Source organism: Pholcus phalangioides, unplaced genomic scaffold, assembly GCF_987345545.1.
Source record: "Pholcus phalangioides strain wild (caught in Gottingen) unplaced genomic scaffold, Ppha-v1.0 ptg000007l_1, whole genome shotgun sequence".
Lineage (NCBI taxonomy): Eukaryota > Metazoa > Arthropoda > Arachnida > Araneae > Pholcidae > Pholcus > Pholcus phalangioides.
Genome location: NW_028301600.1, coordinates 24,323,754 through 24,445,649, shown reverse-complemented (window position 1 = coordinate 24,445,649; position 121,896 = coordinate 24,323,754). Strand labels below are relative to the sequence as shown.

The following is a 121,896-nucleotide window of genomic DNA, read 5'->3' as shown; positions in this document are numbered from 1 at the left end:
AGATATTCTCACTTCTGTTTGTATTCGATATGTCATTTCGATTTTTAAAATTTCTTGTTTCCGAAACAATTAAAAACAGTTTGAATCAGTGAATGCCTACTGTGTTCTCTTTTATGTGACTGTTTATTGCATTTTTTTCAGGTACAGATGTATACGTTTATATGGTGGATCGTCAAACATTCGTTTTTAATTTTTTTTATTCATATCAATTTCATAATTTAGCAGTTAACACTGGGCGCGTAGTGATTTTTTTATGAAACTAACATGACTCATTGTTCCTTTTTAAATTAATTTAACATTATTTAAAATAATTTTTCAATTTAAAATCAATTTTAACGTGATTGCTCTCATTTTGGATAAGATAAATCTTATATTTCTTCTCGATGGTTTCGACAACAAGCTACAAGTATAACATAGAATCCTACACGTTCACTTGAGTTCGAGGGGGGCAAAAAGAAAAAAAAATTCTGAAGAAAGGAGCGATGTGTGTGTGGGGAACAAAGTTTTTGGGGAACTGAATAATCAGTCCCAATCGCAAGAGCAAAATAATTGCCCTGAGAAATATGGGACGTATGGTCAGCCTTTGCCCAGCGTAACAATGAAAAATTTAAATAAATTTTAAGTCATATTAATCTTCATCAACCAGTTTAAAACAATGAATTTTCAACTCTACAAAATATATTCAGATTCAGTTTTCCTGAATCTGAATGTGTATTGAAGATATATTTTTCCTCTTTCCTTGGAAAACTTGGTCAAGGGCAGTGAAAAAGCTTTGATCGTCTGTATCTGCATTTCAGCAACAACATAAAAAACGAATTAGTTGAAATTTAAGGATGATGGAAAACGCAGAAGCGAAATCGAAACGAAGTTTCACAGTTTTAGCCGTTGTTGTTGCTTGTTTTGCAGTTTTGTGGCCTAAAGTATTTTTTCCAATGATTCAATCTGTCATAGGACCGACATCAGAAGAGTTGGATGGTATAGAAATTTCTTTGAACTCTAATTTTCTTTCGAACGGTTGGAAAATAAATTTTGATAATACAATGGAACACCTCTCAAATTCGGACTCTTCGGAACCTAAATGATTCCGAATCATGTATCAGTTTTGGAGACGGGGGTGGGGAATGGTCTGTCGTGAACGCTGTGGTGATATAGTGAGGGACTCGCATCGCGAAGCCATGGGTTCGAACCCACTGGCAAGGCCGCAACTAGATGCTTGGTCAGCCAGGACAAGCATGCATTTTGGTGCCATCCCCCAAAGCCGAAATGTGCGACGTACGTCGCAGAACAACCAGTGCTGTTGCAGAACTATCTGGAAGAATTTTAAGAATAGTGTAGAAAAACGCTATTATGTATATACGAATTTTTACCGCAGAACATTTTCAGTCAGCTGAGGGCTTGTTGCAGAACATCGCAAAACATTCTGCTTTGGATGTGCCATCTTGGAATGTTCAAAGAGTGAAATTTGTGCCCCCCAGTCCGGTTGTCACTTTTTTAATGCTCACAGTGTATGAAGAAAGCCCGAGCAGTGCCAGGTATTACTGCTAGTCCACAATTCTTTAGAGCTGAAGAAAATTGATTTGAATTAAAAAAAAAAAAATTTCGAAAGGGGACCCCCAAAAAAAACTATAGGGCACCAGACCCATTTGCTTCCCCTAGTTGGCACGCATGCCCACCAATGTCACAGTGGTGGTCTGCTGAAGTTTGGTTTTCTGTGGCTCCTAACTTTGATATCTCTGTAAAAAAGTCTTGTCACTTTAGGGTTTTTAACCAATCAGCAACGACATTTCATAAAAATCTGAGCCCTAGTCATTACGCTTCACTCATAATTTGAAATGTAGATGGCAGCACTGAAAAATCAGGCACAACACTAGATACACACTCAGACTGTTAGGTACACACACTCACACATTTGGCACAACTCACTTGGTATTAAATTTCCCATGGTGATAGACTAAATTAATAAAGCAATATAACTCTGTATAGTAACAGATAATATTATTTTAAACCATAATTTGTAATTTACTTATTCTCACTAGCAGAGCTACAACTAGGGGAGAACAGGTAGGATTAGTTGCCGGGCACGAACACAGGCGGAGATAGACTTGGAAGTCATGGGGGGGGGCAAGATGATGATGATGTCTATTCATCTATACATATATGCATTAGATCAGTCGACTTAACCTTTGATGCTGAGGGGGGGGGGGCAATGCCCCCCGTATCCCCGCTCATGGGCACGAGATCAAGAAGGACACTGAGTTTATCATTTTTCCATTCAAAATTACTGGGAGAGGCACTAAAACGAACACCGGCCCCCAGGGAACAGACTAAATTTTTATTTCTAGTTGCAGTTTTGGTTAATAGTTATCCATAGAAAAAAAATTATCTTTGTTCTAGCTCACAGTTTCCCAAACTTTTTATTTCATCGCCCCCCTCCTTCAGAATTTTTTTTCTCATCTGCCCCCAACTCAAGCTGACCCTATGTTATACTCGCAGCTTCTACTGTTCCCTTGAACCATTTCATTGCCTCCCAGGGGCGATATTGCCCACTTTGGGAAACTAATAGTTTTTTTTACAACTTTCTTGCATGTACCTAAAAGCATTTGTTTGCAGCTTGTACCCGCCACATCACTTGACATTTTCAGCATGTTTGGAAATTCACTTAATCACAGAAAATAATAGAGCATTAGACAAATTTTAAAACAATGAGGTTAACTGTACAGCGCCAAGAAATGAAACAAAGAAAAGTTCTTTTTATCAAAACCAACTAATCTTATTCACTGAGACATGCAGGTGCCATCAATATTTCCACTCTCCCAGAAGTTCAAACTGTAGTGAGCACCCACAATACATCAAAGGAAAAGGAAAGAAAATGACAGATGTGTGTAATAGATAAAGTTGAAACAGAATGTGGATAACAAAAACAAAGTCCTTAGTTGAGAGAAAAACATTTCTCTGCAGAAGTGTCCGGATTATGGGTGACCGGATTAGAGAGGTTCTACTGTGCGCAATTCATACAATTCTTTACTCTGCAAGCAGGGATTCCAAGGTGAGGTCCCTTGTATTCTAAAAATACTCAAGCCTTCAGTATGAAATAATTGAAAATATACACTAATATTAATTAATCTGCACTTCATCTTTGTGGCAGGCTGTTCGATATGTACAAGTATTTCAGATTACAAGCATGTTTGAAGAAAAAATTATGCTTGTAAATTGAAGTTCCACTGACAGTTATATAATTCATATAAAGCGAGTTATTAACAAAATTAAACTGTAGCCTATGTGTGTTTAAATTATACGTGTATTTTGTTTATGCATAGATCTTTCTGGAAGTTTGAGAAGTTTCAACTTTCAAAAGATGATTCACCCTCAGATGCAGGAAACAATGGGAGAAGAAAGGCCTCTTGATAAAATTTCAAAGGACAGCAACAGAGTAAGCTCATAAATGTCTATCTATAATGATGTCTTGTGAGAATTTTTCTCTCTTATACAGTTGTAATATCAATTACATCCTTTGTGATATTTCATTTATCTATTTATTTTATTGTATCACAGTCAGGTTGGCCATCTGGCTATTTAGGTAAATTTATGAACGAGAAGTAAACTCATGTAGTGTAATTAGGCCTTAAGATTATTCATTGGTTGTGCATGAAAAGCTTTTCTGCATTAAACAATTTCTTTTAGTCTTTATTAAAGATAATGGGCAGAGGTAAAGGTTTATGGGAGAAAATTTTTGCCCCTCTCTAACATCAATAATTTGTGTGGGTGAGAGACCTAATATTTCTGTTGTTCTGAAGATCAGTATTTAAAGTCATACAGAGCTCTGCAACCCTGGCCTCCAGCTCTTGTCAACTAAACTAGGATTTTTGATTTATCCCTTTTTCTATTTATTAAATTGATTTGTTAATAAATTCATAATTTCCAGACTTGAGACGTGTCAGCATCTAATTTGTGGGTAGACCATGTCTGCTGTGGATGATCTTCTGTTGTAAACTCAAATATTTGATAAACATATATATTTCTTCCTCTTGAGTTTTTTTTTCCCCATTTGTAAGATAAATGACTTTTCCTGCATTATTTTTTTTTAATCGTTTTATTTTGTTTTTTATTATATCTTTATGAATTTCATTTCAATCGAAAGAGAATTTAATGTTGGAGTATACTGTTTGTGGTTTGTTAGTCATTCCTGTATTCTAATTATACCTATTTATTTATTTTAGTATAGTATCTACCTTGTTTTGTATGGCATCTCCGGGAATGGACGAAAAAAGAATTTTTACTGTAGTGCTTTAATATGGTCTGTTTTGTTTTTTTGTTTTTTGTTTTTTAATCATTATTAGACTTATTCATTATATGTCGGTCATTTGATAAGTAAGATAATTCTCTGAGATAGCAGTATGATCATTTTCAAACTACTACTGCTGTAAGTATGACTCTTCAAAACCTGTCACAAGTTAGAGCATAAAGAGTTTTATGTTTTTTGTTGTTTTTTTTTGGGGGGGGGGGTTTGCATCATTCCAAGTTTGTGTTGTGTCAGTTATTTTGAAAATGTGTAAAAATAAGTTGTGCTGTGAAAAAAACACATTTTTATCTAAAATAGTTGTAAGCAAAACAGATTAATGCTGAATAGAAATTAGTTCATAGAGACTGAACCATCATTAAAGACTGTTTATTTTTTGATCAAGTTTAAACGAGCTGCCCATCCACCGAAGAAGAAGAGTGTCCTGGGTGTCCAATTTAGGCCATCATGCTGGAAATTATTGAAAAAGTTCACAGTATTGTTATGGAAGATTGCAGATTGAAGTTGCTTGAGATAGTTGATGTTATGGGTATTTCAGCAAAATTGATTCAAGTATTATCCATGACAAAAATGGAAAAGCTTTGTCCAAGATGGGTGCCAGGATTGATCACTATTGATCAAAAGCAATTACAAAAAAGAATTTCACTATTGGCTCGTAACACTATATATTTTCAGCATCAATTTTTGGCTGTGGGTAAACCATGGATTCACACCACTAGACAGTAGAATCAACACAACAGTAAAATCAGTGGATGGAGCATGGTGAAACAGCACCAAACAAAGCAAAGGTTTTTAACAGCTGGCTGGTGCGAAGATATATTTTTGGAAAGAGAAAATTCAACTGCCCCTGCTGGGAATCGAACCCACATCCTTTCACTTTCTGGGTGAATGGCCTACACCACTAGACCACAGAGGCAACAAATATCTCAATCTTTCCTTGGAGCTCATGTGCACTGAACTGGACCGTACATGTAGTCTAGTGGTCTAGAGCAGTGGTTCTCAACCTTTGCGAGCCCGTGGCCCGGTTTCATTCATTTTTGTGAGTTGAAAGCTCAGTCAAACACACGCCCAACAGAAAATGAATGAGGAAAAAGGAAACTGCTAATCACTCGTGGCCTGGTATGAATATCAGGGCACGGTACCAGGCCGCGGCCCGGCGGTTAAGAAACACTGGTCTAGAGCGTTTGCCCAGAAAGTGAAAGGACGTGGATTTGATTCCCCACAGGGGCAGTTGAATTTTCTTTTTCCAAAAATATATCTTCGCATCAGCCAGCTATTAAAAACCTTTGTATGGATAGCGGAGAGTGGTGTCATCCTTAGATAAGTCGCCATCTGGTGGCATCGTCAGCAATTGTGAGCTTTGACCTGAGTTGTCAGACCGTCCATGTATGGTCCCTTTCAGTGCACACAAGCTCCAAGAAAAGATTGAGATATTCGTTGCCTCTGTAGTCTAGTGGTCTAGGGCATTCACCCAGAAAGTGAAAGGACGTGGGTTCGATTCCCCACAGGGGCAGTTGAATTTTCTCTTTCCAGAAATATATCTTTGCACCAGCCAGCTATTAAAAACCTTTGTATGGATAGCGGAGAGTGGCGTCATCCTTAGATAAGTCGCCATCTGGTGGCATCGTCAGCAATTGTGAGCTTTGACCTGAGTTGTCAGACCGTCCATGTATGGTCCCTTTCAGTGCACACGAGCTCCAAGAAAAGATTGAGATATTCGTTGCCTCTGTAGTCTAGTGGTCTAGGCCATTCACTTAGAAAGTGAAAGGATGTGGGTTCGATTCCCCACAGGGGCAGTTGAATTTTCTCTTTCCAAAAATATATCTTCGCACCAGCCAGCTGTTATAAACCTTTGTATGGATAGTGAAGAGTGACATCATCCTCAGAAAGGTTTTTTTTTTTGTCTGCTGGAAAAGTGATGGCCTCATTTTTTGGGATTCTCAAGACATAGTCTATATAGACTACTTAAAAGGGTTACTACAAAGAAGGGTCAGACAATAATAAGGGAACATTATGCCATACTTTGGAAATTTGAAAAAACAGCTGCAGGTGAAATTGCCAAGATTGGTTCACAAATGAAGCCCTATTTCATTAACATAATGTTCCATCTCACAGATTCACCATTACAATGGTCAAATTGTGTGAATTACACTTTGCCCTCGTACACTGAATTTTACGTATTTGGCCACGCATGAGTTTTTCCTGTTCCCAAACTTGAAAATTTGTCTTGGTGGGAAAAAGAAATTTCATCATATGAAAAAACCATTGTAGCTTTAAATGACTTGAAAAGTTGGTTACATAATTTTCTGATAGATATAAAGCAAGGCAACAACTTTCCGTTTGGAAATTAGAAGACAGAGGACAGATGGCCGCTGTGGTGGTCGAGTGGTTATAGTGACGGACTCGCGATGCGAGGATCCGGGTTCGAACCCCACAGTGGTGGTCGGCTGAAGTTGGTTTTCTGTGGTTCCCAACTTCAAGGCGCAAATGCGAGCCGATCTCCCCGTTAAAAAGTCTCGCCACAGAGAGCAACAGTCCTACAACGAAAGATCATTCAATCATAACACTTCACTCATAGTTTGAAAAACTGGTGGCAGATGGCAGCACTACACATAACAAGCATTACAGAGAAACAAAAAAAAATTTCACGTCAGGTTTCACTACACGTACACGCACATTCAAGCATGTAGCGATTCGTTGGGGGTTCCGCGGGGGGTTGTGGGCGGGGTGCATGTGTGGTGTAGCAGTAGTAGGTAGGGTAAAAAAGGGGCTCGGGGATCCATGATGTTCTTAAGTCAGCCACCTCGTTGGGCAATTTGCCTGTTGTGGTGTTGTATTTGTATTGTATTGTATAAAAATTTAGATTATTCGTTTTATGACACTGTATTTTCACTCTCGAAACTGGTGCAGTTATTTTTTAAAACATTTTGAGCATTTTTTTAAATTAGAATCATACCTCTATGACATATGACTGATGAGATAAAAACCGAACTAGGACTTACAGGACACCCTGTATAAAACTTTTAATGTCTATGTAATTCAAACACATCCTGAAAATTTTATTCCTTAAATTTTATGCTATGTCCTATTGCAAATACCGTACTATAGATCTATGTTTGATGATTCTTTGTTGTCATCAAATTTCGTTATTTTTCTAAATTGTGGTCATATTAAAATTGTGCAAGCTGATGTTCGAAATGATTTTCTACCTTCAAGGCATGGATTCATCCATCTGTAAGGCAAAGTGTTAGGCCACATTCCAAGAGTGCTGGTGCAGTCAACATTCTTGTTCCTGTGTATACCATTGGAATAATAATTTTCTTTGCCTATACTGCATTGAGGGTATGTATTCTGAAGTATTGTTTTATTGTGATGATTATTAAATTCTCTTGGGCGAGATGCAGAGTTTAAGAAATTTGAATATGCTCCATCATGCAGTTCATATGTATGAATGAAGTGGAAACAAAATATTCTGACAGGCTGAATGTTTGAACTGTTTTTCTTTGACCTCAAATAAAGTAATTTGACTGTGGTTTCCCTAAGTAACAATTCATTGTTTTTCTCATTGAAACTTGAAAAGCCATAGGAGTTTCCAAATGATTCAATGATTTCATCAATTCATTGTTTTTCTCATTGAAACTTGAAAAGCCATAGGAGTTTCCAAATGATTCAATGATTTCATCATAAGCAGGAAACCTTAAATCAAAAATGCTAAGATTCTCAATGTCACAGATTCCCAAAATGATGTGTCATGAGATAGCCCAGAGGTGCTGCTAGATATTCCTTGGATAAAAGGAACTCTTTCTATACCTGATTACAATAGTAGCAGTATATATATCTTATTAAAGAATTTGCATGAAATAATGTGTGGAATTTCTAACAAAATTTATTAACACATCTTTTAGTTCAGCCACATTTTCAGATTCCTTAAAACAAGCAACCATCACTTTGGTCTACAAATCTGGAGAGAGAAATTCCCTTTTCAATTACAGACCTATATCAATTTTCCCATAGGCGGAGATAAACTTGAAAGTCTAGGGTCATTATTGCTGGAGGGGGCACAATGATGATGATTTCAATTGATATATACATTAGATCAGATGGCACTACCTTTGACACTGGGCCCACCCCTGTATCTCCACCCCCATGAATTCTCCTAATTTTTTTCCAGAGTTATAGAAAAATTTTATCATCTAGAATTTATAAATTCCTCAACCTAACAAACTTCTTTGCTGAAAATCAATATGGTTACGTAAAAGGTTGTGTTACCAAAAACGCTCTATTGAACTTCTCTAAATCTGTTTATAACAGTATTGACAGCTACAAATTTATTATGGCCATATTTTTAGACATCTCAAAAGCTTATGACAATGTAAATCACCCAATTCTCATTAAGAAACTCGGTTCTGCTAGAATCGGAGGTAATACATTGAACTGGTTCACTTCATACCTAACCAATCATAAACAAAGAGTTAAAATTAAAAAGACTAAGTGACTATATCACTATACAGAGAGGAGTCCCCCAAGGATCAAATTTAGCCCCCTTGCTTTTTATAATATTCATAAACGACTTATGTAAACTAAATATTCATGGTACTATGACATAGCTGCCAAGTCTCCCGAATTTTAGCTTCATCGCTCGACCTCCCGAAAAGTTCTTAAATCTCCCGAATTTTTAAGAAAATCACAAAAAAATCCCTAATTGTCCCTAAACATTCCCTACTTCATTAAAAAAAATCCCCACTTATGAAAACAATCCCTAAGGAATTTCTTTCGGGGCATGAAGACTCTTTTTTTCCCCTTTTGAAATGACGCCACACGTCGTAAATGGGGAAATTCCCTTTTTAAGGAAGTTTCACAAAACCCTCTGATGGTAACAAGAAAGTTGTTTGTCTTATCGCGCAGGGAAATGGCTTAGCAGCCAATAGTCCTGGATAATAATTGAAGATTATAGTGACGCGCATATGGTCAAAATTTCTTTTGTTGAAGTTACGTATGTGCGCTATAACAAAACATGAATACTGATAAGCAAAAACATATTTAATCAATTTTAAAGACACTTATTCCGATGAATTTCCTCTCATCAAACGTTCCAGAAGAGGGCCGACTTTTCCTTTTTGTACAAGTTGTGTTACGGACATGATCATCGGTCATGGAAAGACTGTAATCATTACTCATGAAATGAAAAAAAGAAAGAAAAAAAAATCAAGCAAGTGTCTTAGTCAGTGTTCTTCAAAAATTGACGCTTTTTTCCTTCATCTTCCGATGATTTTGGGGTCATTCACGCAGAATGTTTGTTCGCAGCGTTTCTGATTGAACACAATATTTATTTTTACATCACTGAAGTTTTGGCCTCCAATTTCACTTGTTTTTCGCGTAGGAATTTTATTCCCAAGGGTTTAACTTCCATGTTTGTAAAATCCCTATTTTAATTTAACTTCAGTTTTTGAGTAGGGATTTTATTCCCTACACTTTAACTTTTATGTTTGGAAAATCCCTATTTTATTTGGAAAAATCCCTATTGTATTTATTAGGGAGTGGTTTAAGCATAAAATACGGGTTTGCGAGAAAATCTCCCGAATTTTCATTTTCAAAAGTTGGCAGCTATGCTATGATCACATACCTATGATTCTGTTCTATTATATTCTTCCAATGATTTTAATACACTAACAAATTGCTAAGGGTGACAGTAGTGCATCTGACTCTGTATTGATGAGACATAGTTTGAGATACATGATGTTTAATTATGAGGTTATAAAGAAGAAATTTACACAGGTACATATTTACATTAGATTAAGAGAGGGAAAGATGATGTGGATGCATCTCGAGTGAAAGCTGATCTGGTGTTCTCACACACATGGCCCTTCAGACCCTCCTGTAGGGGCATCCAGTCACATGATCATCTCGTGTTTCAGTGCAAAATGTACTGAGATTCTTTTCACATGACCAGAGCGTGCTTGGTATGAGAGCCAATGTGCAAAGTATAATAATACATAAAAGAATATTGAGGCTGTACAAACTCAAATAAATCATGACCTGTGCTTAATCAGAAAATGGTTTCTAGCTAATGATTCAACCCTAACAAAGACTAAAATCATTTTTTTCAACTTAAGTTACTTCGAAATTCATTTTAATCTAAAATTCCATAGTCCAATATGTCTGAACCTGGACTGCTCCTGCCAAAAAATTCCACAGGTACATAATATCAAATATCTCAGACTTTATATTAGTAGCAATTTAAAATGGAAACTTCATGCACTGGAAATAGCTAAAAAAAACTGTTATATCATATATATAAATTCTATTATCTCAAAAGGTAACAGCAGAATTTCTGAGCTGATGTTGTTCTTCCTTGTATGAAAATTCATAGCAGAGAATGGCTATAAGTTATAATAACTGAACCTGATTATGATTGTAAAATTATTAAAGTCTGGATGATATAAGTGCCTTTTTTACATTTTTACCAACCAAGTATAGTTTAAATGTATTTCATACAAATAATTCGGACTTTGCAAGCTAACTATTAATTTTTTAACAGAATTTACAGGTTGTTTAAACAAAATATCTTTATTAATTTTTTCTGAAATCTGGATTTATAGTAATGAAGTGAACTTGTATAATAAGTTGGATGACTTCAACTCGTTTTTCTGTTGCAGAGAAAATAGCAGGTCAGGGGAATTGCAGTCTTTGTATGGAAAAATCTGGGTTTTTATCAGACTGATATTCATTTCACAACGGCTGAATGTATCCTATTATTCAGTAGGGAATTTAATATTGCACTCTTATCTGTCTATCATTCTCACCAATTGACAATAGCTGAATATAGATGGCACCCTTCAGGATATCACTGTCACAAAAACGAACAGTTCATTTCTTGATTGATCCGTCCGATCCCCAGGTGAACTTTCAAAAGAAAGCTCCATAGAAACAGCATTACGCATCCAAGGCGACCACGAACCCAACAAATATCCCTTCATAAACGAGAGCTGACATCCCATAGAGACTTCAACACAGGCAGAGTGATTTTTGACTACAAGATGAAGAGCTCAATCAATGGATCAAACTACGCTGAGGCACCCAGCTAAATTTTCAACTCATGACTTCCAGAATGAGGCGGGATGAAAATATCACAGGTGAAATGAAATGTAGAGTCCAAGGATGAACGTGTCTGTTCACTGCACACTACCAGCATAAAAGGGAAAATTCCCCATCTCACATTATTACCGAAACCAATCCGTATCGAGATTCGGCGGCACTAGAATCAGTATAATATTTGGCAAATAAATTTGCATATTCACATGAACTTAGAATAATATTGTAAAACTATGGTAGTCAGCATCTGGCAACAGAAAAAACCATGAACATCGAAGACCTGACCAGAGTCCGCAGCATTAGGCTTATTTTGGATTGTATAAGCTCAAGACATTGTAAACTGGTGATGTGAGATGGTCCTAGGCCCACCGACGGTGTGAAGTTAAAATATTGTTAAAATATGTATAATTATGCTTGCAAAACATTATCAATGCAAAACATTGCCATCATGGGACCCGATTAACGATAATTCACGGGTACTCCCATCACATTACAGAATCTACGGAACAGCATATCAATGCACAGCCAATGAGCTTAAAATGTGTATTAAATTAATTAAAAATGAATATTACAAGCAACAGTTTATGAAATGTGATACAAATAAAAAGAAATGGGAATTTATTAACAGTATTGTGAAAAACCAAAATAAAGCTATTATTTTGCCAGATTCTGCTGATACTCTAGAACTTGCAAATCAATTCAACACCCACTTTGATCATATAAGCCACAATACATCTTTATTTGGTAACAATGATGGTTTTAAACAATACCTTGTGCCTACCATAAATTCCTTTGCCTTTTTTGATGTAGTCGATCTTGAGGTACATAATACTTTAAATTCTTTTTCTAAAACTAATTTTTATGATTATGGTGAAATTAATATATATTTGATTAAAGAGTTTGCTGCAAATAATGTTGCATTTATCACAAAGTTCATAAATATCTCATTTCAACTTGATGTATTTCCTGAGTCACTGAAACGAGCCACTACTACTCCTGTTTTTAAAGATGGCAATAAATATTCTCTGAGCAACCGGTACAATTGAGCCTATCTCAATTGTACCGGTTTTTTCTAAACTTATTGAAAAAATTCCTTCAAATATGATATATAATTTTTTGTATTCTGTAAATTTTTTTGCTAAAAACCAATTTGGTTTTATAAAAGAACAATCATCCGTACAGGCATCGCAGCCTCTGGATCATAAATGTTTTAAAAAACATCTAAATCTGTGTTGAAAATGAATAAATTTGATTTGATTTGAAAAATATATATATACTCTGCATGGTTTTATTCAATTGTCAATTATGGTATCATCTGGGGATTTTTCATCTGGGGAACAGATGTTTAAATACAAATACAACACCACAACAGGCAAAATGCCCAACAAAGTGGCTGAGAAAAAGATGCCCATAACAAATATGGATGTCATATATTTCAAAAATAAAGCAATCCAATTAAAAATGTAATTAGAAACATTACAAACAATATATACACATGATAAAATATTATACAATGCCCATAGAGAATACTTATGGTTGTCTTATTCTAAGTATGAATAACTTCTCGATTTACTCCAACATGTTTATCATACTTCTTTTTGAACGCGTCAATTGTGTTAAAATTTACTACCTCCGGGGGTAAGCTATTCCATTTATTGACAACCCTATTAGAGAAAAATTCCCCCCCCCGACACCATAACCTTGCATTGTCCCTTACCAATCGATACTGTTGTCCCCTTGTAAAACCAGTCGATTGGCGGTGTACTAAAAGTTCATGGTCCATTCTATCCATCTCATTGAAAATTTTAAACACTTCGATCATATCTCCTCGACATCTGCGTTCATCCAATGTAAACATATTCAAAAAATGAAGTCTCTCTTCATAACTCGAGCCCTGTGTTCCAATAAGGACACGTGTAGCTCTTCTCTGCAGCCCCTTCAACCAAGTCCATGTCCCTTTGTACGTATGGTCTCCAAAACCTTACAGCATACTCCAGCCACTACTCCTGTATATCTGTGCGACTGGCCCTAACAATTCATTAGCACATTCCCTGAGGACCCTGGGATATATATCATCTGGTCCTGGTGCTTTGCTCGCACATATATTTTTTAGAAGATTTAGAACCTCCACATCTTCCACTTGAATATCGATGAGGATTTTATTTCCCCATGCAACACCCGTATATAAAATATCATTATCTGTGTTAAAACTCTCTAACCTAGACCCTCCTATCGAGAGGGGGCCAACTGTCCCCTTACATCCATTATTGACGTATCGAAAAAATGATTTTGGATCAGAGCCAATGTTATCTGCCAACCTAGATTCAACTTCCTTTTTACTATCCCTTATCGCTTTCTTCAACACTCTTCTTTTATCAGTAAACAATGATAGATCACCTCATCCACTTTTATACTCTCTGAATGCTCTTTTCTTTTCATGATAGAGGTTACGCACGCTATCCGTGAACCATAGAGGGTGCGATGTACAAACACGCCTTTTTCAAACAAAGGGTATGACGTCGTGCAAAACAGAGGACAGTTTCGTACTAAATTCCTCCCATTGACGTACCACTCTTACTGATTCCAACCGGTCTTTGAAAACTTCCGCTAACCTTCCTCTCAAAACATCAAAGTTAATTCTTCGAAAACAAGGAACCAGTCTTTTGTCATCAACCTTACCCGAGTAAAAGTTAGTGAAATCTGACGATACGATGATCACTGGAAGAAAACTCTTCCCCTACCAAAACATGTTCAACAAGATCCTCAGAACTAGTGAGAACTAAATCCAAAATAGCAGTACCCCTAGTGGCTTCTGATACATGCTGATACAAAAAATTTTCGAGCACCAACTTAAAGTCTCTTTCATACTGATCTCTAGATGAAAGGTTCTCCCATTGAATACCTGGGTAATTGAAATCCCCTAGTATGAGAACCCTCTTACGCTTACACATGTAGGAAATTTCATCATGTAATTTTTCGATGTAGTTTGGATCCCTATTCGGTGGATTGTAACAAACCCCAACAATAAGTTTATAATGTCTTTTGTTCTCAAGCTCAACCCATAGTTTCAATATCATTTCTTTTCACGTTACACTCTCTAGCCTTCAAACATGATTTCACGTATATCAACACTCCACCCCCTTTCCTATCCGATCTATTTCTCAAAAAAGTATCGTATCCTGAGATGTGTAAGAAAGATTCATCCCCATCCTTTGCCCAAGATTCAGTAATGGCTATAAGATCCAGGCCCTCCACAACCATCATAGTTTCTAAAAAATCTTTATTACCCAAGCTTCTGGCATTAATTAGCACACATTTTAATTTACCCAGTGATTTATTGTCAATCGAGAAGCCATTCAAGTCAGTGGTGGGTAATTCCCCGTCAGTACTGTTATGATTATCATTAACTAACCCGCATTCCCGACTACGTGGTCTGGGAGTAAAAAACCTAACCTAAGACTATCGTAAACCTTCCAGACCCCCCCCCCTCTTATTTAGATGGATCCCATCCGAATGAAGCCACCTATTGGTAAATGCGGGAAGCTCCAAGAACGTGACCCCAAGAGAGGAGCAAATGTCCTTCAGGCCTATATTGAATTGGTGGATCCTACTCCTATATCCCCTACTACCCCTTGGCAGCACTGGAATCACTGCCACATCTGAACCCCCCTCCCTAGCGGATAATAGTAAATCCCGGTACTCTGACAGAGTCTCACTAATATTCACTCCTACCTTATTCGTTCCCACCCACAGAATCACGCGCAAGGGCAACTTTCGGCGATGAAAAAGTCTCAAACATTTTCAATCTTCCCCCCAGGAAGACAACAGCGCTCGAAACCCCGAAAATCCCTACACACTCTGTTCCCAAGTTCCCTAACCATAGAATCACAGATGATTAAACCCTTATCACTATCCCCCTCTACCTCATTCACGACCACCCATTCGCCCTCTAAACTGTCGTTGTTCGTGGAGATTGCTTCTTCATCAACAGGTGGCTCGGCAACAAGAGGCTCCGGCTCCGTTATAACCGGGCCCTCTAGAACCCTAACTTTTTCCCGTAAGGCTTCGACCTTGAGTTCCAACCTTTCCCTATCCAAGCACCCTTTACAATTGAAACTATCAGCTACTATACCATTAGACCAGGGAAATCTCCCGTCGCAAGCTCTACACAACACTAGTCGAGGTCGAGGCATACTAACACTATTGCTAAACTAGATAATGATAATTAAAAATAGGAAAATGAGAAACGTTAACAAGAAATTAAAAAAAATTAAAATACATTACAATGCGAAATATACGTAGGAGATTGTACGAAAAAATTAAGTAAAATAGAATGCTCAACACTAAATCACGAAGAAAATATATAATAAAAGAATACAACACACTCAAAAAAAGTATTAAGCTACAAAGTGCAATTTATACTTAATAAAATTAGTCAACTATATATATATATCTGTTTACTAACCTAAAACAATAGGACCCAAAAAGACAAAATGACTGGGAATACCCGGGAAACCGTTCGCTAACACTAATGCCCAAAAACTCACGAAAATATATCAAAAAACGGGGAAAGAACACGAAAAAATGGCGCAAAACAGTTGATTATCGACAAAAACAATGGTCACAAACCTGGCTAAAATAAACTGAAAATGAAATGAGAGAAAGGAAATAAAATTTAAATCAACCGAAAATACCAACGAGAGATTAAAAAAAATTGAGACAAATAAAAACAATAAAAAAAAAAAAAAACTTGGAATCCAAAGATGTGCTAGAAAAAAAAAAAGAAAACACTGCAGAATATGACCCAAAAATTAAAAACACGCTAAGTAGACTCATGAGAACAAGAAAAACACAAAATGGCGAACAGACGTGACGTATAATCCTTCGGTAATCTCCTGACAACGGTTACGGAAAAAACTGCTGCTATTGGTCGGTGAGCGGAGCGTGATAAAAGCACGTCCAGTCACAACGACGGCGAAGACAAGAATTTAAAAACTATTTGCAGTGCTCACTCTCAAATATCAATTTATAGAAATTCAAATCTACTCCCCATAAGACATAACATCATTTACTGAATCATACTCTACATATATTGTAATGAAATCAGTATGCACACAAAGAGAATCCATATCATTGGGAAGACCAAACGAAATTTACTGCATACCCTCATTTAGAAAAGAAATATTTCAAACATTTTTACTACCTTGCTCCTAAACTATTTAATGCTTTACCATTGGTAATACAGAATTTATCTAGGTTTGCATCATTTAAAAAATTCGCTTTTTGAATTTCTAATAACAATAGACGATATTGATGTATATTTTCAATTATAGAAGCGAATTATGTTTTCAATATGCCTGTAGTTGCCTCATATCAATTTTTATTTTATTAAATGCTACTGTTATATATGTGAACATGTATTTCAATATAATTGTCACAAAAATTTATCCAAAATCATTTCATTATTTAACTTCATTTTTTATTATAACTTTTGTGTTATTTATTTGTTTCTTTAGTCTTTACTTTTAATTAGTTGCTCTGTACAGGCTCGGGCCTCTAGACGAAAACATTGAGTTTTATATGTTATTAACTTTGGAAATAATTTGAATTTGAAAAAAAAAATCTGTATCAAATGTAATAATGGGGCTGTAATTCCCAATCGGTTTATCACTGCACTTCAGGGATAGTGCTGAAGTGCCTCGACATTGGGAGGGGTGCTACAAACATAAAAAGTTTGGAAATCCATTTTCTTGTCCCAAATGTTTGGGAAACATTTCAAAATGTTAAAAAACTCAAATTTTTTACATGTAAGTTCATTTCAATTTGCAGATGATAATTTCAGCTCTTCCAAGCAAAAAAAAAGAGTGTGCAAATATACTTATTTCAAATGATGAAGTTGTTAGTTATGTGAATGAAAACAGTAAAGATATAGAAAAAAAAGACATTCTGCAGGAAAGGAAAGCACAGCGTGCTTTACAGCAGTATGGCAAAAAGAAAGGTAAGATGATTATTTTTTATGTATTTATGTAGTTTACTTAATATGAATTTTTTTTAAACTTTAATGTGTCTTTAGTATTACCTGTAAAACATGATTAATATTGCTTAAACTGTTTCGGATGAGTTCTTTCAGTACCAGGTAAGTATTCTCCATGTTTTGGGTTCAGTCAAACTAATCTATATTTACTGGTTATTTTTGTGAAGTTTTATTCTTCACAATGAGCTATCTCACAACTGATTGTTAAGAACAAGTGTGCACAGTTTCCAGCCCATGAAAGGGTGTGCCTAAGGCACACCTTTCAGGGTTCATGATTCAGGGTTTGAATCTCAGCAAAGTCTAGGAGGTCTTCAAGCAGCTATTCGAAATTTTTTTCAAGTTTAGATTTTTGTTAAATTATTTCTCATCTGCGTATGAATCAGCTATAATTGATTTTAAAAAAAATGCATTCAATATTGTACAAAAATTTATAGAAAAATATTCTCTTAATGCACAGAAAAAAAAAAAACCTTTGTGCAAATATTTCGTAGAAGTTTCCATGTAAATTTTCCTAGCAATCCTTGCGATTTTCGGGTTTGAATTTGTGCTGTGATTTTTATGTTTATTTTCTTTTTGTTTCTGTGTAATGCTTGTTATGTGTAGTGCTGCCATCTGTATATGATCAGCAACAGAATTATGAGTTGGCCCTCAATGATTAACCCTTCGAAGGGTAGACACTTTTTTGAAACACATAGAAGACCCACCGTCCTTCAAAGGGCTCTAACAGCAATTAATAAATAAACTTGAGCTTAAAACATTTGTGTTTTCTTCTATTGAAGTTAAAAAATTAAATAAAATCATAACTTTTAATAAAGTATAGCTTGTTTTTGTTTTTTTTACTTTGGAACTGTATTATTAATTTATAACCAAAAAGCAAATATTGAACTCGTACGATGAACTAGTACCAATGTTACAAACTGTTTCTGGATGAACCAGAAAATATTCTACTGATTACAGGGGTGGCCAACCCACGGCACTTGTGCATGCCATGGTACTAGGAATGAAGTGCAAAAGCTTTCTTCAGAAATCAAAGTAATTCTAGATGTTTTTCAACAGAAAAAAACTCTCTGCAAGGTTAAAGCAATTTATTTTTCTTATCAATAATTGTCTCTGGGCCACAACTAGATACTTTTTCAGCCAGGGAAAGAATGCATTTTGGCGCCCACATGTAACATAGAAGAAGCAGTTGAAGGGTGCATTCGGCGCCCCCTTCCATCCAGCACCTGGGGCACAAGACCCACCTGCTCCCCCTCCCCCTAGTTGCAGACCTGAATTGTCTTTTGTTGTCGGGAATCCAACCCTCATCCTCTTACAATCTGGGCAAATGCAGTAACCCATACACCTTAGAGAGACATAATTTTCCTTTCATTACAACATGCACAGTAGCATGATGCATTTGCGACTTCCTTTAACTTCAGTAATAGACCCCCCAGGTGGTGATAGTGCAGTGAAATATTTCCTCTTGCAAAATTACCAGGGTTCGATTCTTAATGGAGACAACAAACTTTTCTTTCCAAAGTTTATCTTAGCATTAATGTATAGATAGTCTCTTTCCTAATGTGATGTGGGCTGAGAAAAACCATCTTTGTTTTTTCAATGTTTTCATGGGGTTTTTCCCCCAAATTTTGAAAACACCCAACAAGAGGTGCAGATGTGAAGAAAATATTGTGAGGGTCACTAAAGTTGCTGGACGTCCCATTTGTACTGGATTCAAAGACATCTATATATGGGGATTGCATTACATATTCATGAATTATTAAACTTTTAAATAAAAAATTAAATTGACCAATAGCTCTATTCTCTGATGATTGAATTGTTTCAAAAGGATATAAGAGTGATAAAAATTTACTTGAATTAACATTCAGTTATTTCTTGATATTTATACCTCTGTTTACAAAAGTGTTCTTGGCATTGTGAAAATCTGCATATTTTATGAGACTAATACAATCACTGTTTCATATTAGGTTCTAATGGCAGTTCATATTTTTTCTGTGTGCATTTTAAACATACAGTATCATTCACTTATTGAAATTGCTGTAAAAAAATGATTAAGAGGGGAGCTTTTTTATATTAAATATAAGACCTATAATATAATCTATACTAGTGAAAGCATTCTCTAAGTAACAGTAGATACTCATATCCATTCAGAGAAGAATTTAGCTGAAAATGTATCATTTCTTTCTTTGGCATGAGTATGCTCATAGATACTTTCTTTGCAAAGAGAAAGTTGAAGCTCTGGAATTTCCATGCCTTAAGCTACTTGTTTGACTATCAACATACTGCTTTTTTGCGGCTACAAGAACCATGCAATAAACAGTTGGGTCTGCACAATGCAGAGTCAGTATGGTAGAAATAGTAGAAATATAAGTAAACAACATTTTGTATTATAATTATCAAACTCTCATCATTTCTAGTTTTATTGTCAATATGAAACTTTAATTTGCCTGAAAAATTCAAGGTTTCATAACAGTCAATTTTGGTTATAAGAGAATGAATTTTTTCTTGTGCACTTGTCAGTGCATGAAAAACATTTTATTAGATATGACAGAACACCAGGGGACTAAAACTAAGTTTTGTAAATTTTAAATATTTTTTTTACTTAAACAACTTTTAGGATTGAATTTGAAACTACCTTTGTTGTGAATGTTTAGGATGCAGGCATTGAACTTTATAAGTTATTAGAGTGGACTCCCTATATGCATTATTAGTAGTCACCTTATACAAATTTCAACTGGAAATAATTTTGATGTCCATGCAGATTATAAACCATCAATTCTTTTTCAATTAACACCATCCACTTCTTGAAATTCACAATTTCAACATTTATAGATTAACCAGGCTATCTTATTCGTCATACATGATACATATACACTGATGGCAAAAGAAATTCCCTCTCCAAGAAAAAGGTAATTTATATAGGTGAATAAAATTTAGGTAATGCATGTGTCTGTGATTTATTGACTTCATATATACAGCATTATAAATAATACTGAGTGCACGCAGAGCCATTTGAAATGTGCATGTTATGAACATCAGTAACCACACCCTTGAATACAAGCAAATAGAAGTGCATGCATTCTGTGGTAGGGGTGTCATTGTGAGGTATAGGGTTCTATACCTGTTGTACTTTGTCAAATTGGTAACAGTCATTGCTGGTTGTGGATGATGCTGGAGCTGAGAGAAGTCAAATAGTGCTCCACACTTGCTGCATGGAAGAGTGATCTGGTAACCTCATTGGCTACTCTGTACAGCATGTTGGGTTATAGCTGCTGTGTGTGGAGGATGAGCATTATCCTGCTGGAATATGCCTCCTTGGATTCTACTTATGAATTGCAGCACAACTGGTTCAATCATCGCAATGTAAACACAGATGTCAAGATGCATAGGATAAAAATGCAAGTGATCCTGCTTATCACCAGAAATCCCTCCCCAGATCATCACTCCTGGAGTAGGACCAGAATGTCTATGATGCACCTGCCCTCCTCTTGATCAATGTACATCCATCACTAGAACCAGGGCAAAAAAAGGCTATTATCTGTAAACATAATGGATATCCATTCCCCTTCCAATGGGCTCTAGCTTGATACCACTGAAGTCAAGTGCAACATTAATTTGGAGTCAGTCGCAAACATGCCACAGAATGCCTGTTAATGCACAGGGGCACAGATTTAATTGTCAGGTAATCTATTCGATACTGTTTGTTGTGGCATACCATTGTTATCAGAAGCTAAAATTTCTGCAACAGATGCAGTCTGATATGTCAAGGTCATCCTGTGAATACAGAGATCTCTTGCACTAGTGCCCCGGTCTGCCCGGAACCTGATCTTATAAAGCAGTACCTTCTTGGGACTACTGTTGCCAACTATCATAGACTTTTAGAGTCATCTTGCCCAAACCTTTCCATAATTTTATGGTATAAAAATTTTCCTTAGAGATGGCACTGTACTTTACCCTGGGTCCCGGGACCCAAGTAAATTATTCAAAAAATCTGGGTCCCCCATCCCTTTTAAGTGAAAGTGGAATCCCTCTTGAAAAAAATTATCTTGAAAAAAAAAAGTGTGTGTGTGTCTCCCTCTTCCCCATAATTCACTAGTATCTCTGGATTTTTTTTCCAGCATGCCCAGGTCTTTCATCACCTGCTTATATCTTTTTGTTGAGACAGCAGTGGGCCATGTTCTGGGTAGGAGAAGGAGGTATCTCTGTGAATCAAATGATTCATTTCTAAAAACATGTTCTATCCAAAGGTTCATTTACTTTCATTGTCTACTAGTAGGAAAAGCTTGCAAAGAAGCCCATTAATGAGAATTTAACATATGGAATGTAGCACATATAGCAAATCTAAACCAAATATGCAGTTAATCCCACTTATAACATTCCCATTTAGAAAATTTTTCCACTTAGTGAGACTTATTTTTGTCGTCCCAACTCTAAATAATTCTCATTAGGATTTCCTGTTTACAGTGTTTTTTATGATAGTTTTTCCAAAAAACGTTATAAGCAGGATCCACACTGTAATTAAGAGGGTCACACATTTACATATTTACTAATAGATTGATTTATTAATTCCCTTCTGATTGATTTTCCATTTCTTTTAAAAAAATCTTGGCTCTTTCAATAATATCTTCTGATTTAAATTAAAGCAAATGAGATTCTCTCTCTCAGATACTTATCTTCTGATTCTCTCTATTCATATGAGCAAGGATTTCATACCAATCCTTGCAAAGCGATTTCCTGGTACAATGATTTTATTTCCCTCCCTGTTGGTCCACCACTCTGATCTGTCGCAATTTAACTACCACATATTTTCCGTAGCCGGTCAATTTGTCGCACTCAACTTGTCGTGCCTCAATTTGTCGTGGTACAAATTTGTCGCAGCTCCAATTCGTAGCGGCACAAGTTTGTCACAGTGTCAATTCATCAAACCGTGATTCTTCGCTGTACATGTTCCACGCGAGCTTGTATGTAGGTTTTTGTCTTATACGTGAAATAAGAAACATGAACAAAAGTGTACACGCAGTTTACTGAAAATAATTATTTTTTGTCATTGCGGAAAGGGCATCGAAATTAAAATTTCAGTTGTTAATAATACTTTATCATTGTAATTACTAGAGCCCAGATTATATGCAATTGCATATTTTAGCATTTTTTGTCGTTAAAGCATATGAATCCATAAAACTATATAATTTTCAAAATAAGTGCATATTTTCATATACTTATTCAATTTCAGCGGATTTCTTTGAGTTTTCCTAAGTTTGTTGTCTTTTTCCCCCAATTTATATATATATATATATTTTTTTTTTAATTAATTTTTTTTTTTTCGGTACTTGCAAAGAACACTGATCTCTAGAGAAGGGTATATGTCGTACCGCAACAAAGAGAGGATAAGAGAAGAAGCAGAAAAGAAAATTATCATTTTAACTATCTATATTTTTTAGCTTTTGGGGGTGTTGGTCTCTCTTGTCTGCAAAGAGCAATCCATCAGTTGTCAAAAGTTCAAAGTGAACGGTGACCATATGTTCCAAAACGGTCGTTTTGACTTCAGGGGGTGATTTAAGTAAATTTCATATGTATATAGATGAATTCTTTTTTTTTTTCACTCATTAAGAAAACACCGACAGGACCAATACCTCATATATACTAATAGCTACACGAGGAGATACGTATCTATAGGAGGTATTGACTGAACCCGAGAAAGAAACGCCCAGGCTTTGTACCTGGAAGCACTTTGCTCCCCCTCCCTGGGGGAACTCGGGCATCTCCAAAGCCTCCTAGAAGTATATAGGAGGCTTTGGCATCTCTGGCAAACCCAGAAAAAAAGGCAACAATTAGCAAATACATGTTAGGTGGCAGAAGACAATAGACGCAGGATAATTGTTCAAATTTTCATGAAGAGGCATATTTCAGCTCACAATAAAGAAGCGGGTTTCTTTCTTATTTTCTTATCTTTTGATGTTTCTCAGAAAAGGAAAAGAAAGAGAATATTTGCTATTCTAAAAATATTTTAACAGTACAAATGAAAAAAAAACTGTCAACATTTTTCTGGTGGCAGACTGTATCACCACTCCCACCATTTCTTAACTATAAGCCCTAGGTTCTTCATTCCCTTATTTTTAGTAGGATTTTAAATGCAAGAGGTGAATATATTCGTCCACTTCTATTTTTCTTTAGTCTACTGGCGTAAGCAAGTCATGTTTTTCTCTTCTTCAGAGATTTTCTTCGTTTTCAGAAGCGATTTGTTAAGAAAATGGATTTCCGAAAATCCTACAGATTTGACAACAGATGAGCAAATAATATATTGCAGGCTATGTGGAAAAAATAAATTCCAAGTTGACCAGCACGGGAAAACAAGTGGAGATACTGCTAGGAAAGGAAAGAGTGAACAACATTCTATACAGGCACTGTTGACCACCATTTCAACTTTGTAGTGTGAAGAGAAAAACGAATTTTCAATGGATTTATGCAATGCTCTGGTAGGAAGCAACATTCCTTTCTACAAACTAAACAATTTAAATTTTAGAAATTTTCTAAAAAAGTACTGTAAAAATCAATGTCCCGAACGAATCAACAGTTCAGAAAAATTATTTGGAGATTGTGTATGATCAAGTGGTCCAGGAAATTCGTAGTGATTTGAAAAACAACCATATTTGGATAAGTGTAGATGAAATCACTGATGCTTGTGGTCGCTGTGTGGCACATTTGATTTGCGGAAAAATGGATTTTAAAGGGCCATCTTGGCCATATTTGCTCGCATGTAAGGCTCTTGAAAAAGGGGATCAATCTGGAATTGCCAGATTTATAAATGATTCTTTGCACATTTTATGGCCGAAAAGCGATTCCTCCTGTGAAACGTCCTTGCTTTTATCAGTGATGCTGCCCCGTACATGGTGAAAGCTGGAAAAGCACTCAAAGTGTTTTATCCTAACCTTGTACACGTGACTTGCTTAGCTCATGGGTTGCATCGCATTGCAGAAAAAGTTAGAGAGCTGAATGTGAGAACAAAGTCATTTCATCTGTGAAAAAAATATTTGTGAAAGCTCCATTGCGATCGAAAGTGTACAAAGAAGCATGCCCAAACATCACTCTGCCACCCGAGCCTATTTTGACTAGATAGGGAACGTGGGTGGAAGCAGCATTATTTTATTCTTAAAATTTTGATAATGTGAAAAGTGTGGTTTATTCTTTCGATAATGATTCGTCTGCCACAGGGTTGGCAGGTCAAAAACCTCAAATATTGCTTTTCGATATAAAAATTCCCATTGGAAATGCACTCGTTAATTGCATGTAATGTTTAAAGTGACTATGTTATACAAAGAATAAATATTTAAAATATCATTCTAAAATAATTTTCTACTCTCGACAGAATTATTTTGGACAATATATATGTTTTTTTTCTTATAAAATTTGAATAAAGTATAACAAGAACATTGAAGGTAAAACTGTGGAAAGATTTGACATTCTTTGATTCAAGATGATTCTTGACCTCCCAAAAGTTCTTCAACTGCTTATATATGTTTGCATTGATATAAACCATCTGCTGTCTTTTTTACAACAGATAAGTGTTTAAAAAAGTTTATTACATCATGTATGTAATGTTGATTTCTGTTGTTATTAAATTATCTAGATAACCACTGATACTTAAAACGATACTCTTATTGCGCATAACATTGAAATATATCTAGCGAATCAAAATACTAAATTGTAAGACTTAAAATGTCATTTAATTTGGCAATGCTAGATTGTATGTCAAACTTAGTTATTCTTACTTTTGCACTATGATATGGTACATTTACTAGCATTTATAATGCAATGGTTTTCCAATTGAAGCTGTATTCAGACGTGCAAAACAAATGCTTTGGGTATCAAGTCTTGTCAGCTCTGCTTTAGTTGAAAATACTCTTTAAAGCTCTGTGAATTTATACACCCTGATCTAAGAAATTTTTAGGTGAAAATAAATGAGTTTAATTATGCATTAACAGATGCTGGGTGAGAATTTTTATATGGAATAAAATTTTGGGAGGATCAGAAAATTTAAAATATTAAAATAGATATTTTTCCTCAGTAATTATCATTCTGAATATAAAACCCTTTAATCTCAATAAAAGTAAGTGTTTTGTTATTTATAACATATCTATCAAGTTAACAAAAACTATTTGATATCATTGACAGTAAGATTTTGATAGTTTTAATACCGAGTTAGTTTCTGGGGTCAAAAACCTAACCCTGATGCCCTATCATACATATTTTGAATAAGCAGCTCTATTCCACTTACCAAATTGAACACAGGTAATGAGTAGCTTAGATAAATAAACCATAAAATTATATTTTATATGTTCTAGGCTCTTATGTTGAAGAATTCAAAATTGTAAATTATAATTAACATTTTGTTTTAATTATTGTAATAAATTAATGTTTAAAAATAAAACATTCTGGTATGCAAAAAAGTAAGTTTTTCATCACGTTGTATACCTATTGTGTTCAAAACATTATCAAAAGGCATTCATTTACGTTGTAGACAGTTTTTGACGGTTTAAACCAGTTTTTGACATCAAAAACCCAACCCTGGTCTGCCATAATTACTGTGAAAGTGGTTTATTCCAGTGAAACGCTGAGAAGAGATTTGAGTCTAATTGGAACACATTTGTTTTGGTTGCCGAGCAACCTAACTAAATTAGAAACCCGGGTCTTTCACTAAATGAAGCCATACAGGTGGTAAGGGAAGCTCAACAATGCATTTTAGACATTCCAGATTCTATGGTAGAGGGTCCATAAAAGAAAAATTGGAGATGGTGTTGGAGAAAAACTGTGGTTTTCGGACATTACAGACAATTAAGTTATTTGAATGGGGAAGATGTCCAATTACCATCTGAAATTCAAGAATCAAAAGCCAAATGTTATAAATATTGCCCCGTAAGCTCTGTTGACGTAGAAAGGACATTTTCTGCGTATAAGATTCTACTGCAGGATAAGAGACAGAGCATCATTATATATTGCAACAGGAATTATGCTACTTGTCGAAGTAAGTTGATATTTTTGTGTAAGAATATTTTTAATTATTTCTTAATGGCATGCAGTAAATCATATGGTGAGTTTTCTGAAAAATAATTTTTTTTTATGGACGGAATTAGCATATTTTTTACTTTTTTTTCTTTTTTAAATATTGATTTTGGATTTTTTATTGCATGGGTATTCTTTTAAATTGTAGGTACAATCAATGTGGCCAATTTTAATGCGTATTTTTCCATTTTCAATATCATATTTCGGTTTTTTTAGTGCATATTTCAACGTTTTTTAAGGCATATTTGCATATTTTTAGTGCATATTTTGCCCTGTTTTTAGTGCATATAATCCGGGCTCTAGTAATTACCATATCAATTACATTTAACAATTTAATTGCACATAAAAATTTAATTATATTTAAAAATTCACTTATAAACATTTTTAAATGTTAAATAATTGATTTTTGCTGCCCCCTCCTCAGAGAGTCACCAACACTTATCACTGCGGTATCTCCATAAGAACCTGAAGTATTCAATTAATTAATAATTCAATTAAATTAATATTTATCTTTCACCGTATAAGCTGCACTTCCCACTTTCTGTTGGGATTTCTATTTCTCGCAGCGAAGGGAGTTGGGTGCAGATCAAGGGTAGAAATGTACAGTGCTTATGAATGACGATTCGATGAAGCTTTCATATATAATTTTCATATTTAGGCTATATAATCACCAATAAGAAAGACGACTATTAGTCAGTCGCATAGATATAATATAACAATATAACCATTAATTTTATGTCTATGGTCAGTCGCATATATTCGGCTGGCTTGTTTGAATATTTTCACATAGTTTTCATTAGCGTCTAAGTTTTTGGTACAAGATTGGTGTGCTTGGTCTACATTTTTCTGTTGGCAAAAACATAGAATATTGCAAAACCAAACGTGGAAATGATCTGTTGCTTTGTGTGTGTTTGAAAGTTTTTATCACATAATTCATGTTCCCAAATTAGAAAAACTTTCAATGCAATTGAATGAAATTAGCCTATAATTAATTTTCTTTATTTGAGTTTTTGTTGTATCATAAAATAGAGATAGATTATATGGATAACAAAAAATAATGTAGTACTTTTTAAATTAAATTGTGTTTGAATTCAATTTAAATTGCGGATAAATTGAAATCTTCTACGTATCGTTAAAAAAAAGAGAAATTTATGGTACTTTAAAATAGCATCACTTGTTATTCTATTAATCATCAGGCTTTTTATTGCGATATTCAAGTTAGATAAGTGTTTAAATAAAATGTTGCTCAAAGGCACTGAAAATAAATAAAGGTTTAGATATCATGGAGTGTTTATATGTAAGATATGAATTTTTTTTAATTAAAATTATCCTGATAATTGTAGGCTATAATCAGAGGCGGATTTATACCTTTCCCACCTGTAGACTATTCAAACCTTGATTCCCTTCTCCTTTTGTAATTACTGTTCTTGATCACCAATTACTCAATTTTTTTTACGCCCTTTCACTTGAACTTGTCATCTAGGGATAAATCCCACATACCCACTCCCCACCCAGGAAATATACCTCTGAACAGGTGGAGCTGAAAATCACCATTCATTTCGTATATAAGGGACTCAATCCCATACTCAGGAGGCGAAATGGTGCATTGCATTGTATATTCAGTTATTGCAGTTGGGGGGGGGGCCCTCAAATGGCATCAGCCCCTAGTTTCTGGCGCCTATGGTTGTTGCAGTGTTTGAATATTATTTCAGTGTGATAATACAAAGTGATTTAAAATGTACATTGCAAAAAAATAATTTGATAAAGAGACTTTTCACAGCTGTTACACATAAAACTTAGATACATTGTCGATAAAAAATTCCTCAAAGATATATTCTCTGCATGGATATATTTAAAGTGAATTACGGAAATTGTGCTGGGAGGGCGCACATTGATCACAATTTATTATCTCAATGTGCGCCACCGTCGCCCCTTGCTGCAAGAAATGGAAATCCCAATAGAAAGCGGGAAGCGCGATGGAAATTAAATTTTCAAAATTTATTTGATCCGAATTTATTATCTTGGTGTACGTTCCATTGTCCCTCGATGACTTTAATGAATACTTTTCTTCATTTGTTAAAAATTAAAATAGATATGGGAAGGAGGAACATTTCCAAACAAATGAGAAAAAAAATCTGTTCCATTTTTTATGCCTAAAGCAACTATCATATTTATAAGATCATAACAAACATTTGAATTTTAAAGCAATTCAAATTTGTCGTGACGGATTGACATCGCGACGAAATGACTTCACGACAACTTTGTACGAAATGAGTCTGCGACAACTTCGTACAGTGATGAAGTGAGTCTGCGACAACTTCGTACAGTGACGAAATGAGTCTGCAACAAATTAGTACAGCGACGAAATGAGTCTGCAACAAATTAGTACAGCGACGAAATGAGTCTGCAACAAATTAGTACAGCAATGAACTGAGTCTACGACAAATTTGTACCGCGACAGAATGAGTCTGCTACAAATTTGTACCGTGATGAGTTTGTAGCACGACGAATTGACACTGCGACAAATTAACCCCATATTTTCATACCTGAATATGGGAGCTGTGTCAGATTTTTGTTGGTGAAACTCAAGTGTGTTTGTGTGTGTGTACCCAGCATTCAGCGTGTTTTGTGTTCAGTAGGTGATGCCATCTATCTAGAGCTGCAACTAGATACTGTCTCAAATGGGGCAAGCACACATTTTGGCACCCCTTGTAATGTAGAAATAGTTATAAAGGGTGAATTCGGCGCCCCCTCTAGTCCAGAGCCCAGGGGAAACTAGAACCGCCTGCTCTCCCCCTCCCATCCTAGTTGCAGCCCTGAATCTATCCTCCAAATTGGTTTTTCATGGATTTAAAATTTAATGTATACATATTTGTGTTGTAGGTCTGTGTGATTTTCGTGGCAACCAGAGCTTTTTTCAAAGGAATAGCTAACTCTAAATTGGAAAATCGTATATTTAGCCGATTACCACTACACGATCGCACATTCCAAACCCGGATTTTCACCAAAGGTAAAATCGGGGGGCTAAATGAAAAATGAAAAATATTTTTGTATAAAATTAAAATATTAGAGAAAATTGTCTTTTATACTATGTTAAAATTTAAAATTCTTTTTGAGCGTTAATGATCCACAATTTCTATGGAAGAAATCCTTCTGCCCCTCCTAAAGCCAATTCTGTGTACACACCAGTAATTATTGCAATACGAAACGGCGGCTACCATATAGCAGCTAGATGAACTGTGAATATTCGAGGTAGAGTTTTTACAGATTCGTTTTTTTTTAACGATATCGGAAAATATTTCACTTTGAACAGGCTTTCCAAATCCTTTGATTTTTCAAAAATGCGCATTCGCAGTCTTGTAAGAACAAGGCGAATTTACGCCGAATAGAACGCTGTCTTTGAATGACGGCAGATAGCCGCGAAAATACCATAATTTCCAATATGTAACCTGAGGGGAGAAAATCCGTAGGGGAGTAAAAACTCTTGAAGTGGAAATTCTCTTTGAAAATTCCGTACACGGCCCCCTCATTAAGGAAAACTAAATATCTTCAGCAACCCGTGTGTATATCAATACAATACAAAGTAGTAAAACCACTTTTTCAAGGTCACGCGTAATCATGATAAGACTGTGTAAAGAAGAAAAAAGGGGGAAAATGGTGGGGAGGTTTTCTCTCCAATTTTTTCATCTTGGAACTAGGCGTGAACCAAATTTTTATGCGTCCTTTCCCGAAATTTCAGGTATTTGATGCGTTATAGTGCATCAATGGCATCTGCTATGGACTCGCCCAAACTAAGCCAAATGTTAATACTGACTTCTTCTCCTTGGAGAGCTTTCCTCACTCTCACCTAACATTTAAAAAAAAAACTTGGTCCAAATGGATAATGCTCATAAAGTTTCATGCAAAAATTAAAACAAAATTTTCATGTTTCAAATGCATGAACGTGTCTCCTAATTTTGGTTTATCAAGCACAATTACTTTTCAATGTTGGGATTTCATTTTCCATCAGTATACATATGTTTATTTTTCTGCCCATAGAAATATTTTTTTATGTATTAGTCTATTTTGAGAGAGATTAGACTGAATAAATAGGTTGATATTTTACCTTCTTAGTTTTTATGTTATCTTTAACTACTGTTTATGAGCTTGACTTTTTTTGTTTTATTTCATTAACATCTGTTGATGTCGGTTTTTGACTAAAATATTATATAAACATATAATTATAAATCTTTGAAGACTTTAAAAAAAATTTTAGTATTTTTTTAAAAATGTATATATCACACCCAAATTTTTCCTACCTTTTCAGAATCTTCTTTTTGTATGCAATGTATGTTTTTCATTTTAAGATTTATATAACATCTCTGAGTACATTCCAAATCTTGCTGCCAGCTATTATGTTGTAGCAATTATACCATGTCTTTTACTTTAGATGTTCTTTGGACTTGAACCACCAATTTCATACCTCTTTCAACCCAGCAAACGCCTACAAAGGCAAAGACTAGTTTGGTAGGATCAAAAGCAGTGATATTGTTTTTAGTTTCTGGCTTTCTCAGATCTGCCTATTTAATCTTTTGTTTGCATGACACCTTGGTGGTTAGACTAATAGAATGTAGGTGTAACTTGGGTTTCCTGTGCTCCTTCAGTAAACACTATATTACTTTGCACATTTTATGTTAATGTTTGTTTTATTTTCCAGGATTGAGATCAAATAAAAGTGTATGTGAAGTAATAAATCATTTTGATTTATATTTCATGAATTTTCATCGCCAATAACCCACATTATAAGTATTATTTTATAATCACTGTAATCGCATACTTACAGTTTAAAATTTTTAATGTGAAAGTTTACATACTTTTAGATTTGATTCTTGTGGATATAATCTTATAAAAGGTTCTTTGATTTTGACAAAATTTATAAATATTGTTAAGGTTTTAATTTAAAAAAATCTTCTGATGTTCCAGTTGTTTTATTGTGTAGCAATTTCTACTTGCAAATTTTATTTTATGAGCTGTCTAGTTGATGAAGAAAAATACTTTTGTAAACTTAAGTAATCACTGGGGTGCTTTGAGAGATAGAAAGTTTTTTTAAGTTTTATAAAATGAATGTGGATCAAAGTCATGCCTAAAAAAATAGCAACAGAAGATATTAAAAAAAATTCATATTTTCAGGATATACTCATCACACTAAAAGTACTTTCGTCTGATTAAAGTACTTTATCAGCAACAACATATTTAAACAGTTAAAATAATTTCTATTATTGCTTGTAGTCAATGTGGAATAGGAAAAATCAAACTAGAATTCACTTTTTTTAAAAAAAGGTTTAAGAAGCTGAACCAGAAGAATTTTTTGGTATTTTCAGTCTCTAAATTCAAAACAAAGTCGTTGTCCATGAAAAGCACCCGTCATCAACAAAACCATAAAAATGTCATACTTCAAAATTTATGTTGATAAACATTGAAAAAACAGTGATCAAAATTGAATTAAGATAGCTTTTTAGTTTCCACCTCAATATGTTTTGATGGTGAGGGTACAGTTAGATATTACAGATTTTTATTTAAAATAAAGCATTAGAAAAATTCTAGGAACTTTATCTGAAAGATCTTGTAGATGAGAGATGAGGTTGTTTTTAAATTTTCTTATGAGACAAATATGGTTGTACAAAAACACTACATACAGGGCATCCATAATTAAAAGGCCCTGTTTTAAAATAGCCTACAGGCGAAACCAGTCATCAGAAAATTGTGAAATTTTGTGGAGGACTTCATGAAGTGATAGGAGTTTGTTTTGGGGGGGAGAAGGGGAAATTAGTTGCACATGGTGCTACCAGAGGGCGTTTTATTAAGAAATGACACATTTAGGCAAACGTTTGTAATTTTAACAATTGTTAAACACTTTTAACAATTGAACTGCAACAAAACTGACTGAAGTGTGTGCAGGGAAATGTTGCCTTTAAGCTCAGAAGTTCTTGGATTGTCACAACTTCCCAGATATTTCAAATGCCCCCAAAGCCAAAAATTGCATGGATTAAGTTCCAATGATTGGGGAGGTCATAAATTAGGGAAGTGTCTGCTGATGACACGTTCTTCTGTAAAATGTGTTTTAAAAACATTCTCTTAACTGCAGTGTGTGGAGGAGCTCCGTCTGTGTTTGCAAAGCAGTGACGTGCTTGCAGTCTGAACAATTTCATTCTGTAACAGCAATGCATATCTCTTCCCAATGTTCAAACATGTCACTTGACCTGTAGAACGTAACTCCTCGTAGAAGTAGGAACCAAGAATAAATGCAGTAAATCCACACCATACCGTCACTTTCGGTGAATGTAACAGAACCTCTAAGATAGCATGCAGATTTTCTGGTTCCCAAATTCGGCAGTTGTGAATATTCACTGCACCATTCAAGTGAAAATGTGCGTTGTCTGTCTGGAGGATATTCCAAGGCCATTCTTAATTGACTTCAATGTGAGCTAGAAACTGCAGTGAGAACCGGAGTCGAGCATCATAATCATGTGGAAACAACCACTACACAAGTGAAAGTTTGTATTGATAATATCCTGAAAATATGAATACACACCTGACACTAGTGCCCTTACTACCACGAAAGTTTGAAGCTCGGTTCTCTTCCACCTGATGCAAAACCACCTGTACTGTGTCTATATAGAAATGAGTTTTCTTCCTCTTTTCCAGTACGAACAGCCAATGATCCTGTGGTTTCAAATTTCATTATCATACTATAAAGGTCTTAACATTCATTGGACCTTTTCGAATCCTCTTCCAAATCCTATATTTTCGTAGAGCAGTTACTGTAGAATTGCTGTTTTGGTAAAACAATTTGACCATTGAAAGCATGATCTCTTAAACTTATCATTCTGAGCAGCAAACACATTGAGAAGCAATATCTCTGCGATTGTTTCTGGGTTTTATAACAGCTGCTGCATGACATCACATAAATTTACATGTTTACTACAGGTATTTGAAGTGAAACGCTCTCTGGTGGCGATATTTGCAAGTAATTATTTTACCCCCAAAACAAATTCCCATCACTTCATGAAGTCCTCCACAAAATTTCACACTTTTTTGATGACTATGACTGGTTTCACCCGTAGGCTACTTTAAAATAGGGTCTTTTAATTATGGATGCCCTGTATGTTTGTGAGTTTGACATAAGTGTTGTACTAGTATACTCATTGAATATTTTTTCAGTCAAAATTCAACTTCCATGTAATTACTGTTTTTGTATCCTACAAATAAATAAATATGTATAAAGTTCTGATAATATGGAATATCATTTTTATTTTTTTGATTATTAAAATTTTTAAAACATGATAGAAATCTAAAACCTATACTTCTATGAAATTTAGATTTTGTCGCTAAACATTGACAAGAGTATTGTATTTCAAAATGAATGCTGTCTGAGAAAAAATCATTGAAAAAAAATTGTTTTTAGGGGGTAGATATGGAATAGTGGGCTGAAAATGAAGACTAATTCAAATCGATCAAAAACAACGCATAATGAGTCTATAAAAATAAAAGTTAAACATTTCAACTTTTTTTTGTAGTTGATGATATGATAGTGTCATGGTCTGTTTACAAGAGTTGCCTGCAAAATCTTCCTTCTCAGCCCTAAATCAATCAAGATGAACCCACAGAGAACCAGACTTGCATTACTCTGACTTCTCCTCTTCTATTTCCCTAAACTTTTCATCTTAAAGATATATTCTAGCCCAAATCAGATTATACTTGAAATATCCCACATTATCCAACACTTGCGTTGAAGAAATAGCATCTCATCTAACCGCAAAAAATTGCTAGCTAAAAAATAACAGCTAAACTATAAAATACAACACTTGTGATGTACATTGTGCTTAGTTTTAAATTATCGGGCTCTCTTCCAATACTTAATAATTTCTTTTGAAAACTTGCTTGAGTAAATTTCAGGAAGTAGAAAAACAAATCTTCTCGTATAGCATGTGTGATTATGGTGACACTGACTTTAACATCATGGGGATCATTTTGAAGTGTTTATAACTGTTCCATTTGGGCAATAGATGAAGGAGGAGAAAACTCGATATTCCATATTACCTGACTATCCTATAATACCAGTACTTCCTATATATATATTAGAAAAATCTAGGTAAATGATCAGAATCAATTCTGAATTGTTAAAATTCAACTCAACTGATAGTTGAAAGTTGTACTCTAATGTTCATAGTATGGTGATGAAATTTGTTTTGTTTGCATATTGCTGAAAGAGCAAACTTTTTCTAAATGTGACTATGGGGGCCCTGGAAAAAATATAAAAAGTTGAATTTTTAATTTTTTCAAAAAGTAATTTCTTTTATGTAAAAGTACCATAATATTAATATTTACCTTATTTAAAACATTTTTGCAATTGGACGTTTTTGTCTATGACCAACAGTTGAAAGTAAAATGCCTGGGTAAGGACATTTTGGGCACACTGTGTGCATTTATATTGTTGGAAAATATGTTTTATAAATCGGCCCGCACACACACACATGTTGAAGGGCCTCTTCTTTTTTAGTTATACACTTAGTGAATAAAGAATTGAAAAATGTGTCACCAAATGACAAATAAAAGGATTTGGGATAAGAAAAGTATTAATGCTGTAATTATTTTTGGCACTCTATGTCATGTAACTTGTGTCATATCCCAACAAATTTTCATATCACATAAACATGCATTGATATTTTATATTCATATTTCTGCTTGATATAGTTACAAATTCAACTCAAGAACCTTTTGGAAAACGCCTGTACCTAGTGTCAGCATACTAACTTTTAAAAAAAAACTAGTTGAAAACACACATTGTGTATATTAACATAACAAAAAGTTACTTGTAAAAAAAATGATTAGTTTCAGATTGCTCTTTTGGTGTGTATTAAATTTTCAAAAAACATTTGCTCACATGTACAGTGCACAAATATTCGATCTTTTTTTACTTTTTATTTGAACGTACATAAAAGGCATGAAGTTTCTAACCCAATCAAACAGCATACCAAAGATGGTTTCAGAAATGCTAACTATGTTCTCATCAAAAAAAGTTAGACTTACAATTTACTGTAAAAAGTGTAAAAATATAATGTTCCATATGCAAACCCTTAGTCACTAAACAAATATCAGTGGATTGCCAAACTCCCTAGAATATGTCCCTTATTAGCACTAGTGCCAGCTGCTGTGATCCCATGTTTAAGCTAGATTGAATTTGCTGCAAGTGAAAGAGCAAATGCTCTATCCTTGATATAGCACCCCCCTCCCATAAACCCATAAAAAAGTCAAAGGGCTTAAGGTCTGGACTTCTTGATGGCCAACTTGTCAGTGCAACATTCATGTCTGGTGAGTGGCTATCTAATGTCTATGTAGATTGTCATTTAGGTGTTTTCAAATTCTGTATCGGAACAAACCAATGACCAATCACAGCCCTGGCAGATCATCCTATGATGATTTATAGTCACATTATTCTGTATGGTAGTGACACAAACAACTGTGTTGCTCCTCCATATTAAAATAAAATTAAATCTCATCTTCTTTTTTTTTTTGTTGAGTTGCCTGTTTGTGTAGTGTATTTCTCTTGTGCCCACCCTGAAACATAGGATCACAGCAAATGTGTTGAGTGCTGATAGGGATAAAAAACAAAATTATCATATTGACCAGGTAACTGAGGTTCATACATTGAATGTTTATAATTTATTCCAAAAAAACTATATACCAGACCTTATTTCCCAAAAACTTTTTCCCACACAGCTTTTGTGTACCAAGTTTTTCTCCATGCTGCCAAAAGTCAGAACATAGGTCTAACAGCTGCAGTGGGGTTTGATTGTTTAAGAGGCAAATTTAATTCCCAAACAATTTATGGATATTGTTGGAAATAAATACGTGTTTTTTGTTATGAACACTAGCAACTAGCACAGAAGCAAAATCTGTCTCCACTCGTAACCTCAAAGACCTCATTTCTCATCATAAATCCAATTACCTGTTCAACTCGTTGCCTACCTATCTTAAAACAAATCCCTCAAAATTCTGGAATTTCCTCCGCCCCAAAACAGCCGGCACCTCATAACTCAAAACTTCCACCTCGGACCTAACTTCTCCCCTTGATATTGCCTCCGAATTTAACCGAGCCTTCTCTTCTGTTTTCTCCTTCGATTCCACCCCTCCCCCCAATACTTTCGATTCACTCCACAATTCTAGTCCCATCTCTTTCTCTAAAGTTGGTCTCCTAAATCTTCTAAAAAAACTAAAACCCCACTCAACTGGCCTCGATGGGATTCCAAATCATATCCTCAAATTCTGCGCTGATGAAATTAGTAATTATCTCATTATTTTCAATGTCTCACTGAACACATCTAACCTTCCCTCTGACTGGAAAATTAATAAGATAATTCCCATTCATAAATCAGGTTCACTGTCCCACCCTCTTAATTTTAGACCTACCGCAATCACCTCCTCTTGCTGCAAGCTCTTTGAACACATAATTGCCAAGGAAATCCATACCCACCTCGACTTGATTTTTTCTTTCCCAACCAACATGGATTTAGATCGTTATATGTATCTACCCAGTTAACACTTTTCATACATGGCTTATCAGACACCATTGACAGAAACCTTCAATCCGATATCATTTTCCTAGATTTTTCTAAAGCATTTGACAGGGTCCCCACAATAAAATTCTCTTAAAACTCTCAAACCTTGGTCTGAATGTCCAACTGCTTAAATGGGTGGAGGCCTTCCTCATTGACCGTAGCCAGTTTGTCTCATTCAAGGGCCAGAACTCCCCATTTCTTCATGTCAAGTCTGGTACACCCCAGGGTTCGGTGCTCTCACCATTACTATTTCTAATTTATATCAGTAACCTACCCGATTCCCTAAACTGCAGTATCAGACTCTTTGCTGATGATTGTGTCATCTACAAAACAGTGTCCAATCATTCCGACCAAGAATCTCTACAACACAACCTTAACATTATTTCCGAATGGTGCTCAACCTGGAATTTGCCCCTCAACTCCTCAAAAAGTGTTTTTATGAAAGTTACCGGTAAAAGAATTTCCCACGATTTCCCTTACTCAATAAACAATTCCTTGATCTCTGAGGTTTCCCATTATAAACACCTGGGCATAATAATCTCCTCCGATCTGCGCTGGAGTCGTCACGGTGATTATATTTTTAATAAATGTCTCCAAAAACTCTTTTTCCTTCATTGTAATCTGAAAAACTCCACCAGTCATGTCCGTCACTTGTGCTACCAAACATATATTCTGCGCCAACTCAATATCCAACCGCTCTCCTCCCTTAGACTTATTTCTCGTTTAACTTTCCTTTTCAAAATCCTCCATGGGTTTTTTAATATTGACACTTCCAACATTCTAATTAAACCCTCTCATTTCTCCGTTAGACTCAATCACTCCCAAAAATTGCAGCCTATCTTTGCCTTTTCAGATTGTCACAAATTTAGCTTCTTCCCAAGAACTAAACTGAAGAGCCAAAAAAACGTACAGGCATGTGTATGCAAATAAAGAGATATGGAACCAATCAGAGTACAGCGCTGCGGTCGGCAACGCCTATATAACACAACAAGTGTCTGGCATAGTTGTTAGATTGGTTACTGCTGCTACAATGGCAGGTTATCAATATTTAAGTGAGTTTGAACGTGGTGTTATAGTCGGCGCACAAGAGATGTGACATAGCATCTCCGAGGTAGCGATGAAATTTGGATTTTCTCGTATGACCATTTCACGAGTGTGCCGTGAATATCGGGAATCCGGTAAAAAATTAAATCTACGACATCGCTGCGGCCGGAAAAAGATCATGCAAGAACGGGACCAACGACGACTGACGAGAATCATTAAACGTGACGGACGTGCAACCCTTCCGCAAATTGCTGCGGATTTCAATGCTGGGCCATCAACAAGTGTCAGCGTGTGAACCATTCAACGAAACATCATCGATATGGGCTTTCGGAGCCGAAGGCTCACTCGTGTACCCTTGATGACTGCCGACAACACAGACATTGGACTGTTGAGGACTGGAAACACGTTGCCTGGTCTGACGAGTCTCGGTTCCAATAGCTTCGAGCTGATGGACGTGTACGGGTATGGAGACCACCTCATGAATCCATGGACCCTACATGTCAACAGGGGACTGTTCAAGCTGGTGGAGGCTCTGTGATGGTATGGGGCATGTGCAGTTGGCGTGATATGGGACCCCTGATACGTCTAGATACGACTCTGACAGGTGACAGGTACGTAAGCATCCTGTCTGATCACCTGCACCCATTCATGTCTATTGTGCATTCCGACGGACTTGGGCAATTTCAGCAGGACAATGCGACACCCCACACGTCCAGAATTGCTACAAAGTGGCTCCAGGAACACTCTTCTGACTTTAGACACTTCTGCTGGCCACCTAAATCCCCAGACATGAACATTATTGAACATATCTGGGATGCCTTGCAACGTGCTGTTCAGAAGAGATCTCCACCCCCTACGGATTTATGGACAGCCCTGCAGGATTCATGGTGTCAATTACCTCCAGCACTACTTCAGACATTAGTCGAGTCCATGCCACGTCATGTTGCGGCACTTCTGTGGGCTTGCACAGGCCCTACACGATATTAGGCAGGTGAACCAGTTTTTTTGGCTCTTCAGTGTATTATCGACTGGAACAACCTACCATGAAATATTGTAGATTGTACTAAGATTTCTGAAGTTTCATGTACCATCAACCATCATTTTCATCATACAGAACTTCTGCATCCTCTTGTATAGGCCTCGGCCAAACAATATTGAATAAATAAATCACTTCAAAAAATATTACTATTGTAGTTTATGATCAGGAACCGGCAAAACTTCATGATCTAAATTCGTTAAAAGGCTATTTTTGGTAAATGAATCCAACAAATTATCTTGAATGACAAGTGAGCTATTTCAAATATGAATTATCAATATAGGAAAAAATTAAAAGGCTAATTTATTTGTTATGTTAAACATTTTTAAATGGATTTTTGATAATTTAATGTGCATTTTTAAATTATTCCACTGATGTGCTCGTCATTAAGAGTATGGAAAGTATCAGAAAGCACGCATTTTGTAATATATTTATGAGAGTATATTTCCTTGCTGCCATATGAATGAAAAGTAAAATTTGGGGAACAGTTTCATAACTGATGATCACATTAAATTTTTATGATAATTATTATCCTGTGTGAATATTGATGATTAACTTACAATTTGTAGTCATTTTAAACATCCAGGATATGTTACTTGGATAACTCATTGAACCCACACTCTAGCAAACCCAGGTTAAAACAAACCTTGGGATATAACTAAGGGAATTTTTGGTCCCGATCCATAGGATGTTCTCTTAGTAGATCGTAGTAGATTGGGTCTCTTGAAGTTCATTATAACAGAGTTTGACTGTAATTATAAGTGAAATATTTTTTTCACACAAAAATAAAATCAATACAAATTTATTCAAAAAATCTGTTTTCATTAAGTACTTTTTCAGATGCACCAGATTTTGTCAAATATCCTTTAATTTTATGCACCAGTGTGGTTTGGGATGTGTCAGACAATTGAGTCTACTGTACCTATTTTCTTAAGGAGTTTTGAAAGTTATTTCTTTTGTGCCTACCCTGTATTCTAATAATATATTGTCATATTAGCATGTATTGTATACTTTGCATGCAACCTGTCTGCAAAAATGTTTTATTTTACTGATCACACGCAACTGATATAAGCACTGCTGTAGCAAACAATGCACTGCACTTATTACACTGTGCTCTGCGTTTTATATATATTCTATCCGAAAAATGTTGTATGTTATTTATATTTATTGACACGTGTTTTGTTTTTTAAAATAATATTTTTCCACATGTATATGTACATATATTTTTTCAAATTGCTTTTAGTGATAACAGCATTAAAAACCATTATACTAGAGATGGAAGATATAAAGGAGAATTTTATTGAGTTTGATGATTTGGCTCCTCAAATAAATTTAAACTCAAATGGTGAGTTTTTTTTTTATACATCACTAGTCTATACCACAATGAAATATTGTGAAATCCCAAAATAATAACATGAACAACATTGCTGACTTATTCCTTGGACTGATTAATAAAGGAAACTTGCATTACATATATGCCACAAGCACAATATATATTAATTCGAATATCTGGACACTGCACCCCAGACTTATATCCTGTTGCAGATATAAGTCTGCAGATCCAGTTAAACTTTTGGGTCAAAGCCCTAAAAACATCAGCATTTATTGAATCAAAAATAAAAAAAACTTTGGAAATATACAGTAAATTTATTTTTTTTTATTTTTAGGTCAATCTCCCTGTAAGGCCAATTTTTGCATTTGGAATTTTTCCTTCATTAAAATACCATATGTAATCTGCCTCTCTCTTTGAAAATTTATTTTTCTGGTGACAGAAGATGTTGCTTCCCATTACATTTGCCCAGCACACACAGAAAAAGCAAATCCGTGCATATGCTATTGCTCAATTTTATAGGTGAAAGAAATTACCCATTTGCTTTTTTTTTGCAAATCAGTTATTATGACCATTCTAGGAGGAGGGAGGGAGGGGGGTATATGGGAATGAAGTTTATATCAAATTTACTTTGCTTTTCTGTATATGAAATTTTCAACGCAGTTAAAATCTTATCAACAGCTCACAATAATGTGAAAAATCGTCCTTATAATGAGTTTGTCATTTTAAATGAATTTCAATTTTTTTTTTTCCTTTGCTCCCTCAGGTAATACAGGTAATAAATTATAGAATAATCTTGCTTTATCTCTATTGCTCTATACTTTGAAATCATTTCATTCTGATATTAGCAAATGAATGACTGGATTCCAAGTTGTGAAATTAATTTTTTGGCTCACAGCAGTTGATTCTGTTATAAATATATAATTTTATATATCGTTTAATATAATCTTTCTGTTAAAGGTTTTTCATATAGTCATTGATAATATCAGGTTGCATCAACCCTGTTTCACTTCAGTTTATTAAGATTTTACTCATCTACTGCATTTACAAGGGACTCATTTTTTCTTATATTGGAGCTGTTTCTAAAATAAAATTGTTCCATTTATCTTTACTGCAACACATTATAATACCCAAGGCTGCAACTAGGAGAACAGGACTGTCTGATGTCCTAAGCGCAGGACAAAGGGGGTGCAAATTTCACCCTTTAACCTCTCCAACATTACTGGGGAGCACCAAAATGCATGCTTGTCCCAACTGACCAAGCGTCTTGTTGAAGCCCTGATAATACCTTTCAGGATTTTTTTACATTGACTAAAACATTAAAAGAAGTAGATTAAAAGGAATTGATCAGTGTACAAGCACAAGTTTTTAGATGATCAAACATTTGGTTGGTTTAAAGTCTGGCTGCAGAAGAATTAATTCTCAACTTTTAAAGAGACCTTTCTTCGAGTAATTTTTAGAAGATAACTGTGAATAAAACTGATGGCTAATGTTACAGGTAACTAACGATGATGCTAAGTCTCATTACTCAATTACAGAACAGAGAGAAAAATTCTGAAGGACTAATTTTTTTGCTATTTTGTTTAGTGCAGAAACGTGGCTAATGTGTGTGACAAATGTATTTGGTTCCTTGCAAGTCATTGCTCAGTTATTCCTCTTTGAATAAGTTTTGCTAAATTTTTCAAAATCGTCTGTACCGATTCACATAAAAAATTATATGTATTAATTAATATTTCATTTCTAGGTTAACTTTGTTGCTGCTGACAAATGCTAGAAGAATAATAACTAGCTAGCTAACTTGCATTTTCTAGTTTGCTTGGATGGTCGTATGCAGCTGATTATACTTTACCATTTTACAACTGTATTGATTTCTGAATCAGTGTCACTGCCATAATTTATAAATTATTTTTATCAATTTTTGTTTTACGCCTTATATATGTATTTACTGTGAGGTGTGAATATCAATGTTAATTTTTGACCTGATTCTGTTCAGTCAGTTTATTATATTGCAATGGTACCTCAACTTGCAAAAATATCTATATTATGAGCTATCTTAAAAAATACTTAAACTTATACAAAAAAAACTTTAACACATAATACAGGGTGGGCAAAAAGTCCGTAGAAACTTTAAAAATGCATAAAAACCGGAAAAATAACCGAAATTAAAAAAAAAGGGTTAGCATCGCTAGGTCAGAATTTTTTCAAGACAGGAAAAAAATAACTCAAAAATAGGCGATAGGTGGTGCTGACGTACACAAGTCATAGAAAAGTGTATCGCTCCAGTCCATCCAATCTGTCGGAACTGAAAGATGCGATCTGCCGAGAGGTGTCATGAATACATCCAGACCTGTGGCACTCTGCCGTTGCTGGATTTGTGACTTGCCTGCAATGTGTTATCCCCTGTGGTGTTGGTCACGTGGAACACATACTGCTATGATAAATGGTTTGGAAGCAATCTGTTCATTATTCGCATGTCTTTTCTTTTGACTTGTGTACATCAGCGCCACCTATCGGATTTTTTTTAGTTTTTTTCCTGTCTTAAAAAAATTCCAGTGACCTAGTGATGCTAACCCTGCAAACTGTTTTTTGTTTTGGTTATTTTTAAAGTTTCTGCTATTAAATGCTGCTAAATGCCGGACTATTTGCCCATCTTGTATGAACTTGAAACATATGAGAAAAGTTTATTCAACACAGGCTTTTTGAACAAGTTGAAGCTGAAAATATTTAGACTACTGTGCACTGTATATGCCTTGGGAGCAAAACTGCATTCATTCCAAACAAGACTGCACTGTACCTTCCTATGTGTTTTTATACTATTACTGTAGATGAAGTACAGATGACTGAATGCCAAGCAAAGATAATTGGAAAGAAAAGTCACATTCCTCTGTGGGGAATCAAACTACCAACCTCACACTTTTGGGGCGCGTGTTCTACCATTAAACTACAAAGAACAGCCGTTTTCTTTCCTAAGAACACTGTGTTCCTTTGAGCTGAACAGGACTGCACAATAGACAGCCTTTTAACTCAGCAGCAGCTCGTAACAAAGATAATTATCTTCACTTGGTATCCTGTGTCATCTGTACTTCGTATAATTAGCAAAGAGGCTCATTGTTTTGTTCTATGTTGCCATCTGGAGGCTAATTTCGTTAGGAGGCTGTCTATTGTACAGTCCCGTTCAGCCCAAAGGAGCACAGTTTTCTTAGGAAAGAAAAATGTCTCCTCTGTAGTTTAATGGTAGAACATGCTCCACAGAAAGTGTGCGGTTGGTGGTTCGATTCCCCACAGAGGAATGTGACTTTTCTTTCCAATTACCTTTGCTTGGTATCCAGTGTCACCTGTACTTCATATAATTAGCGGAGAGATTCATCGTTTTGTTCTATTACTGTAGAGTTCAGGATAATTTGTGTGATATTTATCAAACTCTCTCAAGAACCTCTCCCGTTATCTATTTTTTACTCCAAGAATGCGACTTGTTTAGTTTTTTCTATGATCTGAATAAGAATGTTTTTGCAGAGATTTGTTCTCGGGATAGTACAGAGGCTTAAAGAAGGCTTTTTTACCGTGAATAGAAGTAGTTTCAGTTTGAATTGGACTTCACAATTTATCCATAATAAATTAGGTTATTGAGTTGGGAACATAATTGATAAGATTAAGTGGATATAATAGTGGAAGTTACATAAAACTAACTTCTTTGCACATTTTATGTTTTGCAATAACCTGAGGTGGTCTCAGCCCTATTCACTTCAGATTATTAAATCTCTACTGCATTAATATTGTGGGTATTTGGAATGAAATACAGTGGTCTATATTATTTTATATGGGAAGGTTTGCTTCAAGCAAAGGCTGATACAGGGGACAATGATGGAGATGATCCCCCCGGTTCACTAAGAAAATTGTATTATTGGTAATTGACATGTGAGTGGACAAAAGTAAACTATTCCTCCCACTCTCTACACTTCTCAGTGATTCCCCGTTCAAAGAGCCTGTGTCCTATTCAAAATGCAGGTTTTTAATGATTCAAGTAATTTTTGGGAACAAAATAAAATTCATCACAGCTGAGGTTCCCCTGTATTTATTAAGCAAAATAAATGAATTTATATTAATTTTCATGCTTTTTGACATTATCCATGGTCATTTGCAAGCTGTTTATGATGGGATTGTGGGGTAAGTTGCCTGGCATTTCTTTTCTCAAAAAGTATTTGAAGTATTTCGAATATACCCATATATAAAATTTTAGGGGTATATGGAAAGTTTTATATACAGTAGAGTTGCTATATATACAACAAAAACTTCTATGTAATGAATTTTTTATGTAAAAACTTTTACAAGACTGCTCATATATTTTCATTAATTTACATTGAGTTATTTCTCAAACAAATTTTGCTTTGAAATGTCAAGTTTCATCTTATTTGTATCATTAGAGTAATTTCTAAAATCATGTGTTTGAATTCCTTATTTGTGGTGGATTTTTTTTTTTTCTTTTCATCTACTTTCACAAGCTGCACATATTTGTTCTCTAACTCTTTTCTTGCTTTCCACTGATTGAAAAATTACAAATTTAACAAATTGATAAAGGCCAAAAAAAAAAAAACAGGAAAAAGTTTTGCATAACAAAAATCAATTTTTTGATGATTTTCCAAAATCAGTTCAGTCAGTTATTCAAAATGACTGAAGTTGTTGGCCTACCAAAAAAATTAAGTTATGATGCGAAAATGTAAAAATTCAGGCAAAGCAGTGTTTACATTTATTATTGGTGCAATATTTGTTTCAATCTGTTTTTTAAATGTGGTAAGATATTGGACTTTGACTATTTTTATGTCATTGAAACTAGAACTAGTGAGAATATTTTGAAAATGTCAGCCCTTGTTAGTTGCCCACATCTTACATTATCAAGGAGAAGATATGCCAGAGCAAGCTGAAGAGTCAAGATAAACATCAAGTAGATTAAATTATATACATCTAAATTCATCACGGCTCTTATCTTGTCTAACTGGGCTAGAGGGTCAGCTGATTTAGAGAAAATCCAGATAAACAGGGGAAATTGAGACCACTTCAAGATTAATTATGTGTGTATGGTTATTTGAATGTGATGGGTACTTCATATAAAAATTGTGCATTACATGAGAATACTATTTAAAACTTATGACATATAAGATCTACTGGGCAATTCAAATTGTTTGTCCATAGGATCAACTCTATAACCGTTAACTTTAAAATTATACTTCCAATTAGAAAGAGTCTTCAAAAATGACAATTTTTTTGAAGGATCGTAAACATGAAAAAATAAAAATATACACTTTTTAATGCAGTCCTTGTGTGCTAAAAAACCGAATTAAAATGTTGTTGCCCTGTCTCTCCTGAGAGGCCAACAAAAAAAATTCAATTTTTTATTATCAAGATTTTGTTATTTTTGCTGAGATATTTAAACTAAAAAAAATAGGGAAAACAGCATAAATGAGGGCAAAAAGCATTTTCTGTCAGTTTATGCTGGTTTTTTTTTTAAACTTTACACCATTTTAGTTAATTCAAATATCTTTGCCAATATTGCACTTCGAAACATGGAATTTTTTTGTTGACCTCAGGAGAGACGGCAACAACATTTTAATTGGGTTTTTTAATACTTGGACAGTATAAAAAGTTCATGTTTTTATTTTTTAATGTGATCGATTCCTTAAAAAATGTCATTTAAAGAAACCACATCACATTTGAAACTACTTGTAATTGGAAGTATATTCCCAAAGTCACAGTAACAGAGTCCTACAAACGAACAATTTTAATTACCCTGTATAAGAGTTCCTGATGCAAAGCTGACCCAGTGTGTAACAGTGTATGAGTTGCAAATATTTTTACAATTAATTAATGTTGGACTATATAAAAATTAGATCAATCAATATACTCTATTCTTGTTTGAAGCATTAAAATCAAATGTGTTGGAGTATATCAAAATTATACATTAAATTATATGCTAAAAGTATATTAAACGAGTTAACCTTATTAGTTTTTTATTTGACCTAAATTTTAATTATTTTTTTATAAATTCATGTTTTTTTGTACACATGACAGTCATAAATTAGACTATAATGTAAATTATATCTTTATATATAATATGCTTATATATATGTAAAGGATTATGTGTTTTCTAGAAATATGGAATGTGATGCTTGTGCTAGCTAGGATTAATTATTTTTTCTTCATTATTTAGGTCCAGTTTATTTACTAAAAAATATATGAAGGATTTTGGAAACTAAATTTATTTTTTATTCAGGAATATTTTACTGATTTTTGATTTATTTTTTTTTTTCAAATTTTCCAAAAAATATTCATTGATTTATGCTCGGTATTTTTATGGCTTTGTATATGTCTGATACTTAGAATAAATGACAGCCATGAATTGTCAGAAATGGGAAAAATGCATTTATTTTCAAAGAGTGTTTATTTTAATAAATTATAATGTTGTAAACTGCAATTTTGATTTTAAAACAGTTCTAGTAAAATTATTTTACAAATTATTTGTTAATATGTAGCTGTATGTACAGAGTGTCCCACAATCAACTAACTGTTTTCAAAATGGGATAGGAAAAAAATGGTGACAGATATTAGTCGTTCTTGCAGAATATAAATGTGGAAGTCAGGAATTTCAGCTATATGCCATTCATGTAGCAAAGGGTTGTATAGTTATTAAAATAAAAATGAACTTTTTATATGGCATTGTGTGGCCAAAAACCCAATTATAGTGGAACCTCCCCAACGGACACTTTTCTCATCCCCGGTCTTGTGGAATGGTGCTTCATTGTATTTCACTCCCCATTAGCGGACGCTCTCAATAACACAGTAAATAAAGGCCAACTGTATTTTTTTTCCAAACTTTAATTTTTTAATTTTTTAGTCATAAACCAAAAATTCATCATATTTAACGAAGATTGTTTAATTTCAAACTTGTATCGGTAAATATGATGAATCATGAATTAATTATTTAATTAACTGAACCAGGATGGTGAATTCGAATGGTAATGTGTTGGATTTGTTTCGTGATACATGTGAAGAAAGCCAACATTATAAGACTGATAGTGTGTTATGAAATGTTTTTACTTTCTTCATATTTATTCTTATTTTTTTTTATTGCAAAATACAGTAAAACCCCTTTTAACGGACACCCCTCTTTTGTGGACAAATTTTTTTGTCCTGTCGGTGTCCGCAAAAGAGGTTTTACTGTATATATTGAGTAGCGTGCATGTATCATGTATGGGTAAAAATAATTAATTAGTTTAATGAAGAGAAGGTTATAAATTTTTCCATGTATATTAAAATTTTTATTTGGGAATGATGCATAATTGCCAATAAAAGTGATAAAGTTTGATTACATTTCACTACATTTATTGGTGATTATGCATAATCGCCCTGGTGTTGTTACAGTAACATATACATTTTAATGTATAGGACCCAATTGCGACCAAAGCCAAACGTCGGATAAATGTGAAAGTCGTATAAATGAGGTTCCACTGTATATTGTACCTCCCCCTTAGTAGATACTCCCCGTTAGTGGACAAAAAATGTTTGTCCCATGGGTGTCTGTTATCAAGAGGTTTTACTGTAGAAGGTTGTTGTTCTGTCTCTCCTGATGCCAAGAAAAAAAAAATTCCACATTTCTAAGTGCAATATTTGCTGAAGTATTTGAATTTAAAAAACAGGAAAGTTGGCCAAGAACAAAAACCAATGGACAACGCTTCTTTCCTGGACAATACCAGGACAATACGGCCTCAAAGGCGGAGCCGACTGACCTAATGTATGTGCCTATATATGAACTGACATTATTCTGCTTCCCCCCCCCCCAGACTTTCAAGTCTATCTCCACCTATGATGCATAGTAATGTCCTTTTACAACCCTTTAACTTTTGAACCAATGATTTTAGAGACACTTTCCATTGGGAAAAGTATTCAAATGATGTAGCAGTAGCAGTCTTAGGCCAGTGCAACCTGTGCAGTTGCACAGAATCCTAAATTATAGGGGGCGCTGAAACGAGTTGGAAAAGCTAAATACCATCGAGCTTATATTAGTGGAGGGACGCCGCGATGGCAGCTACATCAAATGCAAGGAAATCGTGTAACTCGGTGGAAAAAAAGTTTGTTTGCCCATAGAAATGTACAGTTCGTTCTCTATAGAAGGTTTTAAAGATTAAAAAAAGGATAGAGAACTCATCTAAAGATGAAAAAAGGTTAAATCATTTCTTTCATTAATGCTGGAATAATTTCTTTCGTTAATGATGAAAAATTTCTTTTATCAATTCTGGAATAATTTCTTTCGTTAATGATGAAAAATTTTTTTTATCAATTCTGAAATTTTCCTTCATTAATTCTTGAATTATTTCCTTTATTAATTATTATTTCTTTCATTACTTCTGAAATACTTGCTTTCATCAATTCTGGATTTGTTTCTTTCATTAATGCTGAAATCATTTCTTTCATTGATTCTGAAATTATATCTCATTAATTCTGGAATTATCTTCCATTAATTTTCGAATTATCACTCATCAATGCTGAAATTATTTCTAGAATTTTTTCTTTCATTAATTTTGGAATTATGGCTTTCATTAATTTTAGAATTATGGCTTTCAGTAATTTTAGAATTATCACTTTAATCAATCTGAAATTATCGCTTTCCTTAATTCTGGAATTATCTTTTATTTATTGTCAAATGATCTCCCATTAATTCTTGAGGTATCACCTTCAATTACACTGCTGGCCACCCAAATTGCAACACCAAGAAAGACAAGAGATATCGCAACAATATTTATTTTGTAGATAACATGTTGACCAAGCATCAAATGATTAAATTTATAGACTTCTGTGAAGTGTGGTTCCTGCCAAAATCAGTAGCCAGAGTAGCCGCCATTGTTGGAGATCACCGCTGCCACACGCCTCGGCATTGATTCAAAGAGACTTTGGATGTGTTCTTGGGGTACAGCAGACCAAGCAGCTTCCACGCGTTGCCAAAGTTGATCTGGTGTGGCAGCTGGGGATGTAATCTGGCTCAATCGTTGAGCAACCATGTGTTTTCTATCGGCGAAAGATCCGGAGAGCGAGCTGGCCAGGGAAGCAATTCAATCTGGCGATTGACGAAGAACCTTTGGACAATGCGTGCCAAGTGTGGTCGCGCATTATCCTGTTGAAATATGGCTGTGGGCAAGCCCTGAAGGTAAGGAAGGACAACTGGCTCCAACACCTCGGAGATGTAGCGCTGGCTTTTTAAAGTACCGGCAATGCGTACTAGAGGAGTGCGAGAGTGATATCCAATACCGCCCCATACCATAACACCCGGTGCAGGACCAGTGTGGCGGTGCATAACGCAGCTGTTCAGCATCCTCTCTCCACGGTGTCTCCAGACTCGAATCCGACCATCGTGGTTTTGCAGAGAGAAACGTGACTCGTCAGTAAAGACAATTTCATTCCATTGTGCCGTCCACATCCTTCTTTCATCGCACCATTGGCGGCGGAGATGTCTGTGGTTCTGCGTCAAGGGTAGACGAAGCAATGGACGTCTTGCGGACAGACCACTCTTCTGTAAACGGCGTCGAATGGTACGCGCAGACACTGGATGATGCGGTACAGACTGAATGTGCTGTGCTATGGTTCGTGATGTGGCTGACCGATCCGTCACTGCCATACGCACAATACGCCTGTCATCACGTGAAGTGGTGCACTGAGGTGGATGCGATCGAACAAGTCGGTCCGTCGTACCCTCCTGCACCCAACGATCACATATCCGCATTACAGTTGTTTGGTTTCGTCCAACACGACTACCGATTTCCCTGAAAGATAATCCACAATCTCGGTAGGCCACTATCCTTCCTCTGTCGAACTCGGATACTTGATCAAAAGATGATCGCTGTTTTCTACGAGGCATAATTGATCGTTTTTTTGAAAAAACCAGAAGAAAAACACAATTGCCGTACTTCAAATCGTCGAAATCTCCAAGCCTTAAATAGCGCTTTGAAGTGGCGCCACAGGCGCGCGTGATGTGCGTCTGCGCTGAAATTCTAATCATTTGCATATCTCACCTCCGCTAATGCATGTTGTAAATTTCATATTATTTGCATGCTTCCTTCAAGGTGTTGCATTTACGGTGGCCAGCAGTGTATTTTGGAATTATCACTTCATTAATGCTGAAATTACCTCTTTCATTAATTTTGGAATTATCTATTTTCCTTAATTCTATAATTCTTCCTTCATTAATTGTGGAATTATCTTTCATTAATTCTGGAATTACATCTCATTAATTTTGGAATTACATCTCATTAATTTTGGAATTACATCTCATTAATTTTGGAATTACATCTCATTAATTTTGGAATTATCTCATCGATGCTGAAACTATTTCTTTCATTTATTGTTCTAAATTCCTGTGGATGCCATAAGAAAATAACGGGATTGTTTCTTTTCACCGAGTCACGTGATCTTCCGAGGAAAGATGTTGGGGGACACTGTTCTCAGCACTGCCAAGGCGAAGACCGCTGACGTCATATTCCCTCCAGTAATCAGGCTAGAACCTCTATATACACGTATATGAAGGCGTCTTAAATCAGGCCCGTCATTTTGGGGGATCGGGGGGGGGGGGATACACTAAAAGGGGTATATATATACTCATACAGTACATGTTCTTTGCCCTCCCGGAAAAAGTTGAAATGACGGCCTTGCCAGTAATATAAGCTCGATGCTAAATACACAAATAGAAAATAATGCTTAAGGTATTTCAACAAAAATTACCGCTACCATATTCCTTTACGGAACTTCTAACGAATTGGTACATGTTGGCAAGTGTATGTACGTGTAGTGAACCTTCCGAGAAGTTCGTTTCTGTGTAATGTTTGTTATGTATAGTGCATCTGCCATCAATTTTTCTAACTGTGCATGAAGTATAATGATTGAATAGCATACCGTTGTAGGTGTGCGGCAAAACAAAAATTACTGAAAAATTCACATAAAAAATAAGTGATTAGAAAGAAAAGTTTGAGTCGATTAGCAGAGCTTACATTTCACAAATGCAATGCGATTCCGCGATTAAAGTGGGGTTCGAACCCGGGTCCTCGCGATGCGAGTCCGTCAGTGAACAAAGCTGCTAAATATTGCTTAAATTACGGAAAAATCATGAAGGTGGGAAGTGAAGCATTATAGCAAATTGCAGTGGATTAAAATGAATTCCGGGAAAAAAAACATTCACCAAAACAAATGTTGGAGATTAATATTCTTAGTTATAATCTTAGAGGAGAAATTATATTTCTTCTCGATGGTTATCATACAAATTATGAGTTGAAAAATAATTTCAAACTTGAACTGACTTCAATAAAAAAAACTCAAGTAGGCTTTGTGTAAAAAACGGAAAAACCGGGACACTTGCCAAAAAGTTGGGACAACCAGAGAAAAAAAGTGTTCCAAGAAATACGGGACGTATGGTTATTTTACATACCGCCTATCGCGTTGCTTCGGCTTCTACGATAATTTGCTTAACTCTACGATATCTTTATTTTTCGTATCTTATCGCAGAACAAGGTAGATATTTCCACCACTTTTCCGCGGGACATTTCAAATGTGCAATCGGACGCAGATTTAACGGCGGGAGCACACCCGGGGCTCCGAAAACTAATTTCACATTATTTTCTAATTTAATTGGGCTCAATATTTTCTTTTGCGCCCGTGTCCTCGACCGACTTCAATCCGCCACTGTGTGCAATCGCGCTATATCCAATACAATATAAACGATTTTATTTTCTAAACCAAATTTACACACTGAAGGCAAACGGAAATATTCAAACAGTTAAAGGCGGATCACGATTTCAAATTTCTGAAAATGTGATAGAAAATCTTCGCAAATTTTAGTAAAAAATTTCTCCAATTTATTAAAACATTTTCCGATAGCAAATCGACTAAAAATAAAAAATAGATTTATTACAGTATGAAAAAATATATCGTTAACAGCTATAAAATATTTAAACGTCTATTTAAATATCAGAATTTCAGAAGAGTAGAGATATGCTATAACGAATTATATTTTTTTAGAACATTATTTGTCTTAATTTTGTTTTTAAAGAGTTTTTCCCATCTTTTTTGAATCGCTCTGTATTTTATTTATTGTATACAGCAGGGCCGTAACTAGAAGGGTGGCAAAATTTAGGGGTGGCAGTTTTAGGTGGGAACAAAGAACACCGGTATGAAATTATCAAATTTTAAAGTTGTAGGTGTGGCAAAATAATGTTTACCCCGGGCGGCGAAATCTTAGTTAAGGCCCTGTAATAAGGACAGCTAAAAGGACAAATAAGTCGGTTATCGAAGAAGTCAAAGCTGACTATTCTCTAGAAGCAAAAATCCACTAAATAGAAACTAATTTTGATCATAAAATGCGTACAGAAAGCTCAGTAGAAAAAATAATAATGCTTGGAAGAATGGAAGGAAAGAGGAAGAGGCACGCCGAGCACCGGATGGATAGAGGGGGGTGCTGCAAAGCACCGGAATGAAGCTAGCGCAACTGAGGCATGCTGTGAATGATAGACCAGCATGGAGAGCCATGATCTATAGAGTCACCAGGAGTCGACTTGATGGTTCCTAACAACAAGCTGATCTATGGTTAGAAGAGCATCTCTGCCCTCTGCTTGAAGGAAACTTGTATTGTAGGAATTTCGACGGCGATTGATCAAAGCATGTAAAAAATGTGTAGTGGGGGGGGGGGAACACGCACACTAATATATATATATATTCCCCACAAAAAAAGGGCAATTTCAGAAACCTGAAAAGGAGGATAAAAGGGCAAATTTTCTGAAACGTAGGAGGACGCTTGAAATGACATCAAAAAGGAGGGAGGATAGTAACCATAACTTTATACAGTATGAACTACTATTTTCTGTATTTCTGAATGGAAGAGGTTACACTCCGTGTCTCAACCACATCAGAGGCCCCTTCCCCGGCACTGGCAGTCATAGGGTAGTGCGACCTGTGTAATTGCACAGGCCACCAAATAATAGGAGGCGCCGAAACGAGTTGAAAAGTTAGATATACATTAGTAGAAAATAACTTTTTTTTGGTATTTAAAAAACATTATCGTACAAAATACTGTATACATGCAAAATAATCGCGAAATGGGAAAAAAAATTAAAAGTTTGAGTATTATGTGTAGTTGATTTTTGATGAACAGTGCACCTATATACATACGGTGTACACAGATCTCGGTCACTACCATGAGCTAATGCTTTTTTCCAACAAAGGAGATAATTTCTGCTGCAACATGGCCATTTTACACACATGGGGGTTAATTAGTCCAGGATCTACAGTTTATAGCAGAGTCGCTGTGGTGGTAAAGTGGTCATAGTGATGGACTCACATTACAGGGACCTGGGTTCAAGCCTCACCACAGTGGTGGTCGGCTGATGTTGGTTTTCTGTGGTTCCCAAATTCAAGGAGCAAATGCGAGCCGATCTCCCCGTTACAAAGTCGCGCAACAGGCCTACAAACAGTACAAATATTCGATCATTACACTTCACTGCTGAAAAAGATGGCAGCACTGAAAAATCAGACACAACAGTAGATACGCAATCAGACTTTTAGGTATACACACTTACACTTTCGGCACAACTCACTACGTAGTAAATTGCCCATGGCGATAGACCTAAGTGTTGTGCTCGGTTTGAAAGAAAGGAAAGACCTACGTTTTAGATTCCCAAACCCAGACTGAAGCAGGTGCGTAAGGTCAGAGCCTCCTAGGTACTTCCTTAGGAGCCTCATGATCTCTCTACGCGGCTTTTGTGAGGTGGCGGCCACAAAAAAGGAGCATAAAAGAAACCTTTTCCATTTCAAGAAACTAGCTTCTTCGTCCGTTGAAAGCCAACTTGGAAGAAAGGACGAGGCAGGCGTGGAATCAGAGGAAGGCGGTTTAAAAATACATGACAAATATATGAGGCGAATACTGTATTGTTAATTGTAGTAGTAATTAGTAATGTCATTTCTGAGATCAGAAGATAATTTTATTCGATGATTTGAAGAATAAAAAGTCAAGTTGGCTTCTTTGAAAGTACGCGAAAAACCGAGATATTTTTGCAAAAAAAGTCGGGATGGACAGAAAAACAAAAAAACCATGACTGTCCTTGGAAGTATGGGACGTATGGTCACTTTGATATGTGCCAAAAAAGAAAACTTTGACCATATGAGCCTTGGTATTGAGACATCTGTGTGAGTAATTATTACGGTCATCTTTTGGAACCAATGCTTACAGTTTAGAGCTGATTTCAATTGGCTTATAGAAAAAAATTACACAACAGCTGAGTTTCGAACTCTGAATCTACATAGTTATAGACTGGTTTGCTAACCAATCGGCTATCAGTCCGCTATATTACGGCTTTCGGGTTCCAGGTGCAATCTTACGGCAACCGAAACGCGTTTGTAATGTCAACAAGAGTGCAGTGGAGATTCTTCATTTTTTATTTTTAAAATGTTTATTTTGGTTTCTGTAGTCAAAGAAAAGTTTTGAACATAAGTTTGATGTGCTGCTACGGGACAAAAGCTGTGAAAAATTTAATTTTTTTTTGCAATTTATTAAATTATTCATTCACTCCATATATTTCATTTTAATTTATTTACGATAAAATCCAAGAAATTCTGTATAAAGTAAAGACATGGACAGTCTTGCTGCAAATCTTGTGCAGTGGGTGAGTTTGAATAGAATCAGTTCAATGTGTCAAATCTTATGTCTAAAATAACAAATGTGTAAATTTTAATTTAGTTTGAAAATTGTTTATTGAATAATGCCTATATAAGAATGAAAAATTAGGTCAAATGATTATATTCCTGTCAAATGAGAGATCCTTTCAGTAATCAGATTTCTTAACAATTTGCCAACACAAAAAGATAAAACTCAAAGAAATCGACCCAATAAAGATTGTCACCCGTGTTTATTTACGTTCAAAACAAGTGATATAATAGGGTAATCAAATGAAACTGCTTACTATTTCTTTTCACTCATAAGATACTTACTTTTTTAATTTACAAGTGAAATTGTCATTAACTTTCAAGGAAAGAGACTTTTTCTGGGTATGCTGAGGTTAATTTGAAAAAAAGTATTGGCCTCTGCCAGTATTCAAACCCCAGTCCTCTGATACAGGATTTGGCAAATCGACGTAAAATTCAGGCACCAAACAAGTTCTCGGGAGCCAAGCATGGTTCTTTTCCTGTATTGGTGGAAACCGTCACTCATATTTTGAAAATTTTGCATTGTCTTCAGACTCCAATTTATTTATTGTGCATAGAAAAACAGAATAAAAATTCTAGCTGCAAGTGCCAATTTTTAAGTCCCCATGGTGCCTGGGATTTGTCAAGCCATATTGTACATGTTATATTGTTATAATAATTATGCATAATTAAAAATTTTATATTTATCTACAGCTCAAAACGTTTAACATTGAAGCTGATAAATCATCTTTTGATGATCTTTCTGATGGAGTTGTCATTTCACATGCTTTAAATGAAATGTAAGTACAGTCAAACTTCTATAAGTCATACTCCTATGACTTGAATTTTGAATTACTTGTAGTAATATAAATTTTTATAAGAACAGGACATTTCAGTTCAATCAGTTAAGTTTGTTATTTTCATATATTTCAGTAATATACTTAGAGCCAGGGGCAGCTTAAGTGAGGGTGCATGGGGTGCGGTGCACTCGGGTGACAAAAATTTTGGAATAGTAAAAATTCACATGACATCATGCACTGTCACTCTTCTGAGCAATATCTTGACAACAGAAATGTTAAAAAAAACTTGGAACAGACGGGGGCCTGGATCCGTGATACCAGAAACAAGAATAGACTATCTCATGGGGCAAGTGTGCATTTTGATTCAGCCATGCTCTCCCTCCCCATTTTGCAGCAGAGTTACCTAGGCTGGGATCTTTGGCAGGGGGCCCCAGGTCTCAGATTTTTCATGGGCTCTCTATAATAAATTTATGGTGATGCCCTGATTGATCTTTTCAAGTTTCATCCTCTTGCTGAGATAGTGCCATTACATCCTCAGGTGATAAATATCAGTTCAGTTTCATCCACTCCATCCCTCTGGTTTGTATGTAGACATGTTAAAAATGGGATCTGAAACGGACTTCAATATTTTTTTAGTCGAGGACACCAGTGCCTGCGTACAAGGCCGTAGCGCGGGGGACTTGGGATCTGCCCTCAAAATGGGAGAAAATAACCAAAAAAAAGGAAAAAGATGGTCAAATCTATTGTTCTATCACTTTGGTCCCCCTCCCCCCAAATAAAATTTCTGACTATATAATGATGGGCAGGCCGCCCATCATTAGAAGAGGAGCATCTATATCAAGGTTACTCAATCTTTAGGAGAGTATAGGTCTCTTCATTGGTTTGAAAGTGTGTCATGGGCCAGATAAGTTCTGTGGAACTAGGCCGTGGGTCACTGTGATCTGGAAATATGTTGTGGGTCTCATAAAAATGTCCCTTTGGCTTAAGCCGTCTCAGCCTTCTACCAGGGACGTCTTTAAAGGGCAGCACATGAGGTTTTGCACCTGGGTGGCAGGTGAGCTAGAGCTGCCCTTGCCTAGAGAACTATTTCCTAAAGGAAGGATGCTGAAATGGACCTTGGGGGAGAGAGGATGGAAATGACATTTAGAACACAGGTTGCTCACACACAAGAGGGGGTTGTCAAGATTTTTCATCTCTGAGAGGGGGGGGGGGGTAATATGATTCTGATCTTGAGAAGAGCAAAATAAAAAAAATTTCCATCTATTTTCACATATTTCTGTAGTAATTTAAAAATTGTCTTTTATTTCTTTGCATTGTAAGATCTCCTGAGTATTTCGATAGTCAATGGCTCTCAAAGATGAAAACAGACACAGGCTCGAATTGGCGCCTGAGAGTAAGAATATCCTCTTTTTTCACAAAATTTAGTAATATTGCTCTGTAGGGATTGCATTTGTTAGTATTCAAAACACATTATTTCATATCTCTTAGGTTAGTAACCTCAAGAAAATTTTAAAAGCTATTGTGGATTACTATAGTGAAGTAAGTACATTATGTGTATTTTTCTATAAAAATTATTTAATGAAAAAGGAAGTTTTTGGGGTATATGTAAAAAGCAAAAAAAATCATTCATAGAAAATTTCTACTGGAAAGAAAATGCTAATGATGACTTACTGTGTTTCTTGACATATCTGCTATGACACTTATGTTTTTTAAAACATAATTTTCATGGCTTTTAGCTTTTTTATTGATGTAGCTCCCAAGTTATTTCTCATCAAATTTTCAAGATGATCAGCTATCACAAAAGCATCACATTATTGAACATACATTTTACATAAATTGATGTATAAACTGCATCATAACTTTTGTTTCTCTGACGAGAACCACCTTTTCTTATACTCTGTTCATAAAGATTGCTGATGATAAGCGTGTAAGTTGCAACTGCTAAACCATTCATCACCTCTTTATTATTGAGCTTTTTTTTTTCTTTTTTTAATCATCATCAACAACCATTTTCAATCCACTGCTAGATGAAGGTCTCCTCTAAATTTTTCCATTCTTCTCTGTCTGATGCTTTAGCCATCCAGTTGACTCCTGTCACTTTCCTGATCTCGTCAATCCATTTTGCGCGGGGACTCCTTCTCGGACGTTTGAGGGTACCACTCTAGAATACTTGTGGTCCATCTGTTGTCCTGTTTTCTTGCGATATGTCCAGCCCATTTCCATTTCAAACGTTTGATTCTTTCCATGATATCATATACCTTTGAGTGGTTCCTTATCCAAGTGATTCGTTTTCTGTCTCTTCTTGTGATGCCTAACATACATCTTTCAGTTTTCCTTTGCGTTGTCTGTAGCCTTTGTATCGTCTTGCTTGTGAGTGTCCATGTTTCAGCTCCATAAGTCAGTGCTGGTAGCACACACTGGTTAAAAACTTTTCTTTTCCGACATAATGGCATGTGACTCTTCAGAATTATGCAGTTTTTGCCAAAAGTGCTCCATCCAATCCTGATCCTTCTGTTTATTTCATTAATGATTCCGTTGTTCATGGTAATTTCTTGTCCCAGGTATACATAGCTTTCTACTTTTTCTATCTCTGTGTTGTTAAGCAAGATTGTCCTCTTCATCGCAAACAGGTTGAACATAACTTTAGTCTTTTGCAGATTCATTTTCAAGCCCACCTGAATACTTGCCTTCGCCAATTCTTGTGTCATTTCTTCTAGTTCATCTGGATTACTGCTAATAACAACAATGTCGTCTGCAATTGTCGACAACAATCGTCTAATATACGTATAAAAATAGCATAGAATAACATGAAAAAAGAAGCAAAATGAAATTTAACTTGACATTCTTTGCAGGGCTGTAACTAGAAGGGACGACAACTGCTCCGGTGGTAAACATGTTGGTATAGATAAAGATATAGATTTCAGGGAGCATTGCTTCAAACATGTATTTTAGGAGATTCTAAATTTTATTGTTGAATCAAGGAAATTTATCTGTATCTATCATAAAATCGATGAACAGCTACCATAGATTTCAATAAAGTGGTCCACAGAAGGAGAATCTGTGGACCATATAATTTTATTATTATATCATAAAAATTGTTAAATCAAAAGTCATGTAATTGAGGTTTGACTTATCTTATTTGAACATGTGGTGCTTTGGTCATGCATAAATGCTTAACAACTTAAACTTAAAATTGCTCAGCTTCAATGCAATCTGCTCTTCACCTCAGGGGGCCTAAGTAGGATCAACCTCAGAGAGAGGCACACCAGGTTTATAGGGGATCACAAGGAATCTCTACCACAGAAATTTTGAGTCACTGACCTCAAAAAACATTTTACCTGTATTGGAAAAAAAGCACATAGGAAATGTTTATGAAAATGTATTGGAATTCCTCTAAATGAGAATATTATGAGAAAAAAAAAATGATTGAATTGCAGGGTCCCTGCAACCTGAAAAGTCGGGGGAAAAGTTTTGGTCTGGGAAAAACAGGGATCAGATAATAAAGTCATTGAAAGTTAGGGAAATTTCTAGACACTAAGTCCCTGCAGTAGCAATCTTTTCTGTGGTCATGTCATTGTTCCTGTTGTACCCCTGTGTCAGGAAAGTTTCTGATAAGGATGAACTAGGTATCCAATTTGCGACACCTCTAAACATCTTTTGGTACTTTAGGCGAGTATCTTATCGATCTGGGCTACCGCACCCCCTAATTTACAAGCTATAGTATAGCTACGAGAATGAATATAAAATCAAGATCGCTGTAGAAAAAAAGCGTTGTAGCTCGACCTATTTGAATGAAAATGATAATACAGATACAACTTTAAAATTAGAGAAACAAGGTTCTAGTCCGCCACTTCAATCAATTTTTAGAGTCCAGATATTTAAGAATTGCTCTAAATCTGTAACTCTTATTTTTTCGGCATGTTGGGTAATGTGATAATCAAAAATTTTCATCTCAAAATGAAACAGTTGAATGTTTAAGAGTACTATTGTTCATTGTTTTGTATAAAAGAGTTGACATTTGCTGTCCTAATCAAATGTAAATCTTGATATGATGTTTTATTAAATAAATATTATTACACACATGCAAGCAACTTTTGGGAGGAATAATACTTAATCAATTTGATGTTTTAGAAAATATTTGGTTATTTTATGGTCAGGGGAATAATCATCTGATAGCAGGGAAATCTTTCAGTCGAACGTTGTAGAAACCCTGAATAGGCTGCAGCTTTAAATTAGCTGCAACTGCTAAAAAAAGGTTTTTCAAGTCACGGCTTTACCGCAGGAAGTTAGAGTAATTTTATTTGTTATTAATTAATTAAACAGTAAAATTCTGTTATTTTTTCAGGCTTCAATTTTTATTTGGAGTATTTAGCCCTATATCTGTATTTTAATTCTACATTTACAAATTTTCTTAATAGGTTATTGGACAACCAATTATTGGATTTAAGTTGCCTAATGTAAGTGCTATTGGAGAAAAGAATGATCAAGTTGAGCTTGGAAGATTGATTCAACTTGTTCTGGGATGTGCTGTTACATGTGATCGTAAACAAGGTATCATTTCATTGCATTGCTATTTAAGTATTTGGAGCTGATATTAATCATCTAACAAGTACTTTTTAATATATTTTTATTTCTGGAGTGGAAGAAAGTGAATTTTCTACATTGGTTGATTGAAAGTTGAAGTTTACCATACAAAAGTGTCACACAGTGCTTACTTTAATCTCATTAGCTTTATTCAATGTTATTTTCCTCAATAAAGCATCTATAAAACACTTATTCTAATAAATATAGTACAGTAAAACCTCTCTTTTGTGGATACCGGTGGGACAAAAAATTTGCATGTAAATGAAGGGTGACCATTAATTAGGGGCTTGAAGTACATACTTTTATTATATAAGGGGAAATTATTATTTCGTTGTAAAAGAGGGGTGTCCATTAAGAGGGGTTTAACTGTATTTTCATAAAGTATTTCAGAAAAATTTGAAAATATCAAAAACAGAACATGGGATAATAATTCAAAAATCAGTTCATAACAGAAGCACAGTTGAACCTTGATATTTTGAACCGCTTTATCTTAAAAACTTCTTTATATGAATGGCATACCTGTGTCTTTTAAATATAGTTTTACCCCCAAAATATATCTCGTGAAACATCATTTAGAATTACTACCCTGGAGCATCCCAAACATGCTTTGTAAAATTCAAGTTAGGAGATCAAAGCTCTGTAATTCATGTGCTGAATTTTTGCTGCAGAGGGTATTCTAGCTCTGTGTGACTAGGTGTTGTCATCGTGAGAGATGAAATTTTCACCTATTGCACCAGCATTATATAGGGCATGCATAAACATTAAGGATATTATTTCTGTAGATTAGAGCAGTCATGGTACCAAGTGGAAAAATGCAGGGGGCTGTGCATTTACCTAAAAAGATACTACTCCAAAGTTTAAAACATTTATATCACTTAATCCAGTGTATTCTGTGTTGCGTGCTATTATTCTTAGAATGCTTCATAAGTATTTTTCATGAGGAATGTTTCCCTCCAGAATATATAGAAGCAATAATGGGTTTAGAAGAAGCAGTGCAGCATGTAGTGATGAATGCTATTCAAGAGGTAAGTTTCTGCATAACTAAATTTTTGAACAATTTTCTAACCCTGGATAACTAAACATTAATCTAATAGACTACTGTAATTTCATACAACTATGGTCCAAATGCCTGTGCTCACTAAAACATTGATAATCAAAATGCTAACATCTAGTGGAGATCAATTCAGTGGAGATCTATTTAATTACTAAAGTAAAGAGCATAGATAGTATAATATGGAGATGTGGTTAAGAGATACCCTCTTTCTGATACTGATACTTTCTATGTGTGGATACTCTCCCACGAATCAGCTGTTAGTTGGGGGTTAGGCTTTTCACGTTATCTTTTCAGCTGCAAACTTTCTCAGCTACAAGTTATTACAACAAACTGTTCTGAGCTTTTGATGTTCTGTATTACAGGTAATATAGTGCAAGGATGATGTCACTCTCCTCTATCATACGAAGGTTTTTAACAACTGGCTGTTGCAAAGATGAATATTTTTCTTTTTTTTTTATTCATCTTCGCACAACAGCTGTTAAAAATCTTCGCATGGTAGCGGAGAATGATGTCATCCTTGCATAAGTCGCCATCTGGTGGCAGCATCTCAACAGCTGTGAGCTTGTCCTGAGTCAGGTCCGGCTGTCCATGTATGATCCCGTTCAGTGCACACGAGCTCCAAGGAAAGATTGAGAGATTCATTGCCTTTATAGTCTAGTGCGTTCACCCGGAAAGTGAAAGGACGTGGGTTCGTTTCCCTGCAAAGGCAGTTGAATTTTCTCTTTCCAAAAAAAAAAAACCCATCTTCGCAAAAGCCAGTTGTTAAAAACCTTTGTAAGGTAATATAGTATTTACATATGTTTAATAAACATTTTTACTGTTGCTTGCATATAAAAATAATTATAGGAAAGAATAATAGAAAATTATACTTTGCTCTCAACTATGGTCCAACCATTTTTATGGACCACAAGCTGTTACCTGAAGCTTCGCTCGCGTGGATTTGGTAATCTGAAAATTACTCGTCGATGATTCCCCATGTAACATTTGAACCTCTCATGACCCCCTTAGGGGATGATTTTCAGAAATCCCCTCTTAGTGGGAATCTATGTTTAAAATATAATATTGACTAAATTTCATATTTATGGCTTCAGCAATTTTGGCTTAATGATGATTGCTCCATATAACATTTGAAACCCTCCTCCTTTAGGGGGTTGAATTTTGAAAAACCCCTTCGCAGTGAATCCTTACATTGCAATACAAAAATACTCACCAAATTTCATATTTATAGCCTCAGCGGTTTTGGTTCAGCATGATTTCTCAATATGACCCCCTTAGCTGTTGAATTTCAAAAACCCCTTCATAGTTAGTCTTTACGTCATGAAACGAAGCTTCTGACAGAATTTCATGATATAGCAGTTTTGGTTCACTGTGATTTCTCTATGAACCCCTCTTTTTGACACCCTTGGGGTCGAATTTAGAAAAACTCCATCTTCTTCTAGCAAAGAGGATAAAGATGAATATATGATATAGTTGTAGTACATTCTCTCAACTATGGTTCGTAAGCGATTTATAACACGAAAAATATTTGATGATTTTGATGGAATATAGTTGGGACTTCATAACACAACTATGGTCCAAAATTTAATTTTTTTTAAATCTATATTTGAGCTGCATAAGGAAAAAAAGCGTCTAATATTAATGCTTGATCTTTCTACAGGCAATTATATAGTCTAATATACAAAATATTTTTGCAAAATTTGTTGATTTGTATTGAGAACATACAGACATATGAAAATGCAGTGTGACAAGCAGAAATATTATATAGATTTATTATGATTTTCATTGAGGTGATTTCTTTCTAGTTAATGACTGAAATTCCTAGTGCAGATACTGGTGAAAACAATGAAATTTATTCAGAGTTAAATGAACAATTAAAAGGTTTAACTGAAGATCTTCATTCAGCTAATGAATCAAAAGAACAGATAACTCAACGGTGCCATGAATTAGATATGCAGGTCGGTATGAAAATTCATAGGATATTCACTATTTGTTTTTGAATTTTTTATACCTGACAAATTTTCTTGTACACTCAGTTTTGTTTTTCGAAAAAAAAAATCATAAAAAATAGAGTATGTTACGATATATTCATTTAATAGGGGAATTATTTTTAGGTAAAAGGTGAATTAGGACTGTGAAATTTTATCCGAATTACTATAGATATCTTCTGTCCCCTCACTGTGGTTGAAAATTTGCTTAAAAAACAAAATCTCTTTGATCAAATTCTGGTAATGGAAATGCTAACCTATGAGGAAGAAAAATAAATGTGCAAAATAATTTTTTGGTTAGTATCTGCTGTGCTCTTATCATCAGGGTTGCAATTCAGAAAATTTAGATTTTAAATATAATTTAACTGAGAATTTCCAATGATACAAAAATGTTGATAAATGAAGTACAATATTGGAACTTTATTGGCTGTAAAATCATTATTTACGGTTAGCACCAATTGATAATCACTTTTAATCACAGATACAGACCCTAGATTTAGGAGAAGTCAGTGTAGAATGAATGTAGCAATTCCTTTGAATCAAAAATCAATGAATGCAAATGAAATTTGAGATATAGGTGCGCAAACTGACTAAGAATGAGTAGGGGGAACAAAAACGCTTGTAGTTATGGTTATAGCTACAAAATTTCAAATAATTCAAGTGGCAACACTCACTTTTATGCATTCCAAAATGATCAGTGCTGTAAAACACCACAAATTTTGGGAAGTCCCCGACTAAACAGTTAGCGTACCAACCCTTTGATGAAATCATCTTTCTTTGTTTGCATCCAGCACCACCATTTATGTTGCTACAGGTACCCTTTCAACACCATTCATGGTTTTTTACTGTGTCAATCATTTTGCAATGCATAAAAGTGAGTGTTGCTGTTTACATTTTTTTTTATTTTGTTGCTGTAACTACAAGAGCTAGAGTTTAGTTTTTCTTCTCATTCTTGAGTGCATGCTCGAAAGCACCCATATCTCAAATTTCATTCACATCTGTTGATTTTTGCAACCACTAGGGGCTCGTATATTGGCAAAGTCATTTTATGACCACCCTGTATGATGTACAAATAATAAAAACCAACAAACATATAGCACATTATCTTTATTGTGCAAATAAGGATTGTTGAAGTATAGACTTCCAACACTGACTCCATTATAAATGAAAAAAAATGCTGTGTTGAGTGCTCAATAAGATATGTACTATATTTCTCAAGCTGCCAACCATTGTGAATGAGAGTATAATGAACTGCAATGGCAAAAAGTCCCTCATTTTGCCTAAAGTGTTTTTCAACTCTGAAATGAATACTTGGTGGTCAGGAATAAAAAAAAGTTCACTCATTGGTGAGTTAATACAAAGATACGCACACAGTGTTTCTTTTGAATAGATCATTTGATAGTGTCATATAACTTTAAAGCAGTGTTCCTCAAACTTTTGCCACTCACAGTTCCCTTGAATTTTCATCTGCGGCTCACTAGAATCAGACGCTGCTTTATGAGGGTGGTCATTCACACCCCCCCCCCCAAGAGCTGAATTTGGTATGAAAAAATTGGTCTGTCCCATAAAATGTGGGACAACCCCATGGGCCTACATAATAAAACATCCTTCTGATGCATCATCCTGGATCCGTGCCTGCCCCAGAATAGTGTAGAAAAGAGCCACTTCAAATAACTGAATGGGCACACATCAATACACCAACTCGTCATGATGCTCTTAGAAAAGGTTGGGAATGCCTCTGGGAGCAGTTACACACACTTTGAGAACTACTGCCTTAATGGGACATGATTTTTTTTAATAAAATATTATCATTCTGTATAAAAAGCGTATTAAAATCCTTGGTTGTGTGTTTTCTGTATTAGGTGGCTGTTTTATTAGATGAAAAAGCTAATTTGATATCTGAGAATGAAAAATTATTGGAGCGTTTGAATCATGTTGAAAGTTTTGAAGATCCTAGGTGATTTATGTTTTTCGCAAATTACTTAATCATTTTTTCTTGAGAATTATATTTCCAAATTTATTTTTAAAGCACATGAAATTTTTATTTTCATTTAAAAAATTAGTGAACTAAATCATATACAGTTAAACAGCATAAACCACAGCTGATAATACAATCTCAATAATGTAAAAAACTTTGACAGCATCCAAAAAATATTTTTCATCGAGAATATGAATCTTTCTGTAATAATTTTTAAATACGATCTTTGCTAAGCATCTAAATTGTAAATCTGTTCACAATATTCAGACTGAATATTAACAAAATCTGTTAAACTAATCAACCTAATGAAATATGAAGAGGACAGACTTTTGATGAATATATATATTTTTTGTAAGAAAATGAAAAATTACTGAATTTTCATTCATCTTTGTATTCTATACAGAACTGTAAATATATATTTTGTCTAATTCTGTGCACAGTATTGGGACAACATTTGCATAGTTTCATAGTCCTATTGAGTAGAAAGAGAGATCCACTCTCCTCTCATTCTTTCTCTTTCCTGTCATATCATCTGGAAGGGAAGAACTTAAAATGTAATATTCCACCATTGGTAATCTTGTACGTTCTGTTCCACCATTCATAATCTTATATGTTCTACAGTGGAGAGCAAGAAATACTCTATCTATAACATAAAAGTCAGATTCGCAGGCCACTGCAGGGAATCAAACTATCTCCCAGCATTCTGGGCAAGTGCATAAGACCACTACGAAACAAAAACACTAACATATTTACTTTCCTCAAAGCTTATATATGCGAATGGGACTGCACAATGGGCAGCCTCCTAACTCAGCTAACATAATATTCATAAAAAATTATTTTCCAGAGCCTTGTGCTGATCATTATTAATTCACCTTCACAGTAATGCTCTGTATAACAAAAAAATTGACTTAGTTAATCCTGTAATATGCGAAATTTTATAAGTGAAATACACTTTCGATTTTTTTTATTTGTATGGCACGGAAAAAAGAATTCTAAAACTATATGAAAATTATTTTTTTAATCATGTTTGAGAAAAAAAATGATTTTTCCCCCAGCACTCTGGCAGGAAAGCGTTTCCAACAATTGCAACAAAAGTTAGAAATGATGCAAGATGAAGTGTATAAGCTTGAAATGGGTAAAGTGAATTATTTATAAATATGATTGAATTTTTTTATATTGAGAAGATATATTTTTTTATATTGAGAAGATATATTTTTTTCTATGTAAAAATACATATTTTTTAAGAATTAGCATGTAGAAACAAATCACATGCACAGTTGAGATTTGCAAATCATTTAGATAAACTACGGTTAGAAAATATGAAAGATATGTAGATCTCTTTTTAATAATTGCAACACTATGAAGAATTAGTAATCCACTAAGATTTTATTAAAAAATTACAGATTAATTAAAAACTAGCTTAACAAAATAGAAGGGAAAGCCAGGTGTACAGAAACAAATAAAAATCCCATAGGGGCATATTAATGCAAGTTTCATGCTAGAGAGCAATTTTGTTGATATGTTATAACGTTTTTATTTTTTTCCATACACCTGACTTTTCCGTGTATTTTGTTAACTAAATTTTGAATCCCAGTGTATTGAATTGTATCAAACTTTATTCTATCAAATAAATTTGATTGAATCAACTGTTGACATGAAGTGATTCAAATGTTTGCATTATTGAATAAACTGTCTATTGTGTCATGGAACTAACAAACGTTTGACAACTGCAGCCCTTCCATAAATATTACCTTTCATGGTAGACATCAGACAAATTTCATCTATACACATACAAATATACTTTCATTATTATTCTAGAATAGCGATGTGATTTTTTTTGTCAAAATTCAATTTTTTTAGTGTTCTCCTCTCTTTTCATTCCTTTTTAAATTTGAACTATACTTGCTTTTTTCTGCAAAAGTTTGGCTAATTTTTGCATATTGAGATTGTGTGGATTAAGGTTACAATCACTCGTGCTGCATTAAACAGCATGTGACAGAAACCATTCCCATTTAAAATTTTATTAGTTCTGTGATATGAAAACAGAAGTAAAACATTGCAACACTTTTGAGATTTATTGCCTGTTGTATGAAGCTTCTTTAGTCATAGAGGAACACAGCATAAATTTTACAAGAAATATATAAGAAATGAAATTTATCAGTGGGTGAAATTAACCTTTTTTTTAATGGCCAATTTTATTAATTAGAGAAAAATATTTTTCTTGAATGCACTTGATTTATTTTGAGATTCTAAACTTAATTTAAGAAAAAAAATTTCATTTGGTCATTTTTGTCGCACCACTTTCATTTTCTGCATGTGAGGGCTAATTAAACTGAAACCTACAATTTATTGTTGATTCTGAGTTCAGCCTTTTTTTATACTCACTGAGAGGTTAGTGCGCTAACCCCTTAGTGTTGGACTCCCTGTGGTAGCAATCTTTTTCTGTGGCCATATCGCACGTCAGGAAAGTTTCTGACAAGGACGAACTGGGTATTGTCAAACTCGCAACACCTCTAAAATAAAAATCATTTGGTACTTTAGGCAAGTATCTTATCAACCTGGGCTCCCGTGCCCAAAAAAATTTCATTCATTTCAGCACTTATACCATAAATTTAATATTTTGTAAGTCACCTATTTTCAGGGAAGATAGATTTTAATGTTGTTTCTATGGGCAAGTCCAGAGAACATAGTGGAAAATGTTTTCCAGTGAATTTTATAGTTCATATCTCTAAACAAAAGGATCAGAAGAGAAAATTACAAAAAAGAAAAAAAAATTAAGAAAATCAATTTCAATCATAATTCTCATGTAAAAGGTTAAATTTATTTTATATGATCCTTCTATTTTTTAGGAAGAGATGAGTTGAAGAGTAGATTTGAGAGCCAACAAAAAGAGATTCATGACCTGCAACAAAAGGTAAAAGTTTAATCAATTTTTTTTTACTATATCATTATTTCAGTTTGTTCTATAAACAGTACTTTTATATTCAATAAATATTGTTTCAAAACTATTGTGAAATTTTTGTTAATACACTCATCATGATTGAATAGACTATTTTAAAATTATATAAGCTGTAGCTTTATTATGGGAAATTACTGTAAATCAACACATTAATTTAATAATTCAAATAAATTTGGTACCAACTTAATACCATTGAAGTTTTTTTCAAATGAATTTGTTAAATTAGTTTCTTTAATTAACAAATTTATTTAAATTTTCAAAAGGCACAAAGGCACTGATAAAAAAAAGTGTCCCTTAAAGTACAGGTCCTATGGTCAAGATTCGGCAGAGCTTTCCATGGCGAGATACATGTTCTTTTCTCTTTAGGCACTTTCCATCCTTCGTCCAAACAAGATACCCTTATTACTGAGAAACACAAGAAAAGGGAGAAAGGGGGATAGTTAATACAAGTTACTGCGCTCGTTTTGGCTGCACAAAAAATGTGCCATGTATGTTGATGCTGCCATCTATCAGCTATCTTTTGAATCTTGTATCTTTTGTATTTTTTAAATTAGAGTATATATAAATATAAAAGAAATATATATTTGAATATAAAAAAATAATTATATACTCAGAACTTTATCATTAAAATGTAATAAATATTTTAAATTAGAATAATAAGAGTATGAATTCTTACAATTTGCAAAAAAAACATTGCTGATGGCACCTAAATAATGAATAATGATGCTGGACCTAAATAATGATTTCCAACATTGACTTTAAGATATTGATAAGGCTCATTGCGCAAATTATTTATATTAATGTTACATGTACTCAGGGCTGGAGCTAGGGGGGCAATCACCCTCTGGCAAGTTTTATGGGGAAAACAAAGAATACCATTATATAAAATTATAGAATTTTAAAGTGGGGGGGGGGAAAGAAACAATTCTAATTACGGCCCTGCATGTACTTGACTACATATTATCACCAATAGATGGTGATATATTTTTGGAAATCTGCCCCCCCCCCCAAAATATCTGTCCGAGTGCCGGCAGTGAATGTGTTAAAATATTTGGTTTTATTTAGATATAGCTGATAGGGATCATTGTCTGCCAGGAATGTTCCTTTGGTTCACTGGGATGGAATCACTAAATGGATGATTATGTCATTTGCTTGTGTCCCCAGAATGGAGAGGGTGTTGATTTTCTGCTTCTCAGTGTGCAGGGATCCAAACCAGACTTAACTTGATTTATTCCTCTCTCCTGTTGAAGCGGTTTGGATATTGTACATCTCTATCACCTCTCTGTCTGGATGAGAGAAGAAACAGTCTATGCTGGCCAACCACCAAGTTTCCTTAAATTTGATTATACAATTGATAATCAGTGTTCAATCATTGTAGACTTTTCTTTTTGCTATAACCTACAGCTTCTCCAGTGAGACTATCAAATACCATTTCTATCTTTTGTATTTTTTCTTGTTGTAAGAAATTTGTAATTAGTTGCAGCCTGAACTTGTAAGATTTAATTTCAATTTTATAATGCAAACAAATTATTTTATATTTGTTCAATCTTGTCACCATCGATTTTTTAGTAGAGCAATGTAGACTAGTTTGCATGTACATGGTATCAGGGAACTTTGCTAATTCATACAATACAATTTCTCCTTGATTTTCCAATTTATTGTTGGAATTACTTGTTTTATTCAATTTTTTTTTAATTTTTGCATTATTCTATGCTTGATTCATTCAGTATTCAAATATGTCATTCAACAAACGGTTTTCTCTGAATTCCTGGCTGTCCTTTAGCCATCCTTTTTTTTTTCTTCCATGGTTTACTGATCTTATTCAAAATATGACATGTAGCCTACACTAAAAATTGAAAAAAAATTGTAATGAATGAAAATATTGAACTTTTTTTTTTTTTTTTCTGTGACTCTAAGCAAGAAACAATGATTTGGTTTCCTGTCCTACACACTAGCTTTTGCTCTTCTAAGGGCAGCTAGTGTTTCTTATGTAGTGACTCCATTAGCATATCCCAGGGGCAGATGCCAATGAAGTCGCTACTGCTACTCAGTAAATGCAGAGCTCCTGCTACTCAGGGTGTGCAGGGTTATAAAAGGCTAATAGGACAAATTTTAGTTTTTAATTTTTTTTGTAGTGAAATAAACAATTTTTTTTTTTGGTTTATTGATAAACAAATTTTTTTAAATAAAAATATTCTAAACAAATAATTTCAGTTGCTTTTCCAGTGATAATTGCAAAAGAGTTACAGGGTCTAATGGGACAAGAAAAGTAGACTTACAAAAAAATTGATAAACACTATGAAATACTATTTTAGCTTAATGTTTCAGAAGTTTCTATGTCTAAGGTAGAGTATAATGAAATAAAAGCTGTCTAGTTTCAATTGTTGTTAAGCAAGCAATGTTATAGCTTTGATGCCGCTACCAAATATTCAAGTTTTTCTTCTTGCTCGAAAGAAAACACTTTGTTAGGCAATAATCTCTATGCTTGTCCCATTGGACCCCAAGGGCTGAAAGTTTGTTTTTGAGGTCAGAACAGCACCTGTTTATCACAAGAAAATTTAACAGATTTATGAAAACTGCAATGTTCTGAGTGTACCAATTAGCAGTATCTTCACCAATGTAAAGAAATTTAATACTTCATAAATCATTCAAACAAAAAAAAAAAATCAAACTCACTTTTCAGGGTGAAAAACTGATTTTCGTCATTCCTATTCTCTAATAATTAGGAATGGTTTACTTGTGATTAATGACAGCATCTTGATTGTTGTCATTCAGGTGTGAAAGAAATATTTGGAAAACACCAAAACAAATACTGAAATTCAGTCTTGTCCCATTAGCCCCCACTTTCCCCTACTGTTTGTTTCTTTTAGAATATCATTCTAGTTTGGCAACATTTTTTACATGTCTAAAATAGATTCATATGACTGCTTTACTCTAGAAAAAAAAATAGTTAAATGAACAGAGAAAAGGATGAAGTAGAAGTGTGATCTTGCAAAAGAATATGGCATACATTCTAACACTTCGTCAACTTTTCTTAGAAACAAATTTAAAATCAATAGTGTTGGAGCAAACTAAGTTGTTCTGATTAATGAGAAGCTGATTATTCTGAAGTGAGTGAAGGCATTTTGAGTAGTTTTAACAAATGAGATTATAATGTACTATTGAATGGCCCTAGATTTTTGCCAAAGTAGAAAATTTTGCTAGAAAAAAAAATAAAATGATTGATTTCAAAGCAAGCTTTGTGGTGAAAGTGCATCTGTTGTCAAATAAAAGGCAGAAAAACTCCTTAGTTAGTTGTTGGAGCATCTAACTGAGTACAGTAGCTGCAGAATATACAAATCACTGGTTAATGCTAGAGCACTTGCAAAGACTGCGAAGGGGATGCTGGTTTGATTCCCTGCAGAGGCATGTGAATTTTCTTTCTTAAATTCATCTCCACTTAGCAAGGCTGTCTTGAGAGCATCATGAGCCTCTGCGCAAAGTTATTTCCCCAAGGCTTGTTTACTTGATTATAAATTTGTGTCTCCCAATTTTTGCATTCTTGCATTCAAAAATTTTCACCAGTTTCATTTTCATAAGGACTCTGAGACGTGTCTGGGCGAGCCCATGCATTAAGGCCACACTGCCGCTTGGTATATAGTCTTTCAAACTTTGTACTTTAGGAATAACTGTAAAAGGAAAGAACAAATATGGCAGAGACATATAGTATGTCTAATTTTCAAGAAACCAAAATTTGTTTGCTTTGCTTAGGAATTTCTGCATTTCCATAATTCTCAGAAATGGACAATAAACAAATCACTTCAGTGCCCTCTTCAAAGTGGTTATCAGCCTACTGAATGCTCATGTCTTTTTATCTGTTAAATATAATTTTAAAATTTATGGTTTTTACGGTGACAACATCCATGAAAAATTATTTCAGTAATGCCATTTTGAAAAATTAGCATTCAATTGATAGAAATGTTATCGTTTTCCAAAATTTATGTTCAAGTCTAAATGAAAATGCAGCTTCCCCGACATATAGCCTAAATTAAATATTTCAACACTAAAATATATGGAGACAAATTAATGGACTAAACCTAAACGTTGTGTAAATAAAAGTCTCTAAACAAAGTTCCACTATAGTTAATATTTTATATTTTTGGATGTGGAGAAATTTGCAGAATATCTGATATTTTATGTTAGAGGATTTTATTTGAGATACAAGATTACCATGTGAGTGATTGATTTTCAGGAATGAATTAATTTTTTGTCGGTTCAAGTTATCTCTGTATACAAATGGTTATTTTATTTTTTCTGTTATATAGAATGATGAGTTGCAGAAGATGGCAGAAGAGTCGCAAACAATGAAAGATGAGCTAGATGTCCTGAGGCATACATCTGATAAAGTAGTGAGTGTTATGATCAATCTATGCCTTAGTGTTTTTTTTTAAGTTCCAGTTATAGATTATTCTCTTTCCTTATGAGGTTTTGAATACAAATTTTGATGATTTATATTTTAGGGTCCAGCAAAAAGTCTCCAAAACTTTTAGAATCTTTATTTAGGTTTAAGAAAACATAGGGAAAGAAATGACTGGAGTCAAGTTTTCTTTTGTTCCATCCTCAAGCATCCACCACTCTTCCTTTATCTTTTTCTGTGATGCCATTCTTATTCTTTTCACTTAAAAAGAAGGAAAAACAGTTATAAAAATGAATGAAAAAATTATATTTCTCTATTGCTTCATTCTGGGGTTACAAAGGAAGGGAACTTTACATGCATTTGTTCCTACTACATTAAGATGAATTAACTCATTCAGGTTAGAAAAACGGTTAAAGTATTAACAAGATAGTAGAGTACACTTATAACATTCCCTTAATATACACTGTGGATATAACATAGTTGTGTAAGCCTTGAAATTTGGCCCGTTCACATCTATATATATTTACTTCTGTTACAACATACCCTGTGATTAAAAAACACACTGTGGATATACTGTGGCAACACTTTGTGTGACGTATGATGTCAGCCACCAAGAGTACATATATAGCTGTGTAATACTCACTCGTTCTTCCCTTTTGCCTGTTCTAATTTTTAGTTTACGTGCACGCAAGTTGCGTGTCGCAAATTTCAGAATTTAATCATGTTGTATTTCTAAAAATGAATATTTAAGTGTGAATGCATCGCTGGGATTTTATTCCGTAGTGCTAAACAAAAAAATAAATTCTAAGCAGCTCGTGACTGCTTAAATACCATACCAAAAGAGGGGTCTTAAACAAGAAAATAGTTTTGATTCAACCATACTGTGAAAAGAAAAAATCCAGAAAAATATTGTCAAAAACAGACTTTTTTTGTACAACATTCTCAACATTGCATGTGGGTGATATCTTGATGTTTTATCCTAGATTTTTTTTATAAAAAGGCCCAGTTTTTTTCAATAACCAAGAAATTACATTGCCAAAATAGTTGCATTTCTCATCAATAGATGACACTTAAGATTTTTTAACTTCGGTGTCACCTGTTGGTAATAAATGTAATTATTTTGGCAATAAAGTTTTTTACATTTAATAAAATCCTGTCTTTCTGTGCAAACTGCATTATCTATGCTTTTTCGAATTGTTGAATTTTTACTTGTTTTTACTATTTTGTGATCACTTTATGGATGGCTGTGATAAAAGAACAATTGTTGTAAATCAACTCACTTACTGTTGAAAAGTCATGCTAATTCAAGTGTATTATTGATTGATGACATGTATATATCTATACATAAAGTTTACAAACATTAGTGGGTTGCTTTCTTTCTGAATAAATTGTACAATACCGTCAACTTCATTGGAAAGCATTAACATAAACTCTAAAAAAATCATTAATATTTTAAAAAATGCCTGCATGTTGTATGTCTTGTTTTTTAATATATTTTCGAAACTTTTCAGATATAAATCAAAACTATATTCATATTATATTACATTTTAGTTATGTGCTGCATATGCTTATTTTGTCCACAACTATCTCAATAATGCATTTTATGCATATATGTTATTGCTACATAAGCTAATTTCAAGACCTCACTTATAACGTACACATTCGGTTATAACATACACTTCTCAAACCACCTAGAGGGTATGTTATAACCAAACTCAGTGGCGTAGCCAGGAATCTTACCCCAATCGAAATTTTGCCTACATTGGCACCTATTTTTCTAAATGACTTTTGATCTTTAAAAAAACTTGAAAAATATTGACTTTTTCATTTTATACTTTCACTGACTATAATGTGATGAGTAAGGAACAAAATCTACATTTATATTTGCGCCTCTTACAGTTTCACAGTGATTGGGTTTGTACTAACCCTTAAGAGAAGAAGGAAAAAAAGAAAGATCATGTTCAGATCAGCCGCTGTTCCTTCACCTTTATTAAAGGGTAGAAAATCCTCTGACGAAGATTGGTGGCGCACCAGAGTGTCGCGGTGCACAGTTTGAGAACCCATTGGTCTAATGTAAGAAAAACCCACTACAAAGAACTGAATAAGCACGTATCAATACACCAACACATTGAGACGTCCTTCAAAAAAAAAGGGTGGCGATGAGCCACGAGCACACATACATTGAGAATCCGTTGAATATTTCTGAAATAAAATAAAATACTCATCGCTTTTTAAAGCGGAATTATGGGTGTTATTTGTTTCTTTATTTCCCACAACAACACATAGGTGGTCTACGCAGGGTCGTCTTACGGGCATCAAAGGGACTTTTCTAAGGCCCTTTACCTGTTCAGAAATGTATGCCTAACAGTTCACTCTCGAAAATTTTAACTGGATCTCATCTTCATGAAGTCCCTTTTGCACTTGAGGCACCTGGACCGGGGCTGGAATTGTCCATGTATTACGAGGAAAGTTTAAAAGTAACTGAAGATACATACGTATACTCTCTCTATTTCAGAAAAACAAAAAGTGTCCACAAAACGTTGAGTCTGCTCTTAAAAGATTATCTAGTGTTTTTTTCAATTAGCACTTATCCGAGGGCTTACAATACTTTCTAATATGAACTATGGTATCGTGAGGTTTGCCAGCACTTACCCGCATGCCCCCTGGTCAAATTACGAGGGGGAAAATCGAAGAACTTATTAGTCCAGAGGATTCTCAAATTGTGCGTCACCATCCTGAAGGTTTTTCAGAGATTAAGAGAAGGTTAAACTTCTCTGGGGAGCAGTGTACAAGCATTGATTAAAGTAACGGGCATCACGGATGAAAAAAGTTTGACAACCCCTGCGCTAGTCTGTACCATTCATCACTCTACATACTGTATTTCCATTCTTCTCTGATTTGTTATAAAACACATCGCATAAATTTATTTCACTAGAAATAAATATACATATACTATGTGCAATGCCTTTTTTAGTTTTTCCACTTCGAGCAGAGAGAACTCCCCTTTAAATAGTATCTCCAAAGGAAGCCGGTAGATAATAAAACATTAAAAATATTTCGATCGATTCATACACCTGCCATTTTCACTTCGATTCGGAAGATGAGCAGTGACATTACAAACACACCTCAGAGATACTTAAATAGATTATGGACACATACGACAATTTCTGGCGCGCACTAATTCGTTTGAAGCAGTGGTTCCTAAACCTTTTTGGATTCGGGCCAACCTCTGCTTGGGCGTCTGCAATTTAGTAGTATGCGATAACCACTACGATCGTGTGGGCATCATGATGGATTGATTCATCCCGGTTTGAGCCCCACTACTGGTACAGTGGCGGTTGACTGAAGCAAGTCTTTTTTTTTTTTTCAATTTCTAGGTACGAATGCGCTAACCGATCTTTCGTTTCGAAAGCCTTCCCGCAGAGAGCAGGCAGGCTTTCACCGTGGTATTTGCATAACACGAAACTTCAGACATCTGTCAGTTATACTTCTAATATGGAAGACGGCAAACCTTTCGAACTGAAACCATGCGTAACTATGACATCATATATATGTTATGGTCACACATAATATAAGAAAGAACTTTCTGGCATGCATTAATTTGTTAGAAATTCGGTAAGAGAAATGTCTTTCTACGATTGAGTAGAAGTAGTGTACATGTGATACGTACTTACGATAAGAGTGTAACATGATCAAAGCGATTAAATGGAAGCATGAAGATTTCTCTGTACTTTCATATCTTGGAATAATTTTAGAGAAAGAGAAAAAATATATTTTTTCCTTTTTATTTTTTATTCTCCTATCATTTTTTATATTTTAATCTAAATTTTTTCCAACTACCTGTTAGGGTGACTTCCCAGTTGTTTTTGGTGTTTGCATTTGTATAAATACACGAAACATAAAATGGAATTTACATTTTTTTTAAATTAATTAAAAAATTAAAATACATTAATCAATTGAAAGGTAATTAATTTAATTTGAAAAAAAACATAAACTGAAAACAAAATAAATTTGATTTTTATAAATTGAGAAATGTAAAGTTCTTTTCACTAATGCATAATTTTAAGTTTGCGCCTTAAGCACAAACAAAAAATGGCGCCTTTCACAATTTCGCTCCCCCACCGACCAAAACCTGGCTACGCCACTGACCAAACTCGACTGTATGGGCCACTGTGGTGGTCTAGTGGTCATAGTGACGGACTCGCATTGCGAGGATCCGGGTTCGAGCCCCACCGGCGCCACAGTGGTGGTCGGCTGAAGTTGGTTTTCTGTAGTTTCCAACTTCAAGGTGCGAATGCGAGCCGATCTCCCCGTCAAAAAAAAGTCTCGTCGCAGAGAGCTACAGGCCTACAACGTAACAAATATTCAATCATTACATTTCATTCACAATTTGAAGAATAGATGGCAGCACTGAAATAACAAGCACAACACTAGCAACACACTCAGACTGTTAGGTGCACTCACTTTGTTCCAGACTCTGCCATGAAGCTGGGCTGGAAGAGATCTCGGCAACAGGATAAGTCCTGTGGCAGAGGACCTGGCGTTCATGTCATGTATGTGTATGGGATTACATAAAGTATAACCTTATATGTGACATATTGTAAAGGCCCCTTTACACGTACGCTTTTGCACGCGCGATAGCTGTAAACAACTTCAGAACCGCCTTCAAGAGTGTGCGTGTAAAGGCGAAAAAAGTGTGCAGTTAGGAGTGCGCGCAGGAACTGGTCATTCCAGCGTTCAATCGCGAACTCAAAATCGTACGTCTAAACGCAAACCCACCCTACGGGCAAAAACGGGGCGAATCCCTCGTCTCCTGCGTCTTCATTATCGTTCTAAAAAAAGAGATGTATACAATGCAAATAATTTTTTCAGTGATAATATTTATTGCAATTTTTTTTCCAGAGTCTATTTGACGATTTTTCTTCCTTTTTCCAACGATTTGTTTTTTAAAGAAATGATACATTAGTTTTTCAAATGCCGTAATTACATTTATTAGGTTATTGCAATAATTTTCGAACTTTGATTTGGTTCCTTTATCTACACAAACATTATTATATCAGATTTATAGATATGTTAAATTACTATTATTATTTTGATAACTTCACAAGCTTTCATTTACCCTCAGGGTGTGGGAAAAATTTAAAATAGTTTAACTACGGGTTCTTAACCCATAAGTTATATTTTTTCTTTTTAAAGAAAATAATTGCTTTTTTTAATAGAAAATAAATATTTTAAGAAAGATCAGTTTCAAAATTTGAAATTAACGATAGAAGTATGTACATAAATCCATAATTAATGCAAAATAATGCGAGAATTGATGAAAGAAATTATTCCAAAATTAATAAAAATCCAGAAGTGAAAAAAGAAATAATTTCAGAGTAGATGAAAGCCTTTCAATAATTTGGGGCCCCTTTTTGATTTGGCACTCGTACTATTTCTGTTCACTCACCCGTTAAGACGCCTACTACTGGCTACAGAAATTTCGAAAAAAAAAAACCATTTTATTATTTAGAAATTTATTCAATAAGCATATTTTTAAAATTGGAAATAGATCTGGGGAACACATAGCTGATGTTTTTAAGTCACTGCTAAAAAAGTTAAGAACATCTGATTTAAATTTGACAGTATAAATTTGACTTCAACACATTAGAAAAAAACTTTAAAAGGGATTTAGGGTTGTGGAAAAAACTTCCATTATCTGAATGTCTGAAGCTTAACAATGATACTGTTTAAAAAGAAGCACCCTATTCACTAGATCCAGACAACCCTGCATTCATAGCAGGTGTTCAGTGGACAATGTGCTGTATTTTTTTCATGATAAGATCACAAAAGATGTCCAAAGTCAAGTGATGTTCAAAATACCAAGTAAAAGGGATGTTTCATGTTATAAGATTATCGCCGATTTCATTTAAAACGAAAAACCATTAAATATCATGAATAATATCCAACTAAAAAAACGTATTGCTATTCACACTTTTAATTTTATTGGTCATAACATGACACACAGTGGAATGTTTGACACGGGTAAGAATACGTGTATTTAGAGTTTAAAAAATTTGAAAAAAAAAACTATGCTTCAATTTATTTATTTTTTTGTATTGTTATTATGCTCGACAACATTAAACTGAAATGATTTTTTGAGGATATGAATACAACCGAGAGAAATTTATCAAGAATTTCTTAAAAATATCTGAAATAAAGCCCTACAAAATAACACCATAATTTCAAAAAAAGTGCAGTGAAACCTCGATATAACGATACTCAGCGGACCAAGAAAAAAATATTGTTGTAGAGGGATTATCGTTATATCGGGAGGCAGCAGTTTAACATTAGAATATAGACATTTCCAAAAAATTTTCAAGATATATCGTTGTAGAAGGACTTATCGTTATATCGAGAATCGTTGTAGGAGGATTTATCGTTATATCGAGAATCGTTGTAGTGAGGTTTCAATGTAATAATTTTGTAATGCTTTTTATCTATTTTTCTGGCTGGTAGTATGAAAAAAACATCGGCTGCACACCGAGTCAATAATTGTGTGTGTGAGATGGAAGAAAAAAAGCTGATTTTTTCTCTTATTTCGGTAAAATTATAATATTAAGTATATAAACAATTAAATTCAGAAAATGTAGTTAAGAGCTAATTACAGCAATTAAAGTCAAACGACAAATGAAAGTCGAATCGAATAAAAATTCGAAATTAACGATCACAGAAATTTTATTTCTGAATTGCTTATCAATTGCATAAAAAATTACCATAAATTTGTAACAGTAATTTCAATAAATAATTATTGAAATTATTTTTAAAAATGAATAATCCACGTAGTAACATATAATAAGCTTTTGAAATCTATTTTTTCCGCGCAAACGTCAGCCGATTTTGATCTGCCAACAGGGAAAAAACTTTGGTCAGGAACGTTGAGTTTTGTGCTTCCCCGAAAGTCCACACGCCACGCAAAAGCGTATGAATTTTGCCACACGCTTCCCTTTACACACACAATTCTGAACGGGGCCTTCTTTCCTGCAGGAGAGAGCGCACGTAAGAATGTGTCTCTTTTTAACAACGCACTCTTGAACGCCACATTCCTAACCACCCTCCAATCCTTCGCGCAAGAACGTCCCGCTCCGGGCGTGCGGGGAAGATTGTACGCGTAAAGGGGCCTTAAGTAAAGTATAATGTGTGTGTATTGCCAATACACACATTGTTGTCCAAGAAATCTTATTTCATGATTTGGCTGCTCATCTTAAGAAGTTTGATCATTCACAGTATTATTACTTTTGTGAAGTATGCCATATGTCACCTGTTGCATTTGACTTCAGTGCAATCAAAATAAGGTACTCTGCAACTGAAATAACTGGGTTTTTAGGGGTCAGTGAAAACCTGGAAAAGAGTCATGGAAAAATTTTTTTACTAAAAAAAGTCAAGGAAATCAGGGAAAATTGCCCATTTTTGTTTTGAAACCTGTAAATTTCAGACAACGACCTGGAAAAATGTCATGGTTACCATCTGATCGGGAAAAAAAAAAAATTAAAAAATAGTAGTAAAGAGAAAAAAAAATTCAGTCGGGATAAAAAAAGGGAATTCCGATAACATCATAAATGTTGATAATCTGTAAAATATCACAAAAAACTACAGATACTGCTGAGGAAGAATGAGGATTTTGTAAGTCCGCTTGGAAAAGCGTATTACTATGACCTTATCGTAACGCTTTCTAGTGTTTCCAGAAACATTATAACTGTGCGTCGTAGAAAGCCATAGGTATACAATACAAATACAATACAAATACAACGCCACAACAGGCAAATTGCCCAACGAGGTGGCTGACTTAAGAACATCATGGATCCCCGAGCCCTTTTTTACCCTACCTACGAGCCCTACCTACTACTGCTACACCACACATGCAACCCGCCCACAACCCCCCGCGGAACCCCCAACGAATCGGTACATGCGGGAATGTGCGTGTACGTGTAGTGAAACCTGACGTGAAGTTTTTTTGTTTCTCTGTAATGCTTGTTATGTGTAGTGCTGCCATCTGCCACCAGTTTTTCAAACTATGAGTGAAGTGTTATGATTGAATGATTTATCGTTGTAGGACTGTTGCTCTCTGTGGCGAGACTTTTTAACGGGGTGATCGGCTCACATTCGCGCCTTGAAGTTGGGAACCACAGAAAACCAACTTCAGCCGACCACCACTGTGGGGTTCGAACCCGGATCCTCGCATCGCGAGTCCGTCACTATAACCACTCGACCACCACAGCGGCAAAGGTCGACCACCACAGGTACAAAGCGCAGTTGCGATAATTTTGTAAGTTGATTTCAGTTAGCAACGGCTGGTGACACACGTGTATATTTTGATTTTCCACGTGGGTATTTTTATTTGAAAACAATGTGTTGTAAGAAAACTTGTGTGGGTGGATAAAAACCTGGATCGTCAGTAGGCTGATTGGATCAAAGCAGTCAAAAATTACCCGTATAAATCATGGTGTCAGCTTTGCAGCAAAACTCGCAACATGGGCAGATAAATTATCCAGAACCATGCCAAGCATGTGAAATCAGGAGTTCAGTGAATGACGTCTGTTTGTTAAACTTCTCAGTTCTAGCGCTTACACGAGTGCAAGCCAACAATTTTGATGCAGTGAAACCAACTACATTTTTTACTAATGTCACAAGGAAACAACTGTAAAGGCTTAAATCTTGTGGACATTGAAATTGCAGAAAAGGGAAAAAATCTTTCATTTTTTAATTGTGTTCCATTTTTCTTCTCCATCAGGCGTATTTGAAAAGCATAAATGAGTGTAAAAAAATTATGATTATGATTTCATTATGATATTGTAATTAAAATTATTAATTTCATAATTAATATAAATAATTTTTTATTAATTGATATCAATTTTTTTTATTTAAAAAAACCTGGAATTTTTTTAAAAATTTGACTGGAAAACCTGGAAAAGTCTGGGAAATTTTTCTATGAAAAGGAGTATGAACCCTGAATAAGATACTTTACGAAATTAACATTTTAAGTTTGTTTAATTGCAGTTTTGATTAATGTGTTATAAATTGTTTTTGAAGAAATTGATGTATTTGTTTTCTTATGTCATCAAATTTAACTTTTCAAATGTCATGGATAAATTAAATTACACCATACTTTTGCATGATTTTTTTTGCTATGGTGTTTGAGTTATCATTAAAACAAATTATGATTTTATTCACATCATTTGTTTCATTGATTTTATTCATATCACTATTCTCTTCATTATATTACTTTTTCTGGGTTATCACAGATCATCTTTCATTTTTGTATTGTCACTACACATATTGTTTTTAACATTTTGTTTATCTTTTAGAGCATGTATGAAGCCACTATAGAATCTTATAAAAAAAAATTAGGTAAGTAAAAACTTGCTATTTAAAATAGAATTTTAACTTGTATTACCTTATGTATACAAATTAAGAAAATCTCATGGATTTTCCAGCAAAGAAAGAAAAAAAAAATGAAATTTTTTGTTTCATACATTTTATTTTATAAAAAACTCTCTGGTTACAAAAAAATATTGCTGCTGTCCAATTTATAATGTCTTTGTAAGACATTTTCATTTCAAAATGATGTCTGTTAGTAGTTAGCTTGCTTGAAATGTGTAATTTATTTGGATTTTGATTATCTTTAACTTCAGACCTATTCAAATACAGTGTTTTTTTTTTTTTTACCTTGTAATACCCTTTATTATTCTAATATTTTAATTTCTACACAAATCTTCAGAATGTTTTGTTTTAAAAAATTAATTGTACAGTTTTTCTGGTTGTAAATGCTCATTGTGGAAAAAAACATCGTGCACTGAAAAGTCACTTTGCTTCAAAACTTAACAGGAGGCTATGCTAATTAGATTATAATTAGTTATACAGATATAATAATTAGAAATACTAATTAGGTAAAGCAGACTATAATTAGTTAAAAATGGAACATTAGATGAATGGGTTTGCCACCAGAGTGAGTTGGTCAACACTTGCCAGAGGTGCTTCTTTTGAAGCTTCAAGAAGGAAATGCACTCTCACCTTCTCAAAATTGGAAGAAAGTCTTCTTCATCTCTAACCCTTTTGTGTACAGGCTCTTAGAACAAATTTGGATGGTGTGCAGTGGAGCTAGAAAAGGTAAATCCCAAAAACTAAAGTATTATTGTTAACATATAGAAAATGTGCTGAAAAATATGAGAGGAGAGAGCACACAGATTTCTGCTCTTTCTCCATCTCCCAGATACCATTTTCCTATTTATGTTATATTATTTTTTTTAATTCCCAAATTGCAGCAAAGGAGAAAAGATAAAAAGATAATGCTGTGATAAAGGATAAAAAAAGAATACAATTTTTTTTGCAGGGTTACCAAATGAATTGTCCTAAAAGAAAAGAATGAGAGCTTGAATGAATTTCTTCCATTTACACAGGGCCAAGATATCTTGTTCCTGTAGATTAATGGGTAAAAAAGTGATATTTTACAGAGAGGGGAGGGTATAGGGATTCCTACTGTGCCATTCCTAAGGTGTATCACTGAAATGAATGATGCTGAGGAAAGGGTTAATATGCCTTCATGACACAAGAAAATGTTACTCTACAGGAGTTGAATGGGACAAAAATATTGGAGTAAAGGAAGCTGATAAATTTCCTGGTTCCTGGGTTGTTCTGATCAGAGCTAGAATCTCATGATGCCTCCTACCACTGAAAAAAGGGTATTTTTTTGCTTCTCCAACAATCATGAAAAGTTCCAACTGTTTCATTTTCTGCCATCTAGATGTGGCATCATTATTACAGTACCCACACTGTGCCATCACTATTTTAAGGTGCTTGGCTGAACATCATTTGGTGTCCTTTCTATTACACCCATGACGAATGCTGCCATTGACAGCCATGCACTATCTGTTATGTTTGCAGTGATGACAAAACTGGACCATAACAGAGTAGAACCAGGTTTATTTTAGGATAACCCCAGATTTAGTTTGAGCATTGATATTGGCTTTGTTTGAGTTTAGAGCTCTTCAATCCTGTTTTTTCTTTTATTAGCAACATACGACCCTTCAAATCGCACGTATGGCAATGGCTCGCCCCTAGTATTAATCTCAGGGACAAAGACGGTGCAGCAATGTATTGAGGATATCCTACAGCTGTGTGAATTTCTTTTCATAACAAGGCTTCTAGCTGACATTTTACTAGTAGATTAATGCACACAACAAAGATGTCCAGGTTGCCAGATTTATAACCAATAGAACATGAGTAGAATCATTTCAGATGCCAACTTTGACAAACTGTGAGTTCTTACAATCTAGAGGTCCAGTTACAGCAACTGTTGACTAATATGCCACAGGATACTATATAGGACCTGTATACTTCCATGCCTGTCCATGTAAAATCTTCTATCCAGTCTAGAGGTAACCAAACAAGGTACTACTAGAGCTTTCTTTCATATGTTCAGTTTTTGGCTACAAAGTATCCTTTCACTCTGATATTGTAACTACTTAGTTTTTTAACATTATAATCCTGCATATAATGTTTCTTTTGATTATGACTCGTCCTTTTTTATGAATTGATTTCTAAATGGTTATTATCAACTGATAGCTTTGTGATATTAATGCCAAAACTTGACAGTTGATGAAATTGAAATGTATTTGATAAAATTTATGCAAAAACGATCATTCCTCTCCTACCACTGATGAAACAAGTGTTGCTTGCTGAAAATCATTGGAAAAAGTTGACTGACTTTTATTTTCACTTAGCGCATGTAGTGTTTGACAAAGATATTGGCTTTGCTCTCTAGAGACTATCAATTTAAATATAGGATGCTTAATTAGACCTGCATATATGATGTGGTTTAATTTCTCTGTTGCTTTAATCTTTTCTTATTATTATGGCAAAGTCCTTTATTATTGTATACATTAGTGTTTCCTAGAGTGGGCAATATGGTAAAAGGGTATGGTAAAAGCTATAGGTTTAGTATAGGTTGACTTGAGTTGGGGGAACAATGAAAAAAAATCAAAGAAGGAAGCAATAGAACAAAAATTTTGGGAAAACTATGGTGTACATCACGGTGCAACAAAAATAATCAAATAATTTGATCAAGGGAATTTATCATATTTATTTTATGTTATATAATCTCCCGCAACAATACTCTGCCATTCCTGGATGACCAGCTGCTAAGAAGACCATCTAATTCAGTTGAATCTTGTGTTCGAATGAGTAATATCTCTTCTTTCTTAAAAAATAATTTAGTTTTAGCTTTGTTTATTTTCTGGTTTTTCTTTTATTCAATACATATGTAATTTATTTTATCGCTTTTTGCATTATTTCTGCACAATTCAGGCTATACTTCAGTTTTCTTTCATCTGTAATTTAGGACAGTAGATCTTGTATACAGATTTTCCAAGGAACATTAAATTTTCAGGTTTAAAATGTATTTCTCCTGTGAAAATTTGAGTATTTTCTCTCACAAAAAATATCTTGAGCAAGCCATTTCCTGTCATTTTAGTACCATGTTTATTAAGATAAATTATTGGAAATTCTTCAGTTCGCTGCTGTGTGTTATTTCTTTTTTTATAATCCAATTTGTATTGCTATTATTGTTTTCTTGCACTTAAATTAAAAAAAATAATGATTATGGAACGTGCATGATGTTTTAAAGCAGTTATTTTTTGCTCAATTTAAAATTAAAAAAAAAAATGTATCAATAAAAAAATATCTATATATATTGATAAAACAATGATTAAATTACTTAGTCGTAACCTCCATGGTCCTGAAGATCATTTTTAATTTTACATTTATTTTTAACTGTGAAGTTGCCTAAAATTAGTTACTGCCAACAAATACAAATACAACACCACAACAGGAAAAACGCCCAGCGAGGTGGCTGAGAAAAAGATGCCCATAACAAATATGGATGTCATATATTTCAAAAATGAAGCAACCCAATTAAAAATGTAATTAGAAAAATTATAAACAATATATACACATGATAAAATATTATACAATGCCCCATAAAGAATACTTATGGTTGTCTTATTCTAAGTATGAATAGCTTCTCGATTTACCCCAACATGTTTATCATACTTCTTTTTAAACGTGCCAATTGTGTTACAATTTACTACCTCCAGGGGTAAGCTATTCCATTTATTGACAACCCTATTAGAGAAAAATTCCCTGCGACACCATAACCTTGCATTGTCCCTTACTAATCGATACTGGTGTCCCCTTGTAAAAGCAGTCGATTGGCGGTGTACTAAAAGTTCATGGTCCATTCTATCCATCTTATTGAAAATTTTGAACACTTCGATCATATCTCCTCGACATCTGCGTTCATCCAATGTAAACATATTCAAAAAATGAAGTGTCTCTTCATAACTCAAGCCCCGTGTTCCAATAAGGACACGTGTAGCTCTTCTCTGCACCCCTTCAACCAATGGTCCTCATGTCCCTCTGTAGGTATGGTCTCCAAAACCTTACAGCATGCTCCAGTCCAGGACGAACTAAACCTCGAAAAAGCGGAAGAATGACTTTAGGAGAACGGGAAGAGACCTTCTTGAAAATGAGACCAAAAGCATTCATTCTATTCACTTTTTTGACCACCGCTGAACAATGTTCAGAAAAACTAAGCTGCTCGTCAATTAGAATTCCCAAATCGGTGACCCTAGTTGCATCCGGGATAGTGACGCCATTCAATTCGTAAGAGAACCGTTGGTTGTTCGAACCAAAATGAGCGACCATGCACTTATCGATGCTAAATGTCATGCTCCATTCATTTGCCCATGCTGCAATCCTGTTTAAGTTGGTCTGGAGTGACTCCCTATCACTTTGATTCCCGATTACCCCCATTAGCTTCACATCATCTGCGAATTTGCTAGTTATCCCATCGATATCCTGATCGAGTTTATCAATAAAAAATTAAAAAAGTATGGGGCCAAGGACACTTCCTTGAGGAACTCCACTTGTGACGTCTGTCCAACCAGAAAATTCCCCGTTCACCATAACTTGTTGCGACCTATCTCTTAACCACGATTCTATCCAATTCAGCAAGTTGCTCCTAATTCCAATCTCGTGTAAACGCTTCAAGAGTTTGCCATGTTGGACCCGATCGAATGCCTTCTGGAAATCAAGTTAAACAACATCTACATTTTTGCTCTTACCCAAAGCCTTAGTCACGTGATCATAGAAGCTAAGGAGGTTAGTTACACATGACTTCGCCTTCCTGAACCAATGCTGATTATCCGACAATATATTATTCTCGTCTATTCACTTCACAAACTGTCTTTTGATAATAATTTCCAAAATTTTCGAGAGGGAGCTCGTCAAACTCACTGGACGATAATTGGACACAGCTCCTCTACTACCCTTCTTAAATATCGGAACAACATTAGCAAGTTTCCAATCCCTTGGGACGATACCCTCAGCAACACTACTCCTGTATATCTGTACGACTGGCCCTAACAATTCATTAGCACATTCCCTGAGGACAGGGGCATAACCAGAAATTTCGTTCGGGGGGGGGGGGGCCACTTTCATTTCGGGGGGGGGGCAAAGTGACAGAACAATGGATTTGGCCATCTTTTTCCCTTTTTTCTGTTATTTTCTCACATTTCGGGGGGGGGAACCAGACCCCTAAGTCCCCCCCCTCGCTACACCCTTGCCTGAGGACCCTGGGATATATATCATCTGGTCCTGGTGCTTTGCTCGCACATATATTTTTTAGAAGGTTTAGGACCTCCACATCTTCCACTTGAATATCGTTGAGGATTTTATTCCCCCATGCAACACCCGTGTATTGAATATCATCATCTCTGTTAAAAACCGACGTGAAAAAGTCGGGAAGTAACGATTACGATTGCACAAGCACTACACATGTCAACATTGCTCTCTAACCTAGACCCTCCTATCGAGAGGGGGCCAACTGTCCCCTTACATCCATTATTGACGTATCGAAAAATGATTTCGGATCAGAGCCAATGTTATCTTCCAACCTAGATTCAAAGAGCGGAAGAATGACTTTAGGAGAACGTGAAGAGACCTTTTTGAAAATGAGACCAAGCATTCTATTTGCTTTTTTGACCACAGCTGAACGATGTTCAGAAAACCTAAATCGAATGATTTTGGATCAGAGCCAATGTTATCTGCCAACCTAGATTCAACTTCCTTTTTACTATCCCTTATCGCTTTCTTCAACACTCTTCTTTTCTCAGTAAACAATGATAGATCACCTTGTCCACTTTTATACTCTCTGACTGCTCTTTTCTTTTCAAGATAGAGGTTACGCACGCTATCTGTGAACCACAGAGGGTGCAATGTACAAACACGTCTTTTTCGAACAAAGGGTATGAAAGGATATTCCCCTTCAAGATCCAGCTACAGAATGACGACAACAGCCAATCAGATAACTCCACATCTCTCGGCCAATCAGGTTCTACCAGCATAACAACTGTTTACAATACGCTGCCAGCCATAGAATCAACTGACCAATCGCAAAACAATAGTGTAGTTCAAGCCACTTATGTGCATAAATACAACCTGAGACTCCGGAAAACTTGACTTTGATCCAGTTTATCAATTCTCCTGATGATGCCAACCACTAGTGTTGGGGAAACGTTGAGAACTAACTTAAACGGACAACGGTCTTTGAACCCGAAAAAACAATTTTTATCAAAGGGTATGACGTCGTGCAAAACAGAGGACAGTTTCGTACTAAATTCCTCCCATTGACTTACCACCCCTACTGATTCCAACCGGTCTTTGAAAACTTCCGCTAACCTTCCTCTCAAAACATCAAAGTTAATTCTTTGAAAACAAGGAACCAGTCTTTTGTTATCAACCTTACCTGAGGAAAAGTTAGTGAAATCTGACGATACGATGATCACTGGAAGAAAACTCTTCCCCTACCGAAACATGTTCAACAAGATCCTCAGAACTAGTGAGAATTAAATCCAAAATAGCAGTACCCCTAGTGGCTTCTGATACATGCTGATACAAAAAATTTTCGAGCACCAACTTAAAGTCTCTTTCATACTGATCTCTAGATGAAAGGTTCTCCCATTGAATACCTGGGTAATTGAAATCCCCTAGTATGAGAACCCTCTTACGCTTACACATGTAGGAAATTTCATCATGCAATTTGGCGATGTAGTTTGGATCCCTATTCGGTGGATTGTAACAAACCCCAACAATAAGTTTATGATGTCTTTTGTTCTCAAGCTCAACCCATACAGTTTCAATATCATTTCTTTTCACGTTACACTCTCTAGCTTTCAAACATGATTTCATGTATATCAACACTCCACCCCCTTTCCTATCCGATCTATTTCTCAAAAAAGTATCGTATCCTGAGATGTGTAAGAAAGATTCATCCTCATCCGTTGTCCAAGATTCAGTAATGGCTATAAGATCCAGGACCTCCACAACCATCATAGTTTCTAAAAAATCTTTCTTATTACCCAAGCTCCTGGCATTAATTAGCACCCATTTTAATTCACCCGGTGATTTATTGTCAATCGAGAAGCCATTCAAGTCAGTGGTGGGTAATTCCCGTCAGTACTGTTATGATTATCATTAACTAACCCACATTCCAGACTACATGATCTGGGAGTAAAAAACCTAGCCTAAGACTATCGTAAACCTCCCAGCCCCCCCCCCCCCCTTATTTAGATGGATCCCATCTGAACGAAGCCACCTATCAGTAAAATGAGTATGAATATGTTACTACCAAGTGTTTATGACATCTAGAACTAATTTTGAGGTCTCTGTGAGCATTTCAGTTTGGTGGAGTTTTTTTAAAGTTATTTTCAGTATCTTCCACAAGTGACAACGTTACTGAAGAGGTCAATATGAAGTGTAAACTTAAAAAAACCTCATGAAATTCTTGTTTTAAATTTATGACAAAGTATAGATTTTCAGATCCGATAATAGTGCTTTTATTTTAGTAACATTGCAACTGTTTTGATATTCAGTTTTCAATATGTTTAATGTGATGATTAATTTTAAATATTATAGAAGACTTGAGTGACCTCCGAAGACAAGTTAAAATTTTAGAAGAAAAGAGTACCCAATACATGCAACGAAATATGGAACTGGAAGAAGTACAGTTTTATATTTTTATTTTCTTTAAATATAAGGGTTGGGCTATTGTTATTTTTCTTAGGGAATAACAACAGGTCAAAGTACTCACTCTCACCTTTGTTGATTACTAAAAGTTTAGAGTTGTATTAACATCTTCATAGTTGAGAACAACACCTTAAAATTTACTGGTTGAGACATAGGTCATGACAGTTATTCCACATTTTTATAAAGATTCTAGACCAGCTTGGAACTTTCAAATATAAAAATCAAATAATTAAAAAAATAAAAAATTCAGGTTATACAGTGGAACCTCATTTATATGGCGTTCAAGAGAAAGAGTCAAAATGTTGTATAAATGTGAGTCAAATAACTGAGACTTCTCTTCCCCTCTCCACAGACATACAAAATATTATAAAATTTAATGTGGTTAATTGCATCTCTAATTCGGTTATAAAAAATATTTCAGTCATACTTGAAGGAGAAAAAAATTAAATCACATTTCAAATAACATAAAGAAATAAAATCTAGCAGAACATTACCTTTGGGACATGACATTGGGTAAAAAGTTGCAACAAAATTTTTTCAACTTGGAAAAATTTCCTATATTTGACTCTGTATAGCAAGATCTGCTATATTTTTTTGGCAGTAGATGATTTGCAACTAGCATCTTGGTCTTTGATTTTGCTTCTCTACTTTATAATTGTTTTCGAAGTTGACATAAGGATATTAAACTCTTTTGTGAGATCAACGTTTATCGTTAATTTAAAATTCTTGTTGAATTCTTCTGAAATTTCCAGTTTTTTTAGAGAAAGTACTTTTTGTTTTCTTGACATTATAAACGACAGATTTGACACAGCCAGCAAGCAAAGCACAACAAGGGAAGAAAATTCTACAGAAAATGATTGAAAGAACTTGTGTGTGTCTACCATATGTGTCTCATATCGGCATACTTGTAGCTTCCAAATGCTTACAATCAACTTTCCCACCCTCTGGGAATAACGTTTAAAACATTAGGAGAAAAAAATTCTGAAAGGACATATGGCCCTGAAAGCAATTGAAACCTGTTTCTTTTCAGGCTTGCCACATCTGCTTATTCTCAGAAACAAGCAATAAACAGATCACTTAAGTGTCCACTCTAAATGACCATCAGCCAGCTGACTGGCTATTTTCGTATATGTCAACAATCATCCTAAAATTTATGGCTTTTGCTGTGACAATATGCAAGAAGAACTGTTGCAGCAAAGTGTGTGCGTTTTCACTGCATAAAAAATTGTGCGCATTTAATGGATATAAATGTTTTTTCAAAGGAATCTGAGTTCAAGTCTAAGTGAAACATTGAATAATTGAGGTTTTACATCAAATAAGTAAATTATTTTAAATAATTCATCTGTTCTATTTTTTTCTACATAAACCCTCAATTATTTTAACATAAAAATGGAACCAATTGTGACCAAAGCCAACAGTCATATAAATGTGAAAGTCATATAACTGAGCAACGTATAAACACGGTTCCACTGCATGTATTACTTAACCGTACATGCACCTTGTGAACATTATTCTGGGGAATTTCTAATGGATTGATACACGCAGAAACCTGTTGTTTATGTCTATGCATGGTCCTAACATATTTATGTTGTCAGAGTTATGCTTGTTTTTTTGTTATACTGGTGCTGTCATCTGTCTTTTCACGTCAAAATGGTTAATGCCTAGATTTTCATGTTATTTATATATCTTGTTGAAGGTCTGCTTGCTCTCTGCAGAGAGACTTTCCTAAATGTGAGACCAGCTCAATTTTCACATCTTAAAAGTTGGAAAATTGCAGAAAACAAACTTCCGCCGACTATCGCTATATCTCCAATGAAGTTCAAACATGGATTCCTCATAATGAGAGTCTAGCATGATGCCCATATGACAGCATAGCTGCTGGTCATATGTATTAGGGATAAGTGGGGAAGCACACGAAAAAGGTCATGAGCAAAAGTATCATTGTCTGTGCATTTATTGATAAAGGGCTGAAGTATAAGACAACTATATGGTCTAGGGCAGAGGTCGGCAAACCGTGGCTCTTCCACAAAATACCATGTGCAGGCGCATAAAAATTCCAGATTTTTGCAAAATCATGTTTAGATACGCATTTGGCTATTTTGTTCTCAAGACAACAAGTAAAATAATAACTTGATGAGAAACTTAATGATGAAAGAAGATGTAGTGTCGAGGATTGAAACAGGTATGTTGAGATGGTTTGGATATATAATACAAATACAAAGGCCACAACAGGCAAATTGCCCAATGAGGTGGCTGAAAGAATTATAAAGAAAATTACTATTACTGCTTGAGACTGTATATATGCCACTGTGAAAGACAGAAATTAGAGAATGTCAATATTTTCTGGTCAATTTCGACACATACCAAATACGTCGGTGAAAGACAGAATATTTCGTTATATTCTTATACATTCGGACCAACGTCCGTGTATGATGGCATATGCCGGTGTAAGTTAGAAATAGTGATATTTAGCAAACATTTCAGGCATACATCAAGCGACTACGTAAATGCTGACATTCACCAGAAAATATCGACATTTGCCAGATATCGGTCTTTCACAGTAACATATACACCTCGTACGCATTAATCTGGGAAATTTCTTACGAATTGGTTACATCGAGGAACGTTTGTGCATGTATGTTTATTTAGATTGTCAGGGTTAGGCATATTTTATGTCATACTGGTGCTGTGATCTGCCTTCTATATTTTGAAGTGAAGATGGTAAATGCTCGAGTTCTTTCGTGTTACGTAAGCATCTTTTTGAAAGCCTGCCTGCACTCTCTGCGATCTGAATGTGTGTTCCGAGTACATGTGTGACTCTAACGTGTTTATGTTGCAGTCATGCATGTCTCTTCCTCTAGTGACGCTGCTATCTTGCTTCCATATTTTGAAGGGAAAACGGCAAATGCGTGAAGCAAGTATCGTGTTTAGGGTCTGTATGCTCTCTGACTGGGTCAGGTCTCTTTATACGGTCTCTGATTCACTTACCCTATTTTTATCGATTTTGATAGTCCCCTTCTCTGGGCTTTTACGTTGAGGATCTGGCCGCTATTTCTTCCTAGAGGCATTGCGTACAGATATCGTTGAAGACTACTGAATTATTTTCGGATGGAGACCGTAAAAGGTGTTAAAACTCCACCCGTAAATATAGGGGTGAGTATGGTATTACAATACAAGATTCATTGAGAGACTGGCCATTTGTGGAGATGAAGACCACAAGGAAGAAAATTGATCACATTGATGAATTTTCTTCCTTTGAGAGAGGATGAACAAAAGGAGATAGACGAAACATGTATACAAGACGAGTGTGGATGGGAGAGTTGGACGGGGTCGACCTCAGCGAATGTACCTCAATCAGATCGAGGACGTTTTTAGCAAAGGCCAGCTGAGGAGTACCTTAATAACAATGTACGTACCTATATAGTTTAAGTTTAAAAAATTTGGCTCTCAAAAGAAATTTCAATCATTGTACTGCTGATATTTGGCTGTTGACTAATGAGTTTGCTGACCACTGGTCTAGGGTGACCATATGTGTATCCTGCGTTGAATTAACAAACTCCTTTTTTTCATAGTTTTTGGCTGTCCCATAATTTTAGTAAAAAGGCTCATTTGGTAGAATCTTTGGAGAAATCAAAGTTTAATACAGTTGAACCTCATTAAGGCAACTGACTACGTATGGGGGCACTTTTTTTTTGAAAAAACTGATTTTCACAAAACAATTCACAATCCAATGAAATTTCTGAAATATCTCTAAAACTTTTAGAAATATTCTAAATTATGTCCTCAAAATTAGCTCATTTTCAGTACTTACGCCAGACATTGTACACTGAAAACTACACAATTTGTTTGAATAGTTTTGATATTGTATGTTTCTATAACTGTTATCTGTGCAGTGAACTAAAAGTTTCAAGATACATGAAATATTCCCTGAGATATGAATTTTCGCAAAGGAAATCAATTTTTTTCATTCAAACAGCTGTAAAATATTAAATTCTGAACATATAGCTAAGATCCTAGTTCATTGCACAGCTAATGTTATCTGGAACGCTGTCGAAAAATTTCATGAGAATATCTTTCATAGTTTTTGAAAAATTTGGTTTCGCGTGAAATAAAGTAATGAAAAAATGAAAAAAAAAAAAATCTTCAATTGTTTGTTGCCTACAAAACCATTGTTGTAGATGATTTAAATAAGCCATAACGTTGTTGTTACTTATTACATGTACAAGAATAAAATAGTTTTGGATTTAGTTCTGAATTCATAAAACCATTTTTGACAATTTTCACAAAAAATTATCATTTGAACTTAGTCAGTTGCCTTAAGACCATCTCTAACTATACAAAATTAATATTTGTCCTATCAGATTAATTTTTATAACAATAATTTTTAATAATTTTTTTAAATGATTGTTTTTTTTTTTTTCTTGAATGTCACTTGAAAAAGTTATAGAAAGCTATATGAAGTTCCTTATTATTTCCTCTTTTCTCCATTGTTTTTCTAAGAACAAGCATAGCCTTCAGAGCGTCAGCTGCAGATGACATAAGCAGTTCTTAAGCAGCATCTTAATGCATAGGACAGCCCAGGGCCTTGATAGCATAGGAGGGTCTCATGATTATAAAATCTGGTACTATGATTTTCCAGAGTTAGTGTGTAAACTGACAGGCCTGTAATTTTAGCCAGATAGGGGCTCTCTGAATATCACTTACCCTGGTGTGGACTGGGGTGGAGGATGCACTTGGGATGGCCCAGGGTATATGCTCACGAACATATGCGCGCACTACCCCCCCCCCCCACCTCTGATCTTTCTCATTCTGACCAGTTATGTCTTTTGATTTTATGATTTATGAATCTGATTTTTCTGCCAAAAATTGTAACCCCTCCCTTTTTAAAATTTCCTATAATAGCAATAAATTGGGGGGTTGCACTCATTATGAAATTGAATTTCCTCTTTTCTGTGTCCCCAGTTGCTTTTGTCACTTCTGATATTTTTAACTCTCCTTTTTTTCTTGTGCTAAAGCATTTCTTGTGCAGATGCCAAAAATGAGACAAAATAATTCTCAAATTAAAATTTTCTTTCAAGTTTCATTCTGAAGATGAAATTCATCTCAAAAATTTGATTTCATTTTTATGTGTTGATGATTTTAATTAGTGGCAGTTACATGTAAAATAGTAATGCATGGACTTTCTCAGAAATCTTCCAGAAACATAGAATTTTCTTAAGAAGCTAAATTTTTCATCTTTTATTCGATATAACGACCACCCGATATAATGTCTTTCATGGAACAATGGGGGTTCTATATCCAGCATCAACTGTAACATATTGTAAATGAAATTAAGTATTATACTTGTATAAGAGCTGAACCACAAAGTATATTCTATAAATTAGTGGTAATTCAATTTTATTTTACAATGTTGTATTCAATTTACTCTATTTCTCTTATTTGTATATTAATGTTGTTTTGGGCAGGAAATAAAAAAGACTGCAATGTTGAAATCACAGCTTGACATGTATAAAAAACAAGCTCAAGAACTACATACAAAACTGTCCGAAGAAACAAAACGAGCTGATAAAAATGAATTTGAGAGTAAAAGAATTCAGGAAAAACTTGGATCTCTTCAACAAGAAAAGGAGGTTATCATCTATTTTTTTCTTTTTGTTTTTATCAGATTTTTAATTTATCAAATTTATTCAAAGAGATTGGTTTTTTACTATTGGTGTGAATAGTAAAAAACCACAATAAAACATTCTGATTGCTGTGGTTCAGATAAAAATATTCCAAACAATTTATTCTCACAATTTCAGTAAAAATTATCAGCAGAAATGAGTATGAGTGTATGTCATCAATATTTTTCTAATATTTGGCTGCCGTTTACTGACAAGCAGCCAAAAATTACCAGACTGCTTTAAATTAAGTAATGATGTCAACTAGCAAAGATGAAACATTGTCACACTAATCACCAACTAAGTGGGCTTGACAATTTTTTTTCAAAATGTTCTGTATTTTTTTAATTTGTGATAAGTTGTAAATAGCAATTTATTAAAGCAGCTTTGAAATTTTTTTTTCTGTTTAAGTTCATTGATTTGGAGTTGTAGATTTATTTCATGGAATATGCAGTCAAGCTCAGATTCAACAAGCTAGATAAAACCATTATTTTTATTGTTAAATTAAAGGAAATTGTTATATGTGGGCTGAAATTAACACAATTATATGCACAGGAACTTGTGAAAAAAAATTAAATCAAAGCTTGCCATATATATATATATATATTTGGGTCTGACATTATTAGAGAAGTCTGTAGGATAAGGTATGTTATTTTTTAAATAAATTGAGTTGATACCACAGGTCATTCATCTTCGTTTGCCTCAAATACTTTAGAAAATCCTGATCAGTAGTCATGTTCATGGTCCCATAATTTGATTTGATTTAGATAAGATCAGTACAATGTATAATTAAGATCATTTTATATAATGTAGTTCAGTGTTAGCAGAGACAATTGTAAAAGAATTATAAGCTACAGTGAATTTGTGCGATAACTCAAACTCTAATATCTCAAATATCTGTTTAACTCTAATTTTTGCACTAGGTCCCAGAACTTTTTCGTATTTTAGTGTTAAAATTATCTCTTAACTCAATGTTTTTCAGGAAAGAGGGATTAAAAAAAATCAGCATATTTAGCCTCCCAGTGAGAAACCATGGGTGTGGTTTTCCTAATGCAAGGAGTTCCTTTCTTGTCCACCTTCCGCCCCCCCCCTTCTCCAGTTTTCTAGACAAAAATTGACCAATGACAATAAACTTGGCCACCTGTTTCACATTTCTTTTGTTTCACGTGTGGTCACGTTAAAACCACAACTTCACTTCTGCCCATTTGCAGATGAATGCAGCGTTCTAAAGTGGTCAGTACAAATCTTTATTTAGCATAAATTTTTCAGAAATGTTGAAATGAAAGTTGAAAGCTTTAGATTTGAAAGAAAAGGAGAAAATTATAGATGAAATGGAAAGAAATCGAAATCTAAAAAACGGTTGTGGCTGAAAAGTACTGCATCTCTCCGAACACCCTATCAACGATTTTAAAAAATAAGGACAGTATTCATACAAGACTCTCTGCAAAAATGTGAATCTGAAATACAAGACTAAAACCTTGTGCCCTTCCAGAAGTCGAAACAGCTTTGCTGAAATGATTTCAAACATATCAGATACAACACAGTAACATTCCAATAAGTGGATCAATGTTTTGTGAAAAGGCTTTGGATTTTGTTGAATTATTGAATGCAACTGATTTCAACTCTAGTGCCAGCTGGCTTAAAAAATTCAAAGCTCGAAACGACATTATCTTCAGAGCCCTTCATGGAGAAGCAAAAGATGTTTTGGATGACGACTGCCACACCTAGAAACATAAAACATTGCCTGAACTTTTGAAAGGCTATGATCCAAAAGATGTATTCAATATTGATGAGAGTGGACTCATAAAAGAGTCTTCCCAAGAGGACAGTGATGTTCAAAGGTGAATCTTGTGCAGGTAGCAAATTAAGTAAAGAAAGACTGATCATCATAGTTGGTGTCAATGCATTGGGATCCAAGAAGCTACATCTTTTAAGTAATCGGAAAATTTAAAAACCCTCAATGCTTCAAGCCCGTAAAATCCCTTTCTGTGCAATGCAAAGCGAACAAAAAGGCTTGGATGACTTCAGATTTATTCAAACAGTATATTCTGATGTTGGATAAAAAGTTTCATTTAGAAAGGAGTAAAGTGTTAGTGTTAGTTGACAATTGTCCTTCACATTATGAAGTTCCTAATTTAAAAGCCATTGTTTTGAAATTTTTACCAGCAAACACCACTGTAAAATTGCAACCTGTGGATCAGGACATTGTTAAGTCTCTTAAACATTCATACAGAAAACGACTGGAGAGAGTGGCAATGGATGTTATAGACAATAATGTTACAAGCCGAATAACATTACCTACTGAAAGCCATAAGGCTACTTTCTAACACTCGGAATAACGATGTTACACCACTAGCAACTGTTAATTGGTTGAAAATGTGTGGATTCTTTGGTGATCAAGATGTACCAAGTATGGATCATTTGTGGGAATTAGACGATCCCACCATTGATAATTACAATATGCTGGATATGGAGAGAAATGTAGATACGTTCCTTAATATTGATGACATGGTACTGATTTGCAATTATTTTTCTGATGGGGACATTATGAATTTGTTGCAAGAGGAAAAAAAATGATTAAGGAGAGAAAGATGATTCTTATTTTCTTCCTCCCCCCCCCCCCCCTTCAAAGAAAGAAGTGACTTTTGACATTGGTATGGTGCAACATTTTATGGAGAGTGTAGACATTGTTGACGCAGATTTGTCTGCTGCCAAGAAATTAATGACTTTCTCATGAAAGAAGGAAACAGAGCAGCAGTCAAAAATCACAGCATTTTTTGACAGGAAATAATCTTATACACACTTGGTTTATAATTTGCTTCATTTATATGAGTATCAGGTATGCATCTGTTTCCATAATATATATAGTATGTAGTTTATTTTTAAAGATTCTCATTCGTTACCTAATTAAATAATATTCCATTAGAATAATTTATCTTTGTGAATTTTTTCATCTACAGTAGTTTGAAATGTTTTACTAATGCAATATTCATAAATAGCATAGTTATTTTAATAAATCTTTCTTTTTCCCACTCTCAAGAAGGAATTTTCGATGAGTTGAACTAACGATAACTTGAAGTTTTCACCAACCGCTGCACATTCGTGTTATCGAGATTTGACTGTAGTTAATTCCATATGAAGGTTTTAATAACTAGCTGATGTGAAGATGAATTTATGAAAGAAAATTCAACTGCCTCCGTGTGGGAATCAAACTGCCATCCTCTGGCATGTGAGAGGATACCATGGCAGGGGAATTTTCTTTCCTGAATTAATCTTCGCATCAAACAGCTGTTAAAACCTTTGTATAATAGCAGAGAGTGATATCATCTTCAGTTAATTCCATGTATGTGAAAACATTATCATTTTCTGGTTAATTTTTGAAGTTTTCTGTTCTGTCAATTCTAACTTCTCTATATTTTTAGTAGTATTTAAAATTTAATGAATGACAATATTTTGCTGTTTATTAGCAAATTTTACATCTTTTTTAATTCTAATTTTTATCTACAATTTCTTATTTAGAGGTTAATAATTGAACGGGATTCGCTTAAAGAAAGTTTAGAAGAAATGCGCTGCATGCAACAACAAGGTAAAGTGAATTACGATTTTCTTCAAATGAATATCATTATTACACTGCAGAAATTTCAATATAGTACAGTTGAACCCATCAATAACAGACACCCATGATAATTATATTTTTTTCTGCTAACAGGAAGTGTTCATTAATATACAGATATTCCTTACTTTATGTGATCTTACTTTACTAGATTTCCCTGTAACACTATTATAAAAGATTGGTTTTAAAAATGGCTTCATGGGCTTCAGAGATGTCTGCTAATGGGAAGTGTCCATAGCAGGAGGTTCCTCTATATCAAGTACCTTCCTTCCTCCTACCTAGTTTCTCTAAGTACCTTTTACCAAGTTTGAAAAACTTTTTCTTCCATCTCACCCTTTTCTTCAGAAATTTTTCTCTCTCATCGCCCCCAACTCAAGCAAACCCATAGGATCCTATGTTAAATTCATAGGTTCTGTTGCCCCTTGGACCATTCCATCACCCACTTTGGGAAACACTGCTCTATAATAATAATTTAATCAGCACAGCTTGAATACAAGGTTTATTTGAATTTCAAGCAAAGATGTATTGAAATATCATTGCAGTGATTTCAAAAGTCCTTTACAAAATTATCATTATTGAGGGATTTATTGTACCAAAGGAAAAATATGTGTATGGGGGAGGGGGATTGAAAATTACATAAAGGCAATTCCAAATAAGATTAAAAAAAATTATTTCAAGGATATTTATTATTGCATCAGTTATTGTTGCAGTGTGGCTTCACTGTACTTTTATTTTATACAAATGCCTGACAGACAAACTGCCCAATGAGGTGGCTGAGAAAAAACAAAAAATACCTATAAAAACTATGGATGTGAAATCCAGCAACCCAAAATAAAAGCAATTTTCATCAAAAAACTATATGGCGCAGTAGCCCAGGTTGATAACATACTTGCCTAAAGTGCCAAAGGATGTTTAGAGATGTGAGTTTGATACTCAATTTGTCCTTGCAGAATCTTTCCTCCTGATGCAGAGGTACAACAGAAACAGAGACCACTTAACCACAGAAAAAGATTGCTACCACAGGGAGTCTTCCCACTCACAAAGGGCTAGCACACCAAACTCTCAGAAAGATGTTTAAAAGAGACGAGGAATTTCAAATGCATGTAGGTCCCAGTTTAATCAGCCCTCGTGTGCAGAATATGATCATGGTGTAACAAAAATGATCAAATGATGATCACAAAAACTGAAAACTACGAGAAAAATATATTACATTGCTTTTAAGAAGTTATGGTTGTTTTCATCTAAATATGAATAGCTTCTCGATTTATTCCAATGTGAATATCATATTTCTACTTGAATGTGTCACTTGTGGCATAATTCACGACACTGAAGGGTAAGTTATTCCATTCACTCACAACCCACAATCCTATTAGAGAAAAATTTCCCGCAAAAACCATAATCTGGAGTTGTTGCGACAACCCAGCATAACTACCCAGGATTCTGATCTGGCGAAATCGGTGCAATTGATACACAGTAAGAGAAAGACAAATGATTTCAAGAGAATTTCTAGATTTTAACATAAGTAAATTTATTAATACTTTTAACAATTACGTAGGTTACAATTAACAGTACTAACACAAAATTATTTCTCAAATTTATACCAAACTTTATGCAAGTCCGTTGACTCATCAATATAGTCCGGCGACTGAAGTTTGACGGTCTTGAATTACACGACCGTGACGTCATTGACCTTGATGGGAGCGAGCGAAGGTCACGAGCCGATACTCCACATGGCTGCGAGAATAGCAGGCTCAACAGCTAGAGCCGAAGTGATGACCATGATCACCAAGCCAAACAACGGACCAGCGATGACAGGAACCGAAACGACGGCAGTGACAACGGATGACTAGAGAGGAGGCATAATAACATCCGGAAACAGCCAGCGATGTGCCGAGCACTGGTGAGACAAGTTATTTCATACTATGGACGATTCACCAAAAGCCGACCACCTTCACCTTAAGTGATGTATACTGAGTTGAAAGCGAGATTGAATGCAAAGTGACTCCGGGTATTTATACCTAAAAAGGAAGTGCGGAACGATCCAACTCCTGGGACCGACCATCTCAAAAAAATACACATCAGAGCACGACCAATAGTAAAATACAACATCTAATTTGCATAAAGAAATGACAATAAATTTTTTATAGGAACTTTCACAAAATAAAAATGGCAACAACAATTTAAAATGGCGATGTGATCAGGATCGCACATTTTTTTGGACTATGAGCAATGAAAATATCACAGACTAATTTAATCAACCGTGCACGGTTATAAAAGGTAAGAGAACATAACAAATTCTATTAAAAATTATACAATTACATAAACATGTTTTGAAAATAAGAGATAGAGGCAGGTTTGGCAAATTCCCCAAAGGTTCCCGACTATTGTTACATTGTCCCTTACCAATCAATATTGGTGTCCCCTTGTTGAAGCTTTCAATGGACGGTGTATTAATAACTTGTGGTTCATCCTATCTATGTTATTGAAAATTCTAATCATTTCAATCATCATTTAGAAATCAATATAAAAAATTTTAATATAGATTGCGTGAAATTTCACTTTTTTTTCAATTATCAAACCGTGGTATATATTTTTTCTTTTAAGTATGTTAGGAATACTATGAATCAAATAATAAATTTTGTGGGGGAATTCTTGGTATTTCAGCATCTTCTCATGATGGACATGGTAGTGACAGCACGATTGGTGATTCTGATTTACTTGATGCTGTTCCTCCAGAAATAAGGTATGTTGTATCAAACTTTTTTTACAAAAAAAATTGTTATTCCAAAAGCAGGAATAACTACTATATTCCTTTATAGTAACAAGTGACTCAAAAATTATTCATCTAAATATTTATTTGAAGAGTGTGCGTATGTTCTAACTGTAGTTCTCTATGTTTATCAGATATGTCTTGAGTGCTTTGTATAAGTGATGTTCATCAACTCATCCGTTATACAAGAGTGACCCAAAAGTCAGAGCCGTAACTAGGATTTTTGTCACCCAGGGCAAACATGATTCAGGTACCTGGGACAAACATTATTTTGCCACCTCCACACCTTTAAAATTATATGATTTTGTAATGGTGTTATTTGTTCCCACCTAAAACTGCCAGCCCCTAAATTTTGCCGCTCAGGGCAGTTGCTTCCCAGCCCCCCTCTAGTTACGGCCCATCAAAAGTAACTATGTTTTTTATAAAGGAAAGAAGGGGCATTATTTCCCATCTGCTTTTAGTTTGTGAAGATGAGTGATTATTCTCCATATCACTTGGTCGAGCAGCATCCTCAAATAAAGGGCTTTAAAATCAGTGTGTCAGTCAATCTGTTTCCTCCTCCCCTTGGTAGCAAAAGACACTTGAAATTTACCAGAAACAGTATTAATGCAGTATAATAACACTTCACACCCTCTATGGTTCATGGATAGCGTGCGTAACCTTTATCTGGAAAAGAAAAGAGCATTCAGAGAGTATAAAAGTGGACGAGGTGACCTGTCATTGTTTACTGATAAAAGAAGAGTGTTGAAGAAAGCGATAAGGGATAGTAAAAAGGAAGTTGAATCTAGGTTGGCAGATAACATTGGCTCTGGCCCAAAATCATTTTTACAATCATTCGATTTAGGTTTTCTGAACATTGTTCAGCTGTGGTCAAAAAAGCAAATAGAATGCTTGGTCTCATTTTCAAAAAGGTCTCCTCATGTTCTCCTAAAGTCATTCTTCCGCTTTTTCGAGGATTAGTTCGTCCTGGACTGGAGTATGCTGTAAGGTTTTGGAGACCATACCTACAGAGGGACATAGAATTGGTTGAAGGGGTGCAGAGAAGAGCTATGCGTGTCCTTATTGGCACACAGGGCTTGAGTTATGAAGAGACTTCATTTTTTGAATATGTTTACATTGGATGAATGCAGGTGTCGAGGAGATATTGTCAAAGTGTTAAAAATTTTCAATGGGATGGATAGGTTGGACCATGAACTTTTAGTGCACCGCCAATCGACTGTCTTTACAAGGGGACACCAGTATCGATTGGTGAGGGACAATGCGAGGTTATGGTGTCACAGGGAATTTTTCTCTAATAGGGTTGTTAATAAATGGAATAGGTTACCCCTGGAGGTAGTAAATTCTTACACAATTGACACGTTTAAAAAGAAATACGATGAACATGTTGGGTTAAATCGAGAGAAGCTATCCATACTTAGATTTAAGACAACCACATAAGTATTCTTTATAGGCATTGTATAATATTTTTATCATGTGTATATATTGTTTATAATTTTTGTGATTGTGTTTTTAATTGGGTTGCTGTATTTTTGAAATATATGACATCCATATTTGTTATGGGCATCTTTTTCTCAGCCACCTCATTGGGCATTTTGCCTGTTGTGGCATTGTATTTGTATTATATAATAACACTTTTTATGCAGGCAAATTTTAGCTTCAATGGTGAAAGCATTTTATTCTATCTTCTTGGCATAACAATGGTACTATATTAACAAACCTGTTGAGGACAAGATTCCTAAATGTACACACACACCCTCATCTTGTTCTCATTTTTTCCCCTCACAACATCAGCACATAAGTTTAGTGCTGTATATAGCATGCATCCTGGCACGCTATATACAGAGTATGCTGTATACATTTTTTATACTGCAAAAATCCAGAAAAGAGAAATAACCTTCCTTTATTCATCCCTGCATTCTTTCTCTAACTTTAATTAGACAGAGAGAGAAAGAAAAACATATTTTAAACAGTCGCTTTTCTCCTATTTTCTAAATATGAACAGATATAAAAGGATGGACTGTCACACTTGGTAGCTTTATGTGGCTGTAAGTCCAGACATGGTCCACGCTCTGTCCCAAGAGGGATGTAAGCATTTTACCCCGAGGGGGTTGGACCACGCTTTATGTGGCTGATAAATGAGCTACATTCCAGTCAGATGAAGTTGAACCGAGTTCTCTATCTCCCACATGCAATGTGTTAAAATATCAGAAAATAATTTATTCATATCTGTTTGAAATCACTTGTAGGATCACATTTATATCACTTTGAAATTGTTTGTGGGATCATGTTTACATCTGTTGTGGACTGCATGTGGGCCTAGGGTTGGACCCTGTCGTAATCTTCAAGGATGCTGCTTAGCCAAGTGATGTAGAGGATAGTCATGCTCATTCACCAAATAGAATTAGATAAAAAAACATCCCTCCTTTCCCTCAAGAAAAAAAAAATTATAGTTGCTCTTGGTTTTCTTGACCTTTTGACTGCCATTGAGGTGGAATGGAGGTTTCCACTGAAGAAAATTGCTATTTGTGCTTCGCCGGTATACTGTATTAAAGCTGATATTGAGGTATTTTCATCCAATGAAAAAGAAGTAAAAAAAAAATTGTAATGATCTGAAAAAAATTTTGATTTTTTTTCCATCCATATCACTCAGGGATAGCAAACTAATGCAGCAAAGTGTCAGTAAACAAGATATATGACAAACGTAGGCCCTATATTTTATAACATTGTGCTTACCCTGGCTGGATCCTAGAAACCAAAACAGAAATTTGGAAAGAGATTCCAACAAAAATATTTTACATAACTAGGTTCAGGCATTATTTGAAATTCATGAATATAGCAAGTTTAGAAATAGAAAGGTCCACTTCACTACTGGCTATGAGCCATGTATGGACAGTAGGCTGTCAGTTTGCATCCCCTGGTATGGATGAATGGAAAAAATCTATCCTTTTTTGCACGTAGGGTTATTGGTTTAACCTGGCACCATAAGTTATAGAAATATGCTAATCCTTGTGTTCACTTCAACTGAAAATGAGTTGGCAATGAAATGGTAAAAAGCAATAAAAAAGACTTCCTATACAGTCTTGCATGTTCAATAAGTTTCAACTAACCTTTTCCTTTAACGTGATACAGTGATATTTACAAAATAATAAATAAAATGCGAAAATGTATATAGATTAGTCTGTTTATTAAAGAAAAATTGTTCAAAGTAACAATAGTGGCTGTCTATGATATGTTCTCTGCATTAAAGAAGAAAGAATTTTAGTTCAACTTATATGAACAAAATACAAGTTTTTAGCAAATGCTGATTAATGTATTTTTGACGTAGTCTTTTGCTAAAGTAAAACTAGCTGTTTTTTTTCTTTTTCTCTATTACTCTTGAACATTTATTTGTTTCGTTTTTTTAGAGAAAAATTGATAAGATTGCAGCATGAAAACAAAATACTCAAATTAAATGAGCGTAGTAATATTGACAAACAGTTGACATTACTGCAAAGCATACTAGATGATTCCAGATCAAGAGTAAATGAACTAGAAACAGATAACAGGTTTGTACCTACTATTAAATACATAAATAATTTTTTTGCTAAATAATTCAGTTTTTTTAAAGGTTTTAAAAAGTTTTCCTTTTTAGTTACCTTCATTTTAGTTTTGCTTTATATTGGGTACACATACCTCTCTGAATACCACATATTTTTTGTGAAAAGATTTTTATTTTATTTTTTAATTATATGCAAGTGCTAATGAAATGTGATCATTAAAAAATTATGATTTTTCAGTGATCTCATTTCTTTGTGTTCTCATTCGTCAAAAATTTGTGGTTCAGTTGTAATTTTATAGTGTATGTAAAATTGGATTACAAAATAAAAACACTTGATTCATTTTTTGTTCTCAGATTAGCAAATAAAAGAATTATGGAATTGGAATGTCAACTAGAAGATTTACAAACTAATCAGACAGCTGTTAATGCACAAGAGGATACAGAGCTACGTCAAAAATTGCAGTTTGCATACAAAAAACAAAAAGAAACAGAAGCAGAGCTACAACAGAAAAGAGTTGTAATTGAGTCATTGGAAAGTCAAGTGGAAGTCTCAGGTGAGTAATGAATGCTGAAAGGGAAAAAAATCATAAATCATCTATTTCTACTAACCAGCCTAAGACCTCTTTGTTTTTTTATTTTAGCACCGTACATGAGTTTACCTGTATAACGATTATAAATTTTTTAGTGCACAAAAGTCATCAACTTCAAGAACTTCTCAATAGAAAAAGTGAAGAAATGAAAGAAATGGAAGAAAGGTATAGAAAATATCTGAAAAAGGCAAGAAATGTAAGTTCCTTTCAAAGGGTATTCGACCATGAAACTTCAAAGTAGTGAATTTAGTTTTGCTGTATTTATAATTTTTCCACTACTTTCTTCCCTTCCCCCTTTTGATGAATTTTAATTGTTTTTATTTTTTCTTAACACAACTATTCTCATATTATTTTTCTTTATTTTTTTATATTTTTCAATCTTTGTGTTGCTATTTCACTATTATTGCAAAAAAAAAATCTAATAGTGACTAACATTATACCAATTTCATAAAACTTTCTTGCCACCACATTTGGCCACTGTGGTGGTCGAGTGGTCATAGTGGCGGACTCGCATCGCGAGGATCCGGGTTTGAACCCCACCGGCGCCACAGTGGTGGTCGGCTGAAGTTGGTTTCCTGTGGTTCCCAACTTCAAGGCGTGAATGCAAGCCGATCTCCCCGTTAAAAAGTCTCGCCACAGAGAGCAACAGGCCTACAACGTTACAAATATTCAATCATTATGCTTCACTCACAATTTAAAGAATAGATGGCAGCACTGAAATATCAGATACAACACTAGCTACACACTCAGGCTGTTAGGTGCACACTCACTTTGTTCCAGACTTTGCCACAAAACTGGGCTGGAAGAGATCTCGGCAACGGCATAAGTCCGGTGGCAGAGACCCTGGCGTTCATTCATTCATGCCACCACATTTGATCACACTCACAACCGAAAATTAAATACCTTAGACATTTAATCAGTGTCATATGTATCGCTTCCAAATGTGGAATACAGCAGCACCCCCCCCCCCCTTAACACATCACTAGACACATACAAAATTATTTTATAGCCGGTGATAGGCCCTTAAGGTGCACTCTAGTTAAACCTACCATATTTAGTTTTCTTTGATAGTTAATAGCTTATTAGTGCTGATAGCCATTAGAAAACTAATTAGCTCAAACAGTACTACCGGTAAAGCATAGTCAACTAAAATAATGATGATTATATAGTAATAACAATCCATATACTAATGAAAACAGTATTTTAAAAGGTTGTAATAATTTCAAATTAGTTGAAGTTACACAATTTGCAAGCCTATTCAAGTAAGTTTATTACATCTAAGACAGCAAGTTTAAAATGTTTGAATTTTTTCGATAATGTGATCCATCTAGAAAAAAAAAGGAAAATGAATGTTAATCACCAAGTGTCAGTGAAGTGCCATAAATTCAAATTTTGTTTTTAAAAATGTAAGTGACATAAGTTCAGTCAAAACTTGTTAAGAAAAAAGTTAAAGATGCACAGAAAATTTTTATTTACTGACAAAACAATGATTTGAATATGCTTCATGTGAAAAATATTAAATTTGCTTTATGAAAGTTTATCCTAATGAAGTTTGGCTGTATTCCAAAAAATTAGAACTGCATAAAAAAATATATTGCAGTTTTCAAAAGCATTCTATTGTTCTAATCTAATTTGATAAGTAATAATTTTTCAAATTCCTTGCACACAGTTTTCATGAACTGAGTCACATGTGAATTGCTTAAATTAACATTTTTTCTTCTTGTTTGAAATTTAATTTTTGCTGTGTCATATAAGATATTTTTATTTCATCTTATAAAAAGCTATTATTATACAAAAGTATAACTACAACTTAACGTTTGCTTTGAACTTTGCCAATCATCAACTTTGTTTTTCAGGTCATTAAAAATCTGAATCCGAGTAAAAGTGCTGGTTCTGGTGTGGATTTTAATGCTTTTCGATCAATCATGCTAGAAAAAGAAAAGAAAATATCCATCTTAGAGGTGAATAAATTTTAATATGCTTTTTCTGAACAAAGTTATTATACAAACACAAAGGCCACAACAATCCTTTGCCCAATGAGGTGGCTGAAAAAGATGCCCATAAAAATATGGATGTTAAACATAACCAAAAAATACAGCCTTCTTCACAATAAGTAATTTAATTATATAACTGCATAACTCTCATAATGTGTGAGTAATCTAACATTTTAATGTATACCACAATCATAAATATATAAATAAAGAATACAATATAATGTCTAATCTTTATCAAAGCTGTTGTCTGAACCATATGTGATTATAACCAGCACCTCCTAGAGATAGAAGGCCTCTGCACGGGTTGCCATAAACGTCATTCAGACTACCTAGCAAGTTTACCACATTTTGAAATACAGCATCCTATTTCGTTTCTTCTTATTTTGGTGTAGAATATTCCTGATTGGCTCTCAAATACCGCATAGTGATTGGATGTGGGCATAGAAATCGCCAATTCTGAGCACGATAATTTCTTTTCCTCACTATGATGATACTGGCATGAGCAGGGAATTTTTTTCCCTGAAAAATCTGAGGGAAAATAGACTACTTATTAATGTCACAAGCAGACTGCGGAGGCCTTCTATCTCTAGGAGGTGCTGTTATAACTCCCTTTATTTATTTTATTTATTTATTCAATATTGCTTGGCCGAGGTCTATACAAGGGAATGCAGTGGTGAAGTTTGACAGAGACGATTGATGTTACAAAGAGAGAGGAAATCAGAAACTGTTGTACAATCAATAATATTTGATGGGAGGTTGTTCTAGTCGGTTATTGTTCAAGGAAAAAGAAACTGAATTTGAAACAGTCTGTGGGGATTCATAGATGGGTTTCAATTTTTATGAATGGTTAATTCATTTTGAAAAGTACGAAGCTGAAGTTAGAAAATTCAAAGTGTCTATATGAAAATGGCCATGAAGGATTTTGGAAAGGAAAGCTGTTACATATTGAGTTCAGTGACGGAGGCAGAGGATGACTAACAGTTAAGAATGAAGCAGGCAGATTTATTTTGAATAGATTCTAATTTGTCTATGTTTGAGAGAGTATGTGGGGTCCCAGATTTCACAGGCATATGAGGGTACAGGAAGGATGTAGGTTTGGAAGGAGATGTTTGAGGTGACAGGTGGAGTTTTTGAGGTTCCGACGAAGAAAAAAGAGTTTTTGGATACACTTATGAAAGATGTAATCAACATGGAGATTCCAATGGAGGTTGGCAGAAATAATTACACCCAGATATTTATAATTAGAAACTTCAGTGATTATAGAGTTATTGATAGTGTAAGAAAAATCGAAGGGAAGTCTTTTGCGAGTAATTTTCATAAAGACTGTTTTTGAAGAATTGAGGGGTAATTGCCAGGATAAGTACTATTCAGAGACTGTTGAGGTTGTTTTCGAGAGATGCTCGGTCAGATTCGTTATGCACTGTTTGGTAGATGACACAATCATCTGAAAAGAGTCTGATATGGCAATTGATGGAATTAGGGAAATCGTTAATATAAATCAAAAACAGTAATGGCAAGAGGACCAAGAGGACTTAACTTGGAGAAATGGGGAGTTCTGGTCCTTGAAGGAGACAAACTGACTGCAGTTGGTAAGGAAGGCTTCTACACATTTAAACAGTTGAACACATAGGCGAAAGTTTTTGGAGTTTAAGTAGAAGTTTATCATGGGGCACCCTGTCAAAAGCTTTAGAGAAATCTAAGAAAATTATATCAGTTTGGACGTTTTTGTCAATACTGCTTGATAAATCATGTATGAAAACATCTGATTGTGTGGTTACTGATAAAGATGATGGAAAGCCATGTTGATTTGAGAAAAATAAGTTTATTGAATCAAGGTGTGAGCGAATTTCCTTGGCAACTATGTGCTCAAAAAGCTTGCAGCAAGTAGAGGTGATAGCGACGGGTCTGAAATTAAGGGGATTTGAAAGCGAACCTGATTTATATATATATGACTTTGGATAATCTTATTAATTTCCAGTCATAGGGCAAGATAATTAAAAGGTAATTAGAAATTTCATCAGCACAAAATTTGATAATATAATTTGGGATCTCATCAGGGCCAGTGGAGTGGGATTTTAGTTTTTTAAAAGGTTCAGAAGGCCTACTTTAGAGAAGAAAACAGGACTAGTGTTGAAAAATGAATCGGAAAAGGAGTGAGAAGAAGTGGGGTCAGAGGAAAGAACCTGATTAAATTCTGTGGCGATATCAAGGTAAGAAGTAAGGTCGATGTTATCAATTTTAAGGGAAAATAGGCAGACTGATGTAGGGCAAAGAATATTCCAAAATTTTGAGGGTTTAATTTCAAGATATTGAAGTAAAGAGTTAGTTAGTTAATTTGTTTTCTGGCAAAGGATGGGATCTTTAAGGTCACGTGTAGAGGCTGAGCTCTTATTTTTGAGAGAAAGGGAGTTATTGAATTTAAGTTTGGAGACATTCGGGCAAATTTTTCTTTTTAAATAGATAATATCACGATTGATCCAGGAGTTAAAGAAACATTTTGAAGAGGTATTTTTGATGGGAACAGAGGCTTTGCATTTTCCGATAACAGCTTTGAAATTAACTCCAGAGAATATGAACATCATTTGAGGAAGATGATGAAATGAAGTCAGGGAAATGGTTGCAAAGGAAATTTTGCAAAAGGGTAAAGGTTGTTAAAGTTTTGCAGCGTGTTTAAAGGAAGGGAGAGTGTGATGGAGGGAAAAATTTACCGAAGGCATTTTGTGGTTGGAAATGCCATCAAAGCTGAGAAACCTGCAACTGGGATTTTATTTGTGAAACAGCAATTACGTCTAATGTAGAGCTTTAGATCTGCTGGAAGGACTTACCCAATCCCGTGGGGTCACAACGTGTTTGTATTTATGTGTTTTTATGTTCGTACCTATGTGTATGTTTGTATTTGTATATATGTCTGTGTTTATGTGATTTTTATTTAAAAAAAAAAACTGTAAACATTGAATTTTTTTCCCGTATCATCATTGTTAGAATATGCATCAACTCAGAAATTAGTGTTTTAAATCGACAGTTGACATCAAATGCTGGTAAAAGCATTTTTCTAGCATGGCGTGTCAACACATTTTTAATGGCTCTTTCAATTTTTAACCAAATTGCACATATATGATTACGGTTATTCAAATAATTGATATTTGATATGGTTAAATAAATAAATTTTCCACAATGATTACTTTAATCAGAATATTTAAAATGATAAAATTAAATACTGTGATATTTTAATAATAATAATAAAATTTCTTAATAATTTAATGTCTTGAAAAAATTTAATGTTTGAATAATTTTTTTATTTAAAAAGATTATTTAAAATTATTGCACAATGATAATTGTAATTAAAATATTTTAAGTAGTCGAGTACTGAAAAAATTGAAGTTTAATCAATTAATTAATAAAATTCTATATATTTACTCGTCATTTACATTTTTTACTAATACACCAAAGTTCATATGTAGGATCAACCTTTGGGGGGGGGGGAGCACAAAGACCTTCTCTGAAAGAAATTTCTTGCTACCAACCTCAAAAAAACATTTAAATTAATAGAAACTGATTTAAAAGCATATAAGGGTATTTTCTTTCAATATTTTAATTTTTTTCAAATATATTGAAAAATTAATACATTTTTGGTCGGCCTGCGGGGGGGATGGAGGGGGGGGGGGGTTGAGGGCTTGTAAACCCCCTCCCCCAGTAAGCTTCTATCTTTGATTGCCTTTTTTTCCTAGTGACCCATCAGTTTAAATTTCTTATAAAATGGTCTGGCACACAAAGAAAGCTCTTTCTCTGCACCCTCTCAACCAAGTCTATGCCCTTTTTCTGTAGGTACGTTCTCCAAAACCTTACAACATACTCTAGTCCAGTGGTTCTCAACCGGTGCTCCGCGGAGCCCTCCAGGGGCAGTTGAGCAGTTGTTCAAGGAAAATAAAAAAAAACAGTAAAATTAAAAAAAAATAATGATAAATATTTTTAAATAGTAAAAATTAATCAGTAACTTTGATGAATAATTAAAAAATTGGCCTACGGGGCTCCGCCATTGAACTTTTTTACTTAAAAGGGCTCCCCGAGTCAAAAACGGTTGAGAACTGCTGCTCTAATCCATGATGAACTAAGCCTTGAAAAGCGGAAGAATGACTTTAGGAAAATGCAAAGAGACCTTTTATAGATTGAAACTGAGCATTCTATTTGCTTTTTTGACCATCGCTGAACAATGTTCAGAAAACCTAAGCCACTCGTCAATGAGAATTCCCAAATTGGTCACCCTAGTTGCACCTTTGATAGTGACACCATTCAGCTCGTAAGAGAAACATGGGTTGTTCGAATCAATATGAGTACCCATGCACTTATGTACACTAAAGTTCATGTTCCATTCATTAGCCCATGCAGCAATCATATTCAAGTTCATCTGGAGCATCTCCCTATCGCTTGGATTCCAGACTACCCCTGTTAGCTTCACGTCATCTGCAAAATTGCTAATAATTCTGTCGATATCCTGATCGAGTTTATCGATAATTAATGAAAAGTATGGGCCCAAGGACACTTCCTTGATGGAAAATTCAGAAAATTCCCTATTAACCATAACCCATTGTGATCTATGTCTGAACCATGATTCTATCCAATTCAACAAGTTGCTCACAATCTCATGTAAATGCTTCAAGAGTTTACCATGGATACCAATCGTATGCCTTCTGGATATCAAGATAAACAACATCAATGTTTTTGCTTTTTCCCAAAGCCTTAGTCACGTGATCATAGAAGCAAAGGAGGTTGGTTACATATGGTATCCCCTTCTGGAACCCATGCTGGTTTTCTGACAATACATTATTCTCATCTATTCACTTCACCAATTGCCTTTTGATAATAATTTCCAAAATTTTTGAGGAGGAGCTTGTCAAACTAACTGAGTGATAATTCAGCATGGTTCCTCTATTACCCTTTTTAAATATCATAACCTCATTAGCAAGCTTCCAATATTTAAAGGTATATAAAAAGGGTAGTATAGATGCTTATTATGAAACTTAAATCGATCACACATATTTTTCTAAAAGTGGACTAGCACCATTTATCAGAAAAAAATGAAAAATACTTTTTTGGGAGAATACATTCCTTTACATAGTGCATTTATGTTATTGAAAAAATTAATTCCAGAGCTTCTAGTGTTTTTGTGTTTTTGAAAAAATCTTCTATATATAGGAAGTACACACATTAATTTGTGGTTCGATATAATGCCAAATTTGTTATAGCGCCAGAAATCTGCAAGACAAATGGTGGCATTATATTGAAGTTTGATTGTATATAAACATTGATTACAATACAGTTAGAGCCGAATGTGTAAATATACACACACACAGGTAAACAAAGATACTTATGCATATTGCATTGATTGCATCTATGGTTTCAGTTATACATTGTTTGAAAATAATGTGCATGATTCTCAAACCCAGTATATATGAGTACTAAGGTAAAATCTTATATTTGCTGATTTGTGTGAATCATTTTTTCTAGTATCTACGTCAATGGTTCGTGTCACTTTTTTTTTTATATGAGCAGAGAGAGAAGTAGCTGTCAATTTTTTTTTTCAAAGTGGGAAATTCAGGATTAAAAATTTAACCCATAGTGGTAGTCCTGTTGGCCGCCTTCATTACCTCATGACTTTTTAATCCAGAATTTCCCCTTTCAAAACATGGTCATGCATTTTTTTACTTAAGGAAAACCTTCTAACTTGAAAAAATAAGATTCTTGAAGAGGCACACAGGAGCCAAAAAGGAAACTTTTAAAAACACATAAGCTGCTGCTTTATTGAGGGTAATTGATTCAATTATTATTATTAAAGGTATAGGTGCATTCAGTGCACTCTACAAATTCAATGTGAAGTAAAAATATCTGTCACTGAACATATTTAGTGATAAATTCATTTATCCAATCACATATTGAGATTCAGTTTAAATATCACCTATAAAATAAAATGCATTCATTTGTATAATTGCTTTCCATAACAAAACTTTTTCTTAAAATTTAATTGCTTTAATAAATATTGACTCAATTTATATAACTTTCTTGAATTCAAGAATTTCTGTTGTGTATGTACTTAATTCTGTGTCAAAATGATAGTGAATAATTCAACTAATCTACAAAAAAATTATTTTCCAGATTTTATCTAAATATAACATTACTATTATATAAATTTTTTGATATTTATTTGGTGATTTTTTTTATTATAATAATTAATCTGGAGAAATTTTTCATTAGAAGGAAACTGAGCGAATGCGGACCCTTCAAGATATGGAAGATAAATTGATGACTACAGCTTTTTATAACTTGGTAGGTTCTTTATATTTGCTTTACTCATCGCAATGATCTACTTATAATTGCATGACAAATCAATGGTTATGATCAATGTGATATGGCCAATTTTCTGTATTTTTCTTATTTCAAATAGAATCCCATGGCTGGTGCTCATATTCTGTGCAGTTATCTGTTTGGTCAAGTGACTTAATTTATTTTTTGTGAGGGAAGGGGGATGTGTGTGTGTGTGTGAAAGTTTAAACACATATCTTGCTAGTTCATCAGTGTAAGAGCATCACCATTACACAGTTATTTTCTTATATTTTTGTTCATATTTCTTTTCAGGATGTATTACTGTGATTTTCTGCTTATAAGCAGTATATTTTACTCTAAAAAAACATCATATTTTTGGTTCAGATTATAGACTGCTGCATATTACCTGCAGCTATTTTTCTCAAAGGTTTCAGTAAAAATCAATGCATCTTCAGCAGAAATTACTGGAGCTTAGTATGGACATATCACCTTCCGATACCTTACATAGCAGTCACAGCATAAAGAAAACTATTTTACAGTTTGTTTCGTGTATTGTTGCTACAAGTCAACATTTCTTCAATAGACTTCAGAGACATTTAGAAATTGTTAAAAAAAAGAAGAGAAAACTAGGTATTTTGAGAGAATATTTGGGATGATGAAGACACAACCTCAAAGTTTTGTGATTTTTTTCAATTTTTCAAATTGTAATACTTGTGTAGATTATTGATTTATTAGTATTGTTGTGCACTGTTAGTTGGTATTTTTAGCTTGAACTATGCACTTCATATGATTTTGATAAACAATTTTTGACTTTTTTAGTGAATTAATAGGTCAGAAATTATTTGAAACAATATAAAGAAACGATCTGAGACAGAATGAGAACTTTGATGCTAACTTATCGATAAAGTTTTTTTTTTTAATACTTTAGGCTGTTCATTTGCAGAAGAAAATGGCTGATGAACGAATAAGTCAAATCGATTTAGGTCAGACATTTTTATCTCGACAGAGACACACAACATCTAGAAGATTGACAACTCCTGGTGTGATATCAAGGTATATTATTTCTTTTTTTTTTTATAACTATTCTGAAGTGAGATCCGTTCAATAGTTTACTGCATTATAAGATATTTTCCCATAATATGAGATTTGATTTTCTTTTCTCCATCATTTATATTTCTTATTATATGTAATCATATTTCTCATTTTCTAAAAACCCCCTTTGTGCAGCACTTGACATTGGGACCCTTTAAAGCTACTCTTTTTATATTCTTTCTTGAATTGACTCTGGTGAACCCAAAAAAAGTATTAAATCTGTACTAAAATATAAGGTCCTTGACTAAACAAAACCTTACACTGTGAAACATAGCAAGCAAAAGGAGGCACAAATTCTTTAACAGCAAAACTGTCTGCTATTCAATGTTCTTGTGTGTGTGCGCATGCGTTCAGCCTTTTTCTACTTGTAGTGTTCCCTGAAGACACTCTCATTTTACATATAAGATGTTTCTATGCTAGAAAATAGTTTTGAACTGGTTGTTTGAGTAGCGCTAGTTTAATTATGGTCACTCTGTGCATCTAGTGGCCTGGCTATTTGCTGTGTTTGAGTTTGAGACCTATGTTTAATCCAATGCAATGAATCATGAAAAAAGTATCTATGACTAGATCTGACGGTTACATTTGAGTAGAGATTTTACGAAGTGATGTTAACCAATTTTGTTCACTGGGAATTTTTATTTGAGTGTAGAACAGAATTGACTACATCTTCAGTGTAACTGTCAAAATATTTCATTGTATATTGCAAGTAGGCAAATTATAAAACATCTCAACTGACTACATTTGTAAACTGAAAAAGATTTTTAAAACTTGATATGATTTTTTTCTCTCAGTGAGTTCTTTGAATAAAAGAAGTTCTTGCACATCATACCCGTCTTATACTGGAATGTCTTCCATACTGCTCTGACTTTCAGATGTTCATGTAAAAACACAGAAAAATTGTTGTCTTGAAAATTTGTGATTGTATATATTTATTGAAATCCCTCAACTGTAATATATCTTCCATTATGAAAGAACATATTTCAATTAATTTTTTTAGCAGAAAATAAGAACATTATAGATGAAATTTTTTCATGAAAAAATTGTAAATAAACTTACTTGACCTACTTTTTATTCATATGGTGTAATAATAATAAAAAAATTTCCGTTAGCAAAAAAAATTACTTCAAAGTATTTATGTTTAAATCGGCAAAGAAAGAAATATTTTTATTGTAAGAAAAGAGAAGATTGAATGCAAGTAAAAAATTGTATTAATAAATTTTTTACAAAAAAAAGGAAGTGTGTTTCATTGTCATAAATAAATTAATTTTGTTACCTACATTCTACATAAATATACTTGATAATGCGTGTAAAACGGTGTCTGTATAAAAAGTCAATTTTTTTTATTGTAATAACTATACAATCACTTACAATATGAACGGTGTATCTGAGTTCTGCACGTTATTTGAATATTTTTTCTAATTGGAAGTTTGCCAGTAAAATGTTGTGTGCGTTGTTACCTTGCACCCTGTATATGTCCTTCCCCAGGATCCAATCCGGGTACCTGACATCAACTTTCATGGTGGTAGATGAGCATCTTACCCCTGCGCTACTTGGGCACGATTATTTTTTAAACGTAATGAATGAATGACAATTGAGAACAGGGTTGCAACTATGATTTTTTTTTGTTTTGGGGTGGGAGGTGATTTTGTTGTCCTTTCCATTGTAAAGGTTGATGACTTTATAATGGTGTTGTTCCCCCAAAATTTGCCATTTTCTCGAAATAGCTGCCAGGACATGAGTCTTTTTGCTTCACTGGTTCCAGCCCTGATGGGGGTGGCAGTTTATAATGATTAAGGCAAGGAAACTATGGATGGAATAAGTTTGAAAACCATTGCCATACAGTAATGTTACTGACTGCCCTCTTGGCTTGGATGTGGGTGGCTATGGGAGCTTGATTTCATGTTCGAACCTAGTAGGCAACACCATGGTGGAAGTCTGTTTTATGTGGTTTTGCAACTGTGAGATATTAATGTGAGCCGGTCTTCATTTTAAAAAGTCTCTCCATACAGAGCAGACAGACATTCAACACAATACTTACATAAACATGAAAATTCAGGCATCAGCTTCTTTTACTTCCAAGATGAATGGCTGCACTTTTTCATCAGGCATAACCGAATTAGGGCAATAAAGACTTCAGAGTTGTTGCACTCACCATTTATTAGTACCATTATAAGTACTACAAAAAATAGCTGATAGGTGTCGCAGTTGCTCAGCTAATGTTCAATATATTCCGCTTGGTTAACAGCTGTGTTTCCAATTTCAAAAAGTTGTTTACTGAACCCAAATGAAGAAATTTTGCATTAATCCTTAGAAATGCTGGCGCTTGCCTAATCTGAAAAATAGCATTCATTGTTATCTTGAGTTTCAGATGTGACAAGGTTATGAGTTGCTGTCAGTAGACCTATAAGTATAAAGCATAATGTGGAGCTTTTGAGGAAAAGGAGGGTTCATATTAAGCACATTCAGAATGATTTGTTGGCCAGTGACGTCAGAGATACCCAGGCCTGGAGTTGAGCAGGGCTGCAACTAAGAAAAAAAATTTACCGTGTCCCTCAGAGTGAGGTTTCATTTTGGTGCCCCACTCCCTGTAATTTTTAACAGAAAAAAAGTGTAAACTCGGCATTGTTCGTGGTTAAGCTCCTGGGGCGTCAGATTCCCTGCTCTCTCTTAGTTACGGCTCTGTGCATGAGGCTTAAACTATGCTCAGCAGAATTTTTTTGTGCCTTGGTAAGCTACTGGGGGGGGGGGAAGATAAAAAGGGACATGATACTTCTCACCAAATAGATTTATTGTGGAATGCTGGAAGTGTGTTTTCTTCACACAAAAAAGTAATATTTTTTCCCCCATTATTTCTTTTTTATGAAGAGAGTTGACAACTCTTTCTTTTCTCAGTGGTATATTTACAGGAGGGGGCTATGGTCCAGGGTGGAAAATTTAAGAAATAAGTGACTAAGAAAATTAGTGGAATGGGAGAAGGGCATGGAGTGACTGAAAGAGTATGCAAGTGTGGAGTGGCCGAAATAGTGAATTAGAGAGACAGGCATATTTACCAGAGTGATAGCCAAGCGGATTATATCACGTTATAGGCCTACTCTCCCAACCACTCATTTCAATTATTTTTATATCTTACTTTATTATTATTATTGTTACGTTTATTATGGTAAATTTTTATAGTAAAAACTTACCCTCCCCCTTGGGAAGGGAAGAAATTTAAAACACTGTTCCCAGGGTTGTTTGGTTTAAACCAAGTGGTTTTTCAAAAAAACCAGTTTGGGTTTTTTTTAAAAAAAATCAAATAAAAGTTGCCTAAATATCATTTTTTTCCTTGAAAAATATTATATTGGTTCATTACTAGCCAAAACTTTTCATTCTTACCACATTTTCTAACCTTTTGCTGAATTCTGATGCTCTCTTTTTAGCAAATTCATTAATAAGGATTGCATCACATCTAAATGTAGTGGTGTATTATCTCACAGGGGTTTTTTTTTTGCTTTGCATTTTTCCTTCACAAAGAAGCAGCAACAGTAGTGACACCATCGTGCTAGGGGCATGCACACACAGGGGCGTAGCCAGAAATTTCGTTCGGGGGGGGGGGGGGACCGCTTTCATTTTGGGGGGGGGCCAAAGTGACAGAACAATGGATTTGGCCATCTTTTTCCCTTTTTTCGGTCATTTTCTCACATTTCGGGGGGGGGGGACCAGACCCCCAAGTCCCCCCCCCTCGCTACGCCCTTGTGCACACACACACACAGGTGGTCTTATAATCCAATAAAGACACCAGCTGTCCCTACAGGACAAACACCAGTGTACAAACTAGTAGTTACATTTACCAGATTTACTTTTCACAGACATGAAAATGTCTGTGAAAAGTTTTCATGTCTCGAAAGAATGACCTAGATGAGTAAAGACAGGGATGTGAGAATGATGAAATGAGTGATCTCTAGAGTATGTGAATAATCAAGAGAGTGACCTAGAGCATGTGCAAGTATGTGAATAATCAAGAGTGACCTAAGGGAAAGTGGAAGCATGTGAATGACAAACGAGTGACTTAGAGAACATGGATCCAGGTCAGTGTCATCAAAAGTGTGACCAAGAGTGAGTATAAGCATAGGAGTTACTGAAAGAGTACACAAGCGTGGAGTAGCTGAAAGAGTATGCAAGTGTTGAGTGTGATCGAAAGAGTGAATTACAGTCATGGGTGTATTTACTGGAGTGATAATCAAGTGGGTTATAGCACATTATAGGCTTACGCCCGAACCACTCATTCAGATAATTTTTACACCTATCTTTATTATTATTTTTTTACATTTATTATGGTCAATATTTGTAGTAAAAAACAATTCCCCCCCGAAGGGAAAAAATGTGAAACACTGTTCTCCTCCCCCCCCCCCAGAAAATCATGTGTATGCTACTTCCCCCAGTGTTCGTGAACACTGGGCTTACATTGACAATAGATAATGACTATGAAATTACTATTCCATGGTCGCAAAAAGACCATTTGTCAATAAATTTGAACGATAGTGCCCACTGAAAATATTTTCAAGTATCTCCCCCAGGACTTATATATTGGAAGTCTTTTTATCCAGGGCTGTGCAACTAGATACTCTTTCAGTCGGGCAAGCATGCATTGTGCCTCTCCATAGGCGGAGATGGACATGAAAGGCTGGGGGCATAATGGTGATGATGCCAATTCATACATATATATATGCATATACCTACTCTGTCATTGATGCTGGGGACATACGCAGTGTCCTCTCCTGTGTGGTTCTGAATAATGTTAAAAGAATTTAGCGACTCCTCTGGTTCAGCATCCAGCGCACCAGATTCACCTGCACCCTTCTCTTTAATTTGGGGGGGGGGGTGTTCTGTTAAAACCTTGGCCAGAGGGTTTGATGTGTGAATTAAAGAGGTCTTGGACACACTTTTAAGCTGTTGCTTTGATTATATTTTGACTTTTTCACAAAGTATTTTTATTCCGTTTTTGCGGCCCCTAAAATTTAACAGCCATACCCTTCGCAGCTGCCTAAGTCTGGCTCTGCTTTATTTCAGTAGAACAGGGGTTCCCAAACTATACTCCACGGAAATTTTTTGCACCTCGGTAAGCTACTGTGGGGAAGGGGGATATGATACGTCTTACCAAATAGATTTATTAATTCAATTGGATGACAGTTTGTTAAAGGATTTGTATTTTTCCCTATATAATGATAATGCATTTTGTTTGGAAATTCAAATAATTGTCTTGAAATTAATCAAACTGCACTGTAGCTGTTAGGTACGCTTTGGTTGTGACTCAAGGTGAAACATTTTCATACGTTTCACACATAAAGGCAGGAATGCGGGAAGTCAAACTGATTGGTGTTGCTGGAAGTGTGTTTTCTTTGTAAAAAAAGGAAATATTTATTTGTTTCTCTCCCCCATTTTCTTTTACAAAGAAAGTTGGCAACTTTCCCTCGTTCCTACAATCCGACCCTTTCATGCACAACCCAATCTCTATTTTTGATTAGTTTGGACTGCTGGGCAGAGGCATCCTGCACAAAGGGCACCACGAACCAAAAAGTTTGAGAACTAGGGTGACTTTCATAACAGTGTTTTAGAAAATGAAAACACTTGTGAAGAGAACATGTGAAAGAAATGCAGGATTTTTCAAGAGCAGATTGGGTGGTCTTTTATTGCCATTAGGAGGGGAGATGTAGAACTGTTAAAAAAAAGTTACAATCAGGTCAGCTTTTTATGACCATTTTTTTCAGTACCGATCACATTGAGGGCTGTGCCAAAGTCGACAATGTAAGTTGTCGCTTCTGCAAGATTGGGGGGAAGGTTGATAACCATCAGTTTAACAAAACTATAAGAAGCTAAATGCAGCTATGTTGGGGTGGAGTCAGAAGACAGGAATCAAAAGCGATTTGTAGTGCCTCGTTTTTTATGACTTTCAAGTGGGGGTGGGCTATTGATCACTGTTCGAATGCCAAGGGGGAAAAATTGTGTTAGGTATCAGTGATAGACAAATTTCGTTACTGTTGACACTTTAAATTTGTAAACGTGGGAGGGGAGGTAGCACTTTCGAGGGGATATTTTGTGACAGCCCTACTTTGGAGTGGTCAGCCAATGAATGATCTTTCAAGCTGGATGGTCACAATCACAAATCAATGCAGTAAAAATTCTTCATCAAGAATTACTCTTGATGATTACATCAGATTACTTGACAAGATATTTTGTGACAGCCCTACTTTGGAGTGGTCAGCCAATGAATGAT

The 121,896-nt window shown here is 34.7% G+C and overlaps 2 protein-coding genes and 2 non-coding genes across 8 annotated transcripts; 3 read left to right on the top strand and 1 right to left on the bottom strand.

The window, feature by feature from the left end:
• The first annotated feature begins 768 nt into the window (after nt 1-768).
• LOC149085099 (uncharacterized) lies at nt 769-46,932 on the top strand. 3 transcript variants are annotated; one of them, XR_016192794.1, is made up of 6 exons: nt 769-975; nt 3,318-3,430; nt 7,514-7,639; nt 17,219-17,387; nt 30,907-30,983; nt 40,399-40,487. XR_016192794.1 is itself a non-coding variant. In XM_089232898.1 (6 exons), exons 1-6 carry the CDS (start codon nt 834-836, stop codon nt 42,232-42,234), a joined length of 657 nt encoding a protein of 218 aa, XP_089089024.1. In that variant the 5' UTR covers nt 769-833; the 3' UTR covers nt 42,235-46,932. The 3 variants fall into 3 exon arrangements, 2 of the variants coding, with proteins under 2 accessions (XP_089089024.1, XP_089089025.1); XM_089232898.1 differs by lacking the exon at nt 30,907-30,983 and adding an exon at nt 42,230-46,932 and having other exon boundaries at nt 40,399-40,500; XM_089232899.1 differs by lacking the exons at nt 769-975; nt 30,907-30,983 and adding exons at nt 2,633-3,046; nt 42,230-46,932 and having other exon boundaries at nt 40,399-40,500.
• On the bottom strand, nt 5,140-5,213 carry TRNAS-AGA (transfer RNA serine (anticodon AGA)). Its single transcript has one exon. It is a non-coding gene; the product is annotated as a tRNA-Ser (tRNA).
• On the top strand, nt 5,737-5,810 carry TRNAS-AGA (transfer RNA serine (anticodon AGA)). Its single transcript has one exon. It is a non-coding gene; the product is annotated as a tRNA-Ser (tRNA).
• Nucleotides 46,933-54,679: 7,747 nt separating the features above from the next.
• LOC149085098 (protein Hook homolog 3-like) lies at nt 54,680-116,867 on the top strand. Of its 3 annotated transcripts, none has more exons than XM_089232894.1 (23): nt 54,680-55,172; nt 55,906-55,991; nt 57,312-57,384; nt 57,480-57,530; nt 60,410-60,542; nt 61,533-61,600; nt 63,432-63,584; nt 65,477-65,571; nt 66,648-66,727; nt 68,442-68,506; nt 72,856-72,939; nt 82,292-82,334; nt 89,958-90,043; nt 95,534-95,698; nt 99,248-99,314; nt 102,006-102,084; nt 105,516-105,656; nt 106,004-106,203; nt 106,335-106,435; nt 108,096-108,200; nt 114,483-114,554; nt 115,480-115,604; nt 116,435-116,867. In XM_089232894.1, the coding sequence occupies exons 1-23, from the start codon at nt 55,140-55,142 to the stop codon at nt 116,448-116,450; spliced, it is 2,121 nt and encodes a 706-aa protein (XP_089089020.1). In that variant the 5' UTR covers nt 54,680-55,139; the 3' UTR covers nt 116,451-116,867. The 3 variants fall into 3 exon arrangements, with proteins under 3 accessions (XP_089089020.1, XP_089089021.1, XP_089089022.1); XM_089232895.1 differs by having other exon boundaries at nt 54,881-55,172; nt 114,486-114,554; nt 116,435-116,599; XM_089232896.1 differs by lacking the exon at nt 105,516-105,656 and having other exon boundaries at nt 54,887-55,172.
• The last annotated feature ends 5,029 nt before the right edge of the window (nt 116,868-121,896 follow it).

What these genes read in the sequence shown, in the direction of transcription:
- LOC149085099 (XM_089232898.1), top strand. Translation starts at nt 834, where the DNA reads ATGATGGAAAACGCAGAAGCGAAATCGAAACGAAGTTTCACAGTTTTA. An exon ending in GACATCAGAAGAGTTGGATG is followed by an intron (nt 976 to 3,317) that starts GTATAGAAATTT and finishes GTTTATGCATAG; the next exon opens with ATCTTTCTGGAAGTTTGAGA. An exon ending in GCAGTATGGCAAAAAGAAAG is followed by an intron (nt 17,388 to 40,398) that starts GTAAGATGATTA and finishes AATTGCTTTTAG; the next exon opens with TGATAACAGCATTAAAAACC.
- LOC149085098 (XM_089232894.1), top strand. Translation starts at nt 55,140, where the DNA reads ATGGACAGTCTTGCTGCAAATCTTGTGCAGTGG. An exon ending in GCTGTTCCTCCAGAAATAAG is followed by an intron (nt 102,085 to 105,515) that starts GTATGTTGTATC and finishes TCGTTTTTTTAG; the next exon opens with AGAAAAATTGATAAGATTGC. An exon ending in ATCTGAAAAAGGCAAGAAAT is followed by an intron (nt 106,436 to 108,095) that starts GTAAGTTCCTTT and finishes TTTGTTTTTCAG; the next exon opens with GTCATTAAAAATCTGAATCC.